The sequence below is a fragment of the Caretta caretta genome, chromosome 6, assembly GCF_965140235.1.
Source record: "Caretta caretta isolate rCarCar2 chromosome 6, rCarCar1.hap1, whole genome shotgun sequence".
Classification (NCBI taxonomy): domain Eukaryota; kingdom Metazoa; phylum Chordata; order Testudines; family Cheloniidae; genus Caretta; species Caretta caretta.
This window is the reverse complement of record NC_134211.1, coordinates 130,558,060-130,702,238: the sequence shown is the minus strand read 5'-3', so window position 1 is coordinate 130,702,238 and position 144,179 is coordinate 130,558,060. Positions and strand designations below refer to the sequence as shown.

The following is a 144,179-nucleotide window of genomic DNA, read 5'->3' as shown; positions in this document are numbered from 1 at the left end:
ACCAATTCAGAACATAATGGCTACAAGAAAGTTAGTGACTTTAGCAAGCAACATGCACATCATAGAATCATAGAATAACAGGGTTGGAAGGGACCTCAGGAGGTCATCTAGTCCAACCCCCTGCTCAATGTTACCACAAAGGACCAGGTTCTGTGAACAATGACTGTGTGTGGCGCTGGAAGGTTGAACTCAGTGAGACAACTCACATGCTAAATGTTAAGCACATAGAAGAGTCTTGGCAGGATCAGGGCCTAAGATCTTAAGTGAGATGTGAGAGGTTTGCATAGACCTGCAGGCTCTCTGCACTGGGATGAGTTCCCACAGGTGAGCTCTTGTGAGCAATTCATGGGACATCTTTGTCCATTGCAATGGTTCCATTCCAAGAATACTTCCCACACAATTGTGATATTTGTTATATATTTACTGGCAACTAGTAATGCTCTGTACTCTGCCTGAGTATTTTGAAGAGCTAATTTCTTCATAGGCAAGACACTGTCAACACTACTGGATAAACAGGGAGCTCAGTGCTTCCCCCGCCCCTCACATGAAAAAAAAAAAGCACAGATGAAGGGGATATGAAAGTGACAGAACACAACAGGAGTCTTGAGTTTTTGCTTTTATCCTTGCTTACAGAAGCAGCAGAACAACTTAAACTCGCTAAAGTGTTCAATAAATATTTAATTACCCCAACAGAGAGCTATAACATATGCAAAGGCATGGGGATGTCCTTCACCTCTTCCAGATGGCATAAGTTTCACACTGTGGCAGAGACAGCCAAACCCACATGAATATTTGAAGGAAAACAAACTTTAACCCAGTCCTTCCCTCCTGTGCAACTTCTCTGCCTAGAGCAAGACTGCTTGGGTGTGAGCAAAGGTAGAGTGAGGCCATTAGTTTTTGGCTCATTGTGGGCTGCTTAATTCTGGCTAGGATGCATGAAATGGAAATTTTAGAAAACATTAATTCCCAATCAAAACAAACTAAAAATTTCAAGTTTCCTATGAAGTAATAATTCTAAAAAGTTTCAATCTAGGGTCAAAATGTTTTGTTTAGATATTGTCACAATGTTTCAACTCATTGTTTTTCACTTTTATATTAAAATACATTGTTTCAACACGTAAATTAATACAATTGATATTTTAGTAGAACTTTACTACTAAAGTCAAAACAAAAAATGTTTCTAGACATATTTAACTTTGGGTAAAGACCCACGTAAGGGGTTAACAGCTTTCTAGAGCATGGGAGGGGTTATGAAAGGTAGTGTGATCTGTAGAGTGATCTATAACTGGGACTTTTATGTCAGTGACATAGTCCCTGCTCCGGAGACCTGACAACCTACAGTGGGGGAAGAGAAATCATCATCCCCCTTTGGCAAACAGGGAAGTGAGGTGCACAATAGATGAAGTGACTTGCCAAAGCTGGGAATTAAACCCAGATCCCGTCCCCCAGTCTAGGACCTGAGTCATAAACCCATTTTTATCTCACATTAGAGTGGAATGGATAGCAGTGCCTTTTCTCCCCCATCCCCTGAAGCTGCTTTGGCACGATCTGTGGCCCAGTGGCAGATGGCACACTGTCATGGGCTTTACTAAAGGTGGCATGTATTGTCTGATTGGAAAACTAACAACTCACTGCTCATTACTATTCCTGAGTGATGTACGTCAACCCACAAAAGAACTCGATCAGTGGGTAGGAAATGTGAATGAAAGGTGTTTAAACCAGACATGTCAGGGTGAGTGAATAAACAGGGTTTCTCAAAAGGAAAGAGGCCAACACCGCAAACTAGGTGTGGCCAAAGTCAATGAGCTATTCATTGTATTGGCGGTTGCAAGGAGAGATCATTGGCATATAGCCATTCTAGCAGCACAGAGGACAGCCTGGAGTCTATGGGAGACACCACGGTGTCCACGCCCAGCAGGGCATGGGAATGTGTTAGTAGCAAATCGCAGACTCACCGGCACAGCGCTTCCTGCTAGTCATCTGGGAATTAGCTCTTTTCCAGCCTCCGCTGGCTGGTGTCTTGTCTGCCTCAAGCCCCCGTGCCCTTTCCTTCAGGGGGCTGCCCCACCACAGTGCCCCCCACGCTCTGGGTCTCCCCTCCCACAGGGGCCCCCAACCTTCTACACCTACCTTGCCTCAGTGGCTACTGCCAGTCATCATCTAACCTCCGCTCACTGGGGCAGACTGCAGTCCATAATGCCACCCATCACTGGCAAGGGGTTAGGACCAGCTGCCTTTGCTGATCCCCAGGCTGCCCCTCTACAGCCCCAGGACCTTTCTGGGCCTTTACCAAGGCCTTCAGCCTGGGGGTTTACCAGGCTGGAGCTCCCCAGCTCCCTTTGCCCTTCCCCAGCACTGCTCCACTTCAGGTACCCTGCTCCTAGGCCCTTCTCACTCCAGGGCTAGAGTGAGACTCCTTCAACTCCTGGCCTCCAGCCCTCTTATCAGGGCCAGCTGGGCCCGGATTGAGCTAACCACACCTGTGGTCAGCTACTCCCTCAGCTGCTCTCCCTCCTTTTATCGCAGCCACAGCCCTCTCCAGGACTGCTTTTAACCCCTGTCCTCCTGGAGTAGGACAGCCACCCCATGACAGTGTTCAAGAGAGGAGGAGCAAACCCCTCCGTTATCCGTCACCTAGAGAGACAGAGGAATTGAGTACTTGGAGTTCTGGCCAGCTACACTGGAAAAGAGATTTGATGAGAAACACATCTGTGCAGGAGAGATTTAAATCAGGTTTTAGTGCATTCTTACTTTGGTTTGCGTGTAACCCTCTCTCTTTCTAATTGGTATCACAAACCTCTGACTTTGGTTAGTAAACTTGTTTTACTTTTTATATAAACCAACACAACACTGTGACTGAAATGAGCGTTTGGCAAAGCCCAGCTCAGTTCAAGAGCTGCAGGCTATTGTCCGCAAAAGGGGCAAAAAACAGCTCTGCGTCCCTGGGGAGGGCTGGACTCTGCAGGGAGATGGTTTGGGGGGGAAATCGGGACTCAGAGGAGTTGGGATCACTCTGAAAATGGTACCTGGGCAGTGGAAGCCAGGGTGAGACCTGCATGCTTGTAGGCTGCCTGGGGTGAACTGCTGCAGGGTGTAGACAAGGCTGTCTGGATTTACTTGGCATTGAACAGGGCAAACGGCACAAAGGCACTTCCAGAAGGGGTCATAGTTTACACTCTAAGGATGTCTATACTCTAAGCTAGGGTGTGAGTAAGAACATAAGAATGGCCATACTGGGTCAAACCATCAAGCAGAGTGCCCCAAGGATTGGTCCTCGGTCCGGTTTTTTTCAAAATCTCCATAAATGATCTGGAGGATGGCGTGGACTGCACCCTCAGCAAGTTTGCTGATGACATTAAACTGTGAGGAGAGGTAAATATGCTGGAGGGTAGGGATAGGATACAGAGGGACCTAGACAAATTGGAGGATTGGGCCAAAAGAAATCTGATGAGGTTCAACAAGGACAAGTGCAGAGTCCTGCACTTAGGACGGAAGAACCCAATGCACCGCTGCAGACTAGGGGCCGAATGGCTCGGCAGCAGTTCTGCGGAAAAGGACCTAGGGGTGACAGTGGACGAGAAGCTGGATATGAGTCAGCAGTGTGCCCTTGTTGCCAAGAAGGCTAACGGCATTTTGGGATGTATAAGTAGGGGCATTGCCAGCAGATCGAGGGATGTGGAAAGCAGCGGAGGGCAACAAAAATGATTAGGGGACTGGAACACATGACTTATGAGGAGAGGCTGAGGGAACTGGGATTGTTTAGTCTGCAGAAGAGAAGAATGAGGAGGGATTTGATAGCAGCCTTCAACTACCTAAAAGAGGGTGCCAAAGAGGATGGATCTAGACTGTTCTCAGTGGTAGCAGATGACAGAACGAGGAGCAATGGTCTCAAGTTGCAGTAGGGGAGGTTTAGGTTGGATATTAGGAAAAACTTTTTCACTAGGAGGGTGGTGAAGCACTGGAATGGGTTACCTAAGAGATGGTGGAATCTCCTTCCTTTGAGGTTTTTAAGGTCAGGTTTGACAAAGCCCTGGCTGGGATGATTTAGTTGGGGATTGGTCCTGCTTTGAGCAGGGGGTTGGACTAGATGACCTCCTGAGGTCCCTTCCAACCCTGATATTCTATGATTCCATCCAGCCCAGTATCCTGTCTACCAACAGTGGCCAATGCCAGGTGCCCCAGAGGGAGTGAACCTAACAGGAAATGATCAGTGATCTCTCTGCTGCCATCTTGCTCCACCCTCTGACAGACAGAGGTTAGGGACGCCATTCCTTACCCATCCTGGCTAATAGCCATTAATAGACTTAACCTCCATGAATTTATCCAGTTCTCTTTTAAACCCTGTTATAGTCCTAGCCTTCACAACCTCCTCAGGCAAGGAGTTCCACAGGTTGACTGTGTGCTGTGTGAAGAAGAACTTCCTTTTATTTGTTTTAAACCTGCTGCCCATTAATTTCATTTGGTGGCCCCTAGTTCTTATATTATGGGAACAAATAAATAACTTTTCCTTTTTCACTTTCTCCACACCACTCATGATTTTATAGACCTCTATCATCTCTCCCCTTAGTCTCCTCTTTTCCAAGCTGAAAAGTCCTAGCCTCTTTAATCTCTCCTCCTATGGGACCCCCGTTCCAAACCCCAAATCACTTTAGTTTTCCCTTCTCTGAACCTTTTCTAATGCCAGTATATTTTTTTTTTTGAGATGAGGGACCACATCTGTACGCAGTATTCAAGAGGTGGGCATACCATGGATTTATATAAGGGCAATAAGATATTCTCCATCTTATTCTCTATCCCTTTTTTAATGATTCCTAACATCCCGTTTGCTTTTTTTGACTGCTGCAGCACACTGCGTGGACGTCTTCAGAAAACTATCCACGATGACTCCAAGATCTCTTTCCTGATTAGCTGTAGCTACATTAGCCCCCATCATATTGTATGTATAGTTAAGGGTATTTTTTCCAGTGTGCATTACTTTACATTTATCCACGTTAAATTTAATTTGCCAAATTTCACTTAAGTCTCAGCTCACATATACGTTCTCATGCTAGCTCTCATCTGAAGAGAATATCTTTAAAGCCCCTTTGCGCACAGGAAATGTGCGAGTAGGTGGGTGGGGACACATTCACTCCCTTGTGTTCTAAAGGATGGCACCTGTCCTTTCAAAGCAAATAATTCTGCTTGCACCTGCAGACCCATTTCTGCATGCAATTACCCAATTTTGGAGCTCTGATCAGTGCCTTAGAGAAGGTCACGAGGCTCTAGCCAAACTGTCCAAAGTGGTTAATCACTCCCTGGTGGTAAGGGGCGGAGCTGTTCTGAGCTAAGCAGGGAGACTTGGTATAAAAAGTCACTTATGGGCAAACTTAAGAACAGCAAATAGAGGAGTTTTGAAGGGAGCATGAGAGGTTTCCCTTCCAGGTGCAGCGTTTCGTGTGACATCAGGATGGCCTATGATGGAACACCGGTGGTGATCTGCAGTAGATGCGCAGTGTTCTCTTTTCTGCCTGAAGAGAGAAGGGACTTCCTGTGCATGAAGTTACAATTGGTGGCTGTGCTGGAGGAGGAGAAGATTCTTGGATTGGAGTTGCAAGTAGAGACGCTACTGAAAATCAGAGAAGCTGAGGAGCTCCTAGACAGCCAGATCAGGAAACATCCGTACCCCTGGTTCAGAAGAGAATGGAGCTGGCCACCAAGAAATTGGAGAGAAAGGGAGTCAGGAGAAGGCCTGGGGGTTCAAGGCCACCATAGGTAGGAAGTCATAGAAGCTGTCTACACAGCTGGAGACAGATGAGAATGGTCAGCCTACAGCCATCAGAGAGAAGAGGATCAGGTGGAATTCCACACAGCCAGAAGTACAAAAATCAATACCAGGTCCTCAACCTGGTGGAAGAGACCTCTCTAGAGCCAGCAGAACCAAGGGAATGGAGAGATGTATACAACACTTGGATGGCAACTTAGCCCAACCTGTAAGGAAAAAAACCAAAATATCAAGGCAGCCCACAAAAGTTCTCCAGCCATCCAAGGAAGACAGACAATCCTTGTTGGAAATGCAATTTTTGTGGAATATTGGCCCATCTTCTGTGGGGAAAGTGAGGTTGTATATTTTGGATAGCCTCCACCTCAGGAGAAGGGGGACCAATCTCCTAGGGGACAGGCTGGCTAGAGTAGCAAAGAGGAAGTTAAACTAATAACAAAAGGGGAGAGTAAACAGAGGGCAGATATGAGCACAAAAATCAAGATGTTGAGAACAAAATTAATCAAGGAGCAAAAGGATATGAACAGAAATTTTTGACTGGCCTGTAAACCAATGCTAGGAGCTTGGGTAACAAACAAGAGGAATTGGAATTGCTCATTTATAAACATAAATTCAATCTAGTTGGTATTACTGAAACCTGGTAGGATGATTCGCACAACTGGAATGTTAAAAAAACAATGGATATAACCTATTTAGGAAGGATCAAGAGGGCAAACAGGGTGGGGAAGGGGCATTTTATGTCCAAAATGGCATTTCCTGTTTCTGAATCACTGATAACCTGGAAGAAAATGATCCTAAAGCCTTACAGATCAATGTCCTAGCAGGTAAAGCACAAGATGAGGTATTAGGTGGTGTTTGCTACAGAGCACCAAATCACATCGAGGAACAGGATGTCTGACTCCTTACAAACCTATCTATAATGTGCAAGGAAAAAAACTGCATGATCAGGGGAATTTCAATTTGAGTGACACATGCTGAAGATCTCATGCTATCAGTACTAAAGCATCTTTGGAATTTCTAAACATAATGACAATTTCCTAACTCGAAGAGTGTTGCAGTCAACACTGGGCAATTTTATATTCGACCTTGTCTTAAGATGAAGAGAAACTGATCAAAGAACTTAAAATAATAAGAAGGGTTGCTTAGGTACAAGTGATCACATTTATAATGTGCAAGCAAAGTCCAGACCAGTAAAATATATACACACACGGTGGTTTGATAAGGCCAGTTTCATCAAGCTGAAAACAATTATGAGCCAAATCAGGAAGAAGGTAATCAGAAAAATATAACTGGCATTTGGGAATCATTTCACACCTTACTAAAAAGCCACAAATTGAGGAAGGATTTTTAACCAGCACAACCGTCTACCTGGTTAAAAAGACAAGCGAAGGCAGCTGTACATTTTATAGATTACGCATGCATAAGAAAGGGGAAGCTGATAGTAATGAATATAAATCAGAGCTAGGAATTGTAGAAAATAGATACAGTAAACCAAGGGACACAAGGAGAACTATGTCCAGCAGAGTTAAGGACAACAACAACGAGATTTATTTAAGCTATACTAGGAACTAAAAAAATATTGACAATGGTATTGGTTTATTATTTGGTGGAAATAGAATTATCAATAATAATGCAGAAAAGGCACAAGTGTTCACTGAGTATTTCTGTTCTGTATTTGGGAGAACATAAGAACAGCCATACTGGCTCAGACCAAAGGTCCATCTAATCCAGTATCCTGTCTTCAGACAGTGGCCGGTGTCAGGTGCCCCAGAGGGAATGAACAGAACAGGTAATCATAATAATGATTATCCTGTCACCCATTCCCAGCTTCTGGCAAACAGAGGCTATGGACATCATCCCTGCCCAGCCTGGCTAATAGTCATTGATGGTACAGTCTCAACATATGGTGATAACACTTTTTCCATTCCACTAGTGTCAGTATAAAATTTTAAACAGAAGCAACTAAGGTCAGACATTTTTAAAATCAGCAGGTCTAGATAGCCTGCATCCAAGAGTTTTAAAAGAGCTGACTGAGAAGCTTTCTGAATCACAAGTGGCCCCTTCTATCCTTGGAGTCTTTGAATCTGCACATATAGTTCAGCTCATGACAAGCCCAGTCCTTATTTGAATACTTACCACACTATGCTGCAGACATAGTTGAAAGCATTGCAGATTACAACCATGTTACTTCAGTGTCTGGACCATTACTATAGAATCCTGCAGAAACACAGCATGCATCTGTATTAAGCACAAGTCTCCATACCCCTTCTTTCAAAATTTACATATACCAGCCCCATGTCCCTACTGAAATGCTTTTCTTGGTATTATTTTAAAATGAAAGTCTGGGCCTCCCACGAAGAGGAAGAGGCTGCTGATTTATGATTTTGTATTCCTTCTGCAGTTCTTAGGTTTTCTTATCCAGGGTTTTCTGACCCCAAAGCCATGGTAACTTAACTGGTTTTCTCCAGGCAGTGTCACTGGGGGCACAGTTCATCCATCCGATATATAATTGACACAAACCAGACTGTGCCCACACACGCTGTCGCCGTAAGTTTACAGCATTTCAAAACTTTTATATTGACCTCAAGGTAAGAAGTAGTTACAAGGGATCAGCAGCCAGGTTTCAGGGGGTCCCTGCCTTCTGTCTAGCCACTGGGGAATTTAGCTGTCAGATCTTTGCCCGAAGAAAGCTTCCTCAGACTGCTCCAAAGCAAATTCTTTTGCCTAACGTTTTATAGCAAACTTCAAACAAAGCACATAACCTATAGTGACTCTGAGTGAGTCACCATAGGAAGCCCAATGGGTCACCAGTTCCCCTATTTTGAGCAAAACCATTCATTATCTCTTAATAAAAGAGATTTCTAGTCATAACAAGGAAACGTGCCTGGCAATGGGGTCAGAGGCACACCAGATCAATGCTGGCCGTCCCAACATTCCTTCTATTCTCACAGTACATTCACTTCTTACCCCATCCTCCCATTCTGATAGCAAAGCTGCAAACATGCCACTCGGCAGCCTTACCTCTCATGGCCTAAGATTTTCCTAGCTCTGTGATGTTTGGTTTTCAGCTGCCAGTGGCTGAACATACAAAGTTGCTGACTTCGGTACTGTCAAATTCTGGGGTAACAGTTTATCTGCAGATTTAGGCATCAGGTATAGTTTTATAATATGTTCCTAAACCTCTTGCTTAGTCTTTTTTGCTGCTGCACTTTCCTATTCACTAGGAGTTAGCTGCAGTGCTAATTTCAGAGTAACAGCCATGTTAGTCTGTATTCGCAAAAAGAAAAGGAGTACTTGTGGCACCTTAGAGACTAACCAATTTATTTGAGCATGAGCTTTCGTGAGCTACAGCTCACTTCATCGATGAAGTGAGCTGTAGCTCACAAAAGCTCATGCTCAAATAAATTGGTTAGTCTCTAAGGTGCCACAAGTACTCCTTTTCTTTCTGCAGTGCTAATGTACTCCTTGCCAGCAAACGCACAACGCTGGCCAACAATCCAGTATTGGCTTACAAATGTTAACTCACCGGTTTACTGCCAATCATCCAGAGCTGGGCAAATCAGGCTAACAGTGAATCACAACCCTGAAACCTAATGTACTGAATAACCTCAGCACTGCCTCAGGCCAAAAAAATCCAGCCTACCTAAAAATCACACAGGAGCACTCGGAGCTGCTGAGATGTGAGCTAATGCAAACAGTAGGATCACAGAGGCTGGGTTGCCTTCCGCACTGAATCCTGATGGTGTGGGTCTGTATGTATATTGGAAACAAAAAAGAGAGGACAAACAAAGCTCTGACAGTGGGCTGATTGTATTAGGGGTGACACCACATGGAGAAAAGGGGGAGGGAAGCTGGGACATTGAGGATAACATTTTGAAGAGTGCCTATGCACCTAACTCTTCATTGACATACAACAGGTTTAAGTGCTTATGAAAATATTGTCTTCGAGCCAAATTCTGCCCTCCTCGCCACTAGACATGGTACCCCATTCCCACAGCATAACAAGGTGCAGCTCATAATGTAGCAGCTGGTTCATGTGAGATGTTAGGGTGTCTGTCATAGCTGCCAGTTAGGGAACAAATCCAGTTCAGAAAATCTTCTGTATTCCAGACAGCACTTAACTACATGCTTTCTTGGCTCAGGACTTGCTTTAGCTCAAGTTTGAGAGACTTGTGCTGTCAGAGAAAGAGTTCCTGGACTCAGTCCCTACTGGACAGTCATCCCACGCTCGTGGGAAATGAGACATTAGGTTCCAAGGCTACAAGGACCAAACTCTACCCTGACGTGCAACCCCATTGAATTCCAATTTGGGTCTATTCCAGACAGAGAAGCAGTGAGTGAGATCCAGTCAGTCTGGAATTTCCTGGGGTTTTATTCTTTGTCTAGGTTCCGATTTCTAAGCATATTTTAGAAAATGGTCCCAAGAGGGGCCAAGGTGACAGCCATTCAGATGGTAGCTCTGCTCATCCATGTGAGAGCGCACAGGTGATAACATCTCCACGTGGCTCTCCACGCTACCCCACAAGAGCACCTCCTACCACACTTCTGGGTTAGCGCACAATTCAGTCACCCTGAATGTCAGAGAATTCTGCTTCGCTCCAATTGTGATGGTGGTTTTCGTGGTGCAGGCCCAGCACAACAGAAAACTGCTCTAGTAGCATGGACGGAGGATCTTCTGTCAATGGATAGAGGACAGATAGACATTCTCATCTTCTTAGACCTCTCTGCACCATCTGATGCTGCTGTCTCGCCTGAGAGGTGGCAGGGGCCCAGGGTTATGTGCTAAAATGGTTGGAGTCCCTCTTGGAGGGATGCAACCAAATGAGATGGGAAGGGAAACTCCACCTCCACCATTAGTTCCCTCACTTGCCGAGTTCCACAAGGAGCAATTCTCTCACCCGTCCTGGTCAGGTGGCCTGGACTCAAGTGCCAGCCATACGCAGACAACACACAGCTCTGCCAATCCTTCACCACGTGCGATCACACCACTGTCACCAAAGTAGCCCGGTGTTTGGTGGAGATTAGCTCATGGATGAAGAACAGCTAGCTGAAGCTAACCCCAATACAGAGGTAGTACTTGTGGGCAAAGGACAGTGTTTTGAATAGTGTGCAAGCATGGTGCAGTCCGCTTTGGTTGAAGGACACACCCACAACTGGTCAAATCAGTCCATAGTCTTGAACTACTATTGGATTTCTCTCCCATTCTGAGCTCTCATATAGAAGGCAATATGATGATGGGCACTGCTATCATCCCCACTTGGCTAGGAAACTCCTTCCCATAGTGGATGAAGACCTTGCCTCAGTAACACATGACTTCATTACTTCCTGCTTGGACAACAGCAATGCAGTATACCTGGGCAGGAAACAGCTTTGGGAAACTCCAACGAGCACAGACCACTGCAGCAGGTCTCGTAAGTCACACAGGCTACCTCAAGCACATCAAACCTGTCCTCCATACTGGCTTCCCACCGAATTTTGGATCAAGTAGAGTAGAGAGGCCATGACATGAAGACCACCACCAACAGTTCACAAGCTATAAAAAGATATTTGTAAAAGAGCAAACATGGAGAGAGAAAAGGAGAGTGGAACGAGCTATTGGACTAGACTTGTTAAAGCTAATTTGTTTTCATTTTCAGTCCAAGAGGTGAGGAGGAAGAGACTAGAGACGAGACATGTAAGCGCCATCCCCTCCTGAGGGAGTTTCAGCAACGAGTGAAGGCTTAGGGCAGGTCTGTACTGCAGTGACGGGTTGTGACTGCAGTTCCTGCTGACAGACAAGTTATCTGCAATCACACCAGGAACCCTGGATTCTCACTCAGGCAGCTAGCCTGCACTGAAGCCCGTGCAGCTTTTGCTCCATGTCTACAAGTACCAAAGCTAGCTTGGGTGGGTGGTGTGACATACCAGGGCACAATCCAGGCTAATGAATAGCTGTCTGGCCCCTGCCCTGCAATGTTGGGTGGCTTGCGATGCCTTGCTGAAGTAGCTCCTACCTGGGCAACTCACAGTCAGCCTTCTAGCATGCAGACTACACCCAGAGAGAGAGAAACTGCTGCCTGCCAGCCACACTCGGGTTACACTCTAGCTGTAACCAGCTTTGGTTATATTGCAGGATGACCCCAACGCACCCCCAGGAATGTCCATCCAGTACTGCCCAGCCCTCTCCTGGACAATACACATTACATTAAATCCATTATTTCTTTAATAGAAATAATATGCACATAACTTGTCACCCCAAACGGAGTTTCCCCAGACAATTCAATGTAAACACACTAGATTAGATTGAACAATCAAAACAAACTACAAAGAGATTTTAAGTGAGTACAAGTAATGGGACATAAAAGTCAGAAATGGCTACAAGAAAAAAAGTTAAGGCTACTGGTGTCTAACTTCTTCAACTATGTTAAATGCAAAGAAAAGGTCTCTCTACGTACGCTTTCAGCAGTGTTACTCACCAAGTTTCTTAGGTCAGGACCCTCCCGCAGTCCAATGGCTGATTCCTTTGTCCTCTGTTCCAATGAATCAGGGGGCAGAAAGAGGTCTTTTGGGGTGTGTCTGTCCCTCCTTTTTATAGTTTCAGTTCCCCTCCTGAAACACATTTCCAGCTGGGTATCAGGAGACAAGAAGTCTATGTGGAAGAAAGTTCCCTGCTGCTTTTTCCTCACCTGTTGGACCTTTGTTTGTTTCCCTTCCTGCTTGATGACTCTGTTTATGGCTTCAATACAAATTAAGCAGAGCACACACTCTTTTGTTTGACACAGACCTGTTTGCCAATCTCAGTTTCGAACATGTGTTAATAACACCGAGCAAGGAAATCTTATAACTTCACAGACATGTTGCCACACATTTGATCTGGACAATACTGACCAGCAAATTAGGAGTTTTCAAATGATACCTTGCAAAGTCTCTGTTGTAAAAAGATTTCTACAGTAGTGTGCAGGGTGTGAATGCAGGGGTACATTATTTCACAGTATGTCTATACAAGTGGGAATCACACCCTATGTTTATATAGACACTCCTCATATTCTGAATTGTGAGTACTTCCACATGCATATGAACGGGGACAATTGCAGTTCTATTTCCAAACCACATATTCACTCTCCTTGTCCAGGAAGGATGGCTCCAAAAATAGCAACTGGTATTGCTAACTGCATGATTTTACTTCTTGAGGGTTAAGTAACCCTCTTCCTTAGCATAAATCAGAGTCACTCACTTGAATGGGCTTCACATCAGGCCCTAAGTCAATGAAGAAAAAAAAAGTCTACCATTCTCGGTTTGCTTCATTATCTTGCCCAGCATCAACATCAGACTGACAGGCCCATAGTTACCCAAGTCATCCCATTTACTCTTCTTAACTATTGGCACAACATTAACTTACTTCCAGTCATCTGGAGCTTCCCCAGTGCTCCCAGACTGATGGAGGGTCCAATCATACTCTTCACCCAGCTGTTGGATACAAGTTATCTGGACCTGCTGATTTAAAAATGTCCAACTTTAGTAGCTGCTGTTTAACATCCTCCTGAGACACTATTGGAATGGAAAAAGTGTTGTCGTCGTCATCCTCACTGTGTGATGGGACATCATTTCTATGCAGTTTCTTACACTATGTCCATCACTGTGGTATCTGGCCCTAAATTTCTGTACATCAGCTCTTAGTCTGTAAGTAAGGGAGTGTTTTAATTTCCTTCTCCCTGCCTCCTTGGCTATTTAAATTTTAAGCTCTTTGGTTACAGTCTCTCTTACTATGTGTTTGCACCTAGCGCAGAGGGGTCCTGATCTCCGTTAGGAACTCTAGGTGCTAGGGTCATAGAAATCATATGAATTGGGGGCTGACATCTTCCATACAGCAAGAGGGCTTGGCATTTTAGTGGATCCAAGTTCCAGTTAGTCTGAATCCAGCTCCATCTGCTTTTAAAATTTAATGCTGTGTTTTGTGCTATTATTTACCTAGATTCATTAAGTACTAAAGCTACTTTGCTGTTAGCATACTAAAGGTAAAAAAATCCATTACAATCTACATATCACACAGACTATGCTGAGAGATTGTGCCACACGCTCTCAAGGAAACTGCCAAACCACCTGATCAACATCCTCTCCAGCAAACAGAGAAAGATTAAGAATGAGCTCTCAAAACTGGATACTCTCATAAAAAACCAACCTTCCACAAAAACTTCCTCATGGATAGACATTGCAAAAACTAGACAAGCCATTTACAACACAAACTTTGCTTCTCTACAAAGGAAAAAGTACACTAAACTATCTAAACTGCTACATGCCACAAGGAGCCACAATAGCAGTTCCCTTGTTAATCTTTATTGTATATTGTTAATCTTTCCAGCTATACTCTTAGCCCGGCAGAAGAGTCTGTCCTATCTTGGGGCCTCTCCTGCTCAAGAAACTCCCTGAAAAAGCACAGGAACAGATTTGTGCAGACACACCCCTAGAACCCCAACCAGGGGTATTCTATCTGCTACCCAAGATCCATAAACCTGGGAATCCTGGACGCACCATCATCTCAGGCATTGGCACCCTGACAGCAGGATTGTCTGGCTATGTAGACTCCCTCCTCAGGCCCTATGCTACCAGCACTCCCAGCTATCTTCGAGATGCCACTGACTTCCTGAGGAAACTACAGTCCATCGGTGATCTTCCTGAAAACACCATCCTGGCCACTATGGATGTAGAAGCCCTCTACACCAACCTTCCACACAAAGATGGACTACAAGCCCTCAGGAACAGGACACATCAGGAATCATAACATTCAAAAACCAGTAGGAGAACACGTCAACCTCTCTGGGCGCTCAGTAACAGACTTAAAGGTAGCAATTTTGCAACAGAAAAGCTTCAAAAACAGACTCCAACGAAAAACTGCTGAACTGGAATTAATTTGCAAACTAGATACCATTAACTTGGGCTTGAATAGAGACTGGGAGTGGCTGGGTCATTCCACAAATTGAATCTATTTCCCCATGTTAAGTATCCTCACACCTTCTTGTCAACTGTCTGAAATGGGCCATCTTGATTATCACTACAAAATTGTTTTTTTTCTCCTGCTGATAATAGTTCATCTTAATTAATTAGCCTCTTAGAGTTGGGATGGCTACTTCCACCTTTTCATGTTCTCTGTATGTATGTATATATCTTCTTACTATATGTTCCATTCTATGCATCTGATGAAATGGGCTGTAGCTCACGAAAGTTTATGCTCAAATAAATGTGTTAGTCTCTAAGGTGCCACAAGTCCTCCTGTTCTTTTTGTGGATACAGACTAACACGGCTGCTACTCTGAAACCTATAGTATGTAATGCTAGATGAAAGAGGCCTTTATAGCATACAGGAGAATGCAGGTGGAAATATAGTGTCCCACACTCTGTCCTCCCCCTCCCATTCCTCCTCCAGGTATAATTTCAAGGACTTTTCAACCGACATTTGCTTCACATGCCAATGACTTCAGTGATTCCTGAATACCAGCATGGGCACCCTCCCTCCAACAGAGGCTCAGGGCTGTATTCATACTGTCTTGTCATGACTGGATGGCAATTAGTCCTATCACGTACTTGTGATGTAGTTTAAAAGCAGTATGGCTATCAGCTTCCCAAGCAGCAGCATAGATTCCCTCCCAACCCCTGGACTGAGAGCATTCAATCATAGGAAAAATGTGATCAGAAGTTTACAAGGTACCTTGATTTTACTATTCCTCCTCTGTGAATCCCTTACCTGGGATGTGGCAAACATGCTCCTGCATTTCACAGACACCAGGGCATTTCACACATGTTATGGCCCCCAGGAATAATCCCTTAAACTGACATGGTTGGGCTGAAGCGGCTTCTCCTGTGTGTGCTGAAAGCTTTTACCTCCTAGATACAACAGTTAGCAAGCCAGAGGTCATTTCTGTTTGGCTTGTAGGAGACACACACGGATATGCTCTCAGTTAATGTGCCTCACCTGGGTGGGAGCACATCTTGCCAGCATCGGTGCTAATCAGAGTCTGTCAAATGACTCATTTACAAGCTGGAACAAATACAGACTCTCAGATGGAGCAAGTGCATCAGTAATGCTGAGGACATGAAAAACAGGGGAATTCAAACTGAACAGGAGTGCACTGTCCCACATACTCAGCACCTGCTGGGATCCTTCACAATCATTAACACATGGGCTGTGATCGCTCCTAGAGGCCCCAGCTGAAGTCAGGGCCCTGTTGTGCCAGGCGCTGCACAGTCCCGGACAAAGTCACTGCCCCAAAGAGCAGGCACTATAAACAGACCAGGCAGAGAAACAAAGTGCTATGAACCCCATTTCATGGAAGAGGAACTAAGGGGCCTGGGCATTAAATGCCGTACCAAAGGTCACACAGGGAGTCTGTGGCAGAGCAATAAATAGGTCCCTGGAGTCCTAGTGCAGTGCCTTACTTGCCCCACCACCCTTCCTCTAAATGACCTGAAAGAGATACAGGATGGCTACTAAGCACAGGAAGAAAAGGGGGAAGGCAATGGTGATCTCATTTCCAGGGGGGCTACCCACTGAGCTTTCTAGGAGAGCTTACAGGGAGTACGTTTTTGGCTTGTCCCCATAGGGAAGAAGCCCACATTAGCTGGTGTGCACTAACTACTCCCCACTAGTGCTCTGTGTGGACACCCCTAACACAGTACAAGTGCCTTCGTGAATGCTAGCCTGGGAACTTAAACCACCTGAGGGTATTCTCCCTGTGCAGCAAGAGTGCCCACATGGGACGTGAGTGTGGTCACTAAGGGGCTATACTGAGAATGCTCAATGAGGGCAAACTACATGGAACAGGGCAGATGATCCCCAGAACTGGTGGTTTATTCAATAATTAGATTTCTCGAAGCCAGTAACCAAACAGCTTCTGTAATGGCTCACTGGTCATCAAGAAGACAAAAATACAGTTCCCTTTAAGCAATCCAGCCTTTGGCTCCCACCCAGACAGCCACGTCTCGTATAGTGAGGGTTACTAAAAACCTTATTCACCACATGTAAGGTTCTAGCAATCCTAAGAGATCAGACACATTACCCGCCAGGTCAATGAATATTTCAGATCTCACCCAAATTCACGCTTACAGCCAATCCTTATTAACTAAATCTAGGATTTATTAATAAAAAAGAAAAGAAAGTTGCTATGGTCAGAGATCATTATATGTACAGATATGAATAAAGTTCTTAAGTCAGTTTCATGGCAGAGAGAAGGCTGTGGATTTGTAAAAATCCTTCTGGCATCAATTTAAAAGGATATAGTCCAATAGGCAGCCCACGTGCAGAGTTTGTTCCAATTCTTCCATGAAAACTGCAGGGTTAATCCAGAGTAGACTTGGAGACCTCAGTCTTGCGGGCTTAGACTTCTCCTGTCAAAGTTTAAGCAGAGATAGCAAGGATCAGGCCTGAAACTTCCTTTATAGCTTGCAGCCAGTCACTGTCCCAGCAGGTCTTCCTTGGATGAAGAATAGGTAATGTACATTGTTGCATTGAAGCCAGTCTATTTCCTAGGCATACACAGTAGCTAGTCGCATTCACTAGCATAAGGCAACTAACCATTCCAAAAGTTCACAGGTAGTTTTACTATGTGGTGTTACAAGTTTCAAAGAGAAATGAAGATATTAGATGGGACTTGTGGTGTAATAAATTATGATATCCCCTTTTTGATCTCTGAATCTGAATACAGTAATGAAACAGGAACAGAAGTTTAGCATTTACAGGAGGATTAGATCACATTTTTAAACTTCTAACAAGATATAGGTAAACACAGACAAATACACTTAATATCTATTCTTGACTCTCTAACAATACAGGAGTATATGTCAAGGATTCTAGTACTTAACATGGCTTTGATAACTATCTACAAGGAATGGCCCTGTTTACCATTTGAATACTCTAATAGGTTCCTGAGGGTTGCTGTCAGGTCAACCAGCCTGCTGGTTAATTAACCTCCTGTGATGCTGAGCCAGCAAGGGTTAATATGGAGTAGGTAGGGAGCTTCCAATTCGCATAAGGAAGATTTGGCCACAGGAAGTAGCCCGCTGTGTCACTCAAGAGCCACACTCAGTTCTGGTAATTATTAAGGGTTGGGGGTGTTTTACTAACCTGTTGCAGATGTGTGTAAGTGCCTGAGATTAAGTAAAGTTTAGCTTTAAGTGAAAGCACTCTTGTCCTGTTTGTGCCAGCCATCGATTGGTCAGACGACCGTGTCTCCCCTGATTTATTTCCTGACACCACCTCGCACAGAGTAAAAGTTACCAAGAGCTTTGGGTTGAAAGAACCCCAGGTAAAACCTAGTAGCTAGCTTACTGCCCCTTAACGTCTGCGTTTAGACAAGCCCTTTGACTCACGCGATAAAGGCTGCGGCCACAGAAAAGGAGCAGTCACTGAAAGTACTTTGCTGCAGTTGAAGAACCTTTTTCTGGCCATTTTCACAACATTTTCACTACGTCCAGACGCAGTCAGACCAAGAGCTAGTCCAAGCTATCAGAATGAACTTGATGGTTATGGGAACCAGCGACCAAGTCACTAACACAGGTCTGACAGCGCTATAGGGGAGAGGTTGTAGTGACGGTCAGAGAATGCCTCTGCTAACGCCCACGCCAGACCACTAAGCGTGCCTCAGGTCCCACAAGCCTGAGCAAAATCAGACTGAGCAGAGTCTTGGTGATAGTAAAAATAGTGATATTAATAGCTGCACCTTCTCTGCAACTGACCCAACTTCCTAATCCTTCATTATATACAGCCCTTAACGAACCAGGCAAGATTTCGAGTGGCTGCAACACATTTACACCTTCCAAAATACCTTCCCTTCTTCCTGTCAGGTTGTCCTCAGAGCCACCCTTCTAACACCTGGACCTATTCCTACCAGTACACACACATGGTGCACACTACAGGAAAATCCAGAGCCAAGGTCCATCAAGGACAGTGGTCCTTAAACTGTGGGGCACAGGGAGGAACATCCAGAGGGGCACAGAAGGGCTCAGGCCTGCCCCAACAGGGGACATGGAGGGAGTGCCACCCTGTTCTGCTCTGCCCCCAGCTCCAGCCTGGCCCCAGGTGCGGACTCATCCCATTACAGGTAAGAGGGGCATGAGAGGAAAGGTTTGGACATAGCTAGTCTAGGCGATTCTGCTCCCTTCAACTTGGGGTTCACAGAGTGTGAGTGAAATAGCCAAGCACTGGAACAGGAAGATCTGTCTTTGTGCTGATCTAAATAAAATTAAGTATCAGAGTTACAAATAAAACTCACAATGCAGCAGGCAAAAACCAGTATTGACAAACATATGCTGGCAGAAAGAGTCTCCTCAGCCTAAAATGTTCACCTCAGTTGACAGGCAATGCAGACATTCTAGCCTCTGCCTCTGACGTAACTCGTGGTATTGATTATGATACATTCTAGACATTATCAAGCATTTCAGATTTTGTCTCAGCAACTTTAGCAACCAAACAAAGAAACTTTTGGATGTAACTATTGGGCTTATGGGTCAGCTACTAAAGTCTGATAGAACATATGCATCTTAACAGGTCTCATGCTATGGCTATATTTTATAATCAGTCTACCCTGCTTGTAACCCCCCCCCCAATCATGCACAACACAGATTTGAGTAATGCATATTACACATTTTTAATCAATCTAGGAACAGGGAGACATGATAGTCTCAGTTGTCAAAAGAGGCAAGTGATTTTTTTGTGCCCAAGCGAGATCGCTTAAGAGGCACTTGATTTTCAGAGACTGTTCAGCATCATTCAGGTCCCTCTAAGATGTCAAGCTGGGTGCCCAAAGAAACACTGGTCACTTCTGGAAAATTGAGAGACTTGCCTAGTAAGTTATTAAAACAGGCACAGGACGAGGAGTCTACAACACTTTTCCAGACAAGAAGAGCCACCATGTGGCTCCCAACAAGGGAACTGGCAGAAGCATGTAGCAAACTCTTTATCTCTTCTCTTGCTTTGGGCAGGCGGGCAAAGAATACAGATTTTTACTGGTGGCTAGACTGACTGATTCGTGATCACCAACCCAGGCCACGTCGGTGTCACTGAGGCAGAGTTCTGTTGGAAGTGTCAATATTAGCCTCATCTTGCTTTGCTAATTGCTGATTTTGTTACAATATTGTTTGCTCAGTAGAATCCTCATCTCTCTGAATTTGTTTTCCATATCACAAGTTTATCTCCTCTTGAATTTTTCTCCAGAATTTGCTTTAATTACATTTCCTGCAGATTTCTAATCTTAACATTTCCCTTATGATGTTTTTCATCCTTGAGATATCAAATATGAACAATCCTTCATTGTTTGTTCGAAAGCAAGTCAAATTAAATCCAGGGAACATTTATTTCAGATGTGTCCCCATTTTCATTTTAAAGCTTCTGCTAAAAGCCCAAGGTAGTACCTTGCAGAAGATCTATTCCCATAGGATTGTTTGGTTGTGCCTGTATTCCAGCAAAGTAAAGCCGTGTCTATTCAATCTCATTCCTCTTTAAAAGTGTTTCTGACTGGTTGTAACATTAAATTTTTCAGTAGATTCTGACCTAAATAAATCTGTGAAAGCTGCATGGATCTCTGGTGACTGCAGCTGTCCTCCTGAGAAATGAAAGGTCTCTCCTCTCATTGCAATGGCAGACCAGACTAAAGTGCCTCATGTTTGAGGTTCACAGGCAGCGACACACACACGACAACAAGCCACTGAATTCTGTCTTCGGACATTTTGCTAAAATATGATCCCCCGAATAACCTCTGCTCCACTGACCAGTCAGTTTCAAAACGGCTTCCAAAACATTGGTCTTAAAAATATATATATACACCCACTGGCAAAGCATTACAGGGCAGTGTCCTCCACCTTCACCCTGCGTAGTGCCGGACTCTGAGTAGTTCTCCTGAATTGCGTTTTAAATCTACGCTCCCTGGATGTACTTGTTCTTCCTCTGGGAGAGGAAAAAAGACGAGCAGTGAGGGCATGGGTTGGAGTGCTGCACGCTAAGGTGCTCCAGTCACAAGGAGGTACCAGAGGCATTGCAGACACCGATTTCTGGCCCCGTTTTAACCTCCCATGCAGCCTGGGAAGGAAGGGGTCAGAGTTTACTCCCCTCATGACTCTTTCCAACCTTGCAGCAAGAATGGGTATTGGTTTTCTCACAACCTGCTACCTGCAGGATCTAGACGCCTTAACAAAGCTCACTTTAAACCGTCCACAAAGGGCAAACAACAATCCTGCCCTCCCAGACCATCACAGACAGGACACAGGCCCACAAGAAAGCAAATACAAAGGGGCTCGGCTCTTCCCTTGTGGGCTGCTACCTACGGATCCCAGCACCACCCGAGCCCAAGATCCCACCTTCTGCTTAGCTTCCACCTGCCCAGCCTCAAGGCTGTGAGCCAGGATCAGAGCATGGGCCTGAGGAGGGGGCACCGAGCAGGACACGAGGAGTGGCTTTAGTCAGCAGGTGTGAGCACACTGCCTCTGTGGCTCTCGGCAACCAAGAGCCACAGAGCCAGCCAAGATCAGGTTGCCAGCATCCAACAGCAGTGTCTTGCAGTAGGCAGAGAAGCGTGTGGAAGTGACTTTCCCAGGCAGAGGTGCTCTCATGTAGTGCTAGCAAGGGGGCCTGGAACTGAACCGGTGGCACTCAGGAGGGGTTAGCTGAATTACCAGGGAGGTGGGAACTTGAAGCAAGAGAAGAGAACAACTATTAGAAGTAAGAGCATTGATCTGAAGTGACTAGTACTGAACAAAGAGCCAAAGCCCGCTCACATTACTCATGTGAGTAATCTGACTGGCTTCCCCACTACATCTTAACAGAGCGAAGTGAGTAGGATTTGGGTCCGAGTGTGAAATGATAGGGCAAAACACTTTGTGGTTTAATTAATTCAGTATCGTTTCACATGCTTTTCGTGAGGCCTTTCATAAAAGGTTCCCCCGGGTAATTTTAAAATCTGTCTCATAATTAGTGTTTAGTTGTGAACTTGAAATAAAAGTGGCTCTTTTCTGTCTGCCAACACTGGTTTTCAGCTCGGCAACTAAGAAACAGTTCATGTGTGTTAAAGCAGCAGGTCTAGTGTCAGTTATAATACCTTACAGAAATCCTGTCCTCAGCTCCTTTTGTGAAAGTGAATTTAATGTATTACTAATCCAATATTCACCACCCCATGCTCAGAACTCCATTTGTACCAGCTTCCGACAAGGGCAGCCTTCCTTTTAAGGCTGAGGATTATACCTAGATTACTATTAACTCTGATAGGCAAAGTTGTTCCTTTTTCTTTCACTATGGCCAATAGTTTAAACACAACAACCAGAAACAGAGAGAGGAGTGTTCTCTTAAAACCAAGGACAGCTGGATGAAAAACTACCCAACCATTCTTAATTCTTAGCCTCTCCCACCGCCTAACTCCAGTCTATGAAACCTTTTTAATTATACCAATGGCACGAAGCCAAGAAGGAAGACACAGGATCATTTCCAGTATGCTATCCCTTATTAGAAGAAAGCTGCTTAAAATAATACTCCCTTCAGTGGGAATTGGAGCAAAGGATCGATAACTCCTAGGGGAGAATTTCATACATTTCACCTGATGAGTAAACTCTCTTCTAAAAAGATAACTGTACTGGGCTCACCAAAATCACACATGCTTAAAGGGAGCTTCACATATGCCTGATCTGGCTTTGTGGCAGGAGCGCAGGAAATGAAAATGCGTATTTTAAAATAAATATTTAAACAAAATATTGGTCTCTATTTTTCCCATTTGCAGGGGCAGAATCCAACCTCACTCACTCGATTTCTAACCCGATTACAATCCCTCCAAGAGTCAATAAAGCTTCATCTGTCCTTTGGCGTTCTGGGTCGCGCTGCTTGCTTTCCCTCCATTACTCTGATTTCTACTGACGGCTTCAGAGGAGAAGTGAAGGGTTTGGAGCAGGGTGCTCAGTGTCAGCAATAGCAGCCTTGCTGCTGGATATAAACGTAAAAGGTGAGCAGCAAGGAGTTTACAAGTCAAAGTTCTTCAGCTGGAAGTGACGTGTTTGCTGGAGTTCAGAATGCTGGCAAATAGCTTGCTGCAGCTCTAATGAAAGCCTGTGGAGTCTGCTATGTTTTAATAAAAATCGAGTGAGTGGCAAGGTCTTTATATACCAGTCAAAAGGGTCAATTCAGTGCCCTGGAGGAGTGAAATCTACTCATTACCTACCCTGGGAAGGTAAATAAATGGGAAATGGCACAAAAACCCATCACCAAACTATTCATGTTCCCCAGTGCCTTTGAGTAAATAGAAATATGAATAATGGTTACAGCTCAGTACTGCTTTACCACACATTGTACTGGAGAGTTTATCTAATTCATAGTCTCATACTCCGACTCCGGAGAGCCCTAATAGTTCCAAACCCTTCCAGCAGTAATAGGATTGCCTGCCTTTCCCCTTTTCCCCAGAAAATATCATAATGCCGCTCCATAAATCCATGGTACATCCACATCTTGAATACTGTGCGCAGATGTGGTCGCCCCACCTCAAAAAAAAAGATGTAGTGGAATTGGAAAAGGTTCAGAAAAGGGCAACAAAAATGATGAAGGGTCTGGAACAGGTCCCATATGAGGAGAGATTAATAAGACTGGGGTTTTTCAGCTTGGAAAAGAGACGACTAAGTGGGAATATGATTGAGGTCTATAAAATTATGACTGGTGTGGAGAAAGTAAATAAGGAAGTGTTATTTACTTCTTCTCATAACACTAGAACTAGGGGTCACCAAATGAAATTAATAGGCAGCAGGTTTAAAACAAATAAAAGGAAGTATTTTTTTCACACAACGCACAGTCAACCAATGGAACTCCTTGCCAGAGGATGTTGTGAAGGCCAAGACTATAACAGGGTTCAAAAAAGAACTAGATAAATTCATGGAGGATAGGGCCATCATTGGCTATTAGCCAGGCTAGGCAGGGATGGTGTCTCTAGCCTCTATTTGCCAGAAGCTGGGAATGGGTGACCTGGGATGGATCACTTGATGATTACCTGTTCTGTTCATTCCCTCTGGGGCACCTGGCTCTGGCCACCGTCGGAAGACAGGATATTGGGCTAGATGGACCTTTGGTCTGACCCAGTGTGGCTGCTCTTATGTTCACTTTGGATAAGGTGGTACTTGAGTGATTGGGCCCTGTCACAGGGCAGGGCTTCTTTCCAACTTCCAAGAATATGCTGCCACATCTAGCCTCCTTTCAGGTTTATTGTGAAAACATAAGCAAAAAAAAAAGAAAAAAAGAAAGAGAAATAGTTCTTTCACTTATCCTGTGTCCTGTGGTTTCATGGCCACCTCTACCAAGAATCTTTAGGGTCTCTACTTCTGGCAGCTTCCCTGGCCCAACCAGGTCTGTTCCCTTTCTGAGGCTGCAGTTTCAGGACAAGCATTTTAAGCACCTAGCCAGAGGTTCCCCTTTGCCAGAGGGCCCCCAGCCCAGGACTGAGCCCTCTCTCCAGGCACAGCCTGCCCCAGTTACTCCTTGTCTTCCTACCCTCCCACAAGTCTGGAGAGCCCCAGGGGTAGCCAGGCCCCTGTTAATTAGCTCAGCTGGCCCAACCTGCTCTGACACCAGGGAGCTGGGCCTCGTCTGCTTACAGGGCTCAGCTCCCCTGTGACAGGGCTCGGATTCATCTTGAGAGCTCACTGATCTGAATGGGACTTACACATGTGCTAGGGGGCTTGGCTAAATTCGGGCCTTGGTGTTTATAAAAGGACAGGTCTGCTCCTGCTCCCATCAAACCCAACAGCAAGACTCTCACCTGGAGGCTGCTTCCTTCTATGGGCAGCTAACCTCAGGCACTTTGGGAGCTGCTAGATCCCACCAAGGCAGCCCTTGCCTAGCCCAGAGCATTGTGAATATCCCTGCTCACGTCACCCAAGGACCCTTACAAGCTGGTAGGGGGGCAAAAGGGATGAAATGTCATTGTGTTAAGTGATCAAACAATGGGAAACTAACACAGCAAACCACACAGCCTTAACCCTGGCATTTTCTGGCATCCATCTGGTTAAGCCACGCAAACTTAACATTCTCTGAAAACAAGGCATCTTTTTTAAATGAAATTTGCCGGGTTTTTAAAAAAGACCAAAGGAAGGCTTATCACCACCTGAAAGCCCCAAACCATGCAAGATGGGAATGGGACGAAGCATAGGTCCCCGCAGAACCCTGTCTTGTTGAGCATGCACCTTTAAAAACATTGTGCCCTATGCATATAACGTCAATGACGTTGTGGAACGTGCCAGCTGGGTAAAGGAGCACACAGAACGCACATTTCAGAAGATCACATTCTAAAATGGTTTCCATTTTCAAGCCTTCTCTCATAGCAGCCCTGCCTGTGAAGGTAGAGAGGCAGCCTCATCCACCTTCTTTTACAGCTGGGGAAAACTGAGGTTTCCAAAGCTACAGATAGGCAGTTTCACCGCTGGGATTAAAACTCAGGATTCCCTAATTATTCATTCCACACTTAAACTAAGAGATGAGATCCTGTAGGTTAGAGCATAGATATTACACTCCAATCTTTGGGGGTGAAGTCCACCTCTTCTCCTTGCAGGCGTAGACGGGAGACTGTTCAGCAACTTGCTTACAGGCTGTGGGGTCCTGGGCACAAAATTATGCATCTCTTTGGGCCACTTGCATGCCCACTCACACCCAAACGGAACCCAGGCACACAGGGTATTTAGAAGGTGTAGGGGGCATATTCAGTGGGTGAATTTCACACCCTCTATCAGTCAAGCTTGCCTGTAAGCAGTCATTTTTCCCTCTGATATTGAGACTGATAATTGAATTTGTACCTCAGTGTATAATTATCAATCTTGTGCTTGATGACATTAAAGAAAGAAATAATTATTTTGCTATTTGAAATTCATATTTAGTAAGACGATGCTGAGCAGCGACAGTCAGGCCCTAATTAATTACTTTCCAGGCTCAGAGTACTAACATTGGTTGGGTATTTTTCCCCCAGTGGTTGCATTTGAACAAAGCTGGGAAAGAGGGAATTAGAGACTTTAATCAAAATCAAAAGACTGGTACCTTGTGATGTGACTGGGATACTGTGTTGGTGAAGATGAACGAATCTAAGTCATGAAGATCTGCAGTTGTGTGGCCAGAGAACATGTTTATATTCCTGTAACAGCTGCGCAAAGATAAGGAAATTACAAACACATTAAAGCGACGACAGTTCGATAGTTAAGGTTGCACAAGAGTTTCATGCCAAAACCCTATTTTTGGCCCTTGGTAACATTGTGCAAATTTACCTTTTGGGTTGACGTTTTGTATATTCCAGGTCTGCCCAAACCCACAGCCCATTGTGAGAGGCTAAAAAAGTAAAACTCATGCCATTTGCAATAAAGTTGTTAGTAAATGAATCAAACTCCCCGTGACTCTTTGTGTATAAAACCCCATGATCCTTTTACATGAACCAAGTGTTTTGTGTCTATGATTTTAGGAACTCTGTACTTAGATTAAATGTAGTGTGTGAACAAATGGTGGAATGTCTATAATATAATCATGATCCTGGAGAATGTATCCAGATGTCCAGGAAGGGACCACTTGTGATTGATGAGATATACTTGTTACTGCAAATATCATAACCAATGAGATGACCCACTGAGAGATGTTTTTAGCTTAACAGGACTTACTTATTGCTGCACACGTTTTCTATAATAAGGACTTGGTTATAGAGATCTTTAGGTAATTGATTAGATTTGCTGAGATACCATAAACAGGCAGGTATCATTAGTTTAACTAGGTAAGCTAAGATACTTTTAAAGGAATGTTATGGGAAAGGAAATTCCCTTGTCGAAGACACATTATATAAAGACCGGAGTTCCCAAGCGTTAATTAGGAGTGAATCAAGCTACAGTCACTTCTCCAGTCAGGCTGGGTAATGTAATGTCATCCTTTCTTTATTCTGCTGTCTTACTCTTGACTAATAATGTGTAACATATTCCAACTGAGCCTAATTATTTGACCTCCTATAAATAACAGACCCAAACCTAAAGCCAACACAGACTTACCCAGCCCCCCAGGTGTAATGGCTGAGGTTTGGAAGGTAGCCCAGAAGCCATTCCCAGTGGGCAGATACAATTGACCTTGTTCTGGAGGAAACTGAGTGGGTTGAGTTATGACTGTTGGAAAATCAAGTCATGAGCATTGTCATACTGTCTGGAGTGGGTCATGACTGTGAATGCCAGCCTCAGGACAGGCTGGCGTAGAGCAGGGCAGAGACCCAAACTGATGGTAGGTTCTATAATTAGCTTTCACCAGCCCTGTAACAAGTGTGCACTCCTGAAGCACTGTAAGAATCTTACCATGGAGCCACAGACAGTCCCCTTGGGCTCTCCAGTCTATCTTGCCAGCCAGGCAAGCTGGACTTAGTGATAAATGGTCACTTACACCAAAGATCACAAAAGATCCAGTCTGGAGATGAGTCACCTACCCCAGGTCAATTTGTACGTCATCTCACACCACAGACAATGTTTGAGCCAATCCTATAATAAACTAACTAAGGATTTATTAACTAGGAAAAAGAACTGAGTGTTATTTACAAGTTAAACCAGGCAATGTGTACATGAATGAGTTACAGTCTATGGTTCCTAAAGGAGACAGAGTTGCAGTAATCTGACAGCACTGAAGGTCTGATAGGGCTAACCCAGGTTGAGCAGGAGGAATCTCTGCTCCTGTTTCCTAGCTCCAGCCCTATGACAGTCCAAACAGCAAAGAGATGAACACATGCATTGGCAGCTATTTTTCTTTTCTTTTTCCAGTATTCAAGCTGATGGGACAAGCTTTCTTGCATGCAGCACCTTCATGGGTGTCAGAGGGCCCTTTACTCAGCCTTTGTAGCTCGATGTTCCATAACAGCCTGTTTAGTTTTGATAGTCCTTCTCGATGGGCAGGGGAACCATTCCTTCTGCCCAGGTTCACAGGGTCAGTCAAAGCAGGCATTTTTACAGTAATAAAGCAAAACTTACATATCACCTTATAGTGTGGAATACAGACATGACAAGTGAGTGACGCATGCAGCAATTCACAAGCATTCCACAGAGACTAAGTACAGTCTTACAAGTCTAACATCCTATCTTGAACAATACCAGCACGGAGGCAATCTGGTCTGGTTTCCAGCTATGAAGTTGTTAGTGCTCATAGGATGCCAACAGCCTTGGCAAGAGCTGGCACCTGGTCTCTTAGCATCACAAGTATGACCGGAGTCTTTATTAATTACCGTAAGTCCGGAGATAGCGATGAAATGCTGCACAAGCGTGCGTAGATAACAGCTTTGCTGTGACCTGTTTAGCTCCCACAGCGACTCTAGAGCAGCTGACACAGCAGACATTTCTAGATGTTTTGGGAATCCCTGGGTCTGATAGAAGACATTGTCCTCCTCCTCTGCCTTGCTGAACTATGCCATTGGCCTACGGGAAAGTGCGCAAAGTGAAATCACCCTTTATTCTCTGCCCAGATCTCCTGACAGCTGACCCTTCCACTGGGCAGCACGAGTTGTTACATGGCTGTGTCGGGAGAACACAAGGCCCTTCGCCTCTCCACCCCACCGGGGCACAGCCCACCAAAGGGTCAGGGAAAATTGCAGGCTTTATGCTCAATGGAGCACCTGCAATCCTCACTCCCTGCTCCTCTGGGGGCATGTGAGGCCCAGTCAGGTGGGATGGTAGCAGAGCCATGTTACACTGCCCCATGAGCTGACCAGCATGGGTCATGGGACACAGGGCATGTGTGTACAGCGCACGCTATAAGGCCATGTAGTGGTAGGGCTGCGGCGAGAAATTTTGCCTCAGTTGTCTGAATTATAAGACTTTATAAGACTTTACATCGAAGGTCTGTGGAAAACCCTCAGGCAGGGGTTTAAATTCGTGAAAAGCAGAGCTTGCTTGGCTGGACACAAGAAGAGAGGCGACAGTGTCAGGACTCTCTGGGATGCTTAGAGTAGTGATTAGCTTTAAGAATAAAGCCTTAATTAAAGAGGAATTAATAATAGTTGAAATTCAGAAAATCCAGTAAGGACGGCTACAGGGTGATGTAATGTGGTGAAAGACGCCACAGGGACACATCGAGGCCCATACGAACGTCTAATGCAATCAGGGGATGGTATTGTATCATCCTCCGAGGGGGAATGACTCAACAAAACCCCACAGAGATACACTGCAACCCATAGGAATACATGGGACTTTACCTGGGGTTCATCTAAAGGTCAGCTAAGAAAAACTCCACAGGAATATATGGGAGGCTATAGGGATATATAGAGAGAGATGATGCAATCAGAAGGCAGGATTGCACCATTTCTGGGAGACAGCCATCGCACCCAACTGAGACAGAGTAGAAGGACCCCTTAAGACGCTTCAGAGGGAATTTTAAGAAAGCCCCTGTAAGTTTAAATCTTCCTTTATTTACCATCCAGCAGTGTATGGGTTTCACCTGTAAATAAAGCTGGGTGCCTGTGGTCTGAGTAAGGTCTTCCACTACCCATCTAGTAACAGCCCAGCCAGTGCTTACTGGATGCTTAGCTTTAAGCATTTAGTATTGAATGTTTAATTGCTATATTGTTATAAGGTACAGAGTATTAAGAAAATCACCAAGGGCAAGTCATGCCTGACTAATCTAATTACCTTCTATGATGAGATAACTGCCTCTGTGGATGAGGGGAAAGCAGTGGACGTGTTATTCCTTGACTTTAGCAAAGCTTTTGACACGGTCTCCCACAGTATTCTCGCCAGCATATTAAAGAAGTATGGGCTGGATGAATGGACTATAAGGTGGACAGAAAGCTGGCTAGATTGCCGGGCAAAATGGGTAGTGATCAGTGGCTCCATGTCTAGTTGGCAGCCGGTATCAAGTGAAGTGCCCCAACAGTCGGTCCTGGGGCCAGTTTTGTTCAATATCTTCATTAATGATCTAGAGGATGGCGTGGATTGCACCCTCAGCAAGTTTGCAGATGACACTAAACTGGGAGGAGAGGTAGATACGCTGCAGGGTAGGGATAGGATACAGAGGGCCCTAGACAATTAGTGGATTGGGCCAAAAGAAATCTGATGAGGTTCAAAAAGGACAAGTGCAGAGTCCTGCACTTAGGACGGAAGAATCCCATGCACCGCTACAGACTAGGGACCAAATGGCTCGGCAGCAGTTCTGCAGAAAAGGACCTAGGAGTTATAGTGGATGAGAAGCTGGGTATGAGTCAACAGTGTGCCCTTGTTGCCAAGAAGGCCAGTGGCATTTTGGGGTGTATAAGTAGGGGCATTGCCAGCAGATCGAGGGACGTGATCGTTCCCCTCTATTCGACACTGGTGAGGCCTCATCTGGAGTACTGTGTCCCATTTTGGGCCCCACACTACAAGAAGGATGTGGAAAAATTGGAAAGAGTCCAGCGGAGGGCAACAAAAATGCTTAGGGGACTGGAACACATGACTTATGAGGAGAGGCTGAGGGAACTGGGATTGTTTAGCCTACAGAAGAGAAGAATGAGGGGGGATTTAATATCTGCTTTCAACTACCTGAAAGGGGCTTCCAGAGAGGATGGATCTAGACTATTCTCAGTGGTAGCAGATGACAGAACGAGGAGTAATGGTCTCAAGTTGCAGTGGGGGAGGTTTAGGTTGGATATTAGGAAAAACGTTTTCACTAGGAAGCTGGTGAAACACTGGGAAGTGTTACCTAGGGAAGTGGTGGAATCTCCTTCCGTAGAAGTTTTTAAGGTCAGGCTTGACAAAGCCCTGGCTGGGATGATTTAGTTGGGGATTAGTCCTGCTTTGAGCAGAGGGTTGGACTAGATGACCTCCTGAGGTCTCTTCCAACCCTGATATTCTATGATTCTATGATTAAGTAAATTATTATATTGTTATATGCTGTAGAGTTAATTGAAATTGTTATTATAGTGCTGTGTCTATTTGATGTGCCATTTCATTTCTTTATACTGTAACCCTTATCTATCGCTATTCTTTTACTGTAACCACTAATTTCTAAATAAATATTATTTTTGTTTTCAAAGATTTACTGCTTACTTGTCTATTCTTGATCAAAGGGCTGCATCTGTGTCCTTGCAAGGGAAAGCTAGCTGGCTGCGGCTTTTCCTGGCAACTCCTTTAGGGCTTTAAATAGTTATAGAGGGTTATTGAATCAAATCTTCTGGTAGCAGGGTAAGCTTTCAGGATGACTGCTGCTGCTTCCCTTGGCAGGGCACAGTTCTGCACTGCCCATTGATCTTATGATCAGGGTCATGAAGGACCAATCAACCCTCACTGAGGTCTGAATAACTGCATGGCTCCAACTGGTGACAACTGAAAATCAGCATGGAAATAGACTCCCCTGACAACTCACCTGCGGGCGTAAATAGGTGCAATCTGGGCAGAGGGGGGCTGCAGCCATTTACCACAGCTCTGAATGGAGCCAGTGACTTCAATCTCAATGCTAGAATGAAAGAATAGGCAAATTACCAGGCAAGAGAGAAGGGTTCATGATCCAGTCATAAAAGTGAATTGATGCCTTGTCTGAAGCTGGGAGTTGAACGCTGGGCAGGAACGGGGTACTGACTGCAGTCTCGAGCATAACATAACAGTTTATCCCGGGGATGAGTATTTACTCTAACACAGTTTCTAGTCCAGGACCTCCTAATGTAGCAGTAGCAGCTGTAAATAGTGTAACATCCATCAATTTAGTCTTGGTTCTTGAGACTTGATCCTCTGTCACTGAAGTCAAAAAGAGGGGCAAAATGGAGGGCTCCAGAGGGGCTTAAGCAGACCCAGCTCTGACTTACAGAAATTTGCTGGGAAGGAAATTTTACTGCAGGAATTCTGTGGAGCAAAAAAACAAAACAAAACAAAAAAACCAAATGAATCATTTTGCCCACCCCTGCAGCAGTTACTGGGGTTATAGACCCTTGGAGCAAATTCCCAAGGGGCCTGGTAAATTCTCCATCACTTAAAGGCTTTAAATCAACAGTAGATATCTCTGTAGAGATGTTCTAGTTAGCCACAAGCCATCGGGCTCAATGACGGTCTCTGGCCTGAGTTACCCACGAGGTCAGACTAGATGATCAGAATGGTCCCGTCTGGCCGTACATTCAATCTATGAGTATAAACCTCCTCCGGCGGATGACTAGCTGACCATTGCGTTCCTTGCCTTTCTGGTGCTCCCTGCCCTTTGACTTTGGCTTTTTCTCTTCAGAAATCTCAGGATATGTCTGTACAGCAATTAAACACCCATGGCTAGCCTGGGTCAGCAGACTCAGGATTGCAGGGTTCACGCTGCAGGGCTGCACCATTGCTGTGTGGATGCTGCCCGTGAGGGAGAAGGGTCCCAGAGCCCAGGCTCCATCCCAAGCCTGAATGTCTACACAGCAAGTTTTAGCCCCCCCAGCCCAACCCCAAGTCATCTGACCTGGGCCCACCCTGGCCAACCTGCAGGTCTTTTATTCCAGTGCAGCTGTACCCTCACTCACACCAAGGGAAAGAATCACTTATGCTCAATACATCTATGTTGATGAATTCTGTCTCATATAGCAAAAGGCTTTGGGGAGGATTCTCAGAGCAGAAGGCTAAGTGCAATAGGACATTACGAATATTAAGTTAATGCCCTATTACATGTGAAGATAGTGTTGGTTAGGCATGCACAGGCATCTAAAAACCTGGGAGAAAATTGTGGGTTTGTATTTATTTATTTAGTAAACAACTGTTCCGTATTATTGATACCTTTGCAGGCATCTTGGCTGCTTATAATAGATGTAGATTTAAAATTAGAACAGCTCTGTGTGATCAGGATTAGAGAAACTGTGATGATGTTCTTGCAATCTGTGTTTCCTTCTAGAATTATAACTTTTGTTTTGCTGTATAATGTGGAAAACCTGATCCTGGTTTGGATTCTGGTTTAATAAAGTTACATGCAGTAATAACTGTCTTGCATGGTTTAGACATAACAAATCCTGCAAGTTGGCAGGGGGCTGGACTAGATGACCCTTGTGGTCCCTCCTAACCCTGTGGTTCAATGAGTCTCTCTTGCCTCACCCAAATTCAGTTCTCAGTTAAATCCATGCAAAACCTTTAATTGCGGGCTCTGCTGTGGGATTTTGAAAAGCATGCAGGGGAGGTGCCAGTCCAGGTCCCACTGAAAGCTGTTGGGGGTTTGTGCTCCTAATTCATCATGACACTTTGGAAAATCCCACCCTTAGGGATCACTCAGGGCAAAATTTCCCTAAGAGCCTCAGTGACTTGGAAGTCTAACGCCCAGATTTCTAAAGGGATTTAGGCATTGCTGCCCTCAGCATTACAACCACAAACTCATTGTGGAGTTTAGCTCATTTTTAAAAGGCAGTTTGGCGCTTGAGTCTAATGTACATCATCTGTTGATAGGATTTTGGCTTCAAAGTGCCTAAATCCCTTTTGAAAAAAGAACGTAAACGCCTCAGTCGGTTAGCAGGTGCAACCCTGAGCATATCACTGCCTAAATCCCTTAGAAATCCAGGTCTAAGACCCCAAGTCTCACTGGAAGTCAATGGGAGGTTAGAGCCCCGGTGCCTAAGTCACTTCTTGAAAAATGTGATCTAGGAGCCTAAGTCACTCAGGCACCTTTGAAAATGTTCTACTAGGGCTGACATGCAGAACAGGACTTACACATGTATTTAACTTTAAGCAGAAGCATAAGGCCTGGTGATTTCAACACCTTTTTAAGTACTGAATGTGTGTTTGAGCAGCCATTAAAGGGACGGGTTATTCACCTGTCCTAGCGTATCCTCATTTTCAAAAGTAAAGGTGCCTCAGAACTCAGGAATGACCATTTGACTGGAACAAACACCAGCCATTCCCTGCCCTAGTGCCTTCCCCAGTGTACATCAGCACGTGGCTACCTTTAGGGTTTCGCAGAAGTGGGGCTACAGTCTGGAAGCACTAAGGCTGCAGTGACTTTAGTAGGGTTGCACAGCTGTGACTAAGAGATTAACTTGGCCACAGCACTTTGCTCAACACTTAAAACTCAGAGGGCTAATTTGCAACAGAAACGTTTGAACCCACAAGGCAGTTGCTCCAAATCCTGGCGGCACAGCTGTGATCCTGTGGAGCAGGCACCAGGCCAGAAGTCAGGAGCTCTTACTGTGGGACAAACAAGAGCAGCTTCGGAGCCATTCACTGGAAGCTAACAAATGCCGATTTGCAGAGGTGTTGAGTGCTCCTAGCCCAGCGGAGCTCTGGGTTCTGAACAGCGGGGGAAAGCAGCCTCAGGAATGCTACCCACCCCTGGAGCCCTGTGATTGGAGCGCTAGGTATGATCCTTTTAATACAGGGGAGGGGAAAGCTGGTGTTTTACTCCACTCAAATGTTCATTTCTTTTGAGGCTTCCCTGCATTTACAGCAGGATGCTGTGAAATTTACAGTCGACCCTCTCCCCTTTCAATCTGCTCAGCCACACATTAAGTATTTATCGCTCAGAGTGAAGGCTGTTATGAATTGGTAATTTCCTTTTATTCCCCCACGCCCCTGTACTTTTCTCATCCTCACTGCTGGGTTTAGAGCTGGAGCCTGGGCTGGAGCTACCTGGCCATGGCGTGAGTGCACAGCCCCTTTTGCAGAGCTCACTTCCACCATGTGTTTTCACACGCTACAACGATTCCAACCTTTGAACGTGTGTTTATGGTTTTCCTTTCACACAAAGCGATTGCCCTTTTCAGGACCTCTCCAAGAGATTCACTGTGCATTTTGTAGTGTGGCTGGAAAAAGGAACTATACTTTAACACAGGGATGTACAAAATAATGCACGAGTTTCCCCCGGCTCCCCGGTAAGGTACTGGCCCAAAATCCCTTTTCTTAGTCATAGGCAGCTGCATCTTAACTGCCAACGGCATGAAAAACAAAAGTTATCTTCACTGACCTGCTGATAAAACTGAACATATTTTCCTCCAAAAGATCACCTTCCCAAGAATGCACTGTTTTGTGGTTACCTGGATCATATTTACCAGCACTGAGGTTTCTGTATTCATTAAGCTATTGCCTATTGATATAATATTAGCAATGCTACATAAATAGAGCCTTTCAATAATAAATATTTGAGGTTCTTCTAATAAAGAAGTTTATATGGTGGCTACTCTCAATCAGCATTTGCCAACAATTACTATACAGCACTATTTGAGATGTCCACAGCTTTCCCCTATATTTAGAATAGGAAATACTCTAGTAACTATATTCCAATAGTTGGCAAATATTGACTTTAACAGCTTCTGCTATAGGACAGGTTGAGAAACAGAAGATAAGGAATAAAAAATAGATTAAAGCATTCTCGCTAACATAGCTAAAATAAATTGCAAACAAAACGTTTCCACATCTGGTTACAAATCACTTGAGGAATGAGTTCCATAGACCACTGTGGGAGAGTCGGGCTGGGAAGCTCTCTAGCTACATCTGCTCATGCTAATGCTACAGATGTCTTCAAAGTTTTTATCTTCTGTTTGTATGCAAGCCAAAGTGAGAGGACATGGAGGAAATTGGCTGTTCTAAACTTCAAAATCTGTGAGTGAAATCCAGAATTTTCACACATAATGTTCAGGGGTTTGAATGGGCGAGTGCCCACAATGCTAGCTCGCTCACGTTTACACAGGGAAAATGTGCCAAATGTGTCACGTTCTAGTGTTTGCCTTTATGGTTAACTTAAAAATAAAATGGAAACATCAGCCTAGGACTCCTTGTGAACTCGGTAGGTTCCTAGGATCCCACCCAGCAAGGGCCTTCTGACCCTGACCCTACTCCCATCTCAAAGCCCTACAAACCCATTTATAGCCTGGGTTGCACCGAATGAGTCCCATTTGGTCCAGCTTCCTGCAAAAACCATCATGAGTCAGCAGAATAGCCCTGCTTTCCATTGAGCCCTGCAACATATGGACTAGCATAGGTGAAGCATTACCAGAGCATAACCCAGAGTTCTGTCCTAAAGAAAGGGTCAATTTTGGAGATTTTAAAGAAGTGAAAGGGTTAGTTACATCTTACCTCAGAGTATGGGCCTGGTAGACAGAAACTATCATGTTGTCAATAGAGACGTAAAGGAGAGGAACATAGGTATGGCCATACTGGGTCAGACCAAAGGTCCATCTAGCCCAGTATCCTGTCTTCCGACAATGGCCAGTGCCAGGTGCCCCAGAGGGAATGAACAGAACAGGGAATCATCAAGTGACCCATCCTGTCGCCCATCCCCAGCTTCTGGCAAACAGAGGCTAGGGACACCATTCCCACCCAGCCTTGCTAATAGCTATTGATGGACCTATCCTCCATGAATGTACCTAGTTCTTTTTTAAACCCTGTTATAGTCTTGGCCATCACAACATCCTCTGGCAATGAGTTCCATAGGTTGACTGTGCATTGTTGAAGTAGTACTTCCTTTTATTTGTTTTAAACCTGCTGAGGAGAGGAATTAGGAGGAAAAATGAGAAGTTCATTATGGCAGATATTGAGTTTGTGATGGCAGCTAGACAACCAAGAGATTATCAGAGAAATGGCCAGATAGGATAGGTGGGGAGAATCACTGGAATTATTGTCACAACAAAGGTAATCTAAAATTGTCCCAATCCACCCCCCTCCCCCGATCTTTACCAGCATTTCCCACACTGTGGTGGATCTAAACCTTTGACTGGCAGGACACGGCAGGCTCAGATTTCCAGAAAAATCAATACAAATTTTTGATAAACCAAGATAGTTCTAGTCAAATGAGCCAGAAATCTAGAACTGGTGAAATGAATTTCTCTCTCCTGGGATGTGTTTCTGGGGCAGGCTGAAAACCATGATGTGGGCTGCTGCAGACAGATTAGCAGAACACATTCAATCAGATAGAGGGGAAGCACACTGTCCAGTCACTTCCATTTCAGGTATTACAAACTGATTGACAAAGTAGGAGCTTTACTGTCAGCTTTCTCACTGACGAGAAGCTGATAAGGAAGAGCTTTAAACAGATAAGAGGTCCTACTGCAGTAACGGAGCAGGCAAATGAATAAATCAACACTAATAAGCATCAAAATATGCATTGAGATGATGCTGCAAGAGAAAAAATATAGGGAGCTGTTGAGGGCAGAACTGGGCCCATTGTATGGCGAACAGTAAGCTGCCTGTGTAGCTATTGTTATAAATGGAGACCCAGAAATCCACAGGTGAAATAATAAGTTCCTTCATCTTATTATATTTTATTTGTATTGCAGTAGCACTGAGAGGCACCAAACAAGACTGGAGCCCAAAGGTGTTGTTAATGTTACAGACCTATAAGAGACAGTGTCTTGCCCCCAAAGTGTTTGAATAGAACTGGTCGAAAAAATTCAGTTGAATCAGTTTTTTGGTGAAAAACTGGATTTTCGATCAATTTTTTTTTTTTTTTTGCAATGGTGTCTGCTTTCTGCAGAAAATTTAAGTTTTTGGTGAAAAACCAAATGCCTGAAAATCAAAATATTTTTTATTTTGAAATGGTGCCTTGTGGGAGTTGTAGTTCTGGTGCCCCGTGCTGGCATTGTTCTCTGTAGGCTGGACTATCTCTCCCATGATGCATCAGAGTCAGAGCTTCCCAAGCACCAGCCGTCTCCAAGGCCGGAGGCCACGGTGTGGTGTGGGAAATGTAGTCTGGCCAGGACACAGAGCCTATGGAGAAGAATGGGAGCTTGAGGCACCAGAACTACAACTCCTATGGGGCACCAAGGCAGCATTTCTGAATCTGGTTTTTTCAGTATTCAAATTTCCTCTGGGGGGGAAAAAAAAAAAACATATCAACATTTTCTGTGGAAGATTTAGACTGAATTTTTTCATTTTTGTTGAAATCTTCCATGAGGGGAAAAAACACTCTTCAGCCAGCTCTACGTTTAATATCTGTGAAGAGAAAACAGGGCAAAGCTGGAGAAAGGGAGCATTATTATCCCGTTTTACAAATAAAGAACAGAGGCTCAAAGCCATGAGGAGATTTGCCAGAGTTTAAACTGAAAGCCTGTAACAGAGCAGGGAATTGAACTCGGATGACCTAGACCCCAGTCCAATGGCTTAGGGCCTGATTCAGTCACTTCTTACACATCTGGCTCCCATTTCTAGACTATGGAAGAGATAAATAAATAAACACCAAAGGACCAAAAAAATACAGACATTCTGTTAGCCTGTAAAACACTGAAAGTCTAATAAACATGGTGTTAAACTTCTGTTCCTGTGACCGAGCTTACTGGAAAAGCTGTCAGAGATGCAATGGAATTTTAAATTTAACAATGATTTTTCCTTGTGTCTGCTCAAGGTCTCTGCAAAATATACAATAAAGGTAAAAACAACAACTTCATTATCTTTACATAATACAGTACAGAAGAGTTACGAGTGTGCTTTAAATGTGTCATAAATAATTCAGATGAAGCTGCATTGTCAAAAAAGGGAACAAAGTGATGTTTAAGATGTAGCATCCTTGATTTATTTTAAGTTACTTGTTTCCTCCCCATACTTGGTAATCTACAAAATTCAGTCATTTGCAACGGTCTTTTTCTAGGCCACATGAATAATAAAGTCCCAGTCCAACAAAGCACTTAAACACATGTTTTGCTCGCTATGTGAGCGGTCCCTTGTATTGACCTCAGTGAGACTTATGCACATGCTTAAGTGCTGTGCTGAATTGGGAATGGGGGGGAAAGGGGGTGAAAGCATCCCTTGAAGAGAAACGGATTAGTCCTATGCCAAGCAGTGTGGAGACATGTAATAATTGCCAGAGATGGGAAAAATTTAGCAGACAGGCAGAGCACAAAGTAGGCATCATACAAGACAGCTCTGCTTATTTAGCTACAGAATTCACTGTAGCTACTATGGGCAAACAAGAACACCCTAATTATCAGACCACACAACCTAGAGGAGATATCCACCCATGGGAGTATAGCATCATAATTCTCTCTCAGTAGTGTTTGTCTACTCTGAGAGCAGCCCAGGCCCCAGATCTCTGTTCCAACAGCCCTGGCGAATTTGGGGAGGGTTTCAGATTCCTGTAAGAAGCCAGCAGTAGTTAAGAACCTGTCCAGTATTATAGCTCAGGAATGGCCGGACAAGCACAGGAGGTGCATCCCTCCAGGGTCTGCTTCACTGCCTGCTGCCCCTCGTTCAGGGTGGTTAGGACAGGGAGGAAGCCTGTCTGTTAGTCAGCGATCAGAGTACAAGAGCAAGGCAATGAAATTAACTGTTCAGTGTCTGAATACTCTCCTGTGTTAATTTGGTCAGTGAATGTGTTTACACTAGTGAGTCCTGGCCTGGACACTGCTCACACACGCTCCCACTGATGGAAATTTTCACTGAAATATCCTTGAACGAGTGTTAATATTTTGCTTACAGTAGCTCTAGAGGCCCCGTTGGGCCAGGCGCTGCACAGACACAGTCTCAAAGAGCTTATGGTCTAAACACCCAAGAGACGCTGGGTCAGAGGGGAAATAAAGACACAGAGACGGCACGACTTTCCCAAGATCACACGCAGTTCTACAGCAGAGCTGGGAATAGAACCCAGGTATCCTGACTCCCAATACAGAGCCCTATTCACTTGATCATAGTGCCTTAGTTGAACATAGAATATTTGTTGCTATCTCAGGCTACCTCGGCGCTCACAGGGCCACTGCTGTCCCGATCCAGCTGTGCCGCTGTGGGAGGGCTCAGACAGCCGCACTAGGCTGCCAGGAGAGAGCTGGCCCATCAACATCCTAAAACAAGCTCAGCACATCGTGGTAGCTATGCAGGCGGGCGAGCGTCTCCTGCTGACACAGCGCTGTGCACATGGGCGCTTATGCTGGCAACACGTACATCACTCGGGGGGGGTCCACACACCAGAGAGTGAAAAGTTTTGCTGACATAAATGCTAGTATAGATATGGCCTCAGACTAGTCTATCCCTTTATTGCTATAACTGTCTCTCTTTTCCCTTGGGCTAGCTCCCTCTTCTGTCCATTTGCTCTTCTTTTTCAGTCTCAATTTTGTTTCCATCTCTCTCACTCCTTGTTGTGGTCTCATTACTTTTTGTCTACCTCAGCAACATCCACCCACCAGCTTACTCCCAAGAGTATTGGTCTGAAAAGAGAATTTCCATTCCATGGGCAAATCCAACATTTGTTTTTAGTCCACATTGACGTGAACACTTTTTTCCACAACAGAAATCACACACACACAAAAATCAGTTTGTTGACATTAAATCATTTTGTCACAAAAGTATCAAATGATTTTGTTTCAATAAGGTAAACACTTTGTTTTGATGGTGTAAAAACATTATAAATTTTTCATTAATTTTATAAAAGTAAAATATATTTTATATACTAGTCGACATGAAATTAATTGAAATTATAAATTATAAATTCAAAACAATATCATTGCTCCTTTTCAACCTGAGTGGCTAGTCAAAGTTCGGGAACCTGGGGACATTCCAGATGGAATCAGAAATTGATGGAATCTGCTATTTTCTATGATGCAATCTTCTTTATTTATAAGGAATGTACAAAGTCCTGTGTCTCTGAATGCAGAGGGAACCAAGAGTAAAAAGTTTCAGTTTCTTTGCTTACAGCCCCCAAGCCTCAATAGCCAGCACGAGAACCAAAAGTGTTCTCTAGCCTTTTACAGGGTAACACTGTTTGCAGGCTTTTCCTGGGCTTTCTTGCCTCTCCTCTTTGGCCTGTTCTTGTCTGCTGTCAGTTTGTGTTGTGCTCTCTTTTCCCCCTCCACTCCTGCCCTCCTTCAATGGGGTTTTAACTCAACCCATAACAAGGTTTCACCCACCTCAGAATACTACATTTCAACATTATTAAAACAAGAAATTTGAAACAAGTCATTTTGTCATTTCCCCCACCAAAATATCATCAAAATTGGCACTTCCTGTGACATGGTTTGACATAGTTAGGTTGATGCAGTGCCAGGGTAGACACTGCATTGCTTACTTTGACTATTGCTGCCTCTCAGAAGCTGTCCCACAATGCCCTACGCTTACAAGTGCTCCTGGTGAGGACACACCAACTCAAGGAACATAGCCTTCTTCTTTCATATGGGTTGGGTAGGTAACAATGAGTACAAATTTATAGCTGTATCTATATACACACACACACACACACAATATTATAGGAGCATAGTGTGGACATGCAAAAGTGATTTAATTACTGCAGTGGCTGTACGTCGATGTAATTTAGGTCAACTTTATTCTGTAGTCAAGACTTGCCCTGAGTGCAACAGCTCGGCGAAGGCAGGGATCAGGGAGGAGCTGCCCGGCAATGGAAGGAGGGACTGTTAGGAGAAACTTGCAGACAGTGAAAGAAGTAGCTTTTGAGAGGAAGGAAACGAAGAAAGCCTGTGAAGCACATTGAAACAAATGGTACTCTGGGGACAGAAGCAGTCTGCGTGCTGAAAAGTAACAGGCTCCATTAACACTTGTGCTCTTCAGACTTCCATGATTTCGGGAACAGTAACCAGCGACCCCCTGAAAACATCTCACCAGGCACAGAGACGTCATCAAAAAAGAAAAGGGGTGGCAAGCTTTGTACACACGAGTCAAAAGAAAGCTGCTGCTGGCAGAAGAGCTGTAGGCTCCTGTTAGACCATGGTACTCAAAATACAGAGGATCATTTAATGGGGCTGCAATGGGCTGGATTAGGCTTGTAGGCCCTTCGCTCATAAATTGTAATACAAGGAATTGCCTCTTTGCAAGTGATTGCACATCCGTGCTATCCCAGCTGTACTGGCCAGTGCAGAGTGGGGATGGACCAGAGTGTTGCTCTTTCCCCACCACTCTCCAGATCAAAGTCTGTTTGGCCTGCGCCAGGGCATCTGGGAGGAATGCCATCCAGGGCACCCTCTAATCCAATGCTTTTTCAGATTTGTCAATGTTTGCCAATGCTCCAATAATAAAGGGATAGGGCTTTTAAATATGGAGTTTAAAAAATTCATCTTCACTTCCCGGACAAATTATAGCCCAGGCAACGGTTTAAAATTATCTATTCCTTTCAAAAGGCTCTTTTATGCCTGGATTGGAAATTATCTCTGTCATCCACAGACAAATCTTTGCAAATGTCACGGACTTGCAGAATCAGGCTATAACAGAAGTTTGCTAGGCTGCTATGGGAAAAATTATTTGAAAGTCATCAAGAAGAAAACATGGGAGATGTCTTATTGTCAATTTAAAAAGGCATTAAATTAAGTTCTGCAGCAGAGATCATTACAATTCATGCAGCCTAAACTTCAAATCATTATACTTGTAACTATGTCACCATAAACCTTTACAATGTTTTAGGTAACTTTTAAAAGCAAGGATTTTGTTAAATTAATGTATTCATTATGGCCTTTTGGATGTTTCATTATTTAAAAAATCAAAGGATTCAATAGGGCAGGCAGTAATATGAGGTGGTGTATCTTTTCTTCTGAAAAACCATAGGGTTTTGTTAAAAAAAATTCTAAACAAAAATTTCAATGGGAAATTTCAGACTGAAACCCGAGTAAAAATTTCTTTTTGGATTAGTTTTGAATTGAAATGTTGGAAAACAGGTTTTGCAGAACTGAACAATTAGTGCAATGCTGGATTTCTCTCCTTCCTTTCTTGCCTCCAAACGGGATGGGATGAATGAAGTCTAGGGGGATTTCACAAACTCATTCCTTCCTGGTTTATTCTTCAAATTTTTTGTTGAGGGAAAAAAGCCCCTCAGAAACAAACACAGGTTTGTCAAGTCGCTCTAGCAACAATATACTCAGGCCAGCACCCTGGAAAATGTATTATAGGGACAATTCCTTCGAGAGAAACTAAATTACTGATGACAGGGCACAGCTCTTCCACCCTCATGCTGGTACTGCCGTTGAGCTCAGGCCTGAGCGAGAGACTACTCCGTGGGAGCAAGTGTGCCAGGATTTGGCCTACCCCAAGGGCCAGCTTGTGACTCCAAGCCCCTGGTAGGGAGGCCGCTTGCCCAGGATCATCCCTTTTTTGAGGTAGCTGTCCTGGGAAATCCTGGCATGTGCTGCCATCTGCCCAGCTTTATGGGCTCAGGATCATCCTGTGGTGCTGAGGTGAAGCCCCGGCGGTAGTGTTTTATTGCCTCATTTTGCTGCACTGATGCAAGACAACAGAATCAGGTCCATTGTTCCCAAGCCAGGCCCAATGGGCCTGACTCTGCCCTCTCTCGTGTGGTGTAAACCAAGGATAACTGAATTGACTTCACTGGAGTTTTCCACCTGTTCTACACAGGGCTGAGCTCAAACTCAGGCCCGGTGCCTCAGGGGCAGGAGAAGAAGTCCTAGTGGCTTCTGCTACACCAGTGGAAAGGGAACTGTAGGCCTTGCCCTCCCCTCCTTGCCAAGCCCTGCCAGCTAGTGTAGAGAGTCAGGACATGGCTGTCCTCTCCCCTCTTTGGGGGTGCCAGCAGTCATGCTAGCCCCTGTTCAGAAGGAGCTGAGGGAGGCTTCCAGCACCATCCTGCCATAGCTTGCCCTCATTTCGCCTGTCTCATTTCTAGGCCTCACTTCCCAAATCTAACTAGTATTATTGTCACATCACCAGCTTTATCTACAGGGATTTACCTCAGCTTTCAGGGCTAGAGCAGTCCCAGTGTCTCTTCCAAACAAAGGCTTTAGTCCTTAAAGAAAGATTAAGTCACTCTGCCCTGATGGGAATTCTGCATGTTCAAGGTGCTATTATACCTGAGACAAGATAGTAACAGATAGTCTCCAGCAACAGACACCTACTAGGCTCTGCACTCTCTCCGGCTGTCCTATCAGATATGGAGACAGCTTACTGCCCAGTAATTTCAGCTTTACGTGGTATAAATTGATTCAAAGTGTGCGATGTTTGCTGTGGCTTTTGGAGCGATAAGGCTGTTGATACAGAGGTGCTGACAGTAGATATGTTTTACTATTGAGTTCTCAGAAATAGCCATGCTGTGCTGGCAGAAGAATGAGCCAGGACTGTTAAAAACATGGGACAGTATGCTGGAAAGCTGCCACAACCGCTGGCTTGGGGAGAAAGAGAAGGAAGTTTATTCTCTTTTCAGAGATTTGTTGAAACAAGGGGATCCTAAACATTTCACAGGTGGGCAGAAAAGCCCCGTTATCAATGAAAACCTGTCAGCTACATAAAGGGAAGGACAACATGGCAGGTGCTGTTGGAAATCTGGACTCACTCCATTCAGTTCAATACAATCCTGCCCAGGATATTTACAATCAGCTGTATGAGAAGGATGCTAACCCCTGGCCAAGGGCTTTAGGACACAAACCTGACTTGAGGAAGGATGGGCTTGTGCCTAAGGCACTGGATCTGGACTCAGCAGGCTCAATACTTGGCTTTGCCAAAGACTCCCTTGGGTAAATCACAGGAGGTCGTGCTTTCAAGTGCACTCAGCACTCCTTGTAGACGTGGCCCTAGATATCACAACTACCAAATTTTGCCCGCACAAGTAATGTCGGCATAAAGCCACTGCAGTTAGTATATTGCTGGTGTGCATTCATACGTGCATCCTTGCATCGGCAGGGCACGTACTCACCAGGAGTGATTGTGTCCGTGCACAGTCACAGTCCGGTGAACCAGGAGTCGGTATGCCAGTGTACATCCCACACTGTCTTCTGTGTAGTTTTGGCAATGTATGGTGGGGCAGAAATGACTCATGCAGGGGTGACTGAAAAGGAGGACTTGTGGCACCTTAGAGACTAACCAATTTATTTGAGCATGAGCTTTCATGAGCTACAGCTCACTTCATCGGATGCATACCGTGGAAACTGCAGAAGACATTATATACACACGGAGACCATGAAACAATACCTCCTCCCGCCCCACTGTCCTGCTGGTTATAGCTTATCTAAAGTGATCATCAAGTTGGGCCATTTCCAGCACAAATCCAGGTTTTCTCACCCTCCACCCCCCTACACACAAACTCACTCTCCTGCTGGTAATAGCCCATCCAAAGTGACCACTCTCTTCACAATGTGTATGATAATCAAGGTGGGCCATTTCCAGCACAAATCCAGGTTTTCTCACCCCACCACCCCCATACACACACAAACTCACTCTCCTGCTGGTTATAGCTTATCTAAAGTGATCATCAAGTTGGGCCATTTCCAGCACAAATCCAGGTTTTCTCACCCTCCGCCCCCCCACACACAAACTCACTCTCCTGCTGGTAATAGCCCATCCAAAGTGACCACTCTCTTCACAATGTGTATGGTAATCAAGGTGGGCCATTTCCTGCACAAATCCAGGTTCTCTCACTCCCTCACCCCCCTCCAAAAACCACACACACAAACTCACTCTCCTGCTGGTAATAGCTTATCCAAAGTGATCACTCTCCCTACAATGTGCATGATAATCAAGGTGGGCCATTTCCTGCACAAATCCAGGTTCTCTCACTCCCTCACCTCCCTCCAAAAACCACACACACAAACTCACTCTCCTGCTGGTAAAAATGGACACAAATCAGATGTCAAGAATTATAACATTCATAAACCAGTCGGAGAACACTTCAATCTCTCTGGTCACGCAATCACAGAGATGAAGGTCGCTATCTTACAACAAAAAAACTTCAAATCCAGACTCCAGCGAGAAACTGCTGAATTGGAATTCATCTGCAAATTGGATACTATTAATTTAGGCTTAAATAGAGACTGGGAGTGGCTAAGTCATTATGCAAGGTAGCCTATTTCCCCTTGTTTTTTCCTACCCCCCCCCCCCCCCGACGTTCTGGTTAAACTTGGATTTAAACTTGGAGAGTGGTCAGTTTGGATGAGCTATTGCCAGCAGGACAGTGAGTTTGTGTGTGTGTGTGTGTGTGTGTGTGTGTGTGTGTCCCGGGGGCGGGGGGAGGGGGGGTGAGAAAGCCTGGATTTGTGCAGGAAATGGCCCACCTTGATTACCATGCACGTCGTAGGGAGAGTGGTCACTTTGGATGAGCTATTACCAGCAGGAGAGTGAGTTTGTGTGTGTATGGGGGTGGGGGGGTGAGAAAACCTGGATTTGTGCTGGAAATGGCCCACCTTGATTATGATGCACATTGTAGGGAGAGTGGTCACTTTGGGTAAGCTATTACCAGCAGGAGAGTGAGTTTGTGTGTGTGGTTTTTGGAGGGGGGTGAGGGGGTGAGAGAACCTGGATTTGTGCAGGAAATGGCCCACCTTGATTATCATACACATTGTGAAGAGAGTGGTCACTTTGGATGGGCTATTACCAGTAGGAGAGTGAGTTTGTGTGTGGGGTGGGCGGAGGGTGAGAAAACCTGGATTTGTGCTGGAAATGGCCCAACTTGATGATCACTTTAGATAAGCTATTACCAGCAGGACAGTGGGGCGGGAGGAGGTATTGTTTCATGGTCTCTGTGTGTATATAATGTCTTCTGCAGTTTCCACGGTATGCATCTGATGAAGTGAGCTGTAGCTCACGAAAGCTCATGCTCAAATAAATTGGTTAGTCTCTAAGGTGCCACAAGTCCTCCTTTTCTTTTTGCGAATACAGACTAACACGGCTGTTTCTCTGAAACCTGTCATTATGCAGGGGTGACTGCGAGCAAGGGGCAACATCCCATAATTAAGTGTTCTCCCCCCATAATATCTTTACTCCATAATTGTTGTGCCTATTTTCAGTTTCCCATGAACCTGCGTGGGACTTGTCCCTGTCTACCACCTCTGAGAGAAGCATGGCTCCTGCGCAGTTCTGTGCTATTGTCATGAGTGTTGCAAGCTCAGGGCGCGCGACCTTCCGCTATTTGCAGAGCCACAAGAACCACCGCGGGGAACGTGACGGTTTCCTTGCGATCATTTTGTGGTGGGATGTCGCAAGAATCAATTCAAGGTTGTTGGTGGTGTTTGCAGAGCAGCTACAAATGGTGGCACACCTTCTGGGCCCAAGAAACAAGTGCTGACGGGTGGGCTCTCATCATAATTCAGGCTTGGGATGATGAGCAGTGGATGCAGAGCTTTCAGATGCACAAGGCTACATTCCTGGATCTGTCTCAAGCTCATCCCAGCCATCCAGCACAGGGACACCAAACTTAGGGCTGTATTGACAGTGGACAAGCATGTGGTGATCACCCTGTGGAACTTGTTAACACTGGATTGCTATAGGGTGACCAGACTTCCCAATAAAATCGGGACTGTTCCGATTTTTAGTTCTTTGTCCCGCGTCCCGACCGACGCACGGTCAGGATGCCATTTTTCCCGATATTGGGGCTTTGGCCACTATGGCAGTTTTTTTGCTTCGGCAACCCGGCTCTGGCGGGTTTTTTTTTTTTTTTTTTTTTTTGCTTCCCCCATGTGTCCCGATATTTTGTCCTTTTCATCTGGTCACCCTAGATTGCTACCAGTCAGAGGGAGGTCATCTTGGAGTGGGAAAATCCACTGTGGGGGCCACTGTGATGCAAGCATGCAGAGCAATTAATTGTCTCCTGCTACACAGGACTGTGACTCTCGGCCCTGTGCAGCACATGGTGGATGGTTTTGCAGCAATCCTGTGATAAATAAACAGGGGGGTAGCTCCCTTTGATGAACACCCAGCCAGCCAGTTCGCTGTAAAATCCCTCTTGGTAGCTGTTCTTTACTTGCTTTACCTGTAAAGGGTTAAAAAGTCCCCCAGGTAAAGAGAAAAAAAGGGGGGCACCTGACCAAAAGAGCCAATGGGAAGGTAGAACTTTTTAAAATTGGGAAATAAACTTTGCCTTTGTCTGTTTTTCTCTGGGCTGGAGGGACAGAGCAACCATGCTGTAAGCAGCTTAAGCCAGGTATGATCATAAGTCATCAGATCATGCCTAGAACTACTTATCTGAACTCCAGTGTGTCCGTAGATCTGAGTGTTTAGCTAGACGCGATCAGGGTTACTTATTTTACTTTATCATTGGTTTGTGAACTCCTCTGTGCTAACCCCAGATGCTTTTGTTTGCTTGTAACCTTTAAGCTGAACCCCCAAGAAAGTTATTTTGGGTGCTTGATTTTTGGAATTGATCTTTTAAAATCTAGCAAAAGCCTAAATTCCAGATGGATTTTCTTTCTTTTCGTTTTTAATAAAATTTACTTTTTAAGGACAGGATTGGATTTGTGTCCTAAGAGGTATGTGCATGTTTGATCAGCTGGTAGCCACAGCTAATTTCCTTTGTTTCTTTCTCAGCTCTTCCCCAAAGGAGGTAGGAGTGAAGGGGCTTGAGGGTACCCCACAGGGAGGAATTCCCAAGTGCTCCTTCCTGGATTCAAAGGGGGTTTTTTTGCATTTGAGTGGTGGCAGCGTTTACCTAGCCAAGGTCAGAGAAAAGCTGTAACCTTGGGAGTTTAATACAAGCCTGGAGTGGCAAGTGTTAATTTTTAAAATCCTTGCGGGCCCCACTTCTGCACTCGGAGTGACAGAGTGGGGATTCAGCCTTGAAAGGTCAAGTGCCTAATTTTTTTTCCTTTACCTGGGGGACTTTTCAGCCCTTTACAGGTAAAGTAAGTAAAGAACAGCTACCAAAAGGGATTTTACAGCTAACTGGCTTTTCATCAAAGGGAGCATCCCCTCCTTTTATTTATCACAAATGCTGTTGCCAGACTGCAGTAGAGCGATAGACCACATCTATCCCTCACAGCAGGTGGCCTCAGAGCACCTTGTCCCAGTGTACATCAACAGAAAGAGCTACTTTTCCATGGCTATGCAAGCATTAATGCAGGGATGGGCAAACCTTTTGGCCCGAGGGCCACATCGGGGTGCAAAACTGTATGGAGGGCTGGGTAGGGAAGGCTGTGCCTCCCCAAACAGCCTGGCCCCTGCCCCCATCCCACTTCCCTCCCTGTGACTGCCCCCCTCAGAACCCCCCCATCCAAACCCCCTTGCTCCTTGTCCCCTGACCATCCCCTCCCAGGTCCCCCTCCCATAACTGCCCCCCGGGACCCCTCATCTAACCCCCCCATTCCCCATCCCCTTCCCCCCCGAACCTCCACCCCATCCAACCGCCCCCTGCTCCCTGTCCCCTGACTGCCCCCCAGACCCCCTACCCCTTACCCAACCCTCTAACCATGCTGCTCAGAGCAGCATGTCTGGCAGCCGTGCCACCCGGCCAGAGCTAGACACGCTGCTGCTCTGCACTGGAGGAGTGTGCAGCCCTGCCACCCAGAGCACTGCCCACGTGGCTGCAGGGGAAGGGAAACAGCGTGGGAGGGGCCGGGGGGCTAGACTCCCCGGCCAGGAGCTCAGGGGCCGGACAGGATGGTCCTGCGGGCTGGATGTGGCCTGCGGGCTGTAGTTTGCCCATCTCTGCATTAATGCATCACTGTGGACGCTTCACTGACATCAGTGATGGCTGGTCAGGGAAGGTGCGTGACACTCAGTGTTGAAATGCCAGCAGTGATCCTGGGAACCCAGCCTACCCCTTGCTCCTCTGGCTCATGAAGCTACACGCCGGTCATCTCAACAGCACTAAGGAAAAATTCAGCTACTGGTTCAGCAAATGCAGAATGACAGCTATGTGCTCTTGGTAGACTGAAAGGACGCTGGTGCTGTTCACTCAATAGACTGGATCGCAGTCAGAAAAATACCCTAATGGTTGAAGCTGCCTGTTGTGTCCTGCATATTGTCTGTGAAGCAAAGAGTGCAATCTTGCTGCAGAAGTGGAGAGGCTGTCTGCTTAGGTTTAGCAGCCAAATACAAGGGCTATCAGGTTAGCTCAAGAAGAAGCTATATAGTTAGGAAGCTTTAAAAGATCACTAACTCTATCTGTGCCTATGTCACTGCCAGTACAGCTAATAATGTCGGGGTGCTTGCTGTACATTTATGACAGCTGCACCGTTTGGGTTGTGAGTGTACGAGACCTCTGCTTTCACCGCCTGCAGGCATTATACATCAGCTGTGATAAACTAATAAAGATGGATAAATTTCAAAACAAAAGAGTTTTATTCACTTTTGAAAACTGTTCCCCCTCACTCACCTCTCTTGAGTGCCCCCCTCTGGCCAATACTTGCTTTCAATCCCTCAGTTTTGAATGGGGCACAACCTGCCTCTTGTGGGCACCCATTTTCTGGTCAGTTGTCAGCCTGCTTTTCTTTCCGTTCTTACAATGGGTGGCACTCACCTCTCATGAGCGCCCTCCCAGCCAATGGTACTTTCAGCCGGTCTTCAGTGACTCAGCTTTCCAGCTGAGTCACATACACTTCCCCCCCCCCCCCCCCCCCAGGGTACACAGTCTCTAGTTCTTGCTCTGGTAAGGGGCCATAGCACCAAAGCTTCCTTCCTGGAGACACTGCCTTCTTTAACAGCCCAACGGGGGCCCATCACGGTACCCTCCGTTGGCGTCCTTTTGGCAGCCTTCCCCAAGCTCAGTCTTCAACCAGCCCAGCGGGGCCCATCACGGTATCCTCACCCAGTCTGGCAAGGCCCTGGGCTCAGTCCCCGGGCTCAGTCCCCTGGGCTCAGCCTGCCCTCGCTCACCTGTCCATGGTCCTGCTGCTCTTCCAGCCAGCCAGCGGACCCTCCCTCTTTGAGCTCCAGGCAGCAACTGATGCTCTGCCTCTGCGGCTTCCTTTCATATGGCACTTCTGGCTCCTCATTCGTCACTCCAGCAGCCCCTCTAATTGGCTGTTCCCCTGAAGCCACTCTAGGCTGCCTGGAGGACTTCCCCGCTGCTCTTTTATGGGGGCGGGGTGAGGCAGGGCTGCAAGGCCTCCAGCAAGGGACCTCCGGACCAAGTCCGCCCCGTCACAGAGTCTTAATAAAATAGGAAGGAACCTTGACGTCCATTGTAGCTACACATACACTGACCTGTGAGAGCCACAGCTGTATATGTGACACCGAGGTTGTCCAGGCTTTCCCCCACTGTGGAGTGGTCGGGGTAGGAGTGTGCGGGCCCTGAGGACATGTGGAGTGCTGAGGGGGTGCGATGGTGCAGTTCTCCACAGATTGCAATGGAAGTCGAGCCTGGGATTGTTGAATCTGGAGGTGCACAAGAATCTGCAGCATTTGTGTCCACTGATGGAGAAGCTGCTTTGCATCCTGGTGCATCCCCCTCTCCTTTTCCTGTGCCTCTCTCCTGTCTGCTTTTTCCTTTTCTAGGCTGTCTGCAATATTTACCCTGTAGGCCCTGATCACGGTCTGCAGGATCTCACAGAACATGTCCTCCCGTGTCATCTTTTCTCTCCTCCTTACCTGGGTCAGTCATTCTGCTGGTGTGCAGGGAGTACTCCTCAAGGCTGCAGTGGCCCCAGTTACAGACCAAACACGAACACCGTTGTCAATAGAGTAAGAAACAGAAATCGAAACTCAACATTCCAAACTGCCCCCTCCCCTTGCTCCCCTAACGCATTAAACAAGACATGCTGATTGGCACTTCTGCTTCAGACTGCTTGTCCACGGTACCACTCTCAGCCCTAACCCTGATGAGTATGAACTGCCAGGGGTGAGGGAAATGAGGAGGGAATTGCTCGGTTGCATGAAACTCTGAGCATAGGGCATTGTCAGTGAACACTGGCGCCATTTTCCACAGCCAGTGGTGAGTTTAGCTGATATCTCACGTCAGAGAATAACAAGGGCAGAGAAAGCACAGCTGCTGCTGGCATCCTGAAGTTGCCCAGGCCTCTGAGCCACTAGCCCATGTACAGGAATCGTGCCTGCTGACGTTACTGCCCTCTGGCGTGGGAAAGCGTACTACCCCAGAGGAAGAAATGAGGCTGCCCTGCCTAGAAACCATCGGACAAGGATTGCAGAAATGTCAGCGAGATCTCTCAGGAGGATTCACAAGACATCCCTGTGCATATAAACAAACTGCTCTGCATGCCACCTTCCCCCACCTCTTCCCCCCCCAAGGGAATTAAAAGCAGTAGCAACTCTGTTTCTCTTGGTTGTTTCCCTACCTCTTCTAGTATGAATAAACTAATGAAAAATCAATAGCTGTGTCCTGCTAATTAATTTTTTGCGGGGAAAAGCATCACTGTAATGGGAAATTTATTTATACACTTATGCGAGGTTCCTTCCCCTGCATCGGGCTCATATGTGCTCGACTGGTGGGACTGGCTGGACTGTGTTGGAGTCAAAAAAGGGTCCTGGCTCGTGGCACAGCTGGGCTTCCTGGTCACCTGTCCTCTATCCTCTTCCTCTTCCTTCTCCTCCTCACTGTTCATGGCAGGGACCTCTGCTTCAGTCTCCTCAGAGGTGCCCATGGTGGTGTGCAGGGCGATGGGGGGGTCTCCACCAAGTATGGCATGCAGCTCTTTGTAAAAAGTGGCAGGTCTGTGGCACAGCACTGGATCAACTGTTGGCCTCCCTGGCCTTCTGGTCTGCCTGCTGCGGAGCCGTGTGTAGGTCACGTGATCTGGCTCGTTACGTGCCCTGATCTCAATGGAAGCGTATTGATTCATACAGTCAGATCAGTCATATAAAGGCTATGCACCAGCCAAACACAGCTTCCTCCCCAGCTCATGCCAAGGTTTACAGGTCTGCCAACCTTTGTGAGTTCAGACAGATCTTGAATCATGGATTCCATTTTCCCTTTTGAATGGAGGATGTTGCTGTATTTTTTTATTGCAATGTTGGGGGGGACGGGGACTGATAATTAAAGAGCAGAAGAGGCAACCACCGTTCAGCAGAGAATAAAAGGTGAAGAATTGCTAACAATGAATGAAGACACTCCGCCCCAGGATCTGGGCTCATCATTTTCTTTTATTAGGCTGATAAAGCTGGCTATGGAGTCTTGCTTACAAGCCATAGCAGTTTACAGATGTTACATTAGCTACAGGAGGGCACTGTGATTGTTCCCTGAATGCTCGGTTAATTCACAGCCATATGTTGCGCTCAGCCCCGTATTGCAGCGTGAAGGAAGCTGTGCTGTGTTATTTGGAAGGGAGACAGTGAGCCCCTGTGTGGATTACAGAATGCCACATGCCCAGCAGGGGAAATGCCACGGGAGTTGCACGGGAGGCTGCTGAGCCTGTGAGCCAAAGCGAGCAGGAGGAGTCAGTCAGAGGGTTGCCCCAGGAAAGTCATGGCAGTGGTGGGACCCAACTTGTGATGCACGTGAAAGGAACACTGGGAGGGTGGAAAAGGCAGGTGTGCAGGTGTAACGAGGCTGGTTCTGGCGGGACCCCACTGAGAGTGCCAATTCAGTACAAATTGCTTAAAGCAGGGCAGTTACAGCCCAAGGCTGGGGTTTTTCCATCTCTAACACAAACCAAACCAGCCAGACAGAGAGGACTTTGATTTTATCCCACTGGCTAACCACAAGTCACACAAGCAATTCCCTTAGACACTCCATTCCCCAGTATCACCACCAGTGCCACTCGTTAAGGGGATAAATGGTTATAGAAACCAACACCCCAGTAACAGAAAAAAGGTTCTCTTGATCCCAAAGGACCAAGCCCCGGACCCAGGTCAATATACAAGTCAGATCTTACCCACAAATCACACTGCTGCCAATCCTTTAGAATCTAAAATCTAAAGGTTTATTAATAAAAGGAAAAAGATAGAGATGAGAGCTAGAATTGGTTCAATGGAATCAATGACAGACAGTGATGGCAAAGTTTTTGGGTCAGGCTTGTAGCAGTGACGGAATAAACTGCAGGTTCAAATCAAGTCTCTGGAGAACATTCCCAGCTGGGATGGGTCATCAGTCCTTGTGTAGAGCGTCCGTTTGTAGCAAAGTCCCTCCAGAGGTATGAAGCAGGATTGAAGACAAGATGGAGATGAGGCTTCAGCCTTTTATAGTCTTTTCCAGGTGTAAGAACACCTCTTTGTTCTCATTGTGGAAAATTACAGCAAAATGAAGTTTGGAGTCCCTGGGCAGTCCCTGCATCCCATGGGCAAGTCCCTGCATACTTTGCTGAGTCACAAGGCATGTCTGCCTTCTCTCAATGGGTCAGTTGTATAGCTGATGGTCCTTAATGGGCCATCAAGCAGGCTAGGCAGAGCTGACACCAACTTGTCTCGGGTGTCATCCAGAAGCAAAGCATAAGTTTGAAATACAAACAGTATAGAGCCAATATTCATAACTTTAACTACAAAAATGATACACACATATAGACAGCATAATCCTAACCAGCAAACCATAACCTTGTCTTATTTGACCACCTTTATATAAGATTTTGTGCCACTACAGGACTTTGGTTGCAACAATGGTCTACATGGTTACAGATTCTGTCAATAACGTCACAGCGGGCATCGCTCTGCCAGGCAGATCAGAGGAGCCAATGCTGGTCCCTCTTGTGCATCATATGAAGGCCAGAGCACAGCAGTAGCTGGAGCCTGGGGGTGTTGCCTGCTGGGCCTACCCTGCACAGGATGGTGCTTGCAGGGATTTCCTTGTTCCTTGCCATGCCCTTGTTTCCTCCACAGCGCTCAGAGCATTCCCTTCTGTCAGCATGCTGCCGTGAGGGTTTCTTCCCTGATTCTAGTGCTTATTTTTTTCCCCTCTCTTACCCCACTGCTGTGCCAGTCTCCGTGGAGGTGGAGCATGTTGCCCATGACAACAGCTAGAGCAAAAATACATATTTAATCTGGAAGCTACAGCTTTCAAAAGAGCGAGTTCCCCAGTTCCTTCCAAAACGTCACATGCTTGCAAAATTCTCTACAAATGAGTTTTAACCTACTAGGCCAAATTACACAGTGGTTCATCCTGCCATTCCAGTCCTCCAACTTCAGAGATATAGACAGTGCACAAGAAAACACAGCATTTGTCCTTCTAGTTTTGTTACTTCAAGAGAAATAATGAAGAGCAGCAAGCATTTCATAGAATCATAGAATCATAGAATATCAGGGTTGGAAGGGACCCCAGAAGGTCATCTAGTCCAACCCCCTGCTCGAAGCAGGACCAATTCCCAGTTAAATCATCCCAGCCAGGGCTTTGTCAAGCCTGACCTTAAAAACCTCTAAGGAAGGAGATTCTACCACCTCCCTAGGTAACGCATTCCAGTGTTTCACCACCCTCTTAGTGAAAAAGTTTTTCCTAATATCCAATCTAAACCTCCCCCACTGCAACTTGAGACCATTACTCCTCGTTCTGTCATCTGCTACCATTGAGAACAGTCTAGAGCCATCCTCTTTGGAACCCCCTTTCAGGTAGTTGAAAGCAGCTATCAAATCCCCCCTCATTCTTCTCTTCTGCAGGCTAAACAATCCCAGCTCCCTCAGCCTCTCCTCATAACTCATGTGTTCCAGACCCCTAATCATTTTTGTTGCCCTTCGCTGGACTCTCTCCAATTTATCCACATCCTTCTTGAAGTGTGGGGCCCAAAACTGGACACAGTACTCCAGATGAGGCCTCACCAATGTCGAATAGAGGGGAACGATCATGTCCCTCGATCTGCTCGCTATGCCCCTACTTATACATCCCAAAATGCCATTGGCCTTCTTGGCAACAAGGGCACACTGCTGACTCATATCCAGCTTCTCGTCCACTGTCACCCCTAGGTCCTTTTCCGCAGAACTGCTGCCTAGCCATTCGGTCCCTAGTCTGTAGCTGTGCATTGGGTTCTTCCATCCTAAGTGCAGGACCCTGCACTTATCCTTATTGAACCTCATCAGATTTCTTTTGGCCCAATCCTCCAATTTGTCTAGGTCTTTCTGTATCCTATCCCTCCCCTCCAGCGTATCTACCACTCCTCCCAGTTTAGTATCATCCGCAAATTTGCTGAGAGTGCAATCCACACCATCCTCCAGATCATTTATGAAGATATTGAACAAAACCGGCCCCAGGACCGACCCTTGGGGTACTCCACTTGATACCGGCTGCCAACTAGACATGGAGCCATTGATCACTACCCGTTGAGCCCGACAATCTAGCCAGCTTTCTACCCACCTTGTAGTGCATTCATCCAGCCCATACTTCCTTAACTTGCTGACAAGAATACTGTGGGAGACCGTGTCAAAAGCTTTCCCTGGGCTTGATCTTTACATCGCAATCTTTTGCAGGTGATACTGGAGATTTGCAAACCACAAGAAGGACTGTTACAGTATTTTAAACCACAGCCAGAAATTTCCCAGAAAATTCCATCCTGCACAGACAGTCATATAGCGAGGGCTCTTGTTCTGACTGCTCGGGCCACTATCATTCCTTAAAGATTTAAATCCTTTGTTACCTCTGAAATGTTGGGTGCGTCCTACGAATAAAGCTATGATGAGCCACTCAGTCACAGCCCTTTCTAATTTAAGAAGAGCAAGATACTGAAATATTTATCATAGAATCATAGAAGATTAGGGTTGGAAGAGACCTCAGGAGGTCATCTAGTCCAAGCCCCTGCTAAAGGCAGGACCAACACCAACTAAATCATCCCAGACAGGGCTTTGTCAAGCCGGGCCTTAAACACCTGTAAGGATGGCGATTCCACCACCTCCCTAGGGAACCCATTCCAGTGCTTCGCCACTCTCCTAGGAAATAGTGTTTCCTAATATCCAACCTAGACTTCCCGCACTGCAACTTGAGACCATTGCTCCTTGTTCTGTCATCTGCCATCACTGAGAACAGCCGAGCTCCATCTTCTCTGGAACCCCCCTTCAGGTAGTTAAAGGCTGCTATCAAATCCCCCCTCACTCTTCTCTTCTGCAGACTAAACAAGCCCAGTTCCCTCAGCCTCTCCTCATACGTCATGTGTTCCAGCCCCCTAATCATTTTTTGCCCTCTGCTGGACTCTCTCCAATTTTTCCACATCCTTGTGTAGTGGGGGCCCCAAAACTGGATACAGTACTCCAAGTGTGGCCTCACCAATGCCGAATAGAGGGGAATAACCACTTCCCTCGATCTGCTGGCAATGTTCCTACTAATGCAGCCCAATATGGCATTAGTCTTCTTGGCAACAAGGGAACACTCCTGACCCATATCCAGCTTCTCGTCCACTGCAATCCCCAGGTCCTTTTCCGCAGAACTGTTGGTTAGCCATTTGGTCCCTAGTCTGTAGCGGTGCATGGGATTCTTCCTTCCTAAGTGCAGAACTCTGCACTTGTCCTTGTTGAACCTCATCAGATTTCTTTTGGCCCAATCCTCTAATATGTCTAGGTCACTCTGGACCCTATCCCTGCCCTCAAGCATATCTACCACTCCCCTTAGCTTAGTGTCATCTGCAAACTTGCTGAGGGTGCAATCCATCCCATCATCCAGATCATTAATAAATATGTTAAATGAAACCAGTCCCAGAACTAACCCCTGGGGTATTCCACTTGATACTGGCTGCCAACTAGAGATGGAGCCATTGATCACTACCCATTGAGCCCGACAATCTAGCCATCTTTCTATCCACCTGTCAAGGTTCCTCCCCCACTCTGAACTCTAGGGTACAGATGTGGGGACCTGCATGAAAAACCTCCTAAGCTTATCTTTACCAGCTTAGGTCAAAACTTCCCCAAGGTACAAAATATTACACCCGTTATCCTTGGACTGGCCGCTACCACCACCAAACTAATACTGGTTACTGGGGAAGAGCTGTTTGGACGCGTCTTTCCCCCAAAAATACTTCCCAAAACCTTGCACCCCACTTCCTGGACAAGGTTTGGTAAAAAGCCTCACCAATTTGCCTAGGTGACTACAGACCCAGACCCTTGGATCTTAAGAACAATGAACAATCCTCCCAACACTTGCACCCCCCCTTTCCTGGGAAATGTTGGATAAAAAGCCTCACCAATTTGCATAGGTGACCACAGACCCAAACCCTTGGATCTGAGAACAATGAAAAAGCATTCAGTTTTTTACAAGAAGACTTTTAATAAAAAATAGAAGTAAATAGAAATAAAGAAATCCCCCCTGTAAAATCAGGATGGTAGATATCTTACAGGGTAATTAGATTCAAAAACATAGAGAACCCCTCTAGGCAAAACCTTAAGTTACAAAAAAGATACACAGACAGAAATAGTTATTCTATTCAGCACAATTCTTTTCTCAGCCATTTAAAGAAATCATAATCTAACACATACCTAGCTAGATTACTTACTAAAAGTTCTAAGACTCCATTCCTGTTCTGTCCCTGGCAAGAGCAGCATACAGACAGACCCAGACCCTTTGTTTCTCTCCCTCCTCCCAGCTTTTGAAAGTATCTTGTCTCCTCATTGGTCATTTTGGTCAGGTGCCAGCGAGGTTACCTTTAGCTTCTTAACCCTTTACAGGTGAGAGGAGCTTTCCCCTGGCCAGGAGGGATTTCAAAGGGGTTTACCCTTCCCTTTATATTTATGACACCACCTTATAGTCCATTCATCCAATCCATACTTTTTTAATTTGGTGGCAGGAATACTGCGGGAGACCGTATCAAAAGCTTTGCTAAAGTCAAGGTATATCACATCCACTGCTTTCCCCATATCCACAGAGCCAGTTATCTCATCATAGAAGGCAATCGGGTTGGTCAGGCATGACTTGCCCTTGGTGAATCCATGTTCACTGTTCCTGATCACCTTCTTCTTCTCCAAGTGCTTCAAAATGGTTTCCTTGAGGACCTGCTCCATGTTTTTTCCAAGAACTGAGGTGACGCTGACCAGTCTGTAGTTCCCTGGGTTATCATTCTTCCCTTTTTTAAAGATGGGCACTATATTTGCCTTTTTCCAATCATCTGTGAGGGTCCTAAACTCAACCATCTCACGGTCACTGCTGCCCAGGTTGCCACCCACTTCTACTTCCTCTACCAATTCTTCCCACAATGATCTAGTGTGATATAAATTCTGTTGTAAAATGGCTTTCCATAGGAGCTCCAGTGGAACCTAGCTATTACTTAAGGAACTGTGTGCCACTATCTTTATGTTACCAATTCCTATTTTGGGATCTCTTAAAGGCAGGGCTTCAAGGACAGGAAGCTAGATGAGACAGACCATACAGAAAACCACCAGTAGAATTCTGACATCTGGAACTGGCAATCTGTTCGAGAAGTTCCCAGAAAACCTATTTAATTTACACAGCAGTATAAGAGCAGCTCTGAAGATTGGAATTTTCTTTATATTTGCATAGCCTGCAACCTACCATCAACTGTGAACTGTAATATTAATGTGATTAGATTAATGTATTCATCCCAAGATATATTTGTGCATCAGTTGCCATTTATTCAATATTAAGATATGGTTTATAAAAGCCTCAGAAATATTGAATCAGTAAGTGCTATAGCAGTACAGGACTGTCAAGTATATTCAATGCAAATAAAAGAGGGCTTCCATGCTCCCGCACTATGCAGGGTCGCACCACTGGTTAATGGTAGAGGGAGTAGCTGAGAATTCTTGTAGAGACTGATTTCATACTGGTGCCACTGCACAAGGCAAGAATTTTTGGACCCTCTTTGCGAATGTTGCTCATCATGCTGCATGGATGACAACAGATCCAACTACTTTACTTTCCAACAGAGGTAGTAGGGGAATATTTGACTTTAACTATAAACCCTGCACCGCTATTAGCCAGGCCTATGGGGCCTTAACGTGAATTACTGTCACTAACCCGAGACCTTGGTAGCTTACCCAACACAGGGCTCTGGTTGGCACCAGTGAAAAATCCATGCACTGCTGCTAACACATCATTATTATGCAACACGATCTAATGGAAAGGGTTGGATGTTCCTGAATAAAAAGTTTTCTGGATTTCTGTTCCACAAAACATTTAGAAATGTTGCCTTTTTCTTTTGATTGGGAATGAAAACACATTTTGGAACACTGGAATTTCCTGCAGGACAGAAATTCTATTTTCCAACCAGCCCTACCTGAAGCCTTTTGGATATACGTGCTGTTTGCCTCGGGGACAGCAGACATCATGCAACTGGTATTGTTGTTTCTGTGACTTTGTGAGGATTAGGACAGGTTGTTGAGTTCCCCATGCCATGTGATGTGAGATACACAGCACTGCATTTGGCTTGCAACATCAAAACAAACAGGAAGAAGTGACAACAGCCTCATGAGATCTCCACTCATTGCCTGAAATATCAGACATGTCCATGCCTGGCCCTCACTCTACAGAGGATGCTCCTAGTTCCAGAGTCCCTGGCCACTGAAAACATTTAGGAATCTCACTCTGGATCACAGAGCAAAATAGGTTAATAGATTCCAAGGCCAGAAGGGACCACTGTGATCGTCTAGTCTGACCTCCTGTATAACACAGGCCAGAGAATTTCTTTCGAACTAGAGCATATAACTAAAAAAAAAACCCTCCAATCTTGATTTAAACATTGCTAGTGCTGGAGAATCTATCAAACCCTTGGTAAATTGTTCTAATGGTTAATTACCCTCAGACTTACTTCCAGTCTGAATTTGTCTAACTTCATCTTCCAGCCATTGGATCGTGTCAGACCTTTGTCAGCTAGATTAAAGATCCCATTTTCAAATATTTGTTCCCTATGTAGATACTTACATATTGTGATCAAGTCACCCCTTAACCATCTGTAAGGTTATGCATTTAGGGATTAATAACAAGAATTTTAGTTATAAGCTGGGGATGCATCAATTAGAAGTAACAGAGGAGGAGAAGGACCTTGGAGTATTGGTTGATCATAGGATGACTATGAGCCGCCAATGTGATATGGCCGTGAGAAAAGCTAATGTGGTCTTGGGATGCATCAGGCGAGGTATTTCCAGTGGAGATAAGGAGGTTTTAGTACCGTTATACAAGGCACTGGTGAGACCTCACCTGGAATACTGTGTGCAGTTCTGGTCTCCCATGTTTAAGAAGGATGAATTCAAACTGGAACAGGTACAGAGCAGGGCTACTAGGATGATCCAAGGAACGGAAAACCTGTCTTATGAAAGGAGACTCAAGGAGCTTGGCTTGTTTAGCCTAACTAAAAGAAGGTTGAGGGGAGATATGATTGCTCTCTATAAATATATCAGAGGGATAAATACCGGAGAGGGAGAGGAATTATTTAAGCTCAGTACCAATGTGGACACAAGAATAAATGGATATAAACTGGCCATCGGGAAGTTTAGACTTGACATTAGACGAAGGTTTCTAACCATCAGAGGAGTGAAGTTTTGGAATAGCCTTCTAAGGGAAGCAGTGAGGGCAAAAGACCTATCTGGCTTCAAGATTAAACTTGATAAGTTTATGGAGGAGATGGTATGATGGGATAACATGATTTTGGTAATTAATTGATCTTTAACTATACATGGTAAATAGGCCCAATGACCTGTGATGGGATGTTAGATGGGGTGGGATCTGAGTTACTACAGAAAATTCTTTCCTGGGTATCTGGCTGGTGAATCTTGCCCACATGGTCAGGTTTTAGCTGATCACCATATTTGGGGTCAGGAAGGAATTTTCCTTCAGGGCAGATTGGAAGAGACCCTGGGGTTTTTTCGCCTTCCTCTGCAGCATGGGGCACGGGTCACTTGCTGGAGGATTCTCTGCTCCTTGAAGTCTTTAAACCACGATTTGAGGACTTCAATAGCTCAGACATAGGTGAGGTTTTTCGCAGGAGTGGGTGGGTGAGATTCGGTGGCCTGAATTGTGCAGGAGGTCGGACTAGATGATCATAATGGTCCCTTCCGACCTTAGTATCTATGAATCTATTAATCTCCTTGCTAAATTAAATAGATTGAGCTCCTAGAGTCTCTCATGACAAGGCATATTTTATAATCCTTTCACTATTCCTGTGGCTCTTCTCTGAACCCTCCCCAATTTATCAACCGTCCAGCATATATTAGTCTCTAAGGTGCCACGACTCCTCCTATTCTTTCTGCGGGTACAGACGGACACGGCTGCTGCTCTGGCACCCAACCTACGAGGGAAGGTTAAAAACACTGAGCATGCACAGTCTCGAGAAAAGCAGACGGGGGCCTGTGGCTTCCAGGCTGTTAAAGGCTGTTATAAAGAGGCCAGCGATCAATTATTTTCTATGGATTCTGAAAGTAAAACAGGAAGCAGTGGGCTTAATCTGCAAGAGGAGAACTTCCTAGCTTGGATATTAGAGGGGAAAAACTTTCTAACCATGAAGAAAGTGAAGCTCTGAAGCAGGCTTCCAAGGGAGGTTGTTGATTCTCATCACTGGAGGTTTTTAAAAACAGGTCGGACAAACACTTGTAAGGGATGATCCAGGGTTACTAGGTTCTGCCACAGCACAGGGGGCTGGGCCTGGTGACATCTCAGGGTCCCTTCCAGCCCTACATTTCTATGATCCTAGCCTGTAACCATGGCCTACATCCATTGTTCCTAAGCATTCTTACATTTGTTCCTACATTTAGCTGTATTAAAGCACGTATTGTTTGCTCGCACCCAGCTTACCAAGATCGCTCTGTATCATTGACCTTTCCTGTTCATTATTTACCATTCTCCCCCATCTTTGTCTCATCTGCAAGCTTCATCATAGAATTCTCATAGCGGCAACACGCTGGGGAGAGATGGAGAAGGATAGACAAACCTTTGGGGTCAATCCGAGAGCCATTGATGTCAATGCAAAGCCTCCGATTGGAGTTTAATGTGTTTGGACTTAGTCCCATAGTTTCCATTTATAAGGAGGCTGGTACATTGGTGAATACGAGCTTCATGTAAGGGGAATTGCATTAATACTGTGGACTCTTCCTGTCCACACAGAGTTATGATGTGTACAAACTACTGTACTTACATCCATTCTAAATGGTCTCATCCAGTCCATGGAAGCTCCAACGGAAACAGAAACCTATGCTAGCCCAATGCCACATGAAGAATGTCTCACCTTGCAATGAATAGAGCTACACGGCATATGTACACTCCACCTTGCAAAACTATTCTCTTGACACTATTACATACAGAAAACATTTGATCTTCTTCGGTATGAAGAGATTACAATGCTTTAATTTTAAGTCATTGTGCAGAAAGCAGCTTTCCCTTTCAGAAATACCTGTCAACATCCACCTCCTCTTTATGTGTGTATATACAGAACATACTTGTATGGATATGACCATAGAGAAAATATACTCCTTTCTGCAATTAGAAGGTACAGTATAATTAACTAAAACCAAACCAGGCAATCTGTTCAGCATATTCCCCATAAAACAGTCAAAAAAGTCAATCTGCTTCCTTTTTAAAATGTAATAGAAAATCCTAACACAACCCTGTTTTTGTGAATTTTTAAAATCTTTCTGTGCCTGTTGGCAATCTGCTATTAAATTATCCCGAAAGATGCCTGAATAAAAGTAGTCTAAAAGGTATTCTTCAGTGTGGCTGCATTTCCCTTTTTATTCTATTTCTAACCTTGTCTGTTCCAGAGTCAAGCAGTTTCCTCAATGAACTCAAAAATTAATGCATAGATGCAGCCACAGGTTTATGCTTGAATATTGCGGTAATTCTGTTGCTTTGATGTCTGAAATTCTCTGAAATAAATGCCAGCTGGACCGGCAAGGGAAATGATTTTCAGACAGCTTCTGTAATCGGTGGTAAATTCATGCCATTCCAGCGAAAGCATTTCAAATTGACTGCAACTGACCAAAATTATCAAGGACAGAAATAGGAGCCAAAGCCATTATTTCTTCTCCAAACTTCTATCCTATAGACATATACAAACTATTTCTCTGTATGGAGACTAGGGGTAACATAGATCATTATATTCACAAGTGACTGACTAATTTAAAGAAGAGAGGTATGTCTGTCCAGCATGCAATAACATCCCTGCAAGTTGGTGCAGAAATTTTTAGTCCTGATAAAACAGTTATCTTTAGTGTATCCTGTGCTAATTTGGTATGAAAAGCACCTGATATTAGCCATACACCTCGTTTCACACAGGAAGAGAAATAATGCAAATTTGCCTTACTCGGCAGAAAAGTTCAGTGTCCCTATCTTAGTGTTGTTATAAAGTTGTACAAAGAGCTCAACTCCTTATTGTATTAGTGGAAGGCTGGGATTGCAGAATTTTCCATATGGGATCAGGCCTTTCACACATCACATCTGATGTCCTTTCCTCTGACACAGGCTATTGCTGTTTTCTGACACTGTCATAAGGGGAATTGACAGGGAATCTCTTGCATAACATGCTTTGAAAGTAGCCACTGCAGTGGGAAGGTGAACCTAGAACTGAACCTGCCCGGCGAGGTACCAGATCAGAGCTGGGGTGCCCAAGGAGGAGGATCAGGGCTGTACAGGAAATAGAAGCTGGACTATACTAAGAGTCATCCTGAGAGGAACGGGACCAGACAGGTGCAAGGAGACGCTGGACCTGACCTGTCTGAAGAGGGAACCACACCAGACTGGGGTGTTGGTGGGTGTCAGGAGAACATACTGTGCCTTTAAGGGAAGATCACACATTAGAGGGAACTGGATTGGGGCTAAAGAACACTGGTCGGAAGCAGCCAAGTGGCCACTTCCCTAGACACACAGCTAAGAGCTCATGGCTCTCCTGTTCCGTACCAAATTCTGTTTTAGTTCTAAGGAGTAAGGCTTTCTCAGTGTCCAGGCTGTGACTTCCAATGAATTCACAAGATGACACATGGTACCAGAGTGAGTCAGAAGTGAGGACAGAGAAAGAAAACTGTGATGAAGGAGTAAGGGAGTCATCTTGGAGATGGAGTCACTAAAAGCCACCAAGGAGTTGAAACTTTCAGATAATGCAGCAGACTCCTGGAAGAGATTCTGAGCTTATATATGCAAGCAGCTCTCTTTGATAAGAAGGAAGACCAGCAGAAAATCACAATCCTCTTAAACATTGCAGGACTTGAGACAGTTGATGTCTTTAATAGCATGCAATTAAATCAAACAGAGACATCAAGTTGTGACATAATTTTGCAGAAATTTGAAGAGTATTGCATACTCCAAAAGAGTGAAACATTTGAAAGGTATAAATTTCACTTTAGAAGACAAGAGGAAGAAGAGTCCTTTGAAGAATTCCTAACAGAGCTGAAGCTAATGAGCCAAGCCTGCAACTACGAACAATTAACAGATTCAGTTATAATGGATCCAATTGGAATTGGAATCAGAGACCCAGAGCTGCAAAAATGACTACTGGAAGATATGGATCTCACTTTGGATAAAACAGTAAGACTGTGTCAGGCAGCACAAATCACTCCAAACAGAATAAAAATAATGGAAGGAAAATAGGACACCGCCAATCTTGATAGAGTGACAAGAGAGAGAAAAAACTGGCAAGCAGTAAGTCACTAGAGAACAAAAAACACAGAGAAACCTGAAAAAAACAAAACGTGAGAGTTCACAAGCGACAGCTTCAAGCATGGTACAAGATGTGGACACAAATACAGACCTTAACAATGCCCGGCTTTTGTTAAGCGCTGCAACGTTTGTAAGAAATGCAGTCATTTTGCCAAAGTCTGCAACCAGGATCAACAACAGCAGACAAGGAGGCAAAGCCTGCATTCCGAAGCACTAATCTCGGAAGAGAGTACAGACAGCAGCACAGAAGACGAGTTTTATCTAGGAGTTGTATCTGAAGAGGAAGGAACAGATGAATGGACAATTTCCTTAGAGACTAATGGGACTCTTATAACCTACAGATTGGACACTGGAGCTCAGGTAAATGTTGTTTCAGATACTAGTGTTAAAAGGCTGAAGGGGAAAAAAAGCCAGGAAACATGGTGAGCAAACAGGTTAAACTCAAATCTTATAGTGGGGAACTCGTTTCAACTAGTAGTATGCATGTACTAGAAGTGAAGGTAAAGGATCAAATAGAACTCATAAACTTTGTGACAGTTAAAGGGAATAAAGCACTTATATGGGTTTAAAAGCATGTCAAGCCCTTGGGCTGATACAAAGAGTACACATGGCAGAGGAGATAAGGGACATAGGCATAGAGGAACAGTCTCAGGATGTTTCAAGGTCATAAGAAAACTAGCAACTGAATATAAAATTGAACTAACAGAGCCCAATTGTCCCATCATACATGCCTCTAGAAATAGTCCTCTAAGGATGAGAAAAAAGTTCAAAGAAGAACTGGATTGTTTAGTAACAACAGACAGAATTAGAAGAGCCTACAAATGGGTGCACTCACTAGTAAAAATTTCGGTGGGGAGGAGGACGGAATACAGATTATGCCTGGATCCTTCGGAGCTTAACAAATATATCAAAAGGGAGCATTTTCAGTTCCCTACCAGGGAAGATATTACTGGGGAATACGGCTGATACAAAAGTATTTTACTACTTTAGATGCATTTTCTGGATTCTGGTGGATTCCCTGAGATGAGAGGAGTTTCAAATTATGTATTTTTATTACACCATATGGAAGATATTGCTTTCTCAGATTATCACTTGGTCTAAAATCTATCCACTCCAGAAGGCTTTCATAGGACTGTAAAGCAAATATTTGAGGGAATTGAAGTGTACACAGATTACATTCTCATCTGGGGCAGCACAACAGAAAAACATAATTACAGGTTAAAGAGAGCATTGGACAAGACGAGAACAGTAGGCCTGAAGCTAAACAAAAATGTAAATTCAGGCTCAGAGAAATTACCTATTGAGGAGAAAGGTTAACTGAATAAGGGGTATGTATTGATTGTAGCAGAGGGCAAGCTATAACAGATATGCCACACCCAGAAAATGAAGAGGGACTACAGCTGTTCACAGGAATGGAGAATTTTGTTGAGATAGATAGATAGATAGATAGATAGATAGATAGATAGATAGATAGATAGATAATGATAATTTGGCTGGATTAACCAGCAATCTCTGCATACTAATGCAAAAGAATAATCAATGGATGTGGGATACTAACCTGGACAAAGAGTTTGGCAACGTAAAACAATTGATTCAGAAAGCCCCTGTCCTGAGGTATTTTGACAACAGAAGACAGATCAAATTGTCCACAGATCCTCCAAAGAAGGCATAGGGGCTCCATTGCTACAAAATATGAGCACCACCTGAAGACTGGTGGCGTACGCATCCAGCACTCTTACAAAAACAGAATGCCATTATGCCCAAATTGAAAAGGAAGCTTTAGCCCTGGTACATGGCTGTAAAACAAAGATCGTTCGTTCATTTATGGAAGACAAGTTGTTGCAGAAATAGACCATAAGCCTGTGATATCAATGGCAAAGAAGAGCTAGTGGACACTCTGCCCTGGTTACAATGACTGGTTTTCAGATCCAATTGTCTGATTTGGAAATAGTCTAAAAACAAGGAAAAGAGTAGGTGGTAGCACACTGTAAAGAATTGGGGCCTATCTCATAGGAGACACCTCCTACCCGGCCAGACGTTGCTCTTGCTGAGCCAGCTCACCCCCTGGGGTCATTGTATCGAAGCTCTCATAGACTCCAGGGAAGCAGTTTCCAGCAGAGTTAGGTAATATTTTAATTTATTTCAAGGCTTCTTAACAAACAAATCAAACTTCACTGCCTCTTCCCTCAGAGCCCGCCCATGCTGAATAGTCACTTCCTCAAGTCTGCCCGTCACACCACTAAGCTCAGCAACCCAAACGTTCCTGGCCCTTCCCTTAGAGCCTCGGTAATACAGTTGCTCCAAACCAGTGACCCCTCAGCTTTCTAGGAAGTGTTGCTGACCCCCTCCCTCCAAATCCTGCTGCCCTCTTTTATGAGAATCAGCCAATTAAGTGCCAGCTCTTTTCCCCAGGTGCCGTGGACGGGGCTAATCAGCCAGCCAGGTGCTGGCCTCTGACCACAGAGGAATGGTATCTCTCAATACCTTCATACACACACATTGTCCAGACCATTTGATCAAACTGGAGTAGAAACAGAGGTGAAGTCAGACAGAGTGCATGTCCACTTGATAAAGAATTGTCCCGGCTCAAGTTGCTGGGACTATAGCTAATGACTAGACTTTACAGAGGGTGATCAAGGCTATTACCACAGGGTGGACAGGACATCACGTATCAAGTCCACATTTCCAGTTCAAAGCAGAACTGTCTCTCATTGATAGTGTATTGTTTAGAGAAAATAGAATAATAATAGTGCCTAAGACGTTACAGGCTGACATGCTCACAAGAATACACAAAGGCCACTTGGGCATGGAGAAATGTAACCACAGAGCTGGAGAGATACTGTATTGGCCACAAATGAACAATGCGATGGAGAAAACTGTTAAAATGTGTGAAACATGTCAACAGTACCAACCTAAACAGAAAAGAAGAGCCTATGCTGGTATACAATGAACAGATAAGGGCATGGTCCAACGTTGGTGTGGATTTAGTTGCATATGCAGTAAAGACTATGTTTTGATTTTGGATTATGATTCTCATTCTCCAAAGGTTGTTTCATTAGAAAATACCACATCAAAATGTTATAATGTGCATGAAACCCATATTTTCCAGCCATGGAATCCATGAAGTGATTATGTCTGATAATGGTCCACAGTTTGATAGACATGAATTTAAATAATTGGCTGCAGTGTATGGGCTTAAGCAGGTAACTTCCAGTCCCAGGTATTCTCAAGCCAACCGTTTTGTAGTGAATGGCGTGAAAATTGTGAAAAGACTTTTGAAAAAGACCGCTGACTCAGGTACAGAGCAGCATCAGTGAATCGTGGGCTGTCACCTGCAGAGACATTGTTGGGCAGGAAGTTGAGAACAAGACTCCATAAGTTAGTCGTGAACCCTAATGGCAATACTGATTAAGGTGTCCATAAGGAACATTGTAAGTGTAAGCAAAAGATATATCATGACAGCAGCTCTAGTGTGTTGGAGCTGTTGAAGCGCAGTGATGCAGTGTCTATTCATGATAGTTCTTGCCAGGCACAGAGGCCAGTAGTGATTCATGGTCACCCCACTACCAGATGAAGTACAAACTCCTGTAGGGCATACATTTTGGAGGAACAGGAGACATCTGCAACTCTTTCCTGAAGAAGAGGGAGGTAAGGAGGCAGATTCTTCACTGACAGCTACAGGCCAAAGCCCTGAGAAACCCAATGAGCATCCTTCAGCCCAGTTCTGCAGAAAGAACCTGGGGATTACAGTGGACAAGAAGCTGGATATGAGTCAGCCGTGTGCCCTTGTTGCCAAGAAAGCTAATGGCATATTGGGCTGTATTAGTAGGAGCATGGCCAGCAGATTGAGGGAAGTGATTATTCCCCTCTATTTGGCACTGGTGAGGCCACATCTGGAGTACTGCGTCCAGTTTTGGTCCTCCCACTACAGAAAGGATGTGGACAAATTGGAAAGAGTCCAGTGGAGGGCAATGAAAATGATCAGGGGGCTGGGGCACATGACTTACAAAGAGAGGCTGAGGGAACTGGGGTTATTTAGTCTGCAGAAGAGAAGAGTGAGGGGGAATTTGATAGAAGCCTTCCATTACCTGAAGGGGGGTTCTAAAGAGGATGGAGCTTGGCTGTTCTCATTGGTGGTAGATGACAGAACAAGAAGCAATGGTCTCAAGTTGCAGTGTGGGAGGTCTAGGTTAGATATTAGGAAACACCATTTCACTAGGAGGGTGGTAAAGCACTGGAATGGGTTTCTTAGGGAGGTGGTGGAATCTCCATCCTTAGAGTTTTTTAAGCTCAGGCTTTGAGCAGGGGGTTGGACTAGATGGCCACCTAAGGTCCCTTGCAACCCTAATCTTCTATGATTCTATGATTCTAACCAGAGCAGTCAGCTGATTCAGCTTGTACAAGGACTGAAATGGTGCCTCGTCAATCTAATAGACTGTGACAAGTATCTGAAAGACTCATGGAGTCAAGAATCTGATGGTATTTGTAGAGAAACAGTTGGTATATATATAAAATTGTTTGGGATTGTCTTTACTGGAATGGGGAGATGCCAGGAGTATGTGCTGTGCCTTGAAGAACAGAGTGTATGTTAGCGGGAACTGGACTGGGGCTAGAGAAAACTGGTTGGAAGGAATCCAGTGGCAGCTTCACAGACACACAGCTAGGAACTCATGGCTCTCCTTTAGCTTATGTAATTGTGCTTTAGTTCTAATCAAGCCTCACTTTTTAGAGTCCAGACTGTTTCTCCTCCTTATGAATGCAAAAGAAAATATAAAGGAGTACTTGTGGCACCTTAGAGACTAACCAATTTATTTGAGCATAAGCTTTCATGAGCTACAGCTCACTTTATCGGATGCATGCAGTGGAAAATACATTGAGGAGATTTATATACACACAGAACATGAAAAAATGGGTGTTATCATGCACACTGTAAGGAGAGTGATCACTTAAGATGAGCTAATACCAGCAGAAGAGTGGGGGGGGGGGAGAAAGCCTTTTGTAGTGATAATCAAGGTAAAATATAGTGGGTTTCTGGAGAGAATGGGAGGTGCCAGCTTCAGAATAACTTGTGTAACTGACATGTGGCCCTCTATTAGCCACCTCGGAAGATAAGGGACCTACTACTACTTTCAGCTCATGTGGAAGAGTCAACATGGTTTTTCTAAAGGGAAATCATGCCTCACCAATCTACCAGAATTCTTTGAAGGGGTCAACAAGCACGTGGACAAGGGGGATCCAGTGGATATAGTGTACTTAGATTTTCAGGTTTCAGAGTAACAGCCGTGTTAGTCTGTATTCGCAAAAAGAAAAGGAGTACTTGTGGCACCTTAGAGACTAACAAAAGCTCAGATAAATTTGTTAGTCTCCAAGGTGCCTTTTCCTTTTCTTTTTAGATTTTCAGATGTTTGATAATGCAGCAAGGAGGAAGATCGCACCTGAGATTTCCAAGAGAGCCCAGAGGATCAAGAGATTCATCTTCCATTAAATCTAAGATGAAAATCTCAACGATTAGCATAATTTTCCACTAAATCCACAAGGACCAGTGTCAGAATGAACAGCCACGGCAATTCCTCGCACCTGCATTTGTGTCTGGGAGCAGCTGAGCAAAATCCACAAATAGCGGTGGAGATGCTGGACATCTGAACGGCCCAGGGAACAGCCGGTACAGACCATTCAGGGCGCCAGGGGAGGCCCTTGCAGTCCTGATGCACATTCCATGTTCCCTAACAAAGGAAGGGGGCATAGTGCTGCACAGCCAGCAGAGGGGCTTATAGAGAGAGGGCTCTGTTACCTGGCAGAGAGGCAGCCCCTTTGCCCCAGGAAGCTCAGGGCATCTATCTGGTCAGACTTGGGAATCAAGCAGAGGAACAAATGACGAGCTTTCGACCTGCGCTGACCTCCTCCACAAATACACTCTCTGAAGGATCCCAGTCTCACTTTGATGTCTGGATTATGTGTCCATATGTCTGGAGTGGCTCAGGAGCATGAGTGCCAACCTCAGGGCGGAGTATTAAGAGCTAGGGCACAAACCCGAATCTGGTTGTGAGTTCTGTACTTAGATTTCACCAACCAAACATCAAGTGTGAACTCCTCAAGCGCGATCACAGCCTTAACATGGAGTCACAGACAGTCCACTTGGCCACTGCCACTCAGGAAAGCTTGTCTCTGAGACAGATGGTCCCTTTCATCAAAAGTCACAACAATATTTAGGTTACTCTCAGTCACAAAGGATCAGTCCCTTACCCCAGGTCAATTGTACCTTAGATCCTATACCAAAGACAACACTTGTAGCCAATCCTATAATAAATTAACTAAAGATTTATTAATTAAGAAAAATAAATGAGTTATTTACAAGGTTAAAGCAGGTAAACACACACACAAGAGTTACAGTCTTTTTTTCCCAAAAGTTAATAAAAGCTGCTGTAATGTGCAAGCACTATATGTCCTTTAGGGCTAACTGAGGCTAAGCAGCTGGGGATCTCTTGCTTATGCTTAGAAATCTTGCCCTTCCAAAGTCCAAGCAGCACAGAGATCCAGTTTCGTCTGGTCAGGGATTTTTATTCCCTTTCTGCAGAGTCCACCTCCATGTCTTCTCCTCATGGTTGTCAGGGGAGCAACCAACAAAGTCTTTGTCCTTTGCTCTTTCACAGTGGTTTCAATGGTGTGATTTGGATTCAATGGGTCTTCTTGTGTGCCGCACCTAACACCTTCTGTAGGAAGCCAGCAAAAGTTATCAATGTTTCTTTCCTCTTTGGTAAGTTACACAGTCACTGAGGTTTACAGTGCAAACACTTGTTACCTGGGGTTCTTTCAATGCAAAGCTCTTGGTAACTTTACTTTGTGCAAGGTGGTGTCAGGAAATAAATCAAAGGAGACACAGCCATCTGACTGCCACAAGCAGGACAACACAAGAGTGCTCTCACTTAAAGCTATACTTTACTTAGTCTTAAGCACTTACACATGTCCGCAGCAGGTTAGTAAAACACCCCAAAAGATCCCAGATGCATATTTACCCAGGGTCTTGAGGAGGTCTTAAGGGGATAACTGCAAACATCCAGTGGTCGGTCGTTGTCTGCAGGGGAACTTGAGAGGTGGCCAAGCATGCAAGTGTCCATCAAGCTCAGATTTCTTCCTCTTTTTATATCTAACTTGTTAGTATTACGTAGCTTGTCCATTAACAAAATTGCTGAGCAGACGCTAAGTTAAGGGGAGAGCTCTCCAGACTGTCTGGTGGGCAACTTTCCATCAGTCAGGCAGGGGAATTTTCCACCAGTTAACCAGATGTAGAGCAATAGTTCACAATTGCTAGATTTTCCATCTTGCAAAAACCGCATGCTTCGGAAAAGCAACTCAAGTCAGGAGGGCAGAGGGTCATGTTTATTCCTTGAGGTCACTCACTTCACCTCCCATCCTGGTCTGTTAGATGTGCTAAGATTTCAGAAAGGCCTCCTTCTAGCTGCTTTCGGCAATAGACGTAACAATCGGTATGCCAGCCGCTCACAGTGGTTTAAACATGATACTGGGCTCTGGGCTATCAAAACTCTGCTCCAACACATTCACTATACCTTATAACATGGGGTGAAGATGTTGTAAGTGAGATTAGATCATGCAGCACATACAAACATTTCATAAAGTCTAAACACATTTGCATAAATCAAATACCTATTTTAACAATATGAACACACAGGGGAGCCAGACCGTTTCCAGCTGTGCATTCGTCACTGTTCAGTTGGGGCCTAGAGGCCTTGGCAGGACTGGCATCTGGTTGGCCAGCAGCACAGTGAGCTCCAGCAGATATGCAATTCCTCTGCAGGATCCCTAATCTGGATTTACATTTCAATCTCATAGAATTTAGGGGTTGTTATCATGTGCCAAAGTTAGGAAGAGAAGTCCATATTTGAGAATCCACCTCAGCATTAGCTCCAATGGGAGCCAGAGGTGCTCAGCACCTCTGACAGTAGGGCCTATGGGTCATTTAGATGCCTAAATATGGCCTTAAAGTGCATTAGTTTAAGTACCCACTTGTGAACATTTGGGCTGAAATCACTCCTCCCTAGCAGAAGCGACTGCATTCACATCACAGGGGGAAATAAACACTGATTCTGTATATTTTCACTCTCTTCCTGGTTTCTGCATTCAGTTTTTTAAAGGTCTCCAAGCTACACTGGCTGTGCGTTCAATGCCATGTGCTCAACAATAGTGCCGTATTGATCACACCCCACAGGGCATGTGCTTAGAGGTGAAACAAAGACAGAAGGTAAATCTTATTCTCCTCGTAAACAGTCTAAAATCCATGTTACATATTGACAAGAAAGAACCTGTTAAAATTCCTGTTGGAAAACTGAAATACTGTTTTTCTCCTTAAAATGTGAAAATGCTGGAAAATACAAAAGGCTTCATTACAACTGAGCATTTCTCTTGGAGAACTTTAATTTTGCATGGCTGTGGGAGCACTGATTTATCAGCATCTCCTTTGATGCTTCTGATCCTATGAGGCACTATAAATAAACATTTAAACTCATTAAGTATAAAAGACAGGAAAATTTAATAATGAGATATGAGCTTTTCCAAGCAGATCTTTTGGTCCTGCTTTGATCAGGGGGTTGGACTAGATGACCTCCTGAGGTCTCTTTCAACCTTAATCTTCTATGATTCTATGAGTCCGTGCCTCATTCTCAACATAAAAGTGTAGGAGTGAAACACAAAGACAATGTTATTGCCAACGGAGAGACACTTCCCTTGTCAAGGTTCAGTTTAAATCATCACCTTCATCCCATCAGTCAAGCCCAGTTGTGCTGTCCTTACAGTGAGTAGTACCTCACTCTGCAAGCGGTTACATTCATTGAGAACAAGAGTACGCGCAGAGTAAAGTGTAACACAGCTAGCCAGGCTGTGAACCTCTTCCTCCCACTCTACAGTGGAGATGCCAATTCCAGGCCTGCCCAGATGCACTTCATTGAGTGAGCACGCTCTGATACAGTGGGTGAAAAAACAGAACCTTCCTTTCACAGGAGAATTTCAGCATTTTGAAATTCCCACCCGAAACGGCATGTTGAAATACCAAAAGTTTCATGAAACAAAACTCCAGGAAGCTTTGAATGGGAGCTGTTGACATGGAAAATTTGACAATGGTCAATTGGAACAACATGTCAACAGGACATTTCCATGCCACTACGTTTTTCATTTTGATTTTCCAGATCACAAAATAGAAATGATTAACTAAATAAACATTTTTCCCCAGAGAAAATTTTGACAAAACCCTATTTTCTGATTGGAAATTTTTTTGTGGGAAATGTTTTGACCAGCTCTACCCCTCAATTTCATTGAAAGCTCTGCAAGCCAACCCAGCCTGGATAAGGATGGGAGAATCTGCTCCAGTGAGTCATGTGTGTTACTCACAGCCATTCATGGACCTAAAAAGGTTTGGGTCTTCACTTCAGTTTAGAGAACATGAGAATGGCCATCTAGCCCAGTATCAAAGGTCCATCAAAGGTCCATCTAGCCAGGTACCCTGTCTTCAGACAGTGGCCAATACCAGGTGCTACAGAGGGAATGAACAGAACAGGAAATCATCAAGTGATCCATCCCCCTGTCGCCCATGCCCAGCTTCTGGCAAATAGAAGTTAGGAACACTTCGGAGCATGGTTTTGCATCCCTGTCCATATTGGCTAATAGCCATTGATGGACCTATCCTCCATTAATTTTTCTAGTTCTTTTTTGGACCCTATTATAGTCTTGGCCTTCACAACATCCTCTGGCAAAGAGTTCCACAGGTTGACTGTGCGCTGTGTGAAGAAATACTTCCTTTTGTTTGTTTCAAACCTGCTGCCTATTAAGAAGTAGCTGGAAATGCAGATGTCTGTGCAAGTAACACTCAAACCCCTCAGATCCCAAAAGCACAGCAGAGGGAGAATATTGCCACAGAAGTCAGCTCTGTTGTGTTTCTTTATCTTAAACTCCCCCACCCCCAAAATTTAAGGATCAAGATTACCAAAGGTAGAAACCTGCTTGCATACACCAAAACTCTGTGTGCCAAAACGCAACCCCATATTTAAGTTCACAATTATGTGTGCTGATCAAACAATTACCCACCTGAACACCCAACTTTGCAAACCTTTAGCATCAAAATGAGGAGCAAATGCATCCCACTCCTCCCTTGGGAGCATGGAGCTGAAAGCAGCACATCTGTGTGGATGGTACTGCTATAATTCAAATGTTAAATGACAACAGTGAACATGAGGGTGGGAGGGATTGATGGTTCTTCAGCCTATTACCCCTTCTGCTCCAGTCCTGTGAAAGCCCCTTTTCAGGTGTTCCTCAAACAGGCGGAGAGTAGTGGCTGTTCTCCAGGGCATCATACACTTGCCATTCCCTACACAAGTCAATGCTGACTCCACATGCATTTCCTCCTGCCAGTTCCTCCATCATAAAATCAGCTTTCCCACTCCTGGAGGAGGGGATTTTGGGAGGCACCATGGGAACAACTCTTGCAACGGCTCATGCAGAGCCTTCATAAAACTGTTCCCGACTCCCCACAGATCTCCAGGAACCCAGCTTCCCTGCCTGCTCTGTGGCGTGGGATTGAGGGAAGCAGTACAAACTCCACTCTCTTCCCACCCAAGTGAGTAACAGCTGGACATCCCAAGGCCACGCCCATTGAGTGTTCTGTCCCCGTACCTAGTTGTAGCCAGAGCTGATCGGGAATTTTCAGTGTTGCTGAAAATTTTCAATTTTCTGTTGGGAAAATCAAAATGGATTATTTCATTTCAGGTGACTCTAACCTGAAACAAAGCATTTCAGGCCAAATCAACAAACCAAAATGGGACATTTTCATTTCAAAAGATCAATTTTTTTGTTTCAATTGAAAGCGTCAAAATGAAATGTTTGGACATTTCCAAATCAAAATTTTTCAGTAGAAAGTTGTTCCACAAAAAATTTGGCTATTTCAATTTATTGTCCCCACTTGGGATGAAAAGAAACATTGAAATCTCAGACTTTCCCTGGGACAGATGGAAATTCCAAATGTCCCTCAGCAGAACAGTCTGTTTAGAGGACTATGTGACCCCGGATATCTCAGCCAAGCATGGCCTTTCTTTGCGCAGAAGCTAAACAAGAGCTACACACTTGTACTGGCAAGGAGAGAAAAATAAAGTTTCACAAATAAACTATATATTATATGTTCTCTTACAGTTCTGCACTGCCTGCCTGGTTTGCCTGAGAATGAGGCTCCGCTCTGCAGCATTAATCCCCACGTTAGGGGTGAATTCTGAATGGCCCTCAAAGGTTTGCTGAGACATATTTACATACATACATTGTTTAGGGACATACTTTCTCTGTAATATTTTGGTATCAAGTGTATTAAATAAACAGGATTAATTTGTGCTTTTCTATTCCTTCTTTTCTACCCCTTTCTCTGTCACTTCACTTTCCCCTCTCTAGCTATGCCTCTATTTTTCCACCTGTATTTAAGATTCTGGATTTATTTTTTTTAATCGGGTTTGATTCTCTAAGAGCATATCTTTCATCCCTCTCAGGCATGTCTGGCTTTTAGAATCTGCCTTTGATAAAGGAAATACTACTTTTAAGTAAATATTGTAGGTTAAGTATTCCTATACAGATTCTTTGGAGGAAAGTTTAAAGAGTACAGAATATTGATCTGGCAAAAAGCTTAAGGTAAACTGTCTTAGGTGTCTGGAGCTACAGAAAGCACAGAGCAGAAAGCAAAGCTAACAATTTTTTCCTGGTTTCAGGAAAAGACTATTTTGTTTTTGCCTATACCATTTTTCTCATGTTCACCATAAGTAAAACGTCTTTTACTTTCAAATGACGAGAGTGGTTCATTAACACAGAAGGGAGGCACATCCAAAGCTTATTTTTACTTGTCAAAAATCACTCCAACACCCAATCCATTGCAGTGCAATTCACAATAGAGACAACTTGAAGAAACAGAAACAGACACATATAGGAGGCTTCTCGGGAGAAATTTTTAGTAAAGTTTCCGAAAGTTCGACAAATATCAGCTACATTGACTAACTCTTTTAGTTTGGATCTTGGAAAGTTAATTACTAGTATGTAGACATCGAAGAAACTCAACATGCTTTGAAAACAGGAATTCATTTGGCCTTACAACAGTAGAATTTAAGTACTATCAAATAGCCAATTGTTCAGTCATTCACACCAATTGGTTCCTTGTGAGGTGCTTCAGTTAACTGCCATTTTTGTCTATTTGGATGTTATGTTCCTCAGGTCAAGGATCGGCATTTGCATTGAAAGTACAGCATCTAGCACAATGGGACTCCAGTCTCACGTCACCGAGTAAGTCAAATTAAATCACATAAAAGTTATAAGTTTTTAAATATTTTGTTGTCAGTGTGCCTCGAGATAGGATATGCATGTGGCATTAATAAAGAATAATTCAATTAATTAATATTTTTCATAGCCTAAAAATTACGCATCAACTCTCAGAGGTGTGAATCACCATTTCCTAAATTAAAATTATTTAATTTATGACACAAAAACTGAGCACACCTTCCCTTTAATCTCCCTGCTGTTTAATTCTGTGTGAATCCCGATTTTTGTACCTATTGGTCACGGAATACATAATGCTCAGCTATAACAGCATCTCTGAGGAGTAACTTTTTCTACCGTCTGTGGGGGTTAGGACACTCCATCACATCCCAGTGGATAATGACCTGACCTCAGTTATATAATCGTTCATTATCTCTTGGCTAGACTGCAGCAGTGCAATATACTGGGGCATGAAGCCTTCAGCTGTGAGGAAACACCAGCTAATTCAGAGTCCATCTCCAAGGCAACACAGCTACTGTGAGCACATCAAACCTGTACTCTGCTTTCTGCACTAACTCCCTATAGAATATCGAGTCAAGTTATCTCTCGGGTGCCAAATTACCTGGGCCTAGAATATCTAAAAATTCACCTAACACTCCAAAATGAGGATCGTGGTTAACTCTGCTCCTCAGGTCCAGCGGAACTTTCTGCCACGCCACAGAGGTGGCTCTCAAAGGCTCTGATGACGTCTTCCTGGCCACAGCTCAGAGTCATTGTTCCATCCTCATCCTCCCCAACCTTTCAGCTGCTTTCAACCATCTACCACATTCTTCTTGGGATCACGTCTTCCCTTGGTTTCCACAACTCTGGTCTCCCTTTTACTTCTTCCCTCTCGAATCACTCCTTCAGCGTACTCCTGCAGAGGATCCTCCTCATCCCTGCTCCACTTTTCTGTATAGCTTCATCCTCAGTCCCCTTCTCTTCTCCCTTTATACCTTGTCTCTTGGTAATCTCATCCACAAACACAGTTTCAACTGCCACCCCTATGTGGACGATTCACCGACCTACCTCTCCACTCCAAACCATCTCTCTGGGATGTCCAACTGGTGACTTAAGATCAGCATGGTCAAAATATAACTCCTCATCTTTACCCGCACAGCCTCCCCACCCCTTCTTTCTCGATCACTAAGGACACCACCACCATCCTCCTCCTCACTCAGGCCCATGATTTGGGCATCATCCTCCACTCAGCCCTCTGTCTATGTCCTCACATCCAGGGTAAGTCTTGCAGAGTCTTTCTTTACAACATCTCGAAAGCCACATCTACCCTTGGAGCTGAGGGTGTGATTCCCAGCTTGGGCAGATATACTTGCACTACCTATTATTAAGCGAGCACACTGAACATGGTAGTCATGTAGATATGGTAGTATGGGCCATGGGAGCAGTGACACGGGCTAGCTTCCCTGAGTACATACCCACAGAATCCAGGAGGGTTGGGATTCATTCCCCTAGCTCCCAGCGTAGAAGTAGCCATGGATACGGCCTTTCCTATCCATCCACACAGCTCCAACTTTCAACCAGACTCTCATCTTGCATCATGATTACTGTAACTCCCTTTCTTGAGAAATGCAACCTCGCCCCACATCCATGCAAATGCTGCTGCAAATATCGTTTCTTAGCCTACGCAGTGTAGCTGTAGCTGTGTCGGGATAATAGAGAGACAAAGTGGGTGAGGTGCTGTCTGTTATTGGACCAGCTTCTCTTGGTGAGAGTTTTATGTGGCTCAAAAGCTTGTCTCTCTCACCAGCATAAGTTGGTCCAATAAAAGACATCACCTCACACACCTCGTCTTTCTAATTTCTTAGCCTGTCACTTTGACCATATCACCTCTCTGTTTGCTTCCCTCTCCTGGCCCCCTCTTCTGCCTATCCAAGGCTCTTCATAGTCAATTCCCACTCTACCTATCCTCTCTCATTTGCTCTCAATCTGTCCATGCTCACCTCCTATTGGTCCATCACTCACTTGGTCCATCACTCACTTATTAAATATTCAAATAAATACTTTCTCGCATTCGCCTCTGCTGCCCCTCGCACTTGGGAGAAGCTCCCTGTAACAGCCACAAAGCTCCCTCATTATGCTCCTTCAACACCCTCCTTAAAACTCCTGTGCCATGAGTCCTCCCAAAAACCTGGCAATGGGATGGGTGGCTGGTGAGCTGAGACCACGGCCTAGCCTGCTGACCAGTACTGCCTCATTGTCTCCATGTACTTCCCTATCTCTTGTCTCATGTCATACTCAGATTGGAAGCTCTTTGGGGTAGGGGCTGTCTCTTTATTCTGAGTTTGTACAGCGCCTACGACAATGGGGTCCTAGTCCATGACTCTGACTCCTAGGCACTATGGTAATACCAATAATACCACAAGGGTATAGCTCATCTGTGTAGGAGATAATTTTATCTGAGGCTAGGCCAAGACTTTCGACTCAACTCCCACTGGAACTAAGGAACCATCCCAAACCTCACCACCTCCTGCTCCGAGTGCAACGTGCATCTCTCTGACCTGCCTTCTCCAATATAAACACAGAGCAGAGTGTACAATACATAGAATCATAGAATATCAGGGTTGGAAGGAACCTCAAGAGGTCATCTAGTCCAACCTCCTGCTCAAAAGCAGGACCAATCCCCAATTAAATCATCCCAGCCAGGGCTTTGTCAAGCCTGACCTTAAAAACTTCTAAGGAAGGAGATTCCACCACCTCCCTAGGCAACGCATTCCAGTGTTTCACCACCCTCCTACTGAAAAAGTTTTTCCTAATATCCAACCTAAACCTCCCCCACTGCAACTTGAGACCATTACTCCTTGTCCTGTCATCTTCTACCACTGAGAATTGTCTAGAACCATCCTCTCTGGAACCACCTCTCAGGTAGTTGAAAGCAGCTATCAAATCCCCCCTCATTCTTCTCTTCCGCAGACTAAACAATCCCAGCTCCCTCAGCCTCTCCTCATAACTCATGTGTTCCAGACCCCTAATCATTTTTGTTGCCCTTCACTGGACTCTCTCCAATTTATCCACATCCTTCTTGTAGTGTGGGGCCCAAAACTGGACACAGTACTCCAGATGAGGCCTCAGCAATGTCGAATAGAGGGGAATGATCACGTCCCTCGATCTGCTCACTGTGCCCCTACTTATACATCCCAAAATGCCATTGGCCTTCTTGGCAACAAGGGCACACTGCTGACTCATATCCAGCTTCTCATCCACTGTCACCCCTTGGTCCTTTTCCGCAGAACTGCTGCCTAGCCATTCGGTCCCTAGTCTGTAGCTGTGCATTGGGTTCTTCTGTCCTAAGTGCAGGACCCTGCACTTATCCTTATTGAACCTCATCAGATTTCTTTGGGCCCAATCCTCCAATTTGTCTAGGTCCCTCTGTCTCCTATCCCTGCCCTCCAGCGTATCTACCACTCCTCCCAGTTTAGTATCATCCGCAAATTTGCTGAGAGTGCAAACCACACCATCCTCCAGATCATTTATGAAGATATTGAACAAAACCTGCCCCAGGACTGACCCCTGGGGCACTCCACTTGACACCGGCTGCAAACTAGACATGGAGCCATTGATCACTACCCGTTGAGCCCGACAATCTAGCCAACTTTCTACCCACCTTATAGTGCATTCATCCAGCCCGTACTTCTTTAACTTGCTGACAAGAATACTGTGGGAGACCGTGTCAAAAGCTTTGCTAAAGTCAAGAAACAATACATCCACTGCTTTCCCTTCATCCACAGAACCAGTAATCTCATCATAGAAGGCGATTAGATTAGTCAGGCATGACCTTCCCTTGGTGAATCCATGCTGGCTGTTCCTGATCACTTTCCTCTCATGTAAGTGCTTCAGGATTGATTCTTTGAGGACCTGCTCCATGATTTTTCCGGAGACTGAAGTGAGGCTCACTGGCCTGTAGTTCCCAGGATCCTCCTTCCCTTTTTTAAAGATTGGCACTACATTAGCCTTTTTCCAGTCATCCGGGACATCCCCTGTTCGCCACGAGTTTTCAAAGATAATGGCCAATGGCTCTGCAATCACAGCCGCCAGTTCCTTTAGCACTCTTGGATGCAACTCGTCCGGTCCCATGGACTTGTGCACATCCAGCTTTTCTAAATAGTCCCTAACCACCTCTATCTCCACAGAGGGCTGGCCATCTCTTCCCCATGTTGTGATGCCCAGCGCAGCAGTCTGGGAGCTGACCTTGTTAGTGAAGACAGAGGCAAAAAAAGCATTGAGTACATAAGCTTTTTCCACATCCTCTGTCACTAGGTTGCCTCCCTCATTCAGTAAGGGGCCCACACTTTCCTTGGCTTTCTTCTTGTTGCCAACATACCTGAAGAAACCCTTCTTGTTACTCTTAACATCTCTCGCTAGCTGCAGCTCCAGGTGCAATTTGGCCCTCCTGATTTCATTCCTACATGCCCTAGCAATATTTTTATATTCTTCCCTGGTCATATGTCCAACCTTCCACTTCTTGTAAGCTTGTAATAACATGTTTATTAAAAAAACCTACTGCTCCCTGCACACACACCTCTCCCCCTGGGAAGAGGATGAGACACAGGGTATGACTACACACCAAAGAATAACCCCTGACTGCCCTGTGACAGCTGACTCGGGCTTGCAGGGCTCAGGCTGTGGGGCCATTTCACTGCTGTGTAGACTTCCAGGCTTGGGCTGGAGCCCAAGCTCTGGGATCCTCTCACCTTGCAGGGTCCTAAAGCCTGGGCTCCAGCCTGAGCCCAGGAGTCTGCATAGCAATGAAACAGCCCGGCAGACCAGGGTTTTTCTTTGCTGTGCAGACGGACCCACAGAAAGAACCACACAACAGATGTTAGTCACTTAGTGCACGACAGCAAGCATTCACACCTTATAGTCAGGATGGCAGAATAAGAACCTGCCTAGAACAGAATCCTGCTATAGAGGACACTTCACCCCCCCAGGAGACTTCAGCCCTTTTGTGCATTCATGGAGGAGCCATGGACAGAAGTACCATGCTGCCCATCTTCCACATGACCCGCGCACAGAGCTCCATGCTGAGGCAGGAAAGGGGCTGCAGCATCCATGGATCTGGTCCTAACACAAGTGGCAGAGAGGCGCTGCAATCTGCTAGTTCAGTATCTGAGGGTTATTCAGGCTTTACATCGGTTGGAGTGTACTTAATCTTTATTAATACGGATGAAGCTTTGCTTGCACTTCTCCCACCTGATATGTTTGCTACTTCTCCATGTAGCAATTCATGCTAATCTGCGAGTACAGTAATCTACGAGTACTGAATTTACTTAAGAGAGGTCAGTGCAATTGCCATGCAACCAACAATTTAAGAGCATTTAGTCCTTTATACAAGATGTTAAATTACACTTTAAAGGTTGTGTGTAAAAGAAAACTGCAAACTAATTTCAGCAAACTGCTAGAACTGGAGGTTACACATAATTAAATTCCTGCATGCCAATTTTAAAATGATCTTAATATGAAATTAAAAGTCCCATTTTAATAATGCCGTCAATATTTCTAGTCATTGGGGCTTGGTGTTTAGATGCCATTCAGTGAAAGAAACAGCTTTCGTCTCCTGGAAATTTTCAGGTAGCTGCATGTTTTGCTCTTTCATAAAATCACATCAATAATTGTTCTATTGCTCTACGTTAATGTAAAGCCCCCAGATCTGCTCTATACATTTATAAATAAGGCACCTGCTAACTCAGTGGCCTCATCTCTTTAGCGGCAAAGAGTCCTGTGGCACCTTATAGACTAACAGACATATTGGAGCATAAGCTTTCGTGGGTGAACACCCACTTCATCAGATGCATGTCATTCTTAGAACTGGCTATTAAACTGCAGACTCTTCCCAAAAATAATCATACCCCCAGAGAGTTGGATTTCTCTCCTCTGCCTGCAGCAATCAGCTGTTCTTGACCTGATCTTACAAGGTGCTGCACCTCAATGCCCCCTGTCTTAAATAATCACAGAAATGTAGGACTAGAGGGACCTCAAGTCCAGCCCAGAACCAAGTAAACCTTGTCCATCCCTGATAGGTGTTTGTTCAACCTGTCCTTAAAAACTTCTAGTGATGGTGATTCCACAACTTCCCATGGAAGCCTGCTCCAGAGCTCAATTATCCTTATAGCTAGAAATGTTTTCCTAATATCTAACCTAAATCTCCCTTCCAACAGAGGAAGCCTGTTACTTCTTGTCCTGCCTTCAGCAGAAATGGAGAACAATTGATCACCATCCTCTTTAAAAAACCCTTAACATATTTGAAGACTGTTATCAAGTCCCCCCACTCAGTTTTCTTTTCTCAAGACTAAACAAGTGAACTTTTAAAAAACTTTTCCTCAGGGGTCAGGTTCTCTAAACCTTTGATCATTTTTGTTGCTTTCTTCTGGACTCTCTCCAGTTTGTCCACATCTTTCTTAAAGTGTGGTGCCCAGAACTGGATACAGTCCTCCAGATGAGGCATTGTCTGTGCTGAATAGAGCGGGACAGTTACTTCTTGTGTCTTGTACAAAATACTCCTGTTAATATGCACCAAAAAATATTAGCCTTTTTCACAGGTATGTCCCATAGTTGATTCATATTCAATTTATGTTCCACTAGAACCTTCAGATCCTTTTCAACAGTTCTACCATCTAGCTAGTTATCCCCCACTTGACAGCTGCGCATTTGATTTTTTTTCTTCCTAAGTGTAGTACTTTACACTTGTCTTTACTGAATTTCATCTTGTTGATTTCAGACCAATTCTCCAATTTGTCAAGGTCATTTTGAATTCTAATCCTCTTCTCCAAAATCCTTCAACTCCTCCCATCTTGGTGTCATCTGCAAATTTTATGAGCATACTCTTCGCTCCATTATCTAAGTCATTGGTGAAAATATTGACTAGTACCAGACCCAGGACTGATTGCTCCAGGACTCCACCAGATGCACCCCCACTCCCAGTTTGACCGCAAACCATTGATATGTAACTTATATTTTAAATTGAATTGAGAGTTCTGTGGTGAATTATAGTGAGTCCCACTCCTGTGTGGCCATGGTTTTAAGACCAATAGGTTGGTCTTAGATTTAGAGGCTCTAGGAACACATGAAGAATGAAAACTGTGACTACGCACACAGTCACAAATAAGAAATCTTGTCTCTTTTGTAAGTTTTTGCTAAACAAATGATTAAGGTTACAATCACAAACAAATATATAAAACCTACGAGTGTCCATGCAGTAACTAATGCCATATTCATACTCATATACTCAAAGATACTATGGAGTCTGGTGGATCTCTCAACAGGGGGTCATTGATAGAGGGGTGGTTCCTGCTGGGGTCTTCCCAGTGAGATCTCCCGTAAGCATCTTCCCACTTTAACCTGACCAGGGGACCTTTTTATCTTGTTGTTCTGACCACGCCTAACACCTTATGCATATGCATGAGGGCTCCAACCTCCTTTTCCTTACCTGTACTTCCACGCCCCATAAATTTTTGGGTGCCCCACTTTTCATAGGTGGTTCTCTTATTTCCGCTTTTTTCTTATTAGGATCTTATTAACATTTACGTCAACTTGTTTCCCAGGTAACCTGTGGTCAGAACAGAACATTCCGTGACATCACAATCGGGTGCCATGAGGTCTAGATCGCTACATTGCAATCTATTTTTCTGTAACATCAACTATTGGCACATCCTTTACAGTAATCTTGTGGCTTTATTGGCATAGGGTCAGTCTTGGGTCACCCACTCATGTCTAGGCTCCTTAAGCCTGAGGCCTAGTGTGGCTAAGCTGAAATCTTACAGGCCTTAGTCTATTGCATTACAGCCTTGCTTTACTTACATACCTAATACAAACTCATCACTCCTAAATACTTGTCAATCTTATACTCCTATCCTACTTAAATCTATTCATCACACATTGAGTATTTGTGACATACTGTATGGGTTCACCTGACAATAACACAATTCAATGATAAAATGAATTGACTGGCTACATATAACTACTTTTTAAGTATGGTCTTTCAACCCACCTTACAGTAATGTAGTCTAGAGACTACATCTTCCTATTTAGCTTACGAGAATGTCATACGGGACTGTGTCAGAAGCCTTCCTTGTCAGAAGCCTTCCTAAAATCAAGATGTATCACATCTACTGCTTCCCCACCAGCCACTAGGCCAGTAACCACATCAATGAAGGAAATGAGGTTGGTTTTACACAATTTGTTCTTGACCAGGAGTTGAAAATGCAGGAGGGCACTCTGCTTCTTGTGGGATAGAGGCTTTTGCCTGATACTCTAGAGAGACACCCAGCAGGCTTTGGCTCATAGATTGTTTTCTGTTTAATTTCTTTAATGTCAGTCTGAGGGCCCAGTGCTGGAGTGTTCACAGCATTTATACCTGAGCAAAGGCTGAAGAAAGGGCCTCTTACATATGGGGCAAAAATGAAAGAGGAGTAATCACAGATCACACACGATTGTCATAGTCATTGGAAATAAAGTCCAGGCTCAGCAATCAGTACAAGTCAGCTTGATAGCCAAAGAGAACCAAACTGTACAAAAATATGGCATAATTTTACGTGACCTCTTTAGAAATGATCATTAAATTAAGAGGTGATATCATTACACTATGACACATACATGTTCAATACTCATTTGATACATTTCATTGATCTATCATTGCATGTATGACAGTAATTTTTTTACCCTATTTGACTATGACTTCCAAAAACATTTAACAGCATAATTTATGTTTATAAAGTCCAGAAATGCCCTCCTCCTCTCATCTATCGTTGCTGCAGATTTTTGAATTCTATTTATCTTTTCTACAGTGTTTTTTCCCATGGGTCTTCCAATAAATCCAGGTTTAACATTTTAAAAGGTGGTCATAATTTGATGCACTGCTGACCAGCTGTTGCTTTGGTGGGGGGGGAGGGTGTCTGTTGAAGAGGTTTGGGGATCTGAGGGTGAAGTCTTGCTATTTGGTTACTTCTATTCTTCATTGCTCATGTCATTATACCCTTAGATTTTAAAGCTTAAATTTAGTCCTACAACAGGGACCTCTCCAAGAGGAATGCTAAGCAACTTCTGAAGAGAATGTGAGAAAAAGAAAAAGAACTACATGCAACTTGGTTTTTTACATGGCTGAGTCTAGGGCTCAATGCTAAAATATCACTGAGACATTCTGGAACTTTTAAACTTTCACTAATAAAGCTCCCCAACTCGATCATACTATGGGAGTTTCTCTAAAAAGATGAACTTCAGAACCTTATTGTAAAAACTTCTGAGGGATTCTGAAGGCTTAACTGAGCAGCTGTCTCTGTGGCTCAGGGCTGGAGGCTCGAAAGGATCCTGTTATCTATTCTAATAATTGGCTCATGTCAGATGCAAGCTCTCTTCGGTAACCTGTTACAGTCAGACCTAGTTAACCTGTGCCTGGTATATCAGCAAATCTGGGTGTCTAAAGAATTGAGGGGCAAAGTAAGCAATCTGAACACAGGCACATGCTATTGGCTTGATTATTTGAACTTACTTATTCCATTTAAAATGTAAATCTACTTTGCAAAAATAAAGAAATAAGGATAATCATATCTGGGGTTCTTTTGTTTTTGTTTGTCTGAACTCAGATGAATGGAATTCCAGTCCACCCTGAAATCATTCACTCATTGGAAGAGAGCAGCAGATCTTGGTATCAGGCTGTGAGTCACAAAAAATGCGGGACTGGTCAATAGTGCAGAGGGCAGGCCACTGATACAGAGCAATCAGGATCACTTGGTAAGATGGGTACAAGCCAACATTTCACTTTTCTGTCATTTCAAGGTGAATCAGAACATTTGATTGTTTGGATTGACCTGAAACATTGAATTTTGAACCTGTTGAGAAAACCAGTAAACTTCACTTCTCTATCAGCGCATTGCCTTGTGGAAATTATAGTCTGGGCCCCTCATTCTCTTCTATAGGCTGGGCCCCCTGGAGGACAACAGCTTCTCATAACGCAATGAATATAACCTCCTGCGTGAGCTGCATGGTCCATCATGGGAATCACATTATTGTGGGTCCATTTTGGGAAATATAGTCCAGGCAGGGTGGGGAGTCTATTCCATAAGGGATATCAGGCTCACAAACTACAACTCCCGTGATGCAATGTACCACTTAAGAGGGGGGACAATTAAAAAAATACAAAATACTCAATGGTTTAGAGAGGATAGAATGGGAGCGTCTGTTCACCCCGTCTCATAAGAACAAGAGAACAGTCAGAACTGATAAAAAGAAACATGCTCTCATACAACAGATAGTTAAACAATGGACCTCATTGTCACATGATGTCAGTGAGACCAAGAGTTTAGCTGGATTGAACAACAATTGGCCATTTATTGGGATAATAGGAACATCCAGTGTTATATGGTAAATATTAAAAACACACCTAAGAGCTCTGGAAGGGCTATAACCCCAAAAGATTCAGGGTGTGGCCCAACATTTAAATATTGGGGTCAGGAGGAAATTTCCACTGGGGGCAGATTATCCCATAACTGTATACTACTGGGATTCTTACCTCTTCCTCTGAAGCATATGGTACCAGACCCTGACAGAGATGGGATCATGGACTAGACCAGGGGCGGGCAAACTTTTTGGCCTGAGGGCCACATCAGGTTTCCGAAATTGTTTGGAGGGCCGGTTAGGGGAGGCTGTGCCTCCCCAAACAGCCAGGCGTGGCCCGGCTGCTGCCCCCTATCTGACCCCCCACTGCTTCTCGCCCCCTGACGGCACCCCCAGGAATCCTGCCCCATCCAACCCCCCCCGTTCCCTGTCCCCGATGCCCCCCCCCCCGGGGCCCTCCAACCACCTTCTCCCTGACTGCCCCCAGAACCCATCCAACCCCGCCTCTCCTTCCTGACTGCCCCCCCGGGACCTCTACCCTCCTTCAACTCCCCTGTTCCCCGCCCACCACCCCGAACTCCCCCGCTCCCTGCCCCCTTACCGCACTGCCTGGAGCACCGGTGGCTGGCTGCCCTACAGCCGAACCGCCTGGCCGGAGCCAGCCACGCACCACGCAGCCCAGAGCCCAGAGTCTGGCCCGGCTCTGCAGCTGCACTGCCCCAGAGCTCGCAGCCCCGCCACCCTGAGCATCGCACCGGCGGCACCATGAGCTGAGGCTGCGGGGGAGAGCGACAGCAGTGTGGGGGCGGGGGGGAGCCTCCCAGGCCAGGAGCTCAGGGGCCGGGCAGGAGGGTCCCGCGGGCCAGATGTGGCCCACGGGCCATAGTTTGCTCACCTCTGGACTAGACAGACCAGCAGTCTAATCCAAGAGGACTATTCCTATGTTCCTATATTCCTATGTGGTTCAATAAATTTTCAGCTGGCTCCTCTGCAAAAGCTGGGTTTCACCCTAAGGTGAGTAAACTCTGGTAACTGGAGTTAGTCATTTTTATTGAGTTAATTGCCATTAAATGCCATCTTTTTGCCATCAGCCAATGCAGTTTCGTTTAACCTGGCACAGTGTCCCCAGATACATACTCCTTTTTGTGGTATCAATTGCTGCTTTTGGTACAGAATGTTCTCATAGTTGCAGATGAGCTAATTAATGGCCCTTTGTGCCACAGTTTCTTACAAATAAGAATCACTGGAATCATTTGGGCTGGTAATTTATATTGCAACATAAAACCATATAATGATCCCAAGAGAAGTTAAGCCTCACCACCAACGGGTTTTTTGTATATTAATAAATATCTGCTAAGATGAATAAATCATTACACAGCAGGCTGCCTTTATTGTACTTTGCAATTCACAGAACAGACCCCAGAAGAGTATATTTTAACACCTACAATGGCAGTGTGAAGAGTTCTCTCCTGTCGGCTCATGCTGCCATTTTTGAATCCTCCTAATTTAAATAAACCATTAGCCAGCTTGTACTTTTGCTGCCCTTTTTGGCAGTTTGGTTTTTATGGACTCTCTTCAGATCATCCTGTGTTTGCTTTCTAATTAGACTAGGTCCTAAAGAACACCTAATATCTGCAGCAGCAGAAACCATAGTATATGCAGTCTGCTATCAACAGATGAACAAGGATACCTTCTGGCACAATCTTTATGGCCTAGCTGAATTGAGCAATTGCTTTAATTCATCACTTTAATAATCCAAAGGACCATTCAATTGTGAACTATTCTGGCTACAGTTTTGGGGATTTTGACCAAATTTTTGCTAGACAATGTACCGTTTATAACAGGGTTTATTGTAATTAAGCCTTTCCCTGTTTAAAATGGCCTGCATGCTATACCACTGTATTAATGTGAGAGATAATAGCACTTCCCTCCCTTACAGGGTTGTTGCAAGGATAAAATCCATTAGTTAATTAAAACTGAACTTAAAATATATTTAAACTAGAGAGTTGCATCCTTCAATACTTCTGTAGACCAAACTATACACCCAGAGAGAAAGCAGCATGTTAAGCTGCTGCCTGTAATACATTAGCAGTAGGGGGTACCAGAGATAATCCTCCACATAGAAACTGCATGGAAATTGGAGGGAGGAGCACAAGTTTCAAGATGCTCCAGGAAGTCAGTCTGTGTGCACATGGCTGGAATGCCAGCTGCAGTGGCAACATCTCTGTAAATAGTTCTCTGAATAAAATGCCAGTTTAGTTTTAGAAACCTGGAGTTCTTTCATGTTGTTACCCAGCACATGAAACATTTCTATCTGCAGGACCAGACAGCCCATGGACCAGATTTTCCTCTAAATCAGGTTTTTCCTGTTTTCTGATTTCCACCAGAATGACCAGGCTTTCTGCTTATTGATGCCTAGGACCATCCCAGAAATTTTGGAATTGAGCAATTGATATTCAAGAGTGACCATATTACAGACAGACAAAACAGAGGAATGCCATGGAGGTAGATCCTCTCTTTGCTTGGCCAACTACCTACTGAAGAGAAGTCCTTTGATTGCAGGGCAGTGACTGGGACTTCCTCTGTGTGTGGACAGCACCTAGCACACTGAGTGCTACCACAAGACAACTAAGGAATTATTATTAATACTCTTAGATAAATTGTCCCACCTTTTGCTTGCCACTTGGTGAAACAATGAAGGGAACCCTAGAACATGTTAAAGTGCATCATACTTACATTACTGTGTGTGGCCATTCGTTAGCTCCTAGACAAAGTACTTTAGGAAGTGGAACAGCACATATTTAGATCAACAGTACAGTGCTGTATTTTTATACCCCTGATTCAAATTATGCCTCTCTTTCCCACAGAACAGGGATAATTTCTAGACATCTGAAACTGTGGCCAAATCTTGTTCACATTGCTCAACTGAATGGAGACCTCAGTGGGACTATTTGTCTGAATAAAGTGTGGGGAAATGGCCCCCAAAGATAAATATTTTTGTAATTCATCATTTCAATTCTGTATGTTTTATGCTACTCATGAGACAGTCACAAGAATACCAAATTATTCCCCACACTAAAGGCCATTCCTAGACATACCAGACCCACAGAGCAGGAAGAAAGGACTTTCTGTTAATGCTAGAAACATGGGAAAAATCGTTAGTGATTACCTTTGAAAAGTCATGGAAGATGGGAGAGAGTCCAGAGGACTGGAAAAGGGCAAATATAGTGTCCATCTATAAAAAAGGGAATAAGGACAAACCAGGGAAGTATAGACCAGTCAGCCTAACTTCAGTACCCAGAAAGATAATGGAGCAAGTAATTAAGCAATCAATTTACAAACATCTAGAAGATAATAAGGTGATAAGTAACAGTTATCATAGATTTGTCAAGAACAAATCATGTCAGACCAACCAGATAGCTGTCTATGACAAGGTAACAAGCCTTGTGGCTAGGAGGGAAGCAGTAGATGTAGTGTATCTTGACTTTAGTAAGGCTTTTGGTACTGTCTCACATGACCTTCTCATAAACAATGTGGAAGGCCTGAAATCATAGAACAAGCTTTTGTAGCATAGCCACTGATGACAGCTACTTCCTCCCTCCCGCCCTAAGTAGTTTTGCAATTTTCTAAAATTAAAAGAGCAGCTTTGCATTTTTAAGTTACCATTGTGCCTGCAATTCTTTTGCTGTGTTTAACCAGGCTGTGCCCAGGGAGCTTCTGTGGCCTGAAGCAGCCCTCTCACAATATACTGAAGTTCAGTTTGGAAAAGTATCATTTTATGTCCTTGTTAATTCCACAGGGATTTGTTTGTGTGTGCCTGCAAGGAGCTATTTGAGACAATAACCCACTGTCTTGTCCTGTTCCAAGCCCTCGACCTCTACAGGACCTCCACAATTCACCCACGCTGCAGTAGAAGCCCAGGCCAACATACTTTCATGGACCGTTCAAAGGCAAGTGTTTCTGTGATGAACTCATGGTTGAAGTTCTGGAGAGGGCCAACAAGCAAGTTCAGAACCAAAGACAGAGGGACTTGTGGCTGGTGGAAAGGCCTGGTGAGAGGCGAGAGGTAAGAGGAAAGGCTCAGGCTCAAGCAATTAGGTGCTGGGGCTCATGGAATTTTTTTAACATTCAAACCTGATGCAGCAAGCCCAGAGGTGCCAGGCTATGAACCGCCAAGCCTAGAGGTGCTGGAGCTCAGCGCTGGCAAGCCCTGGCACAAATTAAGCCCTGGCTCTAGGGAGTCTGAGAAGTGGTTGGTTGGACACAGGTCTGCATGCTGCAGTGTGGACACCAGAGGCCCAGGTTCAAGCCTGGGTTTGAAAATTCTCAACCTAGGGTTAGCAATCAGTGTAGATTCTCAAGCCCTGCATTTGCTAACCCAAGGTCAGCTGACTTGAGTCCCACTAACCCTGGGCTTGCAGTGCAGCCATACCCAGAGATGCTAAGTGACTTGTGTGAGCACAATAAGTCTGTATGGGCCAGGAACTGGGCCTGGTCCCCAGGAACTGGGCCTGGTCTCCCAATTCTGAAGGTAGCACCCAACCAGTCAGCCATGGTTCTTCTGCTGTGGGTGGGGGGCATTAGAATAGTGTAGTTCCTGCTCCTCCAATGAAACAATCACTACAGGGAGTTGCAAAGATTACCGAATTTGACCCCTGCTATTCAAACACAGTGTGATAGAGGCTTCCCATGGTTTTCTCAGTTGCTCAACATTGCTGACAATAATAATTAATGTGAACTCATGGGGTTATTTTTCCCCAGGCAAAATGGAAAATGTCCGCCTGTCTAGTCCATGTCACTACGTTCTGTAGCAAACCTGCAGGTCAATAAGCATCGTGCCATCCTAGCCACTTCTGTAGTACAGCCGGCTCCCCTAACAATGCTCGTCACTGTTACGAAGGTGAACATTTAAAAAACAAAATCCTCATTCTCCCCTCTCCCCTCCTCAAGTTCTACTTACTGTACTTTTCTGGCACTTGGGTGAAACTTCTGCCAGAGTAAGACCCTCTCAACCAGTTTCCCCAGCATCCCTCCACCACTGCAGGACAGGGCTGTAAGCTCTAAGGATTCATAACTATCGACGCCGCCCTTTACTAGTCAGACAGGGCATTCCCTTGTCTATAGACGGAGGGTGAAGGCTGCTCACGTCTAAAAAAGCACTCTGACCTACTTGCAAAGGCCAGCATGCTGCACAGACGCACACACAAAGAGCCTTGGATATAATGGGGACTGGCACTGCAGAAAGGTTATGGGCAGACACAGAGAGATGTCCATAATAAAAAGGCTTAAGAATATGTTTTTAAAAATTACAGGTAAAGATGCATTGGCAGAGAAAGCATGTGTATATACAGAGAGAGAGACACCACACAGTATGTGTGCAATCAAGTGACGCTTGAATGTAAATTGGAAATAGTAATAATACCTCCCTCTTATACAGAGCTTTTCATCAGTAGTGTTTCACACTCGTCTGAAGTATTTATGCTCACAACTCCCCCAGGAGGTAGGGCAATGAGCCTGATAATGTCAAATTCAACATCTCAGTTGCCACTGCATGCACGATTGCATTCCCAATGAATGCAAGTGTCCCTGCCTCTATAGTAACCCACACACCTCCTAGGTGTGGTGTTCTGTCCCCTCTAGTGGCACTGAGAGCGCTTAGAGATTAATGAGTCAGCTACAGCCTTAGCACATGGCCTTGAGGCTCATGCATTTAGCTTCAGAGGTCCCAGGTCCGATCCTGCCTGTTGACGAAGGGGGTCTGTTGATGTTACATATACATGCACTTCTGCAGCCCAAGTGTGCATCTGCCCTTGAAAAGTTTGGCTTTAGCCACGATTGCATATGATCATTCCATTGTCCTTTCAGGCTGACTGCTTGCAAGGTTCTTGAGGCACACTACTGAAATATACAAGAATCCTTCTCTGTAACTGTTGGAAATACGTGTTTACCTGATTGATGGGAGCAGCTGCAAAGGCATCATTCCCATCTGCTGGGGGAAACAGCAACATATGTTTTAAAAAAACCACCCAGACATAATCACATGTATTATTTATCAAATCGTATAATTTATTTTCAGACAACAACATCTTTTCAATGTCTATCTAAATACGTATTTGAAGGAGTCATCATTCCAATCTCCTGGATGAAATAATGTGTATTTTAAAGAACCTTTCAGGAAGGATTTTTTTAAATGAATCATAAAAAACACAGAAGTACCGAAACGAGTTGGCATGCTAATCATGTAGTGTCACAAATGGACAAAAGGCCGCTGCCGTTCTGTCAGAAGGCCATTATTCCAAGATTAGCATGGCCCGTCACTTTGCATTTCCCTGGCTGTTGTGAAGCAGTGTCACATTTTTCATGTTCTTAAAGCACATGTTCAAAAAAGTCTCAGAGACCCTCCTAATTCTGTTGTTACCAACACAATCAGTGTCAGTGTGTCCCTGCTTATGGGCATGGCTAGCTAACACAGAACACTCCAAGGCAGCATGCGACAGGCCTGGGTGCCAGAGGCCTACGTCCCTGCCACACAGGGAACATGCTCGGAACTGCAGAATCCGGGGATGGCCTTTGTGGAAGGCTGCAATGGCGCATGGGACTGCTTTCATCTGGCTGTCATTGAAGGAGATAGGCCTGTGATGCAGGACCATCGGAGCACTGCGGAGAGGCTGCTGTGCAGTGCGAGATAGACTAGGGCACTGAGAGGCAGGCCTTATCTGTAGCTCTCTCTGCTAGTATCAAGCTGCCTCCTTCTTCCTCTTGTCGGCTTGCCTGTGTTCAATGACTTCTTGGGTAAAATGAACAGCCGTACCCGAGATGAATGCCCCCTGCCTGCTACGAAACGTGGGCTGGGAGTGAAGAGTCAAAGCCAGCATGATTCCACTGAGTGCTTTGATTCTATGCTGTCTTGCACTTAGCAATAAATTAAGGTTGGCCTTTCGTACCCCATCGCCACTGGCATGTGTTTGGCTGGGCCGCTGTCATTGCCGTGACAATTAAGATCCCATTCGCCTTCCAACAATCACCAAATGGCTCCCAAGGCTGAATCTCAAAACTCTGAAGTTTAGCAGCAGGTTTCCTACCACAATCGCTGTTTCTTTAGCACCAGGCTCCCTGCCTGTGAAGCATGATCAGAAAACAAGATCATGCGCGTTCCTCACTAGGACAATACCTTCTGGGAGAGATCAGCCGAAGGCGTTTCTAGCTGGGATGGAAATATAGATATAAACTTAGACCGTAAAATGTGCATGCTCACTATTCCTTTTGTGACAATGTCCTTGTAACTAACCCAGAGAGTCACTTTCCAACTGATAAAACAACTCCTTTAAATCAGTAAATCCCATATATACAATACAAGGAGAAACTGACCAGTGTCCTAAAAAGCTGGTGAATTGGGGTGACTGTTCCATGCTTTGGGGGGCCCCCCAGGCCAGTGAGATTGGCCGGCGTGGTTGGTCCTGCAAGACACGAATCTGCCACTTCCGCCCCAGACCCTGCACTCCCCAGGGATGGCCCTTTTATTGATAACACCAGAACAGTCCAGAAAGAGGGATTCATGGATCCCAGCTCTGAATGCGTGTGTAAGGGAAGAGCACACAAAGAAGGCATAGGCAGAGGTGCTGGGCATGATCCCACCGGAGGTCTAAGCACTGCTCCCAGGCCATGGATCAGCTAGGTCCCTGAAGTGGGGGTTGGGCCAGGAGAGGGAGAAGAGTACGGCTGATCCCCCAATGCATTGCATACACCTTTATGCAATGAAATCACACTCTGATCCCAACAAGGGGATGCCCCTGAAAACCACAGTCTGGAGGTGAGATCAAATGTTCACCCTAGATTTCAGACAGGAGAACATTACATTTTCAAGTGCCATCCTGGGCCCTGATCCTGGAATCGAATCTGTGCTTAGAGCCTTTGACTTCAGCAGGACCCCATGTGAGCCCAGGGGTGCACCAGTGCCAACCTGATGGCAGACTCGTCACTGTACGGGCCATCTTGCACACAAACAGTAGCTCACGAAAGCTTATGCTCAAATAAATTGGTTAGTCTCTAAGGTGCCACAAGTCCTCCTTTTCTTTTTAGGAGATTAGAGACTCTTGCAATTAACAAAGTTTACTGTTGGCAATAGATATTCCTATTACATAGCAGCTGTCAATGCCAGCAGTTGAATCTGCCCTAGGTTTTTATGGCTAGAATAAATTTTTTATGCAGAAAAAAGTGCTACAGAATACACCATTTAATTTATTTTTCAGTGACTGCCTTTCAGAGTTTTCCAGGGCTGATAAGCACTCGAGTTTCTACAGGAATTCCACTATGTTTCTGGCTGTTCAGGTTTTACTATTATTAAGGGAAGAGACGAGTGAAGAGACTGAAGAGGCACTAGGGGGTCTGGAGAAAAATCATCCATGAGATCTCATTGTGATGATATGTGGGCTTTAAGCAGTGATGAACTGCCAAAATCTTAACAACCAGTTCCCTCCTCACCCCATGAGGGGGTCCTAGCCCGCCCTTCCCCCCCCCCCGGGACCCCTGCTCTATCCACCCTCCTCCCCTGACTGTCCCCGGAACCGGGCAGGAGGGTCTCGTAGGCCACCATAGTGGGTGCCCACTCCGCCCCGCCCCTAAGAGCCAGAGGGACCTGCTGGGGCAAGGTGGGGAGTCCTGGCAGTGCTTACCTGGGTGGGCTCCCGGGAAGCAGCCGGCAGGTCCCTCTGGCTCCTAGGGGCAGGGGAGCGTAGCTGGGGGGGAGCAGGGGGAGTGGCCGCTCCCCCCCCATCACATCAAAAGTGGTGCCTTAGGCACCGACTCCGTGGGTGCTCTGGGGCTGGAGCACCCACAGGGAAAATTTGGTGGGTGCAGAGCCCACACCGGCAGCTCCCCGCCCGGCCCCAGCTCACCTCAACTCTGCTCCGCCTCTGCCCCTGAACGCACCGCCCCGCTCTGCTTCTCCTCCCCCCACCCCAGCTTCCCACGAATCAGCTGTTGGCACGGGAAGCCGGGGGGGCTGAGACGCAGGCTGTGGCTTCACGGTCAGGCCCAGGGAAGTGGAGGTGAGCTGGGGTGGGGAGCGGTTCCCTTGTGCCCCCCCCACCGGGTTACCTGCTGCGGCACGGGCAGCCCCCTCCCTGCCCCAGCTCACCTCCGCTTCGCCTCCCTGGGCCTGAGCACGAAGCCGCCACCTGCTTCTCAGCCCCCCGGCTTCCTGCGCGAAGAGCTGATTCACGGGAAGCCGGGGGCGGGGGGGCGAAGCGTAACTCAGGGGTGGGGGCAGAGCAGAGGTGAGGTGAGCTGGGGCCGGGCAGGGAGCTGCCGGTGGGTGCTCTGCACCCACCAAATTTTCCCTGTGGGTGCTCCAGCCCCGGAGCACCCTGGAGTTGGCGCCTAAGGTGCCACTTTTGGCCGGTTAAATTTAGAAGCCCTTTTAGAACTGGTTGTCCCTCGCAGGACAACCGGTTCTAAAAGGGCTTCTAAATTTAACAACCGGTTCCAGCGAACAGGTGAGAACCGGCTCCAGCTCACCACTGGCTTTAAGTAGCATAAAGATGACCACCATAAAGAGAAAGTCATTTTAAAGAACTCATGTGCCTAATTCAGAATGATGGTCTTTAGCTATTTGGACACCCATAAATCTGCAATAATTACATTAGCATTGTTTGGTTTCACTGGGGTGTTTAGGCGTTTTGGATAAAACGTAAATAAAAAGAATGATCTTTAGTCCCCAGTCCAGCAAAACCGCATGTTAAAGTGTTTTTCATGATTGGGGCTTTAATTTACATTTGGTACTATACATCCCACTGTAAAGCCCCCTGAGTCTATGAAAAAGCAGCAAGTAACTCAATTTGAGAATCTCCAGAAGAATGATACAGCTCAGACTGGTTTCATGCTTCAGGGTTTTAGCCAGCCATTTGGTGGGGTCAGGAAGAGATTCCCCCCCCCCCCCCCCCAGTGTATTCTGGAAGGGTTTGTGGGTTTTTAAAAAAATCTCCTTCCTCTGAAGCATCAGAGATGAATATGGCTGGAGATGGGTCATAGGATGGGGAAGGCCAGGGCTCTGAGATGGTACCGAGCATTTTTTCTCTCTCTCAAGAGCTTACTTGGCTGGTTCTTGCTCATGCGCTCAGCGGCTAACTAATCACCATATGGGCCATCTGCTGGGGCCAGGAAGGAATTTCCCCCAGGTCAGATTGACAGTAATCTGGGTGGGGGCAGTTGTTGTCTTCCTCTGCAGTATGTGGGTGCGGGTCACTTGCAAGGATTATCTGGATATATCTCACTTCCTCATTTCTTTGAGTCTTGAGCACTGCTCCACTCCATCCCTCCGGTGTCACATAATAGTCTAGTCTCCTGTGGGCTGTAACATTTTGGTCTAATTTCGCTTCTTGGTTTTAATATGCAGGTGCTAAGTGGTGATAGTGGCCTGTGACATACAGGAGGTTAGACTAGATGAAGTAGCAGTGCCTTCTGGCCTTGAACTCTAAGACTCTGTGAACCATGGATACAAACATGAGAGGATGCCAGGTTTCTAAAACTAGACTTGCGCTTTATTAAGAGACCTATTTACAAAGATGTTGCAACTGCAGCTGACATTCCAGCCATGTGCACACAGACTGACTTCCTGGTGCCTTCTTGTGATGGAGTATGTTCCCCCACACTTGTCCTGAAGGGGTTAATCCAGGCCAGAGGGGCCAATTAACCTATTAGGCTGCAATCTGGGAGAATTAAGGCTGAGAGGAAAGCCCTAATTAAGGAAAGCTCAGCTGTGCAAGAACAAGAAGTGTTTCTATAAAGCGGGGAGCTGGTAGCAGAAAGATGCTGCAGGGTGGAGGGCTAAACTCACTTTCCTGGGGATAAGGGCGAGAAAGGGGTTTTGGACCAAAGAGGAAGGGTTTGTCTAGCAGACCCAGGCAGCAGGGGGTTTAGCTCGGGTGGAGAATGCAAGCCTGGGATAGGCAAGGCAGAAGTAGGCCAAGGGAGAAGCAGAAAGATTTGGGTTAGTGCAGGCCTTGGCTGCCAAAGATTGGGCCCTTGGACAGGAACCCACAGTAGAGGGCAGGCCTGGGTTCTCCTACCAGCTACTGAATGAGTGGCACAGTCTGCGCAGTGATCTTGTGGGCTGTCCAGGGCTGCTCATCCCAGCCACTGCGGGAGCGGCTCGGCCTGGGCAGTGGAGTTAAGGGCGGCTTGGGACGCTGCAGAGAGTGGATAGAGCCCTGGAAGGGGAGGACTCTTGTGATTCGGCTGGAGGGCTAAGCCATGAAGATGAGGTGCTGGAGCTCCTGAGGTGCAAGAGAGGGGTCGCAGGGTGACAGAGCGAGGCGACGGGCTGAGAAGCTGCCAGACGAGGGAGTCAGGCTGAAAGAGCTAATCCCTAGAGCAGCCAGCAGGAGGTGCCCTTACTGGTGCACAGTGAACCCCATGGCACTCTTCCAAGCTCCTCCCTCCTGCAACCTGTACTCCTCCCCCCATGTGCCGCGCAGTTTGCTACAATACCCAGTGGCAGCTCAAAGAGATTCCCAATGGCATTTTAGAAACAATTTTTTAAAAGGTAATTTCAAAGTTCTGTTTTCTGATTTAACGAAACCTCCCAAGCAGAATGCTCAGATAATGGCTAGCCATGAAGATTCTACACAGTCTCTTTCCTGTGACACAACTTGCTTTGAAACTTCCACTAGGCCTAGAAACAACTGCCGCAGCCAGCAAAGTGATGGTAGAACTTAAAGCCTGGTCATCATGTAGCTGCTCTATGCACGGGACTCCCCGTTGACTTCAGTGGGAGTCACATATGAGAGAAGATGCTGAGTCGGAGCAAAAGTCATTCAGGACTTGCTGCACAGTATTTGGGTTTGCCAGACAAACACACTGCACAAGACAAAAGGAACAAAATCTAACACAGAGGACGTTCACTTGCACAAGCGATACCAATGGGAAGCACCAATGTAGATGAAGTTCCTGCAGCTACATCTTAATATACTTAACATGGCATCATTAAGGCCTGCTCCAAGCAAGATCAACTGACTCATCAGCATAATGTTAGTAGGCACAGAAACCTTGTCCACACTAGCGCTCCCACCAGGAGCCTCATGATGCAGTAGTGGGGATTTTTACCAACAACAAAGTGTACATCTAGCAAATGTCCAGAGGCCCTCATCACTGAAATTCTTCTGTTTTGCAATAGGTATTGCTCTTAGGCATGTCCTCCAGAAATGTAGTGGGCTACCCACTGTTTTCACCCACTCGTGTGCCCGTAACACATCCATCCACAGAAACACACCGCAACAGTGCATGGGAGGTTACGCCCTGGCTTGACTTAGGTTTGCTTCAAGACAAAGTCAAAATGACCTTGATAAAAACGGAAAATTGCTCTGAAATCAACAAGTAAATTAATCAGTAAAGACAAATGCAAAGAACTACACTTAGGGAAGAAAAATCAAATGCACAACTAGATAATGGGGAAGCACTGGCTAGGTGGTCGTACTCCTACAGAGGACCTGGGGGTTCTAGTGCATCTTAAATTGAATATGAGCCAACAACATGATGCAGTTGTGAAAAAAATTCATGCCCTTCTGGGGTGTATTAAGCAGAGCATTGTACATAAGAAACGGAAGGTCATTGTTCCCTCTTTTCACAGATGAGGCTTTAGCTGGAGTACTGTGTCGTTTTGGGTGCCACACTTTAAGAAAGATGTGGATAAACTGGAGAGAGTCCAGAGATGAGCAACAAAAATGATAAAAAGTTTAGAAACCCTGAGCTGTGAGAAAAGGCTATAAACAGAGCATGCTCAATCTTGAGAAAAGAAGACTGAGGGGGGACCTGATAACAGTCTTCTAATATGTTAAGTGTTGCTACAGAAAGAACAGTGAGCACTGGTCTTCCATGTCCACTGGAGGTAGGACAAGTAGTAATAGGCTTAATTAGGAGCATAAGAACGGCCAGACTGGGTCAGACCAAAGGTTCATCTAGCCCAGTATCCTGTCTGCCGACAGCAGCCAAGGCCAGGTGCCCCAGAGGGAATGGACGGAAAAGGTCATCATCAAGTGATCCATTCCCTGTTGCCCATCCAAATTATGTTCATCTCTGTGTCTGACGATTTTGTTCTTTACTATAGTTTCAACCAGTTTGCCTGGTACTGAAGTCAGGCTTACTGACCTGCAATTGCCAGGCTCACCTCTGGAGCCCTTTTTCAAAATTGGCATCACATTAGCAGACCTGCATCGGTGCGGAGAGGCACCCCTCCCTGCTGGCCCCAGCACAGACGTGCCCCGGACTTGCCTCGCCCCCGGCCCCGAGCTGCTATGGCGAGCGAGGGCTGCAGGGAGTCTTCTCTCCCACTGCAGCCCCGGGGCAGCCTGCACCCCAAACCCTCATCCTTGGCCGCACCCCAAAGCCTGCAACCCATGCACCCCAACCCTCTGCTCCAGCCCTAAGCCCCTTCTCACACCCCGAACCCCTCAGCCCCAACCCCACCCCAGAGCCTTCACCCCAGCCACCCAACCCTTGGCCCCAGCCCTGAGCCCCCTCTGCACCATGAACCCCTTATCCCCAGTCCCACCCCAGAGCCCGCACCCCAAGCAAGAGCCCTCATCCCCCACACCCCAAACCCTCTGCCCCAGCCCTGAGCCCGCTCCCACATGAACCCCTCGGTCCCACCCCCACCACATGAATTTTGTTGTGTACACCAATATGGAGGTGATCCATTCCGCACATGGACATAAAAAACAGGAGGGAACACTGATACTGTGGATGGAAATAACCTCAGGATTGCACAGAAGCCTCCCACTAGCATCCCTCCAACACACTGGCCACTGCTTAGGAGTCCTGCCGGGTCGACCCTGAGCATTCTACTGCCCTGGGGCCTGGTTTGCTAGAAGCCATGTACCTGGACTCAGGCGTGTAGTGTCTTGCCAGCATCTGTTACTTCCACAGCGATCTACTCCATCCATAGGACAGATGGGTCAGAGGAAGCCTCCCTGAGCATGTCGCCAGCTAGCCAGGAGCCAGCTCACAGATGCTCAGGACCATTTCGGGCAATGAGGAAATCCAGCCCCAGACAAACTCACTTCCTGAGCACTCTGGGCTTGCGGAGAAGAGCAGCACTTTGCCTGATGAGCAGAGCCATTCAACAAGGACCTCAAGGTCAAGTATCCTAAAGCTGGGACAATAGGAGGTGAGCTGCAGGAAGCAAACCCTGTCCCTTCTTTGAAGAGCTTCCCTCTTCCATTGCACTTTAGGGAGGTTTCTTGTTCTCTAAACACACGCCTGCGGTGGGATATTCCCTATGCGAAGGGTCTTTTCCTGCCTCTGTCTCAGTCCACACAGCGGGGAGGCTTTCTCTTGCTAGAAACAGGTGGGGAGAACATACCAGGTGCTCTCTCTGCAAAACGAATTCTGTCTTACTAACAGCTGTCTGCCTGCCCCTTGCCCCCAACCACACTTGGCCACTCCTTCCTCCCCTGCATCCTCCTGCTCAACAACATGCTCCATAAAGGACCCATGTAGCCCAGTAGCCAGAGCACCAGACAGTGGTTCAGAGACTTGGGTTTTCTTCCTGGCTCCATTTCCCTTTTCACCCTGGCAGTCCTGTGGACATGGATTAGAAGGGCTGTAAAGGGGTAGTAAATGGTCTCGGTGTGCATGGGTGAAGCAGCGGGCACAATGGAGTCCCTGTCTCAGTTGAGACCTCTAGTCACGGCTGTAATACAAATAACTGCCTTCTTGTTCTGTGTTTGTACAGCACCTTGCACACAATCGGGTCCTGGCCAGGACCGGGGCTCCTACATGCTACCACAACATGAATCATAGTGATAACAACAAACAGTAGCAACCGAATTACCAAGGACAAGGCGATTAGCATCCACGTAGGCTTATGTCTCACCTATAGGGTGGCTACGTGTTACAGACAATAAAATCACTACGATAAGTGAGATATTGCAGGTTTGGGCAGGAGCATGGGAAGAGATGAAGAGAAACGGGACTGGAGGTTTTGAAGGAATCAGGAAAGCTTAGTCAGTCAGTACAGACTTGACCCTCTGCAAGTACCTTCCCCTGAGTTAAACTGGAACAAAATGATCAAGCTGTAAATTTTCCATGTTTATAGATCGCACCCAGCCATGGAAAGGTTCTTTATAATAAGCAGCAGCAGTCTGAGCATCTTTTTTAAAAATCAGGTCAGGTGCTAAAAGGCAGGATGCTTGGGTTACCTGGTTTCCATAGCAACCACATCCGTGGCTCAGAACGGGGAAAGGATGGTCAGAAATCTCTGGCATTCTCCTTTACTGATTAACTGAATTTTATTCCCCTTAAATTCCTTTTCACTGAATGGCAGCGCTTCATTGCATTACACTCCAGCCTGAGCGCAAAGGTTTAAACTCATTCACTATTCATAAGTGACAGGCAGCGGAAAAATGGGGAAATGAACATTCGGCAGCCTGATTATGTTCTGCCTATTGCAGACTTTAAATGTAATCTAATCACGACAAAACCTGAAACTAATAATATACTCATGTCTCAGAATAACTGATGACGAGCAGTCATATCTGTAGCTACTGAGCAAGTACCAGTGTGCTGAGAACAGTATGCAAATGCAAAATGTGCTCCATCCATTCAGGGTATTTCTAATCTATAGCACCACATACACCTTTACGTCAAAGTCAGCCATCATCCCTTTTATGTTGGCACAGAAAGTCTCTATCTCCACATGAAGCATTTCGTCCTGAATTAAACCATCCTCATTGTGTGATCACCTGGATCGATCGGTCTTCAGCTGTTGTTAATACTGCGCTGATCACAACACATCCGCCATTCTTCTCGCACGCTTGCCTTTCTTCTCCATGTTTGTCCAAAACGTTTAACAATGTCATCTTCCCATCTTCTTGGAGGCCGACCGGGTGGTCTTTTCTGTTCTCGTGGGTACCACTCAGCAATGATTGCAGTCCACCTATTGTCCGTGAGCCATGCTGTGTGGCCTGCCCATCATATCTTGTTATGTCTTCTTTCTATGATAATATCTTTCACATTGCTGCGTTCTCTGATCATTCCATTTGGGATGCGATCCAGAAGGGAAATTCCCAACATAGCTCGTTCCATTGCCCTTTCAGCTACCGACAGCCACTGTTCTTCTCTCTTCATCAGTGCCCAAGTTTCACTGCCATACAGCATGGCTGGCAGCACTGTTGAATTGAAGATATTTGTATGTGTGGTCTTGTCAATTTTTCCTTTGAGGACGTCCTTGATGGAATTAAACGCACACCATCCTGCCCAAATCCTTCGCGAGAGATCTCCGTTCAGGTCTTGGTGCATATTAACTTCTTGGCCCAAATATATGTACTGTTCCACTTCTTTGATTTCTTCTCCTGTTACCGTTATTCAGGCTTTTTGTAAGACATCTGATCACATGTATTTCGTTTTGCAGTGGTTCATTTTCAAGCCGACCTGACTGCTTTTCTTGTCAAGTCTTCGTAGCATGCTCTGCAGTTGGTTGGTGCTTTCAGCAATTAGTACGATGTCATCCACGAATCTGAGATGGGATAATCATTCTCCATTTACGTTGACACCACTCCTCCAATTGATCTTGTTCATAACCATTTCGAGGCAGGCGGTGAATAGTTTTGGTGCAATCGTATCTCCTTGCTTTACGCCTTTCTCAATTGGGATGCAGAGGGGAGTTTCACGGAGAGTAATGTCTGTTGTACATCCAGTATTCTCTTCCTTCAACAAACTGATGTACTGCTTGTTAATGCCCTGCTCTGCAAACGCCTTTAATATTGCGTTAAACTCGATGCTATCAAAGGCCTTTTCATAGTCGACAAAAGCAATTCACAGTGGGAGTTTGTATTCCCTCGCTCTTTCTAGGAGCTGGCTAAGGGTAAATATATGGTCGATCGTGCTGAAATTTCTTCGAAACCCTGCCTGCTCTCTTGGCTGTTGTTCATCCAGACTCTGCGAGAGTCGGTTCGTTATAACTTTTGTAAATATCTTGCAGATGTGAGACAGCAGGCATATAGGGTGATAGTTCTTAAGATTTTCTTGATCATCCTTCTTGTGCAACAAGATGGTATTCAACTCCTTCCAGCTTGATGGTATTTTTCCTTCTTCAAGATATCGATTAAATCTTAAAGCGAGGGCCTTCCAAAGTTTTTCGCCTCCTGCAGAAATCATTTCTGATGTTATTCCATCTTTGCCTGGAGTTTTTCCCTTCTTAATCTGGTGTAGTGCACTTCGGACTTCACTGACGATTATTGGGGGACACGTTCTTCTGACTCTTGGAGCATTGGGAGAGGGACGTTGACTCTTGATTTGAACAGTTCTGTATAGAAGTCCTTGCAGACCTCCCCCATCCCTGCTCTGTTGATTACTGTCTCTCCATCCTTGTTCTTTAATGCTGTTACGCTCAGTCTATACTGCATCAATTCCTGCTTGCATGTCCTGAGGCTCTTGCGTGATTCAGCTGTTTTGAGGAGCTTTTCTTTCCGGAAGTTCTCAAAGTCGTCCTTCAGTTTTCACCATATAAGTTTGCACAGGATGGAGTACTCAAGCTTGTTATCTGAGCTCCTTTTCATGTTTCTCTGCTTCTCCAACAAGCTTTTCATTTCATTCGAGATTCTTCCCTGCACCTTCTTCAGCTTTTCAATTTCAGATGCGTTTATGCAACGTCTCAGCTTGTCAGCAAAGATACGATAGTCCACATCACACTTTTCCGTCTGGCTCCAGTCAAACCCAGAAATCGCTTTCTTCAGCTTTGCTTCATCGAATGTCTTCGGTTGCTGTTTCCTGTTTGCCATCTGTAACGCCTTCTTTTCCACCGCTTCGTCAAAAATCAGCTTCGCTCTAAGCAGTCGATGGTCATTGCCAGTGTTGAAAGGCTGCACCACAGAGACATCTTGAACGATGCGCCTTTTATTGACTAAAATATAGTCGATTTCATTCTTGCTTTTCACGTTTGGCGTGATCCACATCCACCTTCTTGCAGTCTTCTTTTTGTACCAGGTGTTTGCCACATACATTTTTTTCATTTCTGCCATCACTACCAGCCTTCCTCCTCTTTCATCCCTTTTGCCACTGCTGTATCTCCCTATGAACTTTTCGCAAGCTTCCCCTCGCCTGACCTTGGCATTGAAATCTCCCATCGTGACAGTGTAAGTGGACTTTTGCATGAGAGCTCTTTCAAGCTCTCGGTAGAATTCTTCCACTTCTTCGTCCTCACTTGCACTTGTGGGAGCATAGGCCTGGATGACCTTGAGGGTAGCTTTTGACTCCATCTGAAGATGCAGCACACCAATACCTGATGATATTAGCTGGCATGATATGCCTTTTGAAGACCAATCCTTACTGACGATAAATCCGACTCCTCCAACATTTCTACTGCCATCTCCCTTTCCAAGCCCCACAGCGCTTCCATCTTTCCAGTTGACTTCCAACTCCTTCTTTCATTGGGTTTCACAGACACAGACGATATTGCATCTTATCCTTTTCTTCTCCTCTATCAGATGGTTTAACATTTCCTCCCTCGCCAGCAACCTACAATTGTAAGTACACACAGCGAGGGTTGTCCTTTTGCATGTTGGACTAGCACCTGACATTTTTAGCAACTTCTCATCAATTTCTGCTCCCCCACCGTAGAACAGTTCGATGACGTGCAGGGAACTAAGACCCATTTACTTGTGTTGTTTTAGCTGTTAACTTCAAGCCAACCCACTGGCTATGCAGGCAGGCATGCGTACCTCCTCAAGCTTAGCTAGTCTTCAACCATTAAGGAGAAGGAAAAGCGTTCTTTCCTCTGAGGGAGCAATCTCCCTCCCTGGATTGGATAGTCCGACACCTTTGTGGCATGGTTAGACCTACCAGGGCATACGCCCTGCTACTATAGCTGTCAGACGGCCAGGGTCACCACTGCGCCACGATGAGGTAGGATTTTGCAGTGATACAATTGGTAAACTATAAAAATTGTTGCAAGTTTACAACTGCTAAGAAATAAAGGTCATGAAAGCACATGATGGCTGGATACATTGTTAGGTTAAACTGAGAATATTTCCTTGCACTGAGGACAGTCCAGAAGGAGGCTGAATGCTGTCTCAAGCAGGAAGAAACAAAAGCTGCAAATATCTCAGGTGCTGCTTTTTGCCTGATATTGAGATAGAATCATAGAATCATAGAATATCAGGGTTGGAAGGGACCCCAGAAGGTCATCTAGTCCAACCCCCTGCTCGAAGCAGGACCAATTCCCAGTTAAATCATCCCAGCCAGGGCTTTGTCAAGCCTGACCTTAAAAACCTCTAAGGAAGGAGATTCTACCACCTCCCTAGGTAACGCATTCCAGTGTTTCACCACCCTCTTAGTGAAAAAGTTTTTCCTAATATCCAATCTAAACCTCCCCCACTGCAACTTGAGACCATTACTTCTCGTTCTGTCATCTGCTACCATTGAGAACAGTCGAGAGCCATCCTCTTTGGAACCCCCTTTCAGGTAGTTGAAAGCAGCTATCAAATCCCCCCTCATTCTTCTCTTCTGCAGGCTAAACAATCCCAGCTCCCTCAGCCTCTCCTCATAACTCATGTGTTCCAGACCCCTAATCATTTTTGTTGCCCTTTGCTGGACTCTCTCCAATTTATCCACATCCTTCTTGAAGTGTGGGGCCCAAAACTGGACACAGTACTCCAGATGAGGCCTCACCAATGTCGAATAGAGGGGAACGATCACGTCCCTCGATCTGCTCGCTATGCCCCTACTTATACAATACACCGTAGCATTGGCTGCAGGATGTTTCGTAAGTAACAGGAAATCAGTTTCTCGCTGTACAGTTTAATTCCCCAAGTTAAATACCTCTCAATCATTAAAACACATTAAAAGTTGCTCATGAGGCTGGAGACGTAATGAACAGTGATTTCATTGATCCTGGTGTCAGCAAGCCACAGGATTCGTTAGGAAGTATGCAGAGATACTAAGTGAGGGACGTTAAAGCGGTCGAGAGCCTAGCAAGCAGAATACAGGGATGTCACTGTCAATAAGTATGTGTCTAGGATTATTCACAACACTCATTCTTTATGGACCTTTTTGCAATACACCCCTATGCTGTAAGAGCACGAGGCTTTTAATGTCATCCAGATTACAAATGATGCACTAACACTTGCAATGAGCTGTAGTTCTCTTCTGTAAATGACAGTGCACTGGGGACCCTGTACTGTAAATAAATAAAGATAGATGAGCTCGTAAAGTACAGTTTACGATAAGTAACGGGTGCGATTTATGGTAAAACTAACTGATACAGGAGGGTACATTCACATTGATTTTTCTCATAGTCTTGCGCAGTAATGTGCATTCTGCCACATTTGTGAGTTATAAATAACTCAAGTTGCACTTATGCAACCCCATCAGATCCCAGGATCTCAAAGCACTTGACAAACATCTAGTCAGTTCTAGCAGTGAGGCAGTCATTATTATGCACACCTCAAGCTTGATGCTGCTGACTCTCCATGCACAGACCTTGGGCTTGTACACACTTGCTTTTCTAACTGGCCATTGACTCCTACACCCAGAAGGCGGGAAGGATCAAGTCACTGAGGTCCAGAGAGGTTAAGGACCCATCACAACAGCTGCTGGCTGCCCACCTGACCCACATACAGGAGGTATTCAGCACTGAGCAGGACAGCTGCCTACAAGCTCACGGAAATCTTTCCATTGACTTCAATAGGTGCTTGTCACGGGGTGCTCTACTCACTGCCGTAGTGCTTCCTTCAGGCCGCCTCTGGGGATTAGCTCTGCCAGGCCAACACCCATTCCTGTGATTGCACTCTCAGTCTCTCTCACGCCGAGGACTTGAGGACTCCCACCTACCCTCCAGCCAAGCCACTGTAGTTTTCCCCTTCCAGGGGTACCAACATCTTGCAGGACCCACTGTCCCAGCCAGTCTTTCCTCTCCCTGCCCCTTAACAGCACCACTGCCCAGTGGCTGGTAGGGGAACACAGCCCTGTCCTCTACACTGGGGTCCCGCCCAGGGACCCTACAACAAGCCGTCAAGATCTGCACTGTCCTGAACCTTACTGCTGTATCCACAGCCTGCTTCCTACCTGACCTCCTCTCACCTTGAGAGTGGCTGCAGCCCCTTTCTCTGCAGCCCCCTTCTGTTCTCAGCTCCCAAGCTTCACACAAGCCCCTCCTCCTCCTGTCCAGCTGAGCCTCTTCTTTAATTAATCCTCCTTGCTCCCTGGCTCCTCCTCTAGGTGCAGCCAAGGTGGTTAATTGGCCCACCTGTCCCCCTTAACCCTGTCAGGCCTGGTGTGGGGTGGACACCCCCTCACATATCCTCCCCCCAAGCCTGTAATCCCCAAGAGGTAAGGAGCCACCTCCCTTGGAGTTGCCAGAGCTAGGCTCATAAGTCATCTTGCTCTTGCTCAAAGTCACCCAGCAGGTGACACAGATTATCCTGGTCCTCCCTAGTGCTCCTGAACTGTCCCCTCTGGAACTGCAGGTCTCCTTCAGCCTCTTGCCTGGCCTGCTCAGCAACTAATAGCTTCTCCTGTAGCACCTTTACTTCCCCACAGAATCCCCCTGGCCCTTTTCACTCAGGGTCTGCGTCCCCACCGTAGCCTGCTCTCTTTCTGTGTTTGTCCCTATCCCTGTCTGGGCCCTCTCTGCCCCACTCATTTTATCTGCTAGGTCCTTACTACGCACGGGTTGACCACCTTCCAGGTCCATGGTCATCACCGCCATGTCTATCCTGATGACCTCCGGCCCTGGACACCCCCTCCTTTTTTTCTGTCTCACTGGGTTCCATGCCTTCCCCTTTGCTACCCCATAAATTCTTGAGAGGGCAGGGCTTTTTTATATGGCCGACCCTGCAGCACCCAAAGCAAACCCTTGTCCTCGCCTTGTCGGTAGGCCATGCTTTGGTTTTGTCTTGTCTTGCCCCCTCTCCTGGCCTAGCCTTCCCCTCACAGTTCATAAATGGGCACCTTCTTCTTATGTCCCCCTGCTGACCACAGGCAAAACACACCCCTCCCTTTCCTGTTCTCCACACAGGTTGGACTTTTTTGGGCTTTCTTGTTTTCCTGCCTTCTAAGTAAGACTTCTCATCTCCGTACCGGTCAGGGCACTCACTTTTTAGATGTCCCCTTCATCTGCAGGCATAACACTCCCCTGGCCAGGTTTCTGGCCTCCTGGACCTGGTAGCTCCTTTCTGGTCTCAATCTCTGCAACCTCTGCTAATTTCTTCCCACACCTGCTTAGAAAAATACAGCTGCTGTTCCGCCAGCTGTGTCAAATAGTTTTCCAGGTAGAAATATGCCTCCCACTGTCTTTGCTGGGTCTCCAGCACCTGGCTCAGCAGGGCTTGGATCCATCCCTGCTGTTTGTTAGCTACTCTTGGGTCCAGCCTGGGAGGGTGGAAGTGCCCTGTGCAAAATAGGATTCTGCTCCATTGTCTCTTTCCCTGGTTTTTTTTTCCGCTACAGCCTTTCGCAGTCCCCTTGTACCGGGAGTGGCCACCTTATAATGTCTTCCACAGTCCCCCACAGTCTCTTAGACTCCCCTTTTATCAGGGGCACCATAGGTGGCATGTGACTGTTGCATTTCGGTGCTGAAAGCACGCTAGAAGTGGGAGGGCCACTGGCACCTGTGCATGACACTTTACTCCCCACCAGCTTCCTCCCCTCAAGGTCCTGCCCGTGCTCTATGGCCACTTCCCCTGAGGCCCTGCCCCACCCACTACCTGCTCCTCTCCCCCAAGATCACCCCTGCTCTTTCAGTCCCCTCCCCAGAAGACTACCCCCCCACTAGATCCTCTCTGCCCCCTCCTCCGAGGCACCCACCACTCACTCCTCTCTGCCGCTTTCCCAAAGCCTCCACTGCTCACTCCTTTCTGCACCCTCCTGCCTTAAGGGTGAGCAATGGAGGTGTGGGGACGAGAGGAGCAATCGGCGGTGGGGAGGGCCTCAGGGGAGAGGCAGGGCAGTGGCGGGAAGAGGCGTAGCACGGGCAGGGCCATGGGGGAAGAGTAGGAGCAGGGCCTCGGGGTGGAGCACAGGCGGGATACTGGTGGCCCCCCCATTTCTCGGGTGCTTCCAGAGATGGCGCTTCAAAGGCAGCGAGACAGTATGCCTCCAGAAGGAAGTGTGGTGCTTCCAGCATTTTTTGCCTGGTTTCTGGCCTCTTATACCACCGCCCATAAGAGGCACCCATCAAGCACAGTCTTTAACCTCCGCTGGTATCAGGAGTAAGCACCTGCCCGCGTTCTCCACCAAGATGTCCCGGGTGCCGTACTCACAGCTGTAGTGCCTCCTTCTGCCATCTGGGGATTAGCTCTGTCAAGCCAATGCCCCTTCCTGAAGTTGCACTCTGTCATGCTCTCAGTCTCTCTCTCCCAGGACTTGACTGGGCCCGCTTCATGACTTGGCCCTCCGGCCAGGTCACCGTAACCTTCCTCATTTGGGATATCAGAGTCTCTCAAGATCCACTGTCTCATCCACTCTTTCCTTTACCTGCCCCTTAATGACACCACTGCCCAGTGTAGTAGAGGACCCAGGCACGTCCTCTCACTGGGGTCCAGCCAGGGGCCCTACAACAAGCAGTCAAAGTCTGCACAGTCCTGAACCTTACTGCTGTATCCACAGCCTGCTTCCTAACTGACCTTCCCTCACCCTGACAGTACCTACAGCCTCTCTCTCTCCTGCCCCCCTTCTGCTCTCAGCTACAGGGCTTTACACAGTGTAGAACAGGCCTTGGGACTTCCCTGAAGTCAGAGAGCAAGTCAGTGGCAGAACCAAGAGTAGGAACCAGAGGCCACATTCTGTGCTGCAGTAACCGCTGACTTAAAAGTGGAGTTACACCAGCAGAGAATTTGGCCCCTAGGATGTTGATTCGCTATTCCTGCTCTGCTCTCCCTGGAGCAAATCTCCATCCATTTTCCCATCACTTCTAGCAAACATGGCGAGTTCAGACTTCGAAAGCACTTTGGAAGAGCCTGGAGCCAAAGAACATTTTTGAACAGGATGAAACCACCTTTCAAATATTCCCGTTCTCTAGTTATCTGTTTTGTCTTCCATCCACCCACTGTTGCCTCAGAATCTATTTCCAGTGTTGTTGGCAACATGACATCAAGTCATAATGCCCTGCATGGTAAAGAAAATGTGGCACACCACATTTACACATGAATCTGGGAAATCTTTCAGATTACACCATTACCTCGTAAGCAGAACTCTGGGGGCCAAGACTGAACAGAAGGTCAACAAAGATTCATGTTACATGCTCTCTTTCCTACAGTCATCAGAGCCCCTGCCAAAATCAGCTCTGCTGTTTCCTCACCAGCAAAGAAGACAATCAAAGGTCTGCCAGACACCTATGCCCATGGACTCTGCTGCTGAGGTACCTGCAGAACATGGCCCAATCCAGTACAGCCATTTTATATGGGGGCATACAGAGGATGTATGCAAGGAGAGGAATCCAGTAGACAAAGAAAATCCAACACACACAAAGAAACAAGTGTTTTCCCGGTCTCTTCAGTTATCTCTGAAAATACTACTGGGAGGAAAGTTCACAAATAGAAAGTTCTGAGAGTTTGGTGGGGTATGGAGATGTAATTTTATGGCAGAAAGATCCTAGCTGTCTACACCAACCTGCCTGACGGATACACACCAAGGGGATCTTCCACTCAGGGAATTTGGGCCATGTCCTATCAGAAGTCACAGCATTTCTCCCCCACCCCTCAAGAGTCCACCAAGCAGCTAAGAAAGTTATTTTGCTGTGATTTGAGGGTGCAGTGATATCAGAACCTGGATTCTGCCCAAATTTTACAGGTGAATATGTTAAAAAGAGAAGAGAAGAGTGAGGGGGGATTTGATAACAGCCTTCAACGACCTGAGGGGGGTTCCAAAGAGGATGGAGCTCGGCTGTTCTCAGTGGTGGCAGATGACAGAACAAGGAGCAGTGGTCTCAAGTTGCAGTGGGGGAGGTCTAAGTTGGATATTAGGAAACACTATTTCACTAGGAGGGTGGTGAAGCACTGGAATGGGTTACCTAGGGAGGTGGAAGAATCTCCTTCCTTAGAGGTTTTTAAGGTCAGGCTTGACAAAGCCCTGGCTGGGATGATTTAGTTGGGGATTGATCCTGCTTTGAGCAGGGGGTTGGGGTTCCAATCCAACGCCATAAAGGCCCTAACCTTGGACTGGGACATGGTGGGTGGGGGTTCTGCAGGAGGCAGTGATGGCGATCCCAGGCTCATCCAAACTCCGTTTGGTACAGAGGGTGGAGAAGGAAGGCACAGAGCTGGCATCAACTCCCCAGTTCTATTCCAGTCAGCACCTAAATGCTGATCTAATTTATACCAGTGGAGAACTAGTGTAATGGAGCTGAGCTCTCTCCCATCCCCATCCCTGACTCTGTATGCCCTCTACACCACGGGTGGGGATCAGTACCCCCCGCCAACCTTGTATGCCCTCTATGCCAGAGGTGGAGATCAGCTGTTGGAGTAGACAACTGTTGGCCTTACATTAATCGGTTCTTTGCATCCACCATCTTTGCATCTCCAGTGGCCTGTTATGGAATCACAAATCTGGCCCAGTAGTGTTTAACTGCCATTCATTGGCTATAACTGGAAATCCTCATTAATAAATACATTTAACAAAATAAGATGTAAATATGCAAGGCTCATTGAATTCAATGGGAGCTAGACTGGGCCCTTTGAAGGTTCTTGGATCTGGACTTGGGGAAGTGCTGGGAAAGAATTACTTATTGCAAGGTGCCAGAAGCAAAAACTTAATCTTTGGCAAAACCAAAATTAATGGAATCCCGGCATCTGGAAGGGAACCTGAAGATACCACAATTTCCTCCAAGCAAGTTGATTGCCGAGAAACCAGAGAGGATGAGAAGTTCCCAACTGCTGCATGTGGCAGACACAGAGGCAGGCGACATCTTCATCATGCTCCAGTATGGGGTGAAGGGATTGAACTGCTAGGCCATGCCAGTCAACCATTTCAAGAATACTGGGAGCCATGAAAAAATGTCACTCAAGATGGGGACTTTTCCTTCACAGCAAGCTGCCTGCCCAGGGAGACCACTGATCATTATGCTGCAGAGATATAACTTTGGGAAAAGGTTTATTGGTTGTTTTTGTTGCTATGTTTAAGATATCTTGATAATTTTCAGTGGAGAGGGAGTGTTGAAAAGTCTCCACTTGTTTATTGCTCCTGCCCTTCATGAAACAGCCATGGCAGTGGCAAGAGAGATAAAGGCACCACTGGGTGGGAAGCGTACAAGAGCAATAGGAATGGTTGGAAGTCGGCTGCCGGTAGTCACCTCAGCTTGGATGTACACTTGTTATTTCAGTGCAGCCAGGTATCCTGTGAACTCTTCACATTCTGGAGCAGGTTCTCTCTCTGCTGAGGAGCATCCCAGCTGGCTCCCAGTGACCGAACAGGAGCAGTACTGACTGCAGTGACGAATCCAGGGGGTAGACCCCAGGCATACTGCTGAGATGAGTACTTTCCTTGTCACCCCTGCTAATGTGGCCCCCACATCCCTGCAGCTGGCAACACAGACCCCAGCCCTGCAGCTTGGCTCCCACACCCCACTCTGGAGAGGAGGAACTGAAACAAGAACATGGATAATTCTCTTCTCCTCAGCCCCATCACAAAGCACTGAGCCCTTAGCAGCATACAGACATGCTACCGTGGAGCTCACTTTTCACTGTGAAGTAACTAACCATTGGAACAACTTTCCTAGGGACATGCGCCTCCATCACTTACAGCCTTTAAACCAAGACTGGTCGCCCTTCTAAAGGATTATGCTCTAGTTCAGCCATAAGGTTTGGACTCGATGCCAGGATGAATTTCTTTGTCCTCCTGTGATTAATGTGGGGGTGCTTGGTGAGGAGCACTGACCTGTGCCCCAAAATGAGGCTTAAGTGTAGGATTTCTGAGGTGTATGCTGGATAGTCAGAGGGGAGCAGGTGATCTCAGCACACTCCCCCACAGGAAGATGGAGTCATTTGACCAGTGGTTGCCATGAAGGCTGACTGGGACCAGCTGCCAACCAGAGTAATTGTCATGGGGACAGTCACCTGGATGGCAAGTGGGGAAAACAGAGTGAGGCAAAAGGCAGCCTTCACACTGGGACCCTGTAACAAACGCCATTGAGGAACACGGTAACTGAGTCCAGGCTAGATATCACCTTACAGTCACGTACCGGTTGTTCTATTTGTTAAGTGTGCAATAGGGAATGTGGAATTGTATTGTGGAAGACCCAAGATGAAAGTTCCTGCAACTGCCCTGTCCCCCATGAGTCTATAGTCTAAAATCATTACTGATATTCTCTTAGCTCAACAGTGACTGCTACATTTACCACGCTGCATATGTAAACCACATACAAATAAAACCGAATATTTCAGAAATGAGATCTACACTGCTGGTGACTTTCAGGCAACATGGCAATTTGAAATGAAGATAGAAGACAGGGATATTACCCGATAACTCCAAGAGTCTCTGTGCAGTTCCCAAATAGAAGCGTGCAGTTGAAATAATTGTTTATGAGCATGGGCATGAAGGAGCAGCACTGAGCTGAGATGTTTGTGTGAAACACTGAAGTGTGAGAGGTTAGAAACGTTATTTTAATAGAACTTTAATTGCCTTAGGTTTTGGGAAGGATCTGAGGCATAGATAGAATAAAACACACTGGAATTATTAGAAGATATAAAGTGTTTCTGTACAAATTAAGAGCTTTGAACTATGAGGTCCTCTGTTAAAAAAGCTACAGCTAACATAAGCCTTAATTGCCATCTTTTCCCCTCTTCACTCGATTAAAGTCTGTTACAAATGCCACCATTAGAATGTTCTGCACAAAATGCTACATTGGGTGAATGTTAAGGTTATCCAGTGAAGCACTTAGTTCTCAGGAAATGCTCAAGTTAAGGTTGCAGGATCAACATTAATTCTGCCCCCTGGACTGTGTGATTTATGATGCATTAACGCAGCCCTCTTGCATCTTGCAGTGTCTGTGGTTGTCCTTCCTTAAGCCCTGTGCTCTTTACAAGATCTGCTGGCATTACAACAAAGTAGGAACCCTTTCCTCTGATCCCTGCTCACCTTCCAATATGCCAGCAGAGGCAGCCAGCATAGCTTCTGCTAGCTACACATTGTGTGAGCTTAGTAGGAAAGCACTAAGAAAAGTTGCTCTATGTATATACTGAACACAACGTCTAATTTTCTCTTGTTATGAAACAGATACTGAACCATAAACATGACTCACCTTGAATGTAGGCCTGCCCTCAGACTACTTCAACAGAACAGCACTGAGATGGTTTATAAGAAAATTAAGAATACGTTGATTAATAAAGAACAGAGATTTAAGTGATACTAAACAAAAGAAAAAGAGACAGGTAAGGATACAAACAAAACAAAACGTGCTTTCTAGTGACTAAAACTTTTAGCAAGTTACAAATTTTGCATAAGCAGTTTTCTCACTTACACCATGTTACCAGAATCTCCAGCCCTCCCAGGTCAGAGGGTCCAACATTCACAGAATCAGAGGGTGCTGTCCCCTCTGTTCCCTAAGTGATGGATAACTAGAATGTCTTTTTGTTCCCCTTATACTTCCCAAAGTCCATTGACTGGGCCTCAATCTCCAGGAAGACTTCCTGGGGGTGCAGACTCTGTCTCCAGGTGTGACCATTTCTTAGCTTGATTGCTTTGTTTACCTTATCTGTCCTTTCATGGTCCTCTGCCTGTAACCAAGCCAGTCAGACAGATAACTCCACATTCCTTTGTCTAGGGCAGGCTGAAATTATGCACTACCTCCAAACCATATTATAAGAACATATTTCCAGCACACATACAACTCTTTATACACAACCCAACCATATACCACAACCCAAACATATACCACACAGTGATACTCCTGACGAGCACACCACCAGTTTACATGCAAGATACCTTTTGGATACATCTTCTGCAACAGTGTGTTGCGGGGAGGGAGTGTATCAGACCTGATATGAGTTACGGGTTTGTAGGCCCTGTGCCAGTGGGCATTGAAGGGGTCTTAGGGTTATCAAAATGCAAATGATTTAATGAATCTCTACCTAGGAAGGTTTCAGCCGTGTTAGTCTGTATTCGCAAAAAGAAAAGGAGGATTTCTTGCACCTTAGAGACTAACCAAAACATTGTACCAAAAGGACTGAAGGTAAAAAATCCATTACACTCTACATACCACACAGACTATGCTGACAGCTTGTGCCACACGCTCTCAAAGTTTTGGTCAGTCTCTAAGGTGCCACAAGGCCTCCTTTTCTTTTTGCGAATACAGACTAACACGGCTGTTACTCTGAAGCCTGTCATTATGCAAGGCACTGCATTTAGCCGTATGGAGTGGAAATCTATCAACTGCATGAAAAAACTTGTACAGATACAGACAGACATCATCTTCCTTTCCAAATGCAAACAGATGGACATTGTACCAAAAGGACTGAAGGTAAAAAAATCCATTACAATCTACATACCACACAGACTATGCTGACAGCTTGTGCCACACGCTCTCAAAGTTTATAAATTGGTTAGTCTCTAAGGTGCCATAAGTACTCCTTTTCTTTTTACCTAGGAAGGTATATTCACAGACCCTTTCACTGTCCCCAAATATAGTTAATTAAAACAAATATGGAGAAGCTCCTTTTGCCCCAGCAAACTGGGATAATTATTATAACATTTACTTTGTTTGAATGTCTGAAGTTCAAAGAGTTATTTACTCTAAGGGTTCCTGGATAACGTGTAAATAAATCAGTCTAAAACAATAATTCGGTTTCCCTAACTGTAGGTCAAATAATGTATTTGAAATGGACAGAAGTTTCAAATAATCATATAAACTGCAGGAAATAAATCATCAAGCAAGACAAATCTGAATTAATTGTTTGTCTTGTAAATCAGGAGGAAAAAAGAAGTGATGGCTTTGGACTGTGATACTTAATGATCACAAGGGAACTGACCTAAACCTGTGGGTAGGTCTCTACAAGCTGATAGATTCATTCTGGAAGATGCATAATGTTGGTGGTGCACAGAACACTCAGAATCTGCCTGGATACACATCCAGCGCCAGAAGAATATAAAATATACTGCTGAAGCTCTGCTGGTGAGAAAGAGGAGTTCGAGTGCACGACGATGATGGAGACTGGAGGGTCTAAATATAGCACAGAAATAATAATAGTCAACTTCCACTTTCCATGATTGTGTATCACAACAGGACAAGGCCCAGAAAAACAATTCCTTGACACCTTAAAACAATCTCTTCTTAGAGCAGGTAATTGAAGAGCAAACTCAGGAAAGGCTATTTTGATTAGTGCTAAGTAACACAAAGGAGTCTATTCAAGTAGTAACTTAGCTGGCACACTAGTAATAGGGACCACAATATTATTGAATTGAGCATCCCTTTTGGAGGGACTATACCAAAAATTAGCATGATGACATTACACTTTAGAAGGAGGATTTCAAGGAAGGAATTGGTCAAGAGACCCTAAAGGAAGGGTGACATAATTTGAACTTCCAAAAAGCCTTACATCTCTTGCAAGAGGGAATTAAGAAAACTAAGTAGTCATGAGGTGAGTGGTAAACCACTATCATGGATTAGAAACTGGATAAGAGGCAGAAAACAAAGGATATAACAAATAGCTCTATTTTCAACATGGTAAATGGTTAATATTGCAGGTTTCCACAAGACGCCACACTAGGAATGGTATTATTAAACAACTGTATAGAAATGAGGGTGAACAAGCAGATGGCAAATTTTTCCAATGACCCAAAATTATTGTTGATTGTTAAGAGTGTGAAGAACTTCTGGGACGCCGAAAATCAGTGTTGACAAATATAAGGTAATGCACGCTGGAAGCCATAGCTTGAACTGCATCTATGCATTGCTGGCTTCTAAATTAACTGTAACTATCCAGGATAGAGAACTAGGCATCGCCGTGGGCAGCTAAACGGACACCTTCACTTAATGTGCAGCAGCAGTCAAAAAAATAGACAGTTTGCATAAGGAATAGGACAGAACATAAGTCCGAACATACCATAGTACCATTATTAGAGCGACAAGGTGGGTGAGGTGTTATCCTATTGGACCAGCTTCTGTTGGTGAAACAGACATGCTTTCAAGCTTATACAGACCTGAAGAAGAGCTCAAAAGCTTGTCTCTCTCACCAAGAGAAGTTGGTCCAATAAAATATATTAACTCACCTGCCTTGTCTCTCCAATATCCTGGGACCAAAATGGCTACAACACCGCACACAACAACACCATTATATGATTCAGTGGTGTACCTTCACCTGGAGTAGCTCTGGTCATTCTTCCTATCTCCAAAAGCATATGTCAGAAAGAGAGGAGGCTCAGAGACTGATTTAGTCGGTGTTGGTCCTGCTTTGAGCAGGGGGTTGAACTAGATGACCTCCTGAGGTCTCTTCAAACCCTAATAGTCTATGATTCTATGACCGATGACAAAAAAAAAACATTAGAATCATGAAAAGGCCTCCATAAGAAGAGAGTTTGAAAGAACGCATTGTTATACAGAGCATAATCAATCTGTGCAGCTCACTGCTACAGGATATTATCGAATCACAGAATTGTAGGGCTGGAAGGGATATTTTCACTAACAAGGTCAGCTCCCAGACTGCTACGCTGGACATCACAAAATGGGGAAGAGATGGTCAGCCCTCTGTGGAGATAGAGGTGGTTAGGGACTATTTAGAAAAGCTGGACGTGCACAAGTCCATGGGGCCGGACGAGTTGCATCCGAGAGTGCTGAAGGAACTGGCGGCTGTGATTGCAGAGCCATTGGCCATTATCTTTGAAAACTCGTGGCGAACCGGGGAAGTCCCGGATGACTGGAAAAAGGCTAATGTAGTGCCAATCTTTAAAAAAGGGAAGAAGGAGGATCCTGGGAACTACAGGCCAGTCAGCCTCACCTCAGTCCCTGGAAAAATCATGGAGCAGGTCCTCAAAGAATCAATCCTGAAGCACTTGCATGAGAGGAAAGTGATCAGGAACAGCCAGCATGGATTCACCAAGGGAAGGTCATGCCTGACTAATCTAATCGCCTTCTATGATGAGATTACTGGTTCTGTGGATGAAGGGAAAGCAGTGGATGTATTGTTTCTTGACTTTAGCAAAGCTTTTGACACGGTCTCCCACAGTATTCTTGTCAGCAAGTTAAGGAAGTATGGGCTGGAAGAATGCACTACAAGGTGGGTAGAAAGCTGGCTAGATTGTCGGGCTCAACGGGTAGTTATCAATGGCTCCATGTCTAGTTGGCAGCCGGTATCAAGTGGAGTGCCCCAAGGGTCGGTCCTGGGGCCGGTTTTGTTCAATATCTTCATAAATGATCTGGAGGATGGTGTGGATTGCACTCTCAGCAAATTTGCGGATGATACTAAACTGGGAGGAGTGGTAGATACGCTGGAGGGAAGGGATAGGATACAGAAGGACCTAGACAAATTGGAGGATTGGGCCAAAAGAAATCTGATGAGGTTCAATAAGGATAAGTGCAGGGTCCTGCACTTAGGACGGAAGAACCCAATGCACAGCTACAGACTAGGGACCGAATGGCTAGGCAGCAGTTCTGCGGAAAAGGACCTAGGGGTGACAGTGGACGAGAAGCTGGATATGAGTCAGCAGTGTGCCCTTGTTGCCAAGAAGGCCAATGGCATTTTGGGATGTATAAGTAGGGGCATAGCGAGCAGATCGAGGGACATGATCGTTCCCCTCTATTCGACATTGGTGAGGCCTCATCTGGAGTACTGTGTCCAGTTTTGGGCCCCACACTTCAAGAAGGATGTGGATAAATTGGAGAGAGTCCAGCGAAGGGCAACAAAAATGATTAGGGGTCTGGAACACATGAGTTATGAGGAGAGGCTGAGGGAGCTGGGATTGTTTAGCCTGCAGAAGAGAAGAATGAGGGGGGATTTGATAGCTGCTTTCAACTACCTGAAAGGGGGTTCCAAAGAGGATGGCTCTAGACTGTTCTCAATGGTAGCAGATGACAGAACGAGGAGTAATGGTCTCAAGCTGCAGTGGGGGAGGTTTAGATTGGATATTAGGAAAAACTTTTTCACTAGGAGGGTGGTGAAACACTGGAATGCGTTACTTAGGGAGGTGGTAGAATCTCCTTCCTTAGAGGTTTTTAAGGTCAGGCTTGACAAAGCCCTGGCTGGGATGATTTAACTGGGAATTGGTCCTGCTTCGAGCAGGGGGTTGGACTAGATGACCTTCTGGGGTCCCTTCCAACCCTTATATTCTATGATTCTATGATTCTATGATTGAGAGAGCATCTAGTCCAGCCCCCTGAACTGACGCAGAATCAAGTAAACCTAGACCATCCCTGTCTAATCTGTTCTTAAAAACCTATTAGGAATGAGGGACCACAGTGTGGGAAGGTAACAACGAGAGGAGATAAATCATGAACAAACGGTAGTGGAGAACCCTGTTATTTGTTTTCTAAGCTCCCCCAGAATTGTAGGATCTGTTGTATTCTATGGTGATTTTTATTCCATGCCCATCACCATGGTATCTGATCTAAGACTGCTGGAAACAGGACTAAATGTAGCAATATTACACTGCAAATTATTATCCTCCAGCGAAACAAGGACATCTACTTAGACTAGATTGCTCATGTGTCACTGGGCATCAGGAATAAGTCAGTATTAAAAATAAATCCAACTCATTTGCTCTAGGCTTATCTTTGAAAAATATATTCATTCATCCATGGTTTAAGCGCAGTTTAGATTAGCCAGAGGATGTTAATGACTGCGTAGGGTGTAATATAATGTACAGTAAAACTTCAAGTTACTAGCTGCCGTGAAAGCAGTAACAGCAGGTGTATACTACATACGCCTCTCTGTGACATGCCGCGATAAAATTAACCATGAAAATCAATTCTGAACATACCAGCGAAGACACTGCCTACAATGGTCATTTAGAATGCATCTGCAGATCACCTGGATTCAAAACAATGAGGATACACATACAGCGGGTGGCTGAGTGCCCTGGCTGGGCTGTGCCGGTGGCACACGGCTTTTGTAGGGAGCAGGGTGGACCCACACAAGCCCTTCCAGAGGCACTGGGGGCCAGGGTATTTAGGAGCCTACCTCCCACTAACACCAGTGAAATACTTTTGAGGACTTGGGTCCTGGGACAGCTCAGTTGGCATGCTTAGCGCCATCCAGCAGAATGGCAGAGACTGCATCACACAGTGGAAGGACAGAGCACTGACCCGGGAACCAGGAGGTCTGGATTAAGTTTGTTGCACTGCTACAGTGTCCCTGTGTGACCTTGGGCAAATTGCTTAACCTCCCTGTACCTCAGTTCCCCCTTGTGCAATTGAGTTAACAGCCCTGCCCTTCCTCATGGAATCCTGATGAAGTGCTCAGGTAATGGGGGCCATTCAAAGACTGATAAATAAGGTAAACTGGCCCCACTCCATGGACCAGTGCAGCAGCTAAGGAGGTGGGGGGTCTCATGGCTCCATTCTGACCCCTTTCAGGCAATCTGCTCCCTAGTGAAAGCAAGAGGCAAGCAGTGACTGCTAATGCAATTGCCTCTGAATGCCTGTCCCTTCCTGTGCAAGGCTAATCACACCTTGGCCCCAGATGATAAGAATATACATGTGAGGGAAGAACTCGATGAAAGCAACGTGACCTGTGTTTAAGATGCAGTTTGACATTACAGAAGCTAGATGGTCTCAAGGTAATCTCCATTACACCTCTTTGAGACAGGGTATTGATCTGGTTCCACTTAACAGAAATCCCAGGGTTACATAACCCATAAAATTGCAGCCAGCGGAATTAAATACATTTATGTTTTAAAAGACCTGCCTTATTTCCAATGAATATTTATCAGCAGTTCGACATTGCATGGGGATGACCGGCTCAGCATGGTTTTTGCAAATAAAAAGGCAGATGAACAAAGTGTATACGGATTTGTTGACCTCCGAGACTTTCAGACTCTGTATGTGCAATGCACTGTGGGTGCTTGCTAACAAAAAGCAAACATTTGAATATTGTGTATACAATCATTTCCAGAAGGATTTAATCAAAGTAAAACAGATTCTGTATGACACCAGATCCCTAATGCTTATCAGAAAGCAAAAACCACTAACAAATAACAAGAAATCAGAGACACTAATATGCTACATATTTCAGCATCAAAACAGATAGTCCTGTAAATTACCCTTCCAGTTCACGTGGCTAATGTAGTATTTACATTCGTGCTGTGGAAGAGCTGCATAGCCAACTATACCAACTGTGAAATGTTATCCAAAGAAGGATGTTTTAAACAGATGTAGTATAAAAGTTCTTGTCGATTTGATGTTTTAAATAGGAAATCAAATTACATAGCCAATCAAATACACGATTTTGTTTAGTTTTACCCATACCTACACCCCATGCAATCCCCCAGATATCAGTGGGATTGAAAGGTGCGAGTCCGGCCAAAACTGGTACCCAAGGAAAGCTGCATGGTAGGAGTGGATGTGGTGCTGTTGGACTGGGCTGAAGGAAGCAGATTCTCACTTTAGTAACAGCTGCATTGCTGTGGGCATTGCCTACACCCCAGGTCTGGGAAAGGACAAAATACTCCTTTGGAAATATTGTTGTGCCCATGTTACACACAGCTGAGCCCACCTCCACTCTTCCCTGGTACTCTCTGGTGTGAGATGACTTCACCTTCTATTTCTAATACCGTCATACACTATTTATGAGAATTAGACTCTGAATGCTCAAGTAGGTGCTCTGATTAGAAGTCATTACAGGAACAGAGCTAGGGGCTTCTAATGCAAAAATGAATGGAATGTCTTGATTAATATCTAATCACACACCCATTTTTTCCAACCAATTTTGTTGTGCTGGCGTATCCATCGAAACTGATCACTGAATTCTGAATTTTACAGTGTATCTATTGTAATTGGGACATAACGGAAGAAATGCCCCAGATAAATAGATCAGGTTTTCCGTACCACATTATGAACGGGCCTGAACAGCCATGGGATCAGATCCAAGTCTGATGAACACAATGATTAACAAATGTGCATTGATTAATCTGATTAAATATTTCATTAGGGTAGTAATGGCAAATTACCAGCATCTTACACCAATTCCACCTTCCGCATACCATAGCCAGACATCCAATCCCAGACCAGCCAGCTGCCCTGTGATGAGATTTGAATTCCTGGTGATTTATGGGATGCCTACAAGGAGAGTTAAAATGAAAGGGAGCAGCGACCCAATCAATTCTCTATGGAGCAGCTCCCTCTGAAGTTATTGTTATTAACATACCCTGGGAAACATTGCAAGTTAGACACAAGGTTGTTTTTCCTTTTATATTTGGTGTGGAAGGGGAGCAATGGAGCCTTTTAAGGGAGATTACACAATAAAAGGTGAGCATTGAACAGAGAGCACAAGGAAGAGCAACTTTTAGACAGCTGATTCTGTTTTCAAAGGAGAAAACAGGCTTATAATGTGTCAACCGCTTATATAGCAAATCAAGCCTCTTTCTGAGCTGCAAACTTGTCACCCCACTGTGCAGACGTCCAGGTAGTGAGCCTGCTGAACACAGCCAAGGACCTTTTCTGTCCATTAGCCGAGGCCTAGCAATTGGTTCCTTTGAGGCCCTAAGTTTAGGTTTTGGCTCAGCAAGTCTGACACACTAGCCAGGAGTCTTAGGCAAAGCACACTTCTTTCCTGAATACAAAACCTCGAGAAGCCACCGAATGCGGAACTTACCGTGTGTCTTTACTGCAGCCGCCGTGTGCGACTGCAGCGTGTGCTGACGTACCAGGCCAGCTTTACTCCGGCCAGCTCGGGGCCTGGACCAATGAGGCTGCAGCAGTGCAAGTTTCAGCACAGGTGGTCTAAGCCCACCTGGAATTCTGGTAATTATTCGTGGGGCTAGTCTGCCCTGAAGATCTCACTGCCATGTCTTCACTGGTCTGGGACCTGAGAGCCCTGGACGGAAGCTAGCTTAGGTGTGTCTGCTTGAGCTGCAGCCACACCCAGTGATTGCAGTGTAGACACAGAGTGACGATGGTCCACAGGCAAGTAGCTTCCTGTTGGTTGCATATGCCCGTTTCCTCCCACACTCCTGCCAACAACATGGGTTGCAGAAAGTTTGCTCACCTCACCAGAGTCAGCTATATAAGAACGGCCATGCTGGGACAGACCAAAGGTCCATCTAACCCAGTGTCCTGTCTTCCAACAGTGGCGAATGCCAGGTGCTTCAGAGGGAATGAACAGAACAGGCAATTACCGAGTGATCCATCTCTCTGCCACGCCGTCTCCCCTCCCTCCATCCATGCTGCCTTGTAGAGTGCGAGGCTACATTAACTCCAATGAGTTAATCCTTGAGGGCTCAGCCGAGTGTTAGTTCATCATTTAGCAGGAAGGCAACACTTGGGAAATATCCCACCCTCTTCCACCCTCTGACTTCACCGCCTCAACCAAGCTTCACAATCATCATTGCTGTGTACAGTACTAAATTGTTTAAAACTTATGCTCTGTGTGTGTGTGTGTGTGTGTATAAAATACAGTCTTTTGTCTGGCAAAAAAAATTTCCCTGGAACCTAACCCCGCATATTTACATTAATTCCTATGGGGAAATCAGATTTGCTTAACACCGTTTAGCTTAAAGTACCATTTTTCAGGAACATAACTACAACATTAAGCAAGGAGTTACTGTAATCCATTCATCCAATCCATACTTTTTTAACTTGCTGACCGTGGGAGACCCTATCAACTGGAATTAATTTGCAAACTGGACACCATCAAATTAGGCCTGAATAAAGACTGAGAGTGGATGGGTCATTGCAAAAACTAATTTCCTCATACTGTTACTCACACTTTCTTGTCAACTGTTTGAAATGGGCCACCCTCATTACCACTACAAAAGTGATTTTTCCTCCCTGGGTATGATATTGTTAATTGAATTGTCTCGTTAGACTGACCCCCCACTTGGTAAAGCAACTCCTATCTTTTCATGTATTATGTATATATATATATATATACCTGCTACTGTATTTTCCACTCCATGCATCTGATGAAGTGGGTTTTAGCCCACAGAAGCTTATGCCCAAATAAATTTGTTAGTCTCTAAGGTGCCACAAGGAATCCTCATTGTTTTTTTCATATCAAAAGCTTTGCTAAATCAAGATATAAATATAAAGATCAGACAGCCCCTGCTCCCATCTTATTTTGGGGGGCTACTCAGTGGGTCACTACCCCCCCATCCAATGGGGCACCTCATCACCAGGTGGAAGTACCCCTCCTCCCCTTCTGCCAGGATGGCACAGCTGGCTCCCGTCCTTAGCCAGGAAAGCTCTAGAAAGCCCCATCCCCAACAGACAGGGGTTCCCTCTGGAGATAGCCCATACGGGGGTAGGGTGACTCCCATACATATTCTGAGAAAAGGATTTTCTCCAGGCCAGACTTCAGGCCCCCTGCCCCATGTGCAAAGGGGTCAATGGGCAGGATCCTTTCCCCTTCAGGGAGTGAGGAGGTAAGGAAAGGTAATTGCACCTCTCCCTCTGTCAAGTGTGGGAGGAGGGGGTTAAGGCTGAGCCCCTCTGTCCAATCCCAACTCACCCCATTGCCCTAGAGGATATGGCTGACCCCTCTGCCCACCACTGCCCTGGCGGGCAGCACTTGGCACCCCAGAACATTCTGATTAACAAACTAGAGTAATGGCACATATTAACTGGACTAAAAGCTGGCTAACTGCTTGGCCTCAAAAGGTAACTGTAAATGCGATAGCAGCATTGAGTGGGTGTGTTTCTAGTGGGGTCCTGCAGGGACCAGTTCTTGGCCCTTCATTATTTAACATTTTTTATCAAGGACCAGAAGGAAAACATAAAATCATCACTGGGAAAGTTTGCAGATGACACAAAACTTGGGGAGTGGTAAATAACGAAGACGGGCCACTGACACAGAGCAATCTGGATCGCCGAGTACACTCGCACAAGCCCACAACATGTGTTTTCAAATGTAAATGGATACATCTAGGAACAAAGACGACCAGTCACCTTTACAGGATAGGGGATTCTATCCTGGGAAGCAGTGACATAGGAAATGCTTTGGGGGGGAGGATAATCAGCTGAACATGAGCTCCCAGGGTGATACTGTGGCCAAAAGATCTAACGCAATCCTGGGACACATAAATAGTGGAATCTTGAGCAGGAATAAAGTTATTTTACCTCTGTATTTGGCACTGGTGCGACCGCTGCTGGAATCCTGTGTCCAGTTCTGGTGCCCACGACTCAAGAAAGATGTTGATAAATTAGAGCTGGTTCAGAGAAGAGCCACGAGAATGATTAAGAGAGAAAACATGCCTCATGGTGATAGCGATAGACTCAAAGAGCTCAATTTATTTATCTTAACAAAGAGAAGCCTAAAGGGGGACTTTGTCTCAGTCTATAGGTACCTACATGGGTACAAACATTTACTTATAGATTGGTCAGTTTAGCAGACAAAGGTGTAACATGATCTGATGGCTGGAAGTTAAAGCAAGAGAAATTCAGGCTGCAAAGAAGGCAGACATTTTTTACTGAAAGAATAATTAACCACTGGAACAATTTACCAAGGGTCATGGTGGATTCTCCATCACTGACAATATTGAAATCAAGATGGGATGTTTTTCTAAAAGATCTGCTCTGGGACTTGTTTGGGGGTAGTTGGGCCATGTTATGCAGGGGGTCAGACTAGATCAGGGGTCGGCAACCTATGGCACACGAGCCAAAGATGGCACGGGAGCCAATTTTTAATGGCATGCTGCTGCTTGCCAGGTCCCGGCCGCCGGCCCCGCTCCGCCCGCTGCCGAACCCAGGCCGGGACCCTGGCAGGCAGCAGCGAGCCATTAAAAATCCTGCCCTCCCTGGCGCGCTCTTCTCCGCCCCCCCCTTCCCCGGGGCAGGGTGAAGAAGCTTGGTCCTGCCAGCCGCTGCTGCAGGGCAGGCAAAGCCCCCCCTCCCCCACCTCTTCCCCCAGCCTGCTGGGTCCTGCCCCTCCCCTTCTCCCTCCCTGGATCCAACCTGCTGATGGCCACTGCGAGGGAGGGGGAGAAGCAGAGCCAGAGCAGCCCTGCTCATGGGAGGAGGCCGAGAAGAGGTGGGGATGGGGCTGTGGGGATGGGGGGTGGAATCAGGGCATATCCCCTCCAGCCCCCTGTCATGAGCCACTCTGGGCTGGGAGCACTCCCATGACTCCAGCCCACACCCCCAGCCCTCTGCCCTGACCCCTGCACCCCCCTCACACACCCCCAGCCCTCTGCCCTGATCCCTGCACCCCCCTCACACATACCCCCAGCCCTCTGCCCTGACCCCTGCACCCTGAACCCCCTCACACACCCCAGCCCTGACTCCAGCCCCCCTACACATACCCAGCCCCCCACAGCTTTTGCCAACTCCTGCACCCCCTCACATGCCCCCAGCCCTCTGCCCTGACTCCTGCACCCTCCTCACACACGCCCAGCCCCCTGCCCTGACTACTGCACCCCCACACACATACCCAGCCCCCCCAAAGACCATGCCCTGACTCTTGCACCCCCCACATTCCCACCCCCACCCTGAGCACCAAACGGGAGCTCCTGCACCCCCCCCCCACATTCCCACCCCCACCCCTCGCACCAAATGGGAGCTGCCCAGGTAAGCACTCCATCCCCAAGCCTCCTGCGCCAACCCTGAGCCCCCTCCTTCATTCTAGCTCCTGGCCAGACCCTACACCCCAACCCCCAGCCCTGTGCTCAGTGCACTCCCACCCTCAGCTCAGAGCAGAAAGAGAGGAAGAGAATGGGCTAGAACCAGGGAGAAGGTAGGTACCCGCTCTATGTGGGCCGGGACCCCAGACCGGCAGCGGGCTGAGCGGGGCCGGCAGATGGAACCCCAGACCGGCAGCGGGCTGAGTGGCAGTGGGCTGAGCTGTGCAGCCCGCTGCCAGTCTGGGTCCTGGTCGCAGGCCCCGCTCAGCCTGCTGCCATCCCAGGTGAACGCAAGCCCAGGCTGGCAGCGGGCTGAGCAGGCCAGCGGCGTAAGAAGAGCATTTTAATTTAATTTTAAATGAAGCTTCTTAAACATTTTGAAACCCTTGTTTACTTTACATACGACAATAGTTTAGTTATATAATATACAGACTTATAGAGATAGACCTTCTAAAAAACGTTAAAATGTATTCCTGGCACGCAAAACCTTAAATTAAAGTGAATAAATGAAGACTCGGCACTCTGCTTCTGAAAGGTTGCCGACCCCTGGACTAGATGGTCCCTGCTGGCCTTGGAATCCATGAACCTATGAACTGTACAGGGAGCCAGCTGAAGATACCCCTTCTGCAGGAGATGCACATTGCCACTTCTGGCAGGGCTGCCCTGAACACTTGGCCATCAACAGTACCTTCCCCCCACCCTCTGTCTGAACCTCGGTCCTTCCCCAGGGCTTCTCTCCTGCCCTTCCTGTTCCTGCTCTTCCTGTCCAGGAATAAGGGCATGGAGGACTCAAGATTCCTGCATCTTCCTCTGTGTCAGAGTGACCCAGGGGCCACTTGGGGACAACTGGCAGAGGGCACAGGGCATGCATAGGATTTTACAGGGATCCCCTGGGTCAGATATCTGCAAAATAGTTTGCCAAAGGGAAGCATGCGAGATGCATGCCTAGACGCAAGAGCCCAGTGGTCATCATAAATAATTGTTCTGAAGAGTCTGTATGGATAATATTAAATGGCTGTAGAGATGTATCTGCACTGAAAATTATGCTCTTAAGGTCTAGTAATTTAGGCATGTCATGCAGGAGCTGACATACCTCAGAGATGATCCTTTCAGGCAGGAGGCAACAGACACCTATCTCGCTGTCCGGCCTTATTATGTATTGTATGCCTCACACTGTATGTCTCTTGGCATACAGAGCCAGGTGCGAATCGAGTGATTGTGAAAACTACATGAGAGGGAACAGACAGCAGGGGCAGGGCTGTCCTGTTTATGAATAAAGACAATGCGTTGTTGTGGTATATCTCAGAGCGCAAAGACACATGGAGTCCTTTACCTAGGAGGCAAACTGACAGCAGGCTTGTCTCACGAAAGAAGGGTCCCAGCCAGCCTGACTATGAAGCACTGCAGGGAGCAATAGCTTACGACATGAGAGTATCCAGCTACTTAAGTCTAGTTTCTGGAATGAGTGTCATTGTTTTGTTTCATAAATAGCCATTTGTTTCCAATCCTTCTACTTGCTATTGCTTGTGTAATGCTGACAGACCCCTGTCGCTGGCAGGTGGGATCGAACCGGAGATCGATGGAGCTTAGTGCATGAGCCTCTACGTGAGCTAAAAGCCAACTGGCTGTTAGCTAAGGCTGTAGAGCAGACTCATTTTATCTCTCTCTCTAAGTGGTCTCGTGCCACAAGATGGGACAGACCACCACCCCCAGGAGGTGTGTGGGTTACACTTGAAGTTCTGTGCTTTGTTAAATAAACTGACACCTTTTGTCACTATAAACATATCTAAGTGCTGTGAGTTAAGTGGAGCGGTGATCTGAGGTGGAACTGGTAAGCTGCGGGGTACTGCGTCTTTGGTAGCAGCAGCCCAGTGAACACTGCGAGTGCCCAGTGGAGCAGGGGCTGGGTTCTCCAGGGAGATGCCCAAAGGGCCTGTCGCTCACCTGCGGAGTGACATCAGGGCGTGCCAGGCCTGGAGGGCAGTGTTGCCTCCAGCTGAGAGTGTCAGGAAGCTGGAGGTAGGTGGTAGCGTCTCACAATCCTAGCTACTCCAGGAGGCACCACAGCCCCCCATCCTGACCCAGAGCAGCAGCATCGGGGGCAGGAACAGGGCACACACAATGCGCAAGGGGCAGTAACTGATTTTGAGGAAGAGGGTGGCAGGAGCAATTGACTTTGGGGGAGAAATGAAGTTTGGCACAGCTCTATGCATGATTTTCTCATTAGTTAGGGAGTCTCTCACAACCCTCGCGTGCCCCACCCTTCCAGCAGTGGCAGGGGACCATGGAGGGAAGGCGAGTGGCTTTTTCAAGCTAGTGAGAAGTGTCACATGGAGCTGCACAAACTTTGGCAGCTCTAAGGACAGGTGGCAACCAGGAGCAGGGAGGGCAAAGGGCTGGGGATTGGCACCCACAGGCACGTGCTCCGAAACAGCAGAAAGTCCAGAGATCTTTGCTTTATTGCAAAAGAAACTAGGGCAGGAGCCAAGATCCTCTTACATTCAATAAACACTCAAGAACTGGCACATGGTGATTTGAACTTCCCCCCGCAGGGGAGTTCAAACAGCAGAACCCAAACTAAAAACCAGGATTTAATCTTTTTAAACCATTCTGATTTTTAGGCCAAACTCATTCTGGGATGTATCAGCAGGAGTGTTGTAAGCAAGACACAAGAAGTAATTCTGCCGCTCTACTTTGCGCTGATATGGCCTCAGCTGGAGGTTAGTGCCCAGTACTGGGCTTCACACTTCAGGAAAGATGTGAAGAAATTGGAGAAAATCCAGAGGAGAGCAACAAAAATGAAAACATGACTTATAAGGAAAGATTGAAACAACTGGGTTTGTTAAATCTGGAGAAGAGAAAACTGGGGGTGGGGGGGGGACAGGATGACAGTCTTCCATATGTAAAAATTGTTATAGAGAAAAGGGCTTAATTGATTAAATGATTAAATGAATGATTTAATGAATGAACTTAATGATTAAAAGATGACAATCTTCCATATGTAAAAATTGTTATAGAGAAAAGGGCTTAATTGATTAAATGATTAAATGAATGATTTAAATGAATGAACTTAATGATTAAAAGAATTAATCATTCTCCTTACCCGTAGAGGACAGGACAAGAAGCAAAGGGCTTAAATTGCAGCAAGGGAGGTTTAGGTTGGACATGAGGAAAAACTTCCTAATTGTCAGGGTGGTTAAGCACTGGAACAAATGACCTAGGCAGGTTGTGGAATCTCAGGCACTGGAGGTTTTTAAGAACAGGTTAGCGAATGGTCTGTCAGGGATGCTCTAGATAATACTTCGTCCTGCCTCAGTGCAGGGGATGGACTTCATGACCTCTCGAGGTCCCTTCCTGCCCTACATTTCTTTGGTTCTATGTTTCCTGGGGGAGCTGGCTCATTATTTGGGAAATCTTGATGTTGGCCAGTCTGCATTCAGCCCATCAGAATGATAAAATCATTTATAAGTCATGTGTCATTCGTGATTTCTTCAGCATCTGATAAGACCAGGTGGCAGAGAGAAAACACAAGGAAGAAAGTTCAATGTTCTGCTGAATGTAGTAACCATCACGTCAATCTTAGGGCTATGCTATGACAGTTAGCCTCTTTCGGAAGCGGTGAGCACTCAACAATACCCAGTACCACCAATCTAATGAGTGCCCACTGCTCGATTTTGACAGACAGTAGCTCTCTCGCTCTCTTAGTTTCTCAGCAGTCTGACACGATCAATCATTTATAGTCCATCTGGCATGGTCTTACCTTGACCTTATTCCTGCTTTTCAAAATGCACTATAATGGCCTCTGTAACTGAGTGAACATGCATTTCTAGGACATTCCAACAGATGACACTGGCATGTGGCCAAGATACAGTATGATGCAGGCTCTGATGGCTTTTGACTGGGCGTTAAACTGGCTGGGAAAGCTCAATTAGAGAAGAGACATAGCTAATAATCCTTAGCACACATAACACTCTTAATTTCATGTATAGCCCTCAAAACTGCTTACCAAAGGTGCACAAGCTTGGCATGATGCAAAACCCATTTTCCCTCCATGGGCTCCAGAGGAAGGGGTGTTATGTCTGGGGTGCTTAGGTCTGCAGCTAGTCCCTTAGTATTACTTTTGGACATGTGTAACGTATGGTACAGGTGTCCAGACCATGGGAGAGGTTATGTATTGGAGGGGATTCATAAATGATTGTTGTCATGTCATTGTTGTCTTGTCATGTCATGAGAGGAAAGTGATCAGGAACAGTCAGCATGGATTCACCAAGGGAAGGTCATGCCTGACTAATCTAATCGCCTTTTATGATGAGATTACTGGTTCTGTGGATGAAGGGAAAGCAGTGGATGTATTGTATCTTGACTTTAGCAAAGCTTTTGACACGGTCTCCCACAGTATTCTTGTCAGCAAATTAAAGAAGTATGGGCTGGATGAATGCACTATAAGGTGGGTAGAAAGCTGGCTAGATTGTCGGGCTCAACAGGTAGTGATCAATGGCTCCATGTCTAGTTGGCAGCCGGTGTCAAGTGGAGTGCCCCAGGGGTCGGTCCTGGGGCCGGTTTTGTTCAGTATCTTCATAAATGACCTGGAGGATGGTGTGGATTGCACCCTCAGCAAGTTTGCAGGTGACACTAAACTGGGAGGAGAGGTAGATATGCTGGAGGGTAGGGATAGGATACAGAGGGCCCTAGACAAATTAGAGGATTGGGCCAAAAGAAATCTGATGAAGTTCAACAAGGACAAGTGCAGAGTCCTGCACTTAGGACGGAAGAATCCCATGCACTGCTACAGACTAGGGACCGAATGGCTAGGCAGCAGTTCTGCGGAAAAGGACCTAGGGGTGACAGTGGATGAGAAGCTGGATATGAGTCAGCAGTGTGCCCTTGTTGCCAAGAAGGCCAATGGCATTTTGGGGTGTATAAGTAGGGGCATAGCGAGCAGATCGAGGGACGTGATCATTCCCCTCTATTCGACATTGGTGAGGCCTCATCTGGAGTACTGTGTCCAGTTTTGGGCCCCACACTACAAGAAGGATGTGGATAAATTGGAGAGAGTCCAGCGAAGGGCAACAAAAATTATTAGGGGTCTGGAACACATGACTTATGAGGAGAGGCTGAGGGAACTGGGATTGTTTAGTCTGCGGAAGAGAAGAATGAGGGGGGATTTGATAGCTGCTTTCAACTACCTGAGAGGTAGTTCCAGAGAGGATGGTTCTAGACTATTCTCTGTGGTGGAAGAGGACAGGACAAGGAGTAATGGTCTCAAGTTGCAGTGGGGGAGGTTTAGGTTGGATATTAGGAAAAACTTTTTCACTAGTAGCGTGGTGAAACACTGGAATGCGTTGCCTCGGGAGGTGGTGGAATCTCCTTCCTTAGAAGTTTTTAAGGTCAGGCTTGACAAAGCCCTGGCTGGGATGATTTAATTGGGGATGGGTCCTGCTTTTGAGCAGGGGGTTGGACTAGATGACCTCCTGAGGTCCCTTCCAACCCTGATATTCTATGATTCTATGATACAGATGGGGGACCTGAGGTACAGAGACACATGAAGGCCAAAATGTTCAGATTTGTCCAGTAGTTTTGCATGCCTACAGCCTGATCTTTCCACGGTGCTGAGCACCCTCAGTTCCCTCCACACTCATTTGGAGTTGTAGGCACCCGGCACCTTTGAACGTGAAAAGCCCCAACTGCCTCAAATTGGGGCTTCTAAAACTGGAGGCATGGGAAGTAGAGGGCATTTTTTTAAAACTTGGGCCTTCGACTTGCCCACAGCTACATAGCAAGAGAATGGCAGAACAAGGTTAAATCTCGGGTTTCGAGCCTCCCAGTGCTATATCCCACCAAACCACACACATCCCTTCTATTCCAGCTCAGAGGTCCCAGTGGAATTGTGTTTGGGGATCTGAAAGCTCAAAGAGAGAGAGAGGCATTCTAACGTCTATCAGTCCTGGTCAAGGCTGATTCCCCACTCTGACACTCCAAGTGCAGAAGGTGAGGGCCTACAAGAATTTAAAAAATTAGTACGTGCCACTCCAGGCTTGTATTAAACTTCCACGGTTACAGCTTTTCTCTGACCTTGGCTTGGTAAACGCTGCCACCACCCAAATGCAAAATGCAAAAAAACCCACCTTTGAACCCAGGAAGGAGTATTTGGGAATTCCTCCCTGTGGGGTACCCTCAAGCCCTTTCACCCCCACACCCCCTCCGGGGAAGAGCTGAGAAAGAAAACAAAGGAAATTAGCTATGGCTATCAGCTAATCAACAAACATGCACAAACCTCTTAGAACACCAAAAATCCAATCCTGTTCTTAAAAAAGGTACATTTTATTAAAACCAAAAAGGAAAAAATACATCTGGAACTTAGGCTTTTTGCTAGATCTTAAGAGAAACAATTACAAAAATTAAGCCCCAAAACAGCTTTCTTGGGGGTTCATCTTAAAGGTTACAAGCAACAAAAGCATCTTGGATTAGCACAGAGGAGATCCACATGCCAAAATAAGAAATAAACCTGATTGCGTCCAGCTAGACATTCTGATCTACTTACACATTTGAAGTTCAGATAAGTAGCTCTAGGCATGATCAGATGATTTAAGATCATACCTGGTTTAAGCTTTGTCCAGCATTCCTGCTGCCCTCTGTTCCCCTCTTTCCCGGAAAGCAACGGACAAAGGGAAAGTTTCTTTCCCCATTTAAAAAAGTTCTGGCCTTCCCGTTGGCTCTTTTGGTCAGGTGCCCACCTTTTTTCCCCTTACCTGGGTGACTTTTTAACCCTTTACAGGTAAAGCAAGTAGAGAACAGCTACCAAGAGGGACTTTATAGCTAACTGGCTGGCTAGGTGTCCATAAAAAGAAGCTATGCCCCTTCCCACCCCCTTAATTTATCATAGTCCTACAGAAGACACCAGGAGGAAATATTTCCCTTTAATGTTCTATCAGGAGACAAGACATATGAGAGGTGATGTGCTAGGGGCTTGGACAGAGTGTGCCTCAGTTCCTGAAGATGTGTTTAGGTGACGTGGACTCAGTCACATGGCTTCAGAAGGGTTAATTTCTATGGTTTGAGGTTTACACTATTATCCCTTATCAAGTAGTGTACATGGGGGGTTATTTTTAGTTGTTGTATTTTTCCAGACTTGACTGGTATATAAATAAATTCCTCTTTTTCTCCCCTTCCTCCCCATTAGGGCTGTTTACCTTTAGTTAAGGGAATTTTCATCTTGACCTTATCCAACTTTCATCCACTCCACTGTGATTAAAACATGCAGGAGGGATCATGATGCCCTGAATACCGCACATCAAAAAAGTCGGTGACACACGCTCCAGATTGTGTCCTGGATCTCAGCTCAGCTGGAGCTTCCCATCTTTACCTGTGGACAAGACAAGGGGACTGGGAACGCTGCAGTGACTGGTGCATGCAGTCTGACAGAATAGCGTTGCCCAAGTGTTTTCATAGTGTGGACCATTCTCACTAGAGAGGCCATCTTGTGGACACCTTTCCATTTGCTGTCATTGGTCCTGCCAATCTGCACAGCCACCGCCAGTCAAGTAACAGCCCTTTGGCAACTGCAGCCATTGCTAATGTGGATGAGGGATACTGGGAAAGTTTTTGACATATCCTAGCTGGTTTTTACTGCCACCTAGCAGATGGAAACAGGGAGGAAGATCTGGCACCCTGTGAACACACAGCTCTCCGAAGACCACACAAGTTAGAAAACCTCAGTGATAGAAACAATAATGAGCCTGGGTTCCGGCCATCTTCACAGCTTACCATCATAGCTTTCATATTCATGAGGGAGGTCTCTTCTGTTTCGTGCTCTTGTCTTGTTCAGAGGATGTTTGCAGGGAAGATAGAGCTCTGTTCTCATGAGCCATCTCTCTGCTCAGCAATCATCTGAGGCTAGCTTGCACAGAGCCAGCTGTGGGCTGCCACTACCTCAATGTTTCTACTCCAGCCTTGCTTTCTATTCCCCCAGCACCCCCTTCATAGAAAGCTCTGTTGCATTTCAAGGCCACAGCTCTGATGTAACTCAGAGCAAGATAGGTTACAGCTGCCTCAGGTCCCACACCCTCCATGCATATCATCTGCTTTTAACTCACAGCGGTGTCCCTGGAGCATGAGAATTTGAAGACTGAAAATGTCTGTGCATCATAGAATCATAGACTATCAGGGTTGGAAGGGACCCCAGAAGGTCATCTAGTCCAACCCCCTGCTCGAAGCAGGACCAATTCCCAGTTAAATCATCCCAGCCAGGGCTTTGTCAAGCCTGACCTTAAAAACCTCTAAGGAAGGAGATTCTACCACCTCCCTAGGTAACGCATTCCAGTGTTTCACCACCCTCATAGTGAAAAAGTTTTTCCTAACATCCAATCTAAACCTCCCCCACTGCAGCTTGAGACCATTACTCCTCGTTCTGTCATCTGATACCATTGAGAACAGTCTAGAGCCATCCTCTTTGGAACCCCCTTTCAGGTAGTTGAAAGCAGCTATCAAATCCCCCCTCATTCTTCTCTTCTGCAGACTAAACAATCCCAGCTCCCTCAGCCTCTCCTCATAAGTGATGTGTTCTAGACCCCTAATCATTTTTGTTGCCCTTCGCTGGACTTTCTCTAATTTATCCACATCCTTCTTGTAGTGTGGGGCCCAAAACTGGACACAGTACTCCAGATGAGGCCTCACCAATGTCGAATAGAGGGGAACGATCACGTCTCTCGATCTGCTCGCTATGCCCCTGCTTATACATCCCAAAATGCCATTGGCCTTCTTGGCAACAAGGGCACACTGCTGACTCATTTCCAGCTTCTCATCCACTGTCACCCTGGGTCCTTTTCCGCAGAACTGCTGCCTAGCCATTCGGTCCCTAGTCTGTAGCTGTGCATTGGATTCTTCCGTCCTAAGTGCAGGACTCTGCACTTATCCTTATTGAACCTCATCAGATTTCTTTTGTCCCAATCCTCCAATTTGTCTAGGTCCTTCTGTATCCTATCCCTCCCCTCCAGCGTATCTACCACTCCTCCCAGTTTAGTATCATCCGCAAATTTGCTGAGAGTGCAATTTACACCATCCTCCAGATCATTTATGAAGATATTGAACAAAACCGGCCCCAGGACTGACCCCTGGGGCACTCCACTTGACACCGGCTGCCAACTAGACATGGAGCCATTGATCACTACCCGTTGAGCCCGACAATCTAGCCAGCTTTCTACCCACCTTATAGTGCATTCATCCAGCCCGTACTTCCTTAACTTGCTGACAAGAATACTGTGGGAGACCGTGTCAAAAGCTTTGCTAAAGTCAAGAAACAATACATCCACTGCTTTCCTTTCATCCACAGAACCAGTAATCTCATCATAAAAGGCGATTAGATTAGTCAGGCATGACCTTCCCTTGGTGAATCCATGCTGGCTGTTCCTGATCACTTTCCTCTCATGCAAGTGCTTCAGGATTGATTCTCTGAGGACCTGCTCCATGATTTTTCCAGGGACTGAGGTGAGGCTGACTGGCCTGTAGTTCCCAGGATCCTCCTTCTTCCCTTTTTTAAAGATTGGCACTACATTAGCCTTTTTCCAGTCATCCGGGACTTCCCCCGTTCGCCACCCCCTTGACAGCTCTGACCCACTGTCACAAAGCCAGAGACAAGCTGAAGACATAGCAAGGCATAAGTCACTCAGGCAAGAGTGAAGCGAGAAATGCCTCTTCTTAAACAAAGGTTCTTCTGTTCAGTCAATGGTTTAGGGTCTGTTCAAAGCAGCTCTCTAAAAACCAGAGCAAATGGCACCCAGCGGCCGTGAGGGTGAATGGGCAAAGCAAATATGCACAACACCCCCTACGCTGTTGAGCAATGCAGAACCACTACCAGCTTCAGACTTCCTCCATGTTTGACCATGTGCGATTAAAAGAGTTTTTATAGAGCAGTGCTCCGATGATTAGCTGTTGTAATTCTCTTCTGTAACCCCACAGGATTTGGAGCACTGTGATAGTGATTACAGAGGAGTAGGATTTCAGGGGAGTTGAGATTGTGGAAAGGACTGATGGATGGAGGAGAGGAAGGAGAAAGTCTACAAAAGTGCATTGTGGAAAAGGAGCATAGATGGTCTTAGGAAAGGAGAAATGCTCTGAGAATAGCATGCCCAGCATAAAGATCTACATGGACCTTTCTGGGATTCCCCAAACCAGCAAAAGAAATAGAAACAGTCCACAGGGCCACCTTGCTCATGTCCCTGGCTGCCTTAGCTATCTGCTAATAGAGATATCTGAACTATCCACCTCTAATAGTATTGCCTCGCTGAAGCATAAAACAAATCTATTGGGATATTGGCTCTCTCGCAGAATGCAGGTGGTTTAGGCTTAGCCAGCTTAATTTATGGATATTAGCTAGCCAGAGATTTATTGCTTCAAGCCCCTTGTTATGGTGCTGTTTGATTGTATTTATGAATGCGACTTTATATTCTGTGCTCCTGGTGCAGAAGATGATAAATTAGACTCTTTGGACACCAAAAGCAGGCTGCACTGTTTAAAGATTAATCAGTGATCCTACTGGAGCACCTCACCGCTCAGCATCAGGGAAATCTCTCTTCCCTTTTATTCATCTCACTTTGGGCAGCCTCTTAGGGACCAATAAACTCGGCAAGCTGGAGAGTTCAGTACTGAGGTGTCATAACCTTGACAATCCTGGCTGGCACACACTGGCTACTCTTAGAATCCTTTCTTTAATTGCACAGTGCAATGCCAGTAGCCCAGACATCGGGCAAGAGGAGAAATCGGTCACATTTCTAAAAGCAAGCAGAGGATTCTCACACACACATCTCCCTCAGTTGTACTCATTTCTAGAAATGGAAACTGTTTTGCATTTGTTTTGCACACTGTTCTGGGCTGATCAAATTATCACTCACAACTCTGCCTGCTTGCTGTCACACAAACCCAGCACTCAATTCCAGAGGCATCTCCGTGCTTACAAATAGCCTGAGTCACTATCCTGTCCTCACCTCATTCCCATAAGCATGGCTTTACTGATCACTCAAAGCCACCACCACTCTGTTCAGCGTAGCCTTCGTCCCAAATGGGGATGGCCCTCAGGTTTCCCTCCAAGACCTGTTGTTGCTCCCTAGTTCCCTTTCCAGAGCTGCTGCCACCTCATGTATTACCCTGGTGGAATTAGTGAGATGCACCTTCCACAACCAACCTGCAGAACTTTATCTGGTCCAGGCAGGAGTCACAGATTTCAAGGCCAGAAGGGGCCACTGTGATTATCTAATGCACACAGGACATAGGACTTCTTAATTCCTGTTTGAACTAGAGCAGATCTTTCAGAAAAACATCCAACATTGATTTAAAAATTGCCAGAGATGGAGACTCCACCACGACTCTTGGTGAGTGGTTCCAATGGTTTATTACTGTCATGGTTAAACATTTGCACATTTGCAATCTGAATTTGTCCATCTTCAACTTCCCACCATTGAGTCTTGTTATACTTTTGTCTGCTAGAGTGAAGAGCCCACTATCAAATATTTGCTCCCCATGCAGGTTCTCAGACTGTGATCAGGTCACCCCTTAACCATTTCTTTGTTAAACTAAATAGATTGAGCTCCTGGAGTCTCTCACTATACAGACTGGAAAATGTACCTTAATCATTCTCATGGCTCTTCTTTGAACCCAATTTATCAGCATTTTGTCTTGAATTGTTGACAACAGAAGTGGACACAGTATTTCAGCAGTGATTGCATCAGTGCCAAATACAGAGGTAATATGATTCCTGCCACTAGGATGAGTTCACAGAAGATCCTTCCCCTCCCTCCCACCACAATAGAACATCTGTCAGGGACCTTGGAACTTCTGATTCACTGGCCGTTGCAACTTGGGTGTATCACACAACTGTCATTTTCTTGATTGCCAAAGCAGCATATAAGTTTCTTGACATGGAAATATTTGATTTTGTAAGCCAGTGCCCTGGAAGTCTTAGAAAACTGATGGAAATGCTTATAAAAATCCACAGCTTTTATGCATTCTGTGCATGCAAAATTTAAAAGAAATACATTAAAATGTTACAAGACATATCCCCTACCATAAGAGAGAAAAGAATTTTTGAACATTTGAAGCATTGAAGTAGCCAACAATAGAAGTCAAAAATCAATTGCATGTGATCCTTTAATACGTAAGATTGATTTCTCTCACCTTTAAAGATTTCCACCCATAGAAAATCAGATATAATATTCCTTTTCTTATTTGTCCACTTAAATATCTAGAGCACATCCTGTCATTTCTGATACATTTTGTACTATAAGTCTCTAATATAGTCTGCTGGGATATTTGCTATTTATATATGTTCATCCTCCTGTTCTAGCAATAAAATGTATGTAAACAAAATTGTAAGTTATTTAAATTATTCATTCAAATGGAATTATCTTAAATGAATCAGCTGCCATATACCATATAAATATTTTAAATAAACAAAATTCTATAAATTGGTAGGAAGTTTTTGCTTCCACATGTGACTGATGCTTTGTGAAGTGACTTATCTGAACACGGCTCCCCTCCCCCCCACCATTTAATACCTTCCATTGGGATGGCTGGGGGCTGCTCCACACTATATGCCTACAGATCTTTACTTACAAAGACTACAAAACAATGCTACTTCTAGGAGCATCTGCGTGCCTCCAAGCCATTCAGAGTTTCAGTAGTTTTGTATTTCCTTAGCAAAGAGCAAGTTTAAAACAGGCAAAAAGGCCTTGGATTTAACCTGGGCGTGAATAGGATAAAATAACCTATCAAATGACCTGAGAGAAACAAATCCATGTAGCAATGTTTCCTTCGCCATTTCAGGAATGAATTTATTTAGGCTCCAATCCTGCAACTACTTATTCCTGTGTTTAATCATCTCCCACCAGCAGGGCCAGGAACCCCTGGCAGTACAATGAAGCGCGTGTAAATGTTGGCAAGATCAGTGTTTTACTGTTCTTCACTTTGCTTACACGCAGCCTGATTTCGTCTCACCCCATGGCCGGTGGAGGTCAGGAAGAGCCCCACACACTCCATTTAGAAAGGCCGGATCCAGTAGCAGTCCTTTTGCCCCCCACCACAGGGACAGTTTCCCACTACCGCTATGAGGGAGGGCAGGGCTAAGGCCTCACACGGATTTGCCCTGGGGTCAGCCTGGGAGGTGGAGCGGGGAGGAGTGCGCAGGTTACAGCACTAGGTCTCTCCTTTTGTTTCGGATGCAGTGCAGCCTCACTTCTCCAGATCCCATTCATCTGACCCGGCCTCCCCCACCACATGCAGACGATGGATGTTGTCCTGCACCAGCAGCTGGCCCGGCAGCCATGTATCCGCCTTCCACTGACAGAGGGGTCAAGTCCCTCCCGCACACCTCAAGTGCTCAGCACAGATTACTTCTGTTAGCTGGCCTCCCACTCACTGCCTTTCTGCCTACTCCCACTGGGCAGCTCTGCCAGCCCATTTATACCCTGCTGCTTTGTTCTCATCCTGCTGGCCAGCCCCAGGGCCTGCTTCCAGTGGCACCAGGAAGGAAGAGCCAAACTGAACCAGGGAATTTGCCGATGTGGCAATAAATTCTCCAGTCAGGCAGGGCTATGTCCAGATGTGCAAGTATGTGCATCGAGAGAACAAGTCAGCAGCACTGCTATGGGTATCCGCATGGCCCCACAGTATGCCAACATTTTTATGGCTGACTTAGAACAACGCTTCCTCAGCTCTCGTCCCCTAATGCCCCTACTCTACTTGCGCTATATTGATGACATCTTCAACATCTGGACCCATGGAAAAGAAGCCCTTGAGGAATTCCACTATGATTTCAACAATTTCCATCCCACCATCAACCTCAGCCTGGACCAGTCCACACAAAAGATCCACTTCCTGGACACTACAGTGCTAATAAGCAATGGTCACATAAACACCACCCTATACCGGAAACCTACTGACCGCTATGCCTACCTATATGCCTCCAGCTTTCACCCAGACCACACCACACGATCCATTGACTACAGCCAAGCTCTACAATACAACTGCATTTGCTCTAACCCCTCAGACAGAGGCAAACACCTACAAGATCTCTATCAAGCATTCTTACAACTACAATGCCCTCCTGCTGAAGTGAAGAAACAGATTGACAGAGCCAGAAGAGTACCCAGAAGTTACCTACTACAGGACAAGCCCAACAAAGAAAATAATAGAACACCACTAGCCGTCACCTTCAGCCCCCAACTAAAACCTCTCCAACACATTGTTAGGATATAGATATTCAGGCCTGCCTGTAAAGTCCTATACTCTAATTTAGGTGTATTCTTATCACTTAGCTAGTTCTATAGGTATAAAAGAAAGATCAAAGTCACTGTCTGCTGGTGTAAGGGCCTTCTCTCCCTGTGACAGTCTGAGGCCCTGTTCTTAGGCTCAGGCCTTTGGCTAAGCAGCAGACACAGCCATAAGCTGGGAAGCGACCGGTCACCTCCTCACATCCCAAACTAGTCACATTGAAATCAGGTGCTATTGGGCTGTTAGGATACAATCCTGTCCTGATAGTGCCTATCACTTCCAGAGAAAGGGAAGTGCCTAGAAAATGTAAAAGAAAACTTAGTTTGATAGCATCCTGTCTGGCAAGAACTCACTTATCAATAGCTGGGATGTGAAATCCTCACTTCTGTATTGTTTTGTCATTATAGTTCCCACTTTGCTGTTGTTTATTTGCATGGTCTCTGTCTCGTTCTGTGATTGTTCCTGTCTGCTGTATAACTAATTTTGCTGGGTGTAAACTAATTAGAGGTAGTGGGATATAACTGGTTAAATAATCATGATACAATATGCTAGGATTGGTTAGTTAAATTTCAGGAAAATGATTGGTTAAGGTATAGCTAAGCTGAACTCAAATTTTACTATATAGTCTGCAGTCAATCAGTAAGGGGGGGATGGGAACAGGGAATGGGGGTAAGGAAATTGGAATCATGTTTGGCTAAGGGCAGGAACGGGAACAGGGACACAGGTGTAAGGCTCTGTGGTGTCAGAGCGGGGAAGGGGGACACTAACGAAGGAAACTGGAATCATGCTTGCTGGAAGTTCACCCCAATAAACATTGAATTGTCTGCAGCTTTGGATTTCGAGCATTGTTGCTCTCTGTTCATGCGAGAAGGACGAGGGAAGTGAGTGGGTGAAGGAATAAGCCTCCTAACATGCAACATCAAGGATCTATAACCTATCCTGAAGGACGATCCCTCACTCTCAAAGAGCTTGGGAGACAGGCCAGTCCTTGCTTACAGACAGCCACCCAGTCTGAAGCAAATACTCACCAGCAACCACACAACAAAAACACTAACCCAGAAACCTATCCTTGCAACAAAAACCCGTTGCCAACTCTGTCCACATATCTATTCAGGGGACACCATCACAGGGCCTAATAACATCAGCCACACTATCAGAGGCTCGTTCACCTGCACATCTACCAATGTGATCTATGCCATCATGTGCCAGCAATGCCCCTCTGCCATGTACATTGGTCAAACTGGACAGTCTCTACGTAAAAGAATAAATGGACACAAATCAGACATCAAGAATTATAACATTCAAAAACCAGTCAGAGAACACTTCAATCTCCCTGGTCACTCGATTACAAACCTAAAAGTCACAATATTACAACAAAAAACCTTCAAAAACAGACTCCAAAAAGAGACGGCTGAATTGGAATTAATTTGCAAACTGGATACAATTAACTTAGGCTTGAATAGAGACTGGGAGTGGATGAGTCATTACACAAAGTAAAACTATTTCCCCATGCTTATTTCCCTCCCCCCTACTGTTACTCTCACCTTCTTGTCAACTGTTGGAAATGGGCCATCCTGATCATCACTACAAAAGGTTTTTTTCTCCTGCTGATAGCAGCTCACCTTAATTGATCACTCTCATTATAGTGTGTATGGCAACACTCATTTTTTCATGTTCTCTGTATATATATATCATCCTACTGTATTTTCCACTGCATGCATCCGATGAAGTGGGTTTTAGCCCACGAATATGCTCAAATACATTTGTTAGTCTCTAGGGTGCCACAAGTCCTCCTTTTCTTTTTGCAAGATCCTTCAGACACCAGAACAGCAGGACGCCTCCTCTTACAGAAACCAAGTTACTTCCCTAGGGAAGCAATCAAGATGGGTAT

At 45.7% G+C, this 144,179-nt stretch overlaps 1 long non-coding RNA gene across 1 annotated transcript; it reads left to right on the top strand.

The window, feature by feature from the left end:
- Positions 1–64,202: 64,202 nt before the first annotated feature.
- Positions 64,203–125,357, top strand: LOC125639053 (uncharacterized). Its single transcript, XR_007357367.2, has 6 exons — positions 64,203–65,032; positions 75,863–75,955; positions 76,919–76,987; positions 86,593–86,740; positions 91,211–91,409; positions 124,544–125,357. It is a non-coding gene; the product is annotated as an uncharacterized LOC125639053 (long non-coding RNA).
- Positions 125,358–144,179: the final 18,822 nt, after the last annotated feature.